The sequence below is a fragment of the Eublepharis macularius genome, chromosome 15, assembly GCF_028583425.1.
Source record: "Eublepharis macularius isolate TG4126 chromosome 15, MPM_Emac_v1.0, whole genome shotgun sequence".
Lineage (NCBI taxonomy): Eukaryota > Metazoa > Chordata > Lepidosauria > Squamata > Eublepharidae > Eublepharis > Eublepharis macularius.
Genome location: NC_072804.1, coordinates 20,561,887 through 20,706,065, shown reverse-complemented (window position 1 = coordinate 20,706,065; position 144,179 = coordinate 20,561,887). Strand labels below are relative to the sequence as shown.

The following is a 144,179-nucleotide window of genomic DNA, read 5'->3' as shown; positions in this document are numbered from 1 at the left end:
TTGTGTTTTTCAAATCAAGTACCAGTTTGTTAGTGTCGAATGAACAGGGGTCATTTAGTAGAAAAAGAACTGCAGGAACTCATTAGCATAACTCATTAGCATATCTCATTAGCATTTGCCACACACCCTGACATCACCAGAAGTGTGTCAGAAGGCAACACCCGCCCCTCAGACCCCTTTCCCCAAAAATCTCCAGTATTTCCTGAAAATAAAGCAGAATGAACTCAAAGCAGCTTACCCTCCTCTGGAGAGCCAGCCCCAGCAGCCCTACTTGCACGGATGCACTCACTCAATAGTCACGAATGAAAATAAAGCAGCAGAATGAATTGAAGCAGCTTACCCTCCTTTGGAGATCCCGGCCCAGCAGCCCAGCTTGCACTCACTTTCTCTCTCTCTCTCTCATGAGCCACGAATGAAAATAAAGCAGCAGAATGAATTGAAGCAGCTTACCCTCCTTTGGAGATCCAAGCCCAGCAGCCCAGCTTGCTCTCTCTCTCTCTCTCTCTCATGAGTCACGAATGAAAATAAAGCAGCAGAATGAATTGAAGCAGCTTACCCTCCTTTGGAGATCCAGGCCCAGCAGCCCAGCTTGCACTCACTCACTCACTTACTCTCACTCTCTCTCTCTTTCTCTCTCTCTCATATGAGTCACGAATGAAAATAAAGCAGCAGAATGAATTGAAGCAGCTTACCCTCCTTTCGAGAGGAGGCAGAGGGGAGGAAAAGGAATCACGTGGGTGGGGCCAAAACCCACGTGACCACTTTTCAGCATTCCCCCTCCAAATGAGCCCTGCGAATGAATAATTATAGATACAAATAGCAGATCTACAATCCTGAAGCCACTTCTTTTGACCGAGCTGCTCTAGAGAAAGGCTTCCTGCTCATTCACTTTTACCGTTAGCAATCGAAAGTCAGCAGCCCAAGTTGTAGCAACGACTCAAGTCACTATTTTTTAAAAGACCCATTGGAGGAACTGTTTTCATGTTTTAGATTGATTACACCTTTGTGCATCTTTATTTTTTTTTCCAAACACCTTTACTTGAGCAACTGGTGCAGCACCCATGACAGGTATGCAAAAACAAGGCTGTGTTTTCATAGTCTGAATTCCTTTCCAGAGGTGAAACTGTTTATTAGGGGAATTTTTGTAATAGTACTCTGCTTCCAATAGTACTCTGAATTTTTGTAATAGTACTCTGCTTCTAATTTGTAAGTCCCCTACTACCACTAACCCATATATATTTCAAGACACCAAACACAGTGAATACAGAAGAAAAATGGGTTTATTTCTTACATGGAATAACCCCAGACACATTTTCCATTTCTAGGACCAGTAAAGACCCGTAGCATTGAAGGGCTTTATATACCCTTCTTAGAAATTATTTGGTCTCACTGTTGTTAACTTTTACATTTTAGGTAAAATGCATTTTATAATAATGTTATTTATGTGTATGTAATTATATCTGTATTCTTGCATTTTTTCTGCTTTTAATGGTTTTGAATTGTGAAGGCCTATGGCCATATACAATAAATTCATTCATTCTGTATATACCCTTCAGTACAGATTGTTTAAAGAATAATTGCTATTTGTTTACAGAATAAAAGATCAAAGTTAAAACAAATAATACATTCCCCAGGATACATGTCACCCAACGGGTCTGATTGACAGGACAATCAGATCTTACTGTAATATAAACATTTCAATGCTGGAGTTATAATTTTGTCATGAGTTTGAAATTCTTCTGGGAAATAACACTGGCAAGGTTAAAATCTTAGTTGGAAAGTGAAAACAAAAGAAAATGTTAATAGTTAAAAGGAACTTTCTCTCCTCCCTGCAAGATTGAGCTGGCCTGTAGTTTTAATTCCAGAAGCCAGGGAGAATGAATCTGCCACTGAGGCAAATTTGCCTCTTGTGGGCATGTTCAGCTTCAGTTGTGCTCACACAGAGGGAATTAGGTGAGAGGTCCTTTTAAAAAATCCTTTAACGCTGTTGATTCCCTTCAAGCACGCCTGACACTCACCTAAGCTCACATGGAAACCCTGGGCTTCAAAGCTGTACAAAAACCATGACAAACAGTCTGCATAATGGAGGGTAACCTTACATTGGCTCATCTGTAGAGTTCCCTATAAGCAAAGGAAGATCAAACCGCTTTAAAAGAAATAATGAAAATAAAAGCTCTCCAGTACCTAAAGTTAATAATTTTTTAAAAGTGGGAATAATCCACTCGGAAATTCTCCCAGACTTGCCACATTGAATGAAAGGGCATTTTCACAATCAGGCTTAAAGCTCTTGCTTCATCCATGTCTGAAGCCAGAATTTTTGTTCAGAATCTTAACATCTCTCTTCTGCTTTCTGTTCTGCATTGACAATGGATCAGATAACACAAATAGCAGAAGATAAACTAATTCAGCCCCTAACAAGAATACACAATAGCCCTATTCATGTATACTCTGCATGTATATGCAGACATCTGTTTGTAAGAAAGAGCCAGTGCCTATTCACTTTATAAATGAAACCATGGACCAGAACCTGGATAAATGTGGGGTTCGGCTATTCATGAGTTGAATATAACATGAGAATTACTCAACTAGTGTAGAAAGAAAAATCAAGTGTATACTGTACAGGGATGGTCAGGGCACTATATAATTTGTGAACAGGGCTTATGAGTGTCATATTGGGAACTACACTTGGAACTCTCATTTTAGATTGGACTTACGCAATTATCACTGGTGTGGAAAGAAAGAGATGTTTTCATAATATTATATTTCAAACAAGGAAGTAGATACAGAGTGGTTTCAGGAAAGTTCAAAAGAAATACTTGTTTGTAGAGCACATAATTAACATACCCTGTTACAAAATGTGGTAATGGCTACTAATCTAAATGTTTAGAGAAATGCATGATCAATCACACTGTCTATGATAGCTAAATGGAACCTCCATGGCTAGAGGCAGTATATCTCAGACATTTCAATAGATTTGTTAACCTCCAGGCTGAGCATGAAGAAAGATCACTCAGAATAACAACTGATTGGGAGGGCGAGGGGATTCACAGAGCTGTAGTACTTATAGAGTTACCAGTCCACCAGTGGGGTTAGGGTGGGGGCAGGTGCAGGGAATGGGCCCAGGAGATCCACAGTGCTCTCCCACGTGCTCTGGAGCACTTCCTTGTCTTGTCAGGAATGACGTCATTCCAGGCATGACAAGGAAGTGAATGGCCCTGCTTGGGGCCGATTTGATAAATGTGATAATTTGATTTTATCAAATCAGCCGCACATGGGGGCCTTCACTTTCTTGTTCTGCTGGGAATGACATGATTCCTGGAATGAAAAGGAAGTGCTCTGGAAAGCGTGCAAGCTGCACATGAGGTGACTACACCTGATGTGCCAGCCTCCCCCAACCCCATCCCCCATTTGGACTCCTGGGGATTTGGCAACTCTAAGTATTTACCTAGTTAATCCCCACATTCCTGGCAACAGCTGTGTACCTCTCTGCCCTGCTGTGATGACATCACTTCCAGGAATGATGTCATCACGTGGGGGCAGGAGCTCCCAGAAGTCATGGTGGGATGCCTGGCTGCCCAGCTGCCTGCCAGTGGCAGGCGATTCCAGGTGTCATGGCCCAGTCTGAGAGTGAGGTCTCCTCGGGAGGAGAGGAGCCTCGTGTAGCCAGCCAGGGCTCCTCAGGAGAAGAGGAGCCCTGTGTAGCCAGCCCAAGCCCTGATTCAGCAGAAGCCAGCAATCAGGAGCAACAGCTGCTGGCTGATCAGAGCTTGCAGCCAGCAGCTGAGGCACCAGCACCCTCTAGCTCCAATACCACAGGGGAAGCTCAGCCAGGGACTTCTACAGGTGCAGCGCAGCCAAGAGCCTCCACCCCCCCCCCCAGGTTCACCCACGCCCAAGGAACGCCGCAGGCAGCGCCAGAGACTGGAACTGCAGGAAAGACTCTTGAGCCAACTGCAGTGCTCGCCTCTTGAGCCAACGCCAGCTGCTGGAAAGTGACGATGAGTAGCGTCAGGATGGAGCCCCAGCAGCTGGCTGAAAACCACGCCTGGCTATAAGAGCCAGTCTGAAGAAACTGCCGGGTGTGGAAGCAACATGTCTATTGCCTGCAACCACTCTGTGTTCCGTGGACCTTGCCCGTGCCTGCTTTTGGACCTGACGCTATCGGTGACTGACCTTGGACTGTGCCTGACCTCGCTCTTGGACTCTGGACTCACTCCTGGCTTTATCTCGTGCTCTGACCACCGGTTTGACTTGGCTTTCGCTCTTGGAACTCCCCTTTGACTTTGGCCTTAAGGTTTGGACTTGAACCACCCTGCTTGGGCTAGCCCAGCCCGTGACACCAAGGCTGCTTGCCACCTCCTGCCAATCATCAGCAACTGGTGGGCAAAGGGGCAACCACCAGAAATTTGTCCACTATTGGCGGGCATTTGGCAACCCTACCTCCCATCTCCCATTTATTTGTTTTTTTCTGTATTGTACTTTATTTATGTGTTGAGTCCTCACTGGAAGGGAAAATGGGATATAAATGAATTAATGTTCTAGTCATTGAAATTCTCGTTTATTTTAAAATCATCATGTTTGATTTATTTATTTATTTCATTTGACGTGCCTTTCTCACATACGGGGACTCAAGGCAGCTCCCCTCTTTCTCCTCTCCTCCAAGCCACCTTCACAGCAACCCTGTGTGGTAAGTTGGGCTAAGAACATGTAACTGGCCCAAGGTCACTCAGCAAGCTTCCATGGCTGCGTGGGGATTTGAACTCAGGTCTCTCAGAACCTTGCCCAGCACTAACCACCACATTACACTGGCATTCACAAGTGAGGGACATTTCCAATGGATTAGGCTCATTTTAAATTTTAATTCTATGAAAAAATTACATAAATGACTCTTTATTGTCTTCTTTAACCTTAATTTATTAGCCCATATTTCTCCTTGACACTCAAAGTAGGGCCAAGCTACACATGACGAATGACACTTGAACGGCAAGTGGATTGAGTGGAGGGCAAGTGAACAGGGAGAAATACACTTGCCGTTCAAGTGTCATTCGTCATGTGTAGCTTGGCCCACAGATTGTTATCTTGACTCAGAGGCTCCAACACTTGCCAATGGTGGAAAGTAGAAGACAACTTTAGTAACACACAGGCTTAACTTAACTAACTATATACTCCCCAAGCTTTCCCTCTTGTCTCCCCAGGAAGTGCTTTCAGTCTCCCCTTTGATCCCTGAAACAGGAACTATTCTCACAGGTTATACAGAGTAGAACAAAGCTAATCCCATCTTTAACTTTATACTTCTATATTATGACCATTTCTCAATATATTTACCCAACTGTATATTAATATCTTCAAAACTTCTATGTAGGTACATGGTAAAAAGGTAAAGGTAGTCCCCTGTGCAAGCACCGAGTCATTACTGACCCATGGGGGGATGTTGCATCACGACGTTTTCTTGGCAGACTTTTTGTTACGGGGTGGTTTGCCGTTGCCTTCCCCAGTCATCTACCCTTTACCCCCAGGAAACTGGGTACTCATTTTACCAACCTCGGAAGGATGGAAGGCTGAGTCAACCTTGAGCCGGCTACTTGAACTGGGCTTCCGCCAGGATCATACTCAAGTTATGAGCAGAGCTTGGGCTGCAGTACTGTAGCTTACCACTCTGCACCATGGGGCTCTTAGGTACATGAATTTAGACAAAAATGCTATTTTCCAAATTTTCAAACCCCAGTCATTCATAGGAGGTGATTCTTCTGAATTCTATCAGGAAGCAATTCCTTATCAGATGATGTTAATAAGATAACTATTATTTCCCTATTTGAGGCTAAACTGTATTCTTTTATATAAAAGAGCAATGTACCTATGGGTTCTAGCAATAAATTATATCCTGTAAAAATATAAATCATATTCAGTGGGGCTTTTTTTCTGGAAAAAGAGGTGGTGGAACTCAGTGGTGGAACTCAGGACCGCACAATGACATCACTTTGGGTCAGATGGAACATGGGGGGGGAGTTTTTTAAAGTTTAAATTGCCCTCGGTGAAAATGATCACATGGCCGGTGGCCCCACCCCCTGATCTCCAGACAGAGGGAAGTCTAGATTGCCCTCCATGCCACGGCGCGGAAGGCGATCTAAACTCCCCTCTGTCTGGAGATCAGGGGGCGGGGCCACCAGCCATGTGACCATTTTCAAGAGGTGCCGCAACTCCATTCCACCGCGTTCCAGCTGAAAAAAAGCCCTGATATTCAGTCATCCAATGGCCAGTGCAATTATGTCACTTCCAGAGATGCACTTTGTGCACGTGAAGGAGAAGAAAACTGGTACGTACCGCCACCCACTCCTGTCAGTTGCCAGGGAGACCTGGAAACCCTACCCCATAGATCAACTGCCACCCACTGCAGAGGAGGAAGAAGCACAAGGCTTTGCTAAGCTGCAGAGGGAAGGAGGGAGGTGTGGGGGGAGGATGCTCAGGTGTGCCCTCCGCCCCCTCCCCCTCTACAGAGCCAGGGAGATCGCTGCTCAGAGAGATTGTTAATTTCCTCTTTCTCTTCGGAAGGCTCTGTTAGTTTCACCTCCTGTTCTAAGAGGTGAAGAGGAAATAAACAAACCTTCTGAGCTGGGATCTCCCTGGCTCTGTAGGGAGGAGAAATTGACAAAGCCTTCCGATCTCCTTTAAAACTCAGCTTCCCGAGGAACATTGCAACTCCCTTCACGTGCTCCTCCTCGCGTAATTCGTCTCTTGTAGCTTAGCTCTTAGAGCCATTTTTGTTGTTGTTTGCCATTTCTTTTCTCTTCTAAGAGTCTTTCTACATGCTACTTCTTACACAAGGATGCTTAAGTGAAGGGAGACGCAATGTTAGCCAGGATGTGTAGTTTAAGAAAACAGAACAGAAGGCTCTGTCAATTTCCCCTCTCTACTGGAGGGTAGTTTAAAATGACAGAGATTGCTCCTCAGAGGATTTGTTAATTAGATGGAATTAACAAACGCTATGAGGACTGATGAGGCTCTCTCTTTTCAAACTACCCTCCTGTGGAGAGGGAAAATTGACAGAGCCTTCAGCTGTTAAACTATGCCTCCTGGCTAACATTGCATCTCCCTTCCCTTGAGCATCCTCGTGTAAGAAGTACTGTGTAGAGAGACTCTAAGAGAACATAAGATACTGACTACAAATGTCAGCACCATTTTGACATCCACCATGCTCCAGCATCTGGGGCTTAGGAGATTGCTGTTCCTGCTCTCAGATCCTAAAAGGAAATTATGGCTGTTTTTCAGATTTTGTTATTGAAGCCTAGTAAGCTATAATTGCCATGCTGAATTTTCCACCCCTGACTGTTAGTGTCTTATTACAGTATACACTGTAATCACAGTAAAAATTTGCCACCCTCTGTGTTGTAAACCACCAGAACACTGAGGCTAATGTAATTTCCTATGGTAATTTCCTGTGGTTTGATTCATCAAAAGGATGAGATAGATGTGTGCTTTTTTCCAGTCGTAAGATTAATAAGCAGCTTTCAATGTTGCTATCCAACTACAACATTTTTGGTTAACTGCTTTAGTTCTATTTACTGATTACACTTTACACAGAGTTCTAAATAAACAACACTCTGAACGTTGCAGTGCATGATGAATTCCTCTGTGTGAGCTCATCAGTAACACAGCGCTATTTATAAAGACACAGGACTTCTTTAATTTTTTTTAAAAATCCCAATTTTATTAGTGTTCTTGAGATAAGAGGTGCAATATTGGAGAGGGAACTTTGAACACCAAGAATGTTTTGCCATGTTCATGAAGAGTAGTGACCCACATGTTTTATTTACCATATCCAGGGCTTTTTTTCAGTAGGAACGCGGTGGAACGGAGTTCTGGCACCTCTTAGAAGAAATTAACAATCCCTCTGAGCAGGGATCTCCCTGGCTCTGTAGAGGGGGAGGGGGCGGAGGGCACACCAGAGCATCCTCCCCCCGCACCTCCCTCCTTCCCTCTGCAGCTTTGCAAAGCCTTGTGCTTCTTCCTCCTCTGCAGTGGGTGGCAGTTGATCTATGGGGTAGGGTTTCCAGGTCTCCCTGGCAACTGACAGGAGTGGGTGGCGGTACGTACCAGTCTTCTTTTCCTTCATATGCACAAAGTGCATCTCTGGAAGTGACATAATTGCACTGGCCATTGGATGACTGAATATCGGGGCTTTTTTTCCGCTGGAACGCGGTGGAACGGAGTTCTGGCACCTCTTGAAAATGGTCACATGGCTGGTGGCCCCGCCCCCTGATCTCCAGATAGAGGGGAGTTTAGATCACCCTCTGTGCTGTGGTGTGGAGGGCGATCTAAACTCCACTCTGTCTGGAGATCAGGGGGCGGGGCCACCAGCCATGTGACCATTTTCTCCGAGGGCAATTTAAACGTTAAAAAATTCCCCCCTTGTTCCAGCTGACCCAAAGTGACATCATTGTGCAGTCTTGAGTTCGACCACCTCTTTTCCTAAAAAAAAAAGCCCTGACCATATCTAAGTTTTAACTTTGGGTTGAAGGAATTCTACTAATAGCTACCTTGAAGCAGTGGAGGGTCAGGGCTTTCTATCTGCTGAAATAGGAAAAGGGAATGGGAATAGGAGAATAGGAAAAATGCAGTATGTGGAAGCTGATGCAGAATCTTGAGAATCTAAAGGTTTTAAAAAATAATAATAATAACAACATTCAATTTATATAAGTTGTCCTTCAGGACAACTTAATGCCCACTCAGAGCAGTTTACAAAGTATGTTATTATTATCCCCACAACAAACACCCTGTGAGGTAGGTGGGACTGAGAGAGCTCTGAGAGAGCTGTGAGTGACCCAAGGTCACCCAGCTGGCTTTAAGTGGAGGAGTGGGGAATCAAACCTGGTTCTCCAAATTAGAGTCCTGCCGCTCTTAACTACTACACCAAACTGACTCTTAATGTAAGTGTCTAGGTCTTTGTAGAGACGGTGTGTAGGCAATGCCTGCTAAATCTGCAGAATTCTGTAGGGTGACTAAATAAGATTTCTAGGTTTCAAAAGTGCTGCTTTCCCCACCTCTTGACTTGGAGGAGAAAAGTTGCTGAATAAATAAAGCAAAAATATTATGTAAATGCGTAAAGATTCCAAAACAGTTGCCGTTCTTCGTGCCGAATGCTCCTAGCCCTGCTTGATTGCATCCTTCTTTTTCACTGGTGTTGTAGTGTGGACGCAGGATGAATCCAGAAGGGTTGAATTGCCAATTTGCTTTCTCTGTCTTCTGACGGGAGGAACAGGTAACAGCTGCCACAATGTCTGGCATGTGCCCTTTCCGCATTCTGATACTCAAGACGGCCTAACGTTCCAGTTGAGTGTTCACAGGCACTCCAGTGTACATCCAAGGGTACGAATTCTTGAAGCCCAGTTTCAGATGTAGAGGTTTCTTTTTCCTGTCTTCTGCTTTGATGGAGAATGTTTTCTTTTCATGTCTACATTCATTTGAACACTCAACACTTTGTCAGTGCACCGCATGAGCAGTCCTTAACAAGGGCAAGAATCCCGTGAAACTGGGGAAAGATTCAGTGGCATGCTGAGAAGCATCACGGGGAAGGAGAGAAGGTCGTTGTCTGGGCTGATGGCTATAAATCTGGGGAAATGGTCGCTGTGCCAATGTTGGTTTTCCCCTCCTCTTGCATTGAATGTTACATTGCAGTTAGTTCTTGGGTACTGTCTGGAGCAAAAGCTTGGTGAGCCTGGTTTGGGAAGCTGACTTCCGATGGGAAGTTAGGGCTTTTCCAGGTAGGGTTCCCCACTCTGTTTATTTTTTATTTTATTCCATTTATATTCTGCTGTCCCCGCAAGCGAGCTCAGAGCAGATCACAGGCGGTAATAAATACAATAAAAACAAATTACATAAATTAGATTAAAACATCAGTCACATCACCCAAACATTAAAACACATCTGTGGGGCTGGGTGGCCAGCTACCAGATGACAACCATCTGGGGGGGCAACACTCCCACCCCCTGGCAGGAGATCAGTTTTTTGGTCTGCCCGCCACAACTCCCATATGCCTTGCGGATCATCTCTGTCTTGCAGGCCCGGTGGAAAGATAGTAAATCCGGCTGGGCCCGGGTTTCCACAGAGAGTTCCACCAGGTTGGGGCCAGGACTGAGAAAGCCCTGGCCCCGGCTGAGGCAAGGCAAACCTCCCTGGGGCCAGGGACCACCAGTAGAGGTTTATCTGCTGAACAGAGCAGACTCTGGGGGATATATGGCAAGAGGTGGTCCCACAGATGTTCTGGTCCCAGTCCACTAAAGACTTTAAAGGTTAAAACTAAAGCCTTGAACTTGATCTGGAATTACACTAGGAACCAGTGCAGCTGGCACAAAACTGGTATGTTCTGGACCAGTTGTAACTTTCGGATCAGACGCAAGGGCAGCACAGCATAGAGCGAGTTGCAGTAGTCCAACCTGAAGGTGACCTTTGCATGGATCATCGTAGCTAGTCTCTACTTGGACTCATCCGGGCAGATAAATATAACAGTCAACGGGATCAGTTATTGGGAAAGAAAATGAAATGTCTAGGAACAAACAATAAGGTCAAGACTACAGCGACCAAAGATATAATTAGGCAAATGAAAATGCATGTCAGCAAGTTGGACATTACTAGTACGTCTGTTAGGGCATGGAGGGTAGGTTCGACTCTTTACTTAGGTATTGCCCTCCTGATGCAACTGCCAAAGTATTTTTATCATCTGAGAGTACCAAAGCTCAGAAGAGCTTTTACTCTGGCAAGAATGAATGCCCTTCCCTTGGCAGTTTTGGAAGGTAAATACAAGAAAGTACCATATGCCAACAGAACACGCAGAGGCCCATATGATAAAATTGAAAACACTGAACATGATTATCGAGTGTCCCTTAGAGCCAAAACACACGTTAAGAAAAACCTAGGTTCAGCACGTGTTCTCTTACCTCAAGGTTTGCCGGGCTCTGTAGGAGTCCTGGAAGCTTAAAGTAGGCGTCCTGGAAGCTTAAAGATCTGTAGGGGTCCTGGAAGCTTAAAGTCCTGGAAGCTTAAAGGATCTGCAAGCGTCCTGGAAGCTTAAAGGCGTCCTGGAAGCTTAAAGCTTAAAATACAGGCGCCTGTATTTCCCTTTCCCTTTTTGCTGCTCTGTAAATGCTAAACTTTAAGCTTCCAGGACGCCTACAGATCCCAGCAAACCTTGAGGTAAGAGAACACGTGCTGAACCTAGGTTTTTCTTAACGTGTGTTTTGGCTCATATTTAATGAGTTGAGGGCTAGCTTAATCATCCCTCTACTGAAAAATATGGAACTACCTAATATGAGAGCGCAGGTGATGTGGTTATTATCGGATACAAATGATCCCGTTACTCTTTCTGTAGCAAAATATATAGGGGCAATAATTAAACACCAGAGCAATGACATTAACAGTGCAATCCTAAGGAGAGTTACTCCGGTCTAAGCCGAGTGCTTTCAATGGGTTTAGACTGGAGTAACTTTCCTTAGGATTGCACTGTTAGTAAGGTTCTTCCCATTTTCAGACAGACAGACAGACAGACAGACAGACAGACAGACAGACAGACAGACAGACAGACAGATAGATAGATAGATAGATAGATAGATAGATAGATAGATAGAGGGCTCATTTCGAGGGGGAACACAGGAACACAGTTCCAGCAGTTCCCCAAAGAGGTCACATGTCAGGTGGCCCCGCCCACCTGACAGCCATTTTGGGCCTGTTTCGGCCTGGATTGGGGCCAAAATGGCCTGGATCAGGCCTCTGACGGGTAATAGATCACTCTCCTGCTCATCAGCAGCCCAATCCTGACCATTTTGTGCCCCTTTTCAGCCGTTTTCAGCCCCTTTTTGCCATTTGAGGCCCAATTTCGGCCCTGAATGGCCAGGATTGGGTCCAAAACAGCCAGAATAGGTGATGTCAGGGGGTGTGGCATATGCAAATCAGTTATACCAATGACACACTTCTGGTGATGGCAAGAGGAGTGGCATATGCTAATGAGTTATGCTAATGAGTTCCTCCAGCTCTTTTTCTATGAAATGACCCCTGGATGGATGGATGGATGGATAGGGGTCTGGAGCTTCTCACAATTTCTTAAACATAATTTTGAGGTGCACAGGAGTCCTGCAGCTGCTAGAGATGATAAAAGGACCTGCAGCAGCTTTGACACATGAGAAAGCTCTGTGTCTCTATGCCTGCATCTAATGCCTTTTTCCTACCCTATCTAGGTCTATTAAGGAAATAGGAAGTGCCAGTTGAGAAGGAGAGCAAGAGGGAAGGGAACGCCTCTTCTAAAATGGTGCCTTATTAACTAGGGGCACTTTTTGATTGTTTGGAAGCTCATTAATCAATAAACTGGTTCAGTTAGAAGAAAAGGTGCAGCCTTGCTGGTTATATTCCCGTTGTCATGCTGCTTGGTTTTATTTTTTTTATAGCTACAAGCTGCTTTGAGAAATTAAAGGGAGGGAGCCAGCTAGAAATTTAATAAATAATATAATGCACACACAATCCCTGCAAAAGGCGAGTATTCGTGGTTGCAAGGATATTTGCAGATGATTAATTGCACACTTGTGTTAGAAAGATGCCATTTCACATCTGGTTCAAATAATTTCTCCACCCTGAAATGTTCCACTAAATGTTGCAGAAGGCTAAACCTGCAAAGCATCACAGCTGGTGGATGACCCAAGTCTGCAGACTGACACTGAGTAACAAATTTGCACCCTCTAAGAGGATCTTATTACATCTCAGTCATTTGACATGATGAAAGATTTAAGTCTTCGCCCAGGGAATTCCAATTTTTAAAAATGAGAACGAGAGAAAGGGCTGTAAACATTAAGGGATTATTGAAGACTAGATCCATGGGGGCAAAAAAGCCACGTGCCAGGCCAAGCAAGGAGACACCAAACCTTCTTGTGGAGCTCACATTTTAGTAGCTCCTTCATTAACTGTTATTCACACAATTGTAGCCATCTACATTTATAATTACATCTCCTCTAAAACCTCTGAACATCTTCAACATGGTAAATGCACTGAAATATAATAAACTAGACTCTCTGACAGCTTAATCTTGACTGCTAAATGTAAAGGTAATTAAAAAATTATATTTCTTCTGAAACACAATCAAGCTTTGACAAATCTTTTTGTAGTAGTGAATGGTTGATATACCACCTTCAATGCACAGGAAATTCATAGGGTTGCCAGGAGCCCCTCACCTCCCGTCAGGAGGGTGGAATACCTGGCACTTACCTTGTGCGGAGCACTTACCTTGTGCATGTGCGCGTCCCAGACCTGGCATGATGTCACTTCCAGAACTGACGTCACCACACTGGCTGCACAAGTGCTCCCGCACTCCACATGAGGTTGATTTGGCCCATTTGGGGCTCAAATTGGCCCCAAATGAAGTGCAGAAACACGACCATGGGTGGGGCAACGGCATCACTTCCAGAAGTGACATCGCTGTGTCGGTTGGGAAAGCACGCACAGAGTGTGCTCCTGAGGTGCCTGCCAGTGCCAGGCAACCTCCAGGAGCATGTCCCCTTTCACCGATCACTGGGCAATCAGCAGACGAGGGGGCAAATCTCTGGGCATTTGTCCGCAACTGGCAGGCACTTGGAAAGCCTAGACATTCACACAAGAGCATAACCAAGACTTTGGGCTCTAACAGTGGAGACTTCACATGTGTCCTGTCCATAAAATGCAACTTTCAGACTTGGACAGCCTCAATTTGCCTTGGAGCCATGCAGGGAAAGGGCTGGTGAGTGGATTTAACCCTTCAGCCTTCGTTCAGTATTTGCAACTTTCTGTTCTGCTCTGCTATTAGGCTTTTAAAGGAGAAAATGTGTTTTTTTAAAATCCATTTTAGTACACACATTTCCCCCGTTTAAAATTCTAATAACAAAGCTGGAAGCTTTGGATTGAATCGTGAAGCTAAGTAGAGGTTGAAGAATTAAATGTCCTCTCCCTTCCCTGCACAGAGCTGGGGAAAATTGAAGCTGGATGTCAAGGATCTTTGCTGAGCAACTGGAGGTAAGCGGCTGTGTATACGAGAAAATATTTTTAAACAATAAGTTCCTTTTAAAATGCATCCAGTTAAGCAGAGCTTCTGCCTGAAATGTTGAAGAGTTGCTATTAGTCCGTTCCTGGCAGGTCGATCCCTCAGTCCCTCTCCAGTGAACACACATTGGTTCCAATAGAAAAGGCTTCATTCATTCAGGATTTTACAGTTCAGGTCTGATCTCCATCACAGAGCTTGGTAGAAGTGACAATTCAAAACAACAGGTCAATATTATACTTGAGTTTTCTTGTGTTCCAGCAAAGGTTACGTTTTGGCACGCAGGGTTTAATTTAATTTTAATTTAATTTATTATATTTATATTCCGCGCTCCCCGCTTTCGCAGGCTCAGGGCGGATTGCACTGGGTTCTGTGAGAACCCATTATAGTTATGGCTAAACAGTGAGTACACAATACTAGATTCCCAGCATCTGGGCAAAGTAGCAAATGCAGGTGCCTGGAGTCTCCAAGGTCATCTCTAGCTCGGAGATGCATAGTTCTGTGAGATAACATGGGGGCCCATCCTGTCTGGAGGAATAATAGTTATAATATGGAAAGAACATGGCTAAGGAGAGAATACAGCAGGTTAGCATTAGACATTCAATACACTGTGGCATCAGTGACATCACAAACAAACAATCATGACATGGCTATACACAGACATGACGCTATTAGAGTTAGGCATGGCCTCATTCCCTGGCCTTTTGTGGTTGGCTCCACCTCCTGTAGAAGCCATTTTGTAGTTGGCTCCACCTCCTGCAGCAACCATTGTGTGGCTGCACCCATTATCCTGTGTTAGAATCCCCAAAGTGCCTGCAGGCTCAGAAAGTATGGGGACCCCTAAAGACTATCCCTTATGCCAGATGATGCTGAGAGGCAGCGACTTGTTCACGGCCACCCACAATGAATTTCATGGGGACGTGGGAGTTCTGCATCTCCTCGGAAAAATAGATCTTGGGAGGTCTACAGAACTATTGAGGACAATTGGGGGAGGCACTTGGGCCAGCCCCTTTCTTCCTATTTGCAATGGAATCTGACAGCCACTGGAGGAGAACTGTTTTATATTGTTCACCCCCAACTGATGATAAAATCCCAGATCTGAGAGTTCTTAGCTGGGCACACATCAAAGAGGAATCAAACCTAACTTTAAGGAGTTCGCTGGTATAGCACAAGGAACTCACTGAATGCATGCCCAGGATCCGTGTATCATATGCATATTTCATAAATAATACAGTTGCTTTGTCTGGAAAACTAGTTTTGTACCCTAATTTTGTTTACTTGCGGCTTAAAAGGAGTAATGCATCTATGGTAGGTAACATCCAATTAAATGTTAAGAACCACTGGTCTCGAGGCTTAAGATAATCCTAAAATCAAAAGTTCCTAGAAATAAAAACTCTAAACTTGTGTGTGAAGAACTGGAAGCTAGTGGGCACTTCTGAAATTATTCATAGTGAAACTTTGAGGCCCTCTAAGCTCCACCAGTTCGTGACTAAGTCAAAATACATTTTGCCAAAAGTCTGGCAGTGTGTAAAGAGCTCAGCAAACATGTGGCTGCACTAGAGGAAATATCAGCAGCGATGGCAGAGCTCTATGGTTCAACAAAGATACACACTCGACCTGCAGAGATCACTGATCTTGTACTCCAGGGATATCACCAGTATCGACCATTATTAACAGAATTGGACGCGTTGACAGAAGAGAATGTTTCTAGATCTCCTGATTTTGAGAATGGCCACTTTTCTCAGCTCAGCAAATTCATTCTGGGTATATTCTGTAACCACACTGAGATCACAAAAAATAAAACATTCCTTTTCATGAACCAATCTGGCTAATTTTACATTTATGGTGTATGAAATAGTGTCGTATGAGTTTGTTTTTTATGCTAAGCAGCAATATGGCTTTTGGAGGAATGTGGTAAAATAGGCCAGTAAAATGCCCACGTACTGTTAAAAACAAGCATGTATTTGTACAAAGAACTGAAAATGAAGCTTACTGGTTCAGACCATCATTTCCTACCTGAACTGGAGGTCTCATTAAAGAATGTTTCAAGTGCCCATAACCATCTATGAACTGTGGTAGCCGCAAGTAGCTCAAGCAGCAAGGGGTCATAAGAAAAGCTTGGTAGAGCAGAGAAGAAAAGCCTTGTGGCTTTCCTCCACATTATTTTGCTCCAACTGAGTGAGCGGGGCAGCAACCTTTGGGACTATAATGTCAGTAGTGGCACAGGAAGGAAGCCCAGGACTGAACTGATTACCAAGATCATTAATTCTGTGGTTTTGGTGTCCTACCTTATACTCCGAGTCCAGAGCCATATTATTCTGTAGTTGCAAAATAGTAGAGACAAATCCAGTAGCAACTTTATTGTAGCGTAAGCTTTCGAGAACCACAGTCTCTTGCATCTGATGAAGAGAGCAGTGGTTCTCAAAAGCTTACGCTACAATAAAGTTAGTTAGTCTTAAAGGTGCTACTGGACTCTCTACCTTATACTGCCTGAAATGCCTCCCCAAGGGAGCCAATGTTGCTTAGCGGTTAGTGTGACAGAGTTGGACTAAGGAAATCTAGGTTCAGATCTCTGCTCTTCCAGGAAGCTTATTGGGTGATGTTGAGCCAATCACTCTCTCTCAGCCTAGCCTACCTACTAATCATCAACCTGAGGTCTTTGGTGGAAGGATCTTCCACTGATTGTATCAATACATGATTTATTGGGGTAGGGAATAGGTGATCACTGCCTGATCTGCAGAGTTCCTGGCTTCAGAGATTTATGGGTAATTGGTCTTGATACTATGATACTATGAGGACTAGAATTTCAAGGCATTTCAGTGCTAAAACTCTGAAGAACAAACTTCGCTTACCTATGCAGCCAATGACATTTTTATAATGGCTGGAAGCTCAGGGCCTGACCAGATGTGTCCTGGGAGTTCAGTATTTGGATATCATCATGACACATACATTAAGATGGATCCATGTTTATATATGGGAACTGAGGCCAAACTAGAGGGCCCTTTGGGCCCCTGGATGAAATCTCACTGTACCAGTCTCATCATCTTCATCATCTTCATCATCATCATCACATTCAATTTATATAGTGCCCTTCAGAACAACTTAATGCTCACTCAGAGCAGTTTACAAAGTGTGTTATTATTATCCCCACAACAATCACCCTGTGAGGTGGGTGGGGCTGAGAGGGCTCTGAGAAACTGTGACTGACCCAAGGTCACCTAGCTGGCTTCAAGTGGAAGAGTGGGGAATCAAACCTGGTTCTCCAGGTTAGAGTCCCGCTGCTCTTAACCACTACGCCAAACTGGCTCTAAATTGATCTGACCCTCATTCCCCTACATAGTCAGCTCTAGACAAGCCAGCCCAGAACTTCTAGGTCACAGCTGGGATACAAATTCCTAGTGTTCAGTTTTTACTTGAAAGTTTACCAAAGCTTGTGTTCGAACGACTGATCGCTCAGGAAATACCTACCCAGGGGAAGGAGGACGGTGAGTGTATGTCCCAAATATGATGGAGTAGATTGGTGGGTTAGTCAGAAATGAACAAAAGGGAGAAGTGGGAGGAAAAGTTTCTGGATGGCTTGAAGGAAAGAGGTAGATGGTGAAGTTAGGATAGGAGGAAAGTTTTGGGGAGTGAAGGTGAGCACAAGATCTCAAGAAGAGGCTGGGGAAAAGGCAAACCAATTAGCCTGGAGTGGAGCTGGTGCAGGAAAGATAGAAGCAATAGAATGAATGAAAGAAAGAGGACATGGAGGTAAGGCAGGGAAGGGAAGCTGAACCAGAGACATTATATTAGACTTGGCCTGTCTTGAAGAGCGAGGGTAGGCTCATGTCAGTGGTAGAAGAAGGCTGGGCTGGAGGGAGTCCAATTCACTTGGCAAGGAACAATGTTGCCCTTATGTAGATGAAACTGGCACCTTAAAGGCTAGCACTGGGAAATCAAAACGTAGGAATACTTGTGCTTCAAAACAGAAACTTGGGGTACAGGTTCATCATCATTGTTTATTATGGTCATAAGACCAGCATACAAACTATATAAAGAGAAAATACAATTAAAGATTGAAAAAGTCAGTTTAAGAGTTTTTAAAATGCAGCTCCCATAATTTAAGAAGTAAAGCACAGAATTTAGCAACTTGACATGTAATCATGACATTTTTATCAGTTAAAAACCAGTGTAGCTTTGCTTTATTATTAATTATATGACCGGGGATCATATCAACTATTGGGGTAATAAATCTAAGACAAACTTCCCTATAAAATTAACAGTTAAAAAACATATGCTCTACAGACTCGACCTCTCCTAAAGAGCATGAGCACACCCTTTCTGAGTAGGGGATTTTGTTATACCTGCCTTCGATAACTGCGGGTGGAAGAGTGGAGCACCTAGCAAGAGTCAACGCCCTTCTAAGACTATTTGCTTCCTCCGAGGTTTTACTCAGGAGAGAGCTCCTAGTACTATAGCAGATGAAGTCCTCCTCCTGAACAAGAATTAGGTATGTTTATCTAGCAGGTTCTCATAGAAAGGGAAGATTTCAGAGGGAGTGCAGTGCCGAGTACTTGCCCTGCCGTTGATGGTAACTTGGGTGTGAAGAAACAAAAAACTACTTGAAGAGTTCTTGATTAGGTTGTGTGGCAGCTTTGCCATGGGAACCTGGCTGCCTCATTGAGTTGAGGCCCTCAAGTGCACAGAGTCATGATCCTGGCTCATTGCTTTAATACAAGGTGGAGTCTCCCCATACCCATGGCTACATCAGGCCCTGAGCTCAGTGGGAGCCCAGTGTGTCATGGCTTCCCAAAGGAAGGGGGCCAAGGTGACCCAGGTACCATGCCCCCAGACTCTGTTACCTCTACTAAATTCTGGTTGGGCTTATGGAGGACAAAACCACACTCCTGCCACACTGCAATTCAAGACATTGTCATGAATGTCATTTCTTTTTTAAAAAATTATTATTATTTTTTCAAATAAGCAGTAGATAGAAAAGAAAGGAAAAGTATAAAAAAGAAAAGAGAAAAAGAAAAAAATTAAGGAAAAAAAGAAAAAAGATAAATGTATTCATAATGGTCTGCTTACAGTAATACTCAGTATATTATTAAACATGCTTTGTAAATAAATTATACTATTAATAATGAGACATTTAAGTCCTTTTACATTCTTGGCAAGTTCAAATCTTTATGCTTATTTTTAATCCAATTGTAAAACGGTATCCAAGGTCTGGCAAACTCCTCTTCCATTTTCCCTTTTAATATCATTGTCATGAATGTCATTTCTTAATATACAAGCCACTTATTAAATGCAGGAAAATAGCTGAGTTCTTTTCAAAATTGAAAGCGCAAAGGGTGCAGTCCACAGGATCTCCAATACTGAAATTCCAAGGAACGAGGCAAAGGAAAGTAGATGAGTCACTTCTTTGATTCACATCCAGTCAGGATGCAGGATTCCTTCTTTGTCCAATTTAAGATCCATCAGGCTCTGGTCCCAAAGATCAGCCTGTTCTGCCCAGCTGGTGGACTATGCAACCTCCAAGCATGGAGGTTAAAATTCCAAAGGCCCGTTTCTTCCTCAAAAGAAACCAATTACTGTTACTCAGGGGTCATTTCGTATGAAAAGAGCTGGAGGAACTCATTAGCATAACTCATTAGCATAACGCATTAGCATATGCCATGCCCTTGCCATCACCAGTAGTGTGTCATTAGCATAACTTATTTGCATATGCCACACCCCCTGACATCACCTATCCTGGCTGTTTTGGACCTAATCCTGGCCATTCAGGGCCGAAATTGGGCCCAAAATGGCCAAAAGGGGCTGAAAATGGCCAAAACGGGGCCCAAAATGGTCAGGATCAGGCTGCTGATGAGCGGGAGAGTGATCCACCACCCATCAGAGGCCCGATCCAGGCCATTTCAGCCCCAATCCAGGCCGAAATGGACCCAAAATGGCAGAGAGTCGGGTGGGCGGGGCCACCTGACGTGACCTCTTTAGGGAACTGCTGGAACTGCGTTCCTGTGCCTTCCCCCTTGAAATGAGCCCTGCTGTTACTGAGATGAATGTATCGAAATGGTGTCCTGATTGAGCAGTCTTTGAAAATAAAAGTTTCAGAGTTAAGCTGGTACTCTCTGATCTGAGGGATGTGTTTTTGCCCTTTTCTCTGCATCTTTCTCTTTTCAATTGGAAAAGGGGCCAATGTCAAAACATTATGGGCATAGCAGCTTCAAAACTAGGCTGAGAGACCTTTAATTTGGATGTATTCTATTTTGACACACATGACATCATTTAATGGAGTGTATTTGTGACTTTGATGTAATTTAATTTTTATTTAACTGTTGTTCTGAGAGATCTTGGAATGATTTTTTTCCTATTAAATAATATTTTGGTCCCATTTTTATAAGTGCATCTTGTGTAACACAATAAAAAATCAATCATGCAACCTTTGTTGAACCAACAGGATCCCAGGCTCCACATCTTTTGATGGGATGAAAATGAATACTGCTAGGATCCCAACTCATTTGCAGATAAGAAGCAACCACTTCCATGCGGCTGCTCCTAGGAAGTGCAGGTATGGAGCAGCCCCTTGCCCCCAGGGGAATGGTGGGTGGCCCTGCTGGAATGGGGATCTGAATAGCCCTTTTAGGTATAGAGGCTTTTATCCCAGAAAAGGCCTTCTGACAGTGAAACTGTTAAATTTCTGTTAAAATTGGTTCAAACCAGGGCTTTTTTTCTGGGAAAAGAGGTGGTGGAACTCAGTGGGTTGCCCTTGGAGAAATTGGTCACATGGCCGGTGGCCCCACCCCCTGATCTCCAGACAGAGGGGAGTTTAGATTGCCCTCCGCGCAGCAGCGTGGAGGGCAATCTAAACTCCCCTTTGTCTAGAGATCGGAGACGGGGCCACCGGCCATGTGACAATTTTCAAGAGGTTCCGGAACTCCGTTCCACCGCATTCCTGCTGAAAAAAAGCCCTGGTTCAAACCCAGCCACTCTTAGGAAAAATATGACATTCCATTTTCATATTGATCGCTGAATGAGTATTCTTTTGCTACTTGAAGGCAAATGAAAGCATGGGCTGGAAATAACTGCGCTCATAACTTTATTTCTTTAAAGAATAATCTTTAAAGAGCATGAACCAAAGGAAAGACTTCTTTACTCAATGTGTAATAAAATTGTGGAATTCACTGCCAATGAGCATAGTGAAGATCATGGATGGCTTCTAAAGGGGGTAGACAGATGGATAGAGGATAGGTCCGTCAGTGGCTATTAGCCGTGGGATCTAAAGGGGGAAACTCCATATTCAGAGGCAGCAAATCTCTGAATGTCAATGCTAGGAGGTAACAGCAAGGGAAGGCCTGCCCCTCTGCCTACTTGCTACCCAACTTAGAGTTTATTAGGTGGTAGAAGTTGTAGAATTTATCAGCCGGCTTGCCTATGACTATAATCCTGCTTTATTAGACTTTGGAAAAGTTCCTATTTCAAGGTACATTTTCATATTAATAATAAGCCCTCACCTCAGACTTCAACCTAAATCTAACTCGTATCACCACTTGTGCCCTTCTCCCTCAGCGGCTGAGCTCACTCTTGGTGGCAATTGCTAAATTTGCTCCATCTTCTATGTGACAGCCTTTCAAATACTTGAAGATGGTTATCATCTCATTTCTCAATCGCCTGCTCTCCAGACTAAACATACCCAGCTCCATCAACCTTTCCTCATAGAATTTGGTCTCCAGACCCCTCACCATCTTGGTTGCCCTCCTTCGGACACATCCCAGCTTGTCAACATCCTTCTTAAACTGTAGTGCCCAAAACTGTACACAGTACTCTAAGCGAGGACTAACCAGAGTAAAGTGATACCATCACCCAGGGCTCATTTTGAGGGGGAACGCACAGAAACGCAGTTCCGGCAGTTCCCCAAAGAGGTCACGTCAGGTGGCCCCACCCACCTGACTCTCGGCCATTTTGGGTCCATTTCGTCCTGGATTGGGGCCAAAACAGCCCGGATCGGGCCTCTGACGGATATTGGATCACTCTCCTGCTCAGCAGCGGCCTGATCCTGACCATTTTGTGCCCCTTTTCAGCCATTTTCAGCCCCTTTTTGCCATTTGGGGCCCAATTTCGGTCCTGAATGACCAGGATTGGGTCCAAAACAGCCAGAATAGGTGATGTCAGGGGCGTGTGGCACATGCAAATCAGTTATACAAATGACACACTTCTGGTGATGGCAAGAGGCATGACATATGCTAATGAGTTATGCTAATGAATTATGCTAATGAGTTCCTCCAGCTCTTTTTCTACGAAATGACCCCTGCCATCACCTCTCATGATCTGGACACTATACTTCTGCTGATACAGCCTAAAACCACACCTGCCGTTTTAGCTACAGTATCACATTGCTGACTCATGTTCAGCATATGATCTGCTAAGACCCCGAGTTCCTTTTCACATGCAAAACTGCCAAGACAGGTCTCCCCCATCCTATAAGTGTGCCTTAGATTTTTCCTACCTATATACAGAACGTTACATTTATCTCTGTTGGAATTAATGTTATTAGTTTTAGCCCAGTTTTCCGGCCTGACAAGATCACCTTGAATCTTGCTTCTGTCTTCTACAGTGTTTGCAACCCCTCCCAAATTCCGCATCATCTGCAAATTTAATGAGCATCCCCTCTATTCCTTCATCCAGGTTGTAGAGAAACGCCCTTTTGCTTTGTGGAGTTAACTTTCTATGGGCTGCAGAGGGGGAGGGCCAGTTCTGGAATAGAATGTGATTGGAGGGAGAGTGGCCATCATCATACGGGCTTCTATTTAGTGCAAAAATGGCGCAATTTCCCGTCAAACACCCACCTTATTCCAACACTGATGCGATTTTCTCTCTTCTGCTTTGTGCTTGATAGTCGCGATATTTTGTGCCTCAGTGTGAATGCCTCACATCGATGTTTTTCGCCTCGCCACACCATAGGCCCACTTTTTTCTCTCTCCTCAATCCCAGAATCCATTTCTCTCGCGACTCCCCTTTTTTTTTGTAATAATGTCCTTATATCGCTATAACAACATCACACAATGAAAATTTTCTGCTGAAGAAAACAAGTAAAAATGACTGAATTGCCATTTGAGAAATTTTTATTTTAACCCCAAACCACACCTTGCTAAAAATGGCCGTGTTCAGTCATTTTCCGGGTTTTTTTAATTACGATGTTATAGCGATATAATGCCTTTATTTTTTTTGCGTGGGAAAATTTTAAACTCCGCAACCGTTCTATCCGACTTCCGCTTTCAGTTTTGCGTTACTGAGAGGATCTTAGGTGCGGAAGACTGCAGCCTCATTCAGCTGACAACAACTTCAGTTGTGCACACGGATTTCAGATTATTCAGGAAACAGCAGTCGATTAGGAAGCTAATGTTATTCCGTTATAGCGGAATTAAACACCAAAAAAAAAAATTTAAAGGGGGGGAGGAGCTGCTTCTGTGCCCATTAGAGAGAATGGAACAGAGTGCTTAGGTGTGGACAGCTGGGAGCGTGAAGAAACGTGAGGTGACCCAAAGAAACGTTACTGTGCCGATATCAGCGATGACGCTATATGCTGTAAATTTAACAGAACAGATGCCCGTGTGACGATGGCCTGTGAGTCAGTTGGTGGAGGGGAGTTGGAAGTTGACGGTGGCTGGAGAGCTGAGGGAGAGATGGCTCTGAGGGGAGAGGCACATAGATCTAATGTAACCCCAGGTACCAAAGTATCGGGTCTGCCTTACACAACATTGAATTAGGGCATGAGGGAGATAGAGTAGGGGTTTCTTTTTATGTTGTATTATTCCTTCCGTTCACTGTATATTTGCCTGTGTATAGTTAAAAGTTAAATAAATGATTTTGGGGAATTTATGAAGGTAGAAAGCTCTTCTGTTCCACATAGTCCCCCAACCGCTTGGGCCCACTAGCAGAGGAGGGAGGTTAGGAGGCTGTCCCGCCTAACCAGGACCCCATGCAGGGACGGTGGTGGCAGCAACTACCCGGAGACAGGAGACAGCCCCTTCAGGTGCCTGACCAGAGGAGAAAAGGGAGGGGTAGGCAGAGCGGGGTCTACCAGTGGGAAGAAAGGCCCCGTTTCGCCACACAGGTCATTTATAAGGATGCTGAACACAGCCATGAAGCTCACTGAGCGACCATTTAGTCTAGTCTACCTCACAGGGTAGACCTCAAGCACTGTAAACCCATCATTTCCTGGGCCTGCCCACATGGCATGGATTATAAACTGGTCCCTCTAGCTGTCCCTTTTATATCAGTTTGGTCCGCAGCAATGATCAACTAATGTGATTGAGCTCCAGGCCATGAACAGCTTCAACTGCCTGTATATTAAAGCTCTATTAAAGGGAGAGGACTCCACACACCACAGCCAGTTAGCAATGTTGTGCATGGCTGGTGGACAGGTCCAAGCCCAGCTGTACGGTGCTGCAGGCCCAGGAAGTGACACCCATCCCCTCCCTCCTGTGCCACTGCTACTAAGCCCTGCGGTACGTCAGCTCAGCAGTAGCTTGGGTGGCTTGGCCAGAGATCCAGCCCTGCAGGCAACGTGCATGGCAAAAGCCCTCCTCAATACAGTCCCAGAAAGGGTCAACAAGATCCCCCTTGTATTTCCACCCTGGCCTCTCCTCTCTCGTCAGTCTGTTACTCTGCGATCATTAGCTTGGCACCGGCTGCATTTCGTAGAACTGTGCTGGCAGAGGCTCACTGGGTTCCTCTGTTCCTTCTGCCTGCAAATAAACAGAAGTCAATCTACGGGGTCTGTTTTGAAGAGATAATTCTCTCAGGACCAGTTCTCCTCAGACAGCGGTCAGCGAAGCCAGCCTGAATTTCAAAATTGTTCCTGCAGTACTTACAGCGAGCTAAGCTGTTCTGAAAGAGCCAGTCATGGCTCTGGAGGACTCTGGGGATAGGTGATTAGGAGACAGGAGGGGTATCAGGAGCGGCATAATAATTAGAAGAGGTTGGAAAGTACTAATGATTTTTATGATGGAATAGTGAAATGGAAAGGAAAATGAGGCAAGTCTTTTCACAGCACTGGCCTCCTTTTGCCTTCAACAAGCAATGGCATCTCTTGACAAATCAATCACCTGTAAAAAAAAAAAAAAGCTACTCAAGGAAACAATATATCGCTGTCTTCTGAAAGTGGAGCTGGAAAGGACAGCTAGAGCCAGAAGCAGGGTCTGGTCGGTATGGAAGACGCTGCAGGAGTAAGGGCAGGGCTTTTTTTCAGTGGGAACACGGTGGAACAGAGTTCTGGCACCTCTTTAAAATGGTCACATGGCTGGTGGCCCCGCCCTCTGATCTCCAGACAGAGGGGAGTTTAGATTACCCTCTGTGCCACTAGAGTGGCGCGGAGGGCAATCTAAACTCCCCTCTGTCTGGAGATCAGGGGGCGGTGCCACCAGCCATTTTCACTAAAAAAACTCCCCCCTTGTTCCAGCTGACCCAAAGTGACGTCATTATGCGGTCCTGAGTTCCCAGAAAAAAAGCCCCGGGTAAGAGTCATACTAGACGTGACTGTACACATGAAGCCCCCATCTCACAGGGCAAATGAGGTTCACTGGGGTCATTTCAGTTGGGAAAACATCACGAGGGGAGGCTGAAGCCCCCTCTGTCCCCCCAAGCCCCAGGCCCTGATCTGAATCAAGCTCTGTGTTGCTCTGCAAACTAGTTCCTAGCCGCTGCCATCCGACTAAGGGGAATCCCAACCCAACACAGTAAAACAATCATGTCTTCTTTGGCCCTCAGTGATAGAGTAGAAGGGGAAAGGAACGATATTCCTTCCCTCAGATTCTGAGAAGGCTTCGCCTGCATTCAATCCCATGGATCACCTCACCCAGTCTAGCTATTTTTTTCCATTCTTTATTTTATTAGAATCTAATAATATTTGAAATGTGGTGCTGGAGGAGAGTTTTGTGGATACCACGGACAGCCAAAAAGACAAACAAGTGGGTACTAGATCAAATCAAGCCTGAATTCTCCCTAGAAGCTAAAATGACAAAACTGAGGCTATCATACTTTGGTCACATCATGAGAAGACAAGATTCTCTGGAAAAGTCAATAACGCTAAGAAAAGTGGAAGGCAGTAGGAAAAGAGGAAGACCTAAAACGAGATGGCTGGACTCAATCAAAGAAGCCATGTCCTCCAATTTGCAGAATCTGAGCAAATCTTTTAATGATAGGTTGTTTTGGAGGACTTTCATTCATAGGGTCACCATAGGTTGGAGGTGACTTGACAGCATATAACAAAATAACAACAACAACAACATTTGATTTATATACCACCCTTCAGGATAACTTAATGCCACACTCACAGCAGTTTACAAAGTATGTCATTATTATCCCCACAACAAAACATTCTGTGAGGTGGGTGGGGCTGAGAGAGCTTGGAGAAGCTGTGACTGACCCAAAGTCACCCAGCTGGCTTCAGACAGAGTGGGGAATCAAACCCAGCTCTCCAGATGAGAGTCCTGCCACTCTTAACCACTACACCAAACTGGCTCTACATTGATCTAACCCTCATTCCCCTATATAGTCAGCCCTAGACAAGCCAGCCCAGAACTTCTAGGTCAGAGCTGGGTCTCCTCCTGTCTCTGGACACCTATCTGGGTTAGGGCCTGCTCTGTCCTTGCAGGCTACCTCCTGCCTCACTGTCAGTGGTGCAAATAGGTCATTTTCAACTCAGCATTTTAATGAGGGCCCCTTTTGGATGGTAAATGCTTTCTTTCAATTACTTCAAATGTAAAGAATGGAATGAACATTTAGCAATAATTTCTTCTGCCAAGGAAGTTCCATGGTAAGCTAAAGCCAGACCGAGAGAACATACATGGGTGTTGCTTCTAAAATGGATCATAAACTGAGCCCATGCAGAGAATCAGGTTATCAGCAGGATCTACTTCCAAGTAAACATGGACAGGATCAAGCAGCAGCGATGAAATAGCTAACTTTAGAATTTCAGTAAACTAGCTGACACATGTTGAATTATTTTATTTTATTTATATTCCGCTTTTCTCCCCGACCCAAATCAGCTTAAAATACAAACAACAACAACAAAAAGCTAATCTTTTCTCCCAGAGTTACAACTGATCTCCAGGTGGAAAAGATCACCTTTCTAGGAGGAAATGGTAGCTTCAGTGGGTGGACAGTATGACAACTTTTCTCAGGGTGTTAGAGAAAGTACAGAAAAGTGAGCCATGGAGAGAGGACCAACAGAGAAGTGAGTGGAGTTTTAAAATCCTTTCTTCTTTCCCCCTTCCTTAAATCAGCCCTCTCCCTGAGCTCTTAGTCCTAGCTGGGAGAGAGGATAGGCATTTGAATCATACCAGAGTGGTCCCTGTTGAATAGACTCCATGCAATAGACACGAAAAGAGGCACACAGAAGCTTGGCTTGGCAACCCGGATGTGGACTTTTTTTCTCTTAAGCCAGTGGTTTCCTTGAAGGCCACCTTGGAACTGAGCACCCCGTGGTGCGGAAGACTGGCTTCGGCCCTGGGTGCAGGGGTGAGCTCCAGCAGAAACGGACTGGTGGGAAGGCTGAAAGAATGCAGCAGCCTGAAGAAAGGGTGCAGAGGAAGGCTTGAGTGAGTGAAGAGTGAGACAGAGATCTCAAAGATGACAACAGGAAGAAAGGAAGGGTGGAAGTGGCTAAGAAAGGAACGTGGGGCTGGCAATCAAAGGCCTCTTTGCCCTACAGATGCCATTATTTGGCTGGGGGGATCTTCCTAATAAACACACGCACAGTGTTTCTCCTGGGACACAAAAATAGATGAAGATAGGTTGCCAACCTCTAAGTAGGGCCAGGAGATCCCTCGGAACTAGCAGGATTGTGTAAGCAAGAGAACTGTAAAAAGGTGTATATTGTGAGGGTAAAGTCTATCTGTGTTTTGATGAGGAGCAAGCAGAAGTCATGACTATTCTTGGCCTAGGCAGCTTGGCTGTAGATGCAACTAGCAATCCCAGGTCCCCGGTTAGGGTTGTCAGCCTCCCAGCGGAGGCTGGAGATCTCCTGGAATTTCAACTGATCTCCAGGCAACAAAGATCAGTTCCCCTGGAGAAAATGGCTGCTTTGGAGGGTGGACTATATGGCAATCTACCCTGCTGAGGCTCCTCCCCTCCCCAAACCCCACCCTCTCCAGGCTCCACTGCAAAATCTCCAGGAATTTCCTAACATTCAATTGGCAACCCAAAGAATACAAAGCAAGTATAATAAGGAATTCTGAAACAGGTTTTAAAAAGAGATATTTAGAGAAAAAGATCAGTGTTGACTGGGTCTGAATGAAACATTCCAGTAAGTGGCTGTAGCACCCACCAATTCTGGATAGGTCCCAGGGTCATCTCGTCTTTAGGGGTTTGCGCAACTATCATTCGAAAAATGAGAAGTTCTCCCAGGGCTTCATGCGAGTTGATTTAATAAATAGCTACACCTCTGAAGATGCCAGCCACAGCTGCTGGCGAAACGTCAGGAACTACAATGCCAAGACCACGGCAATACAGCCCGGAAAACCCACAACAGCCATGGGGGCAGGATTGTTGGCTGGTTCTTTTTATGTTAAAACCCAATTTCTAGACATCTAGCCAGAAGCCAGAGGCTAGATGGCCATATGACAGCAATGCTGATTCTGTGAACCTGGGCAGCTCGTGAGAGGAAGGGCAGAAGGGGTTGCATCAGTGTTTGTGGCCCTTCTTACATGCCCAGGGTAATGCCGATCACCACCTTGGGGTTAGGTTGCAATTTTCCACAAGCCAGTTTGGCTAGGAATCCTGAAGATGTTTTGCCATCTTCTGGGCATGGACCAGAAGATGCCGTTGGGGCAGTTGGGGGGTGGTAGTTGTGAATTTCCTGCATTGTGTAGGGGGTTGGACTAGATGACCCTAGAGGTACCCAACCCTATGATTCTCTGATTCTACAACATCATAACATTTTAGCCAACTAGCAAATGTGTTCCTTCCTCTGCGGTTTACATAGCAAGTGGTCTATGGTGACCAGATACAAAATTTGTCTCTTAAGACATGATCCTGTAACAAAGCTGGGGATGAAAGTATAAAGAGAAGGTATCGAGTCTTACATATTTGATGACCATTTCATTTCAGAACATTAAATATCTGCCCATTATATGGAACCTCTCCAGTCAGAAGATGTGGTGAGGCTTCTCTGTAAGTGTGATACTGCAAAGAAATCCTGTACTACCACTACAGTAGCAGGCTGTAGGCTCCAGGGGCTGTGCTCCCCCAAAGAGAGAAGCCAGATATGGGGAACTACTGTATTTGGACTTTCCTAGGTCCATCAGGATAAAAGTTTAAAAACATTAGATTATTTAAATATCTCTCCTGGTTGATGGTCAGAAAACCATGAGCAGAGTTCCCTCATACCCTACTCACCAACACAAAGTCCAGGGGAACAGATGTATTTTGTGCTGCCCCCTCCTTTCTGGCTGACATGGGGGTTCCAAGGGCACCATCTGACCCATGCTGTGGCTCTCCCGTCCACTAAAGCCACAAAACAGACCTTCTGTTCCCTACTCACAGCCATCCTGTGAAGACAATCTTTTATGAATCAATCTTTTCCTCTGTTCCAGAGAGCTAAATAAAGATGGCGCTTAAGATGGTTAGAAACATTTAAAATGTCTTACTTGAGTAATCATACTTGATATCTAAGGACTTTCTCTTCCCATCTTTCCCCATGCACCAATCAAGGTCCTCCAGCTGCCACCTGCTGGCTGTTCCTCTCCTTAAGGGGGCCTGCCTGGTGAGGACCAGAACTTTTTCCTTTTCCATTGTAGTTCCCAGGCTAGGGATCAGGGTGCCATCTCTAGAGGTGTTTTTTTTTAAAGCTTCCATTTTTTTAATTAATTTTTTAAAAAAGAACAGTATTAATAGAACAAAACAAAACAACACTGTACAGTATTAAATTCAAGCAACAACTTAACAACAATTGTTATATAACCTTCTGATTACCGAATACAAGGTGTACTAATTATTATAACATGTAAATAAATAGAGCGGATATAACTCAAAAAGAATGTATATCGTATCATATCCTCTTTGTCTTATCAAAAATCTATAGTTCAGATTTCCGGGTTTATGGTTGCATAGTAAGGTAACTTTGAAACTAACAAGTCATTCTCAGACAAGAAATCTAAAAAGGTGTACATCTCTAGAGGTGTTGAGGAAAATCAGCATGGTGTATGTACATCATTCTGTTCTCCATTTTTTTCTCACAACAACCCTGTGAGGTAGGTTAGGCTGAGAGTGTGTGACTGGCCCAAGATCACCCAGTGAGTTTCCATGGCAGAGTGGGGATTCAAACCTGGTTCTCTCAGATACTAGTCTGAAACCCTAACAACTGTTTTTCGTCGGGTGGTGGCTGCTGAACAGCAGCACACAATCAGTCCTGTGTTTTTATTTTATATTTATTTTATATTTTTATTTTATTTGCTTTATTTATATCTTGCCTTTCTCCCCAGTGGGGACCCAAAGTGGCTCATATTGTTCTTCTGTCTTCCATTTTATCCTGTCAACCGCTCTGTGAGGTAGGTTAGGCTAAGAGCCAGCAAAGATTACTCCTCAAAGGGTTTGTTAATAACTGAGAGAGCCTTCAGGAGGCAAAGAGTAAATTAACAAACCCTCTGAGGAATGATCTTTGTCGGCTCTGTAGAGAGAGGTGAAATTCAAACTACACTTCCTGGCTAACATTGCATCTCCCTTCACTTGAGCATCCTCGTGTAATGCATCTCGGGTAGTTTAGCTCTGAGAGATTATGAGCTGAACTACACGAGACAAGTTACTCAAGTTCTACACATGTCTGCTTACCTCAAAGTTTGATGGGAAGTGTAGGAAGTGTAGGCGTCCTTGCAGCTTTAAGTTTAACATTTACAGAGCAGCATGGAGGGGAGGTACCTTCATACCCCTTCTCCCTGCTGGGTATGTGTGGGGGTTTCAGGGCCCCTCTCCTGCCCCCCCTTCCCTGCACAGCAGACAGGGCACCTGGCCACTGCTAGCACAGCTTCAGGTGGGGGCCGGGCAAACAGGTCAGCACCCAGGGCGCCCAGAGCATCGCTGCATCTCCCCCCCCCCCGCTTGCCTGGCCCCCACAGAGCAATGCTGGGCTACGCAGCTCCAGGCTGTGTGGTGCAGCTTTGGGTGGGGGCCGGGCAAGCGGGGGGAAAGGTAGTGATTCTATGGCCCGACAATGCACCGGCCCGGGCGCACATGCCATGGTGCTGCATCTCCCCCCCCCCGCTTGCCTGGCCCCCACCCAAAGCCTCCCCTCCCTGCTGCTTTGTAACCATTAAACTTAAAGCTGCAAGGATGCCTACGCTTCCTACACTTCCCATCAAACTTTGAGGTAAGCAGACACGTGTAGAACTTGAGTAACTCATCTCATGTAGTTCAGCTCTATGACTGGCTGGGGCGGGGTTGAACCTGGGTTTCTCGGATCCTCGCCACTACAGCACACTGGTCTTACTGCTAAAATGAAAAAAATATATATATTGTTAGGACAACATTAGTATGAGGTGGGATTTGATAACACCAGACTATATGTACATCTTCCCCCTATAAAAACATAACATCTGTAGAGCTGGAATGTGGACTTGTCAGAAGTGCAAAAGCTATACAGAAAGCAGAACAGGGATGTGAATTACATGTGGCTACAAAGTACATCATTTCCTCCTCTGGTTCTCTTATAGCCCTTGTATGGGAAACTTCTTCCGAACATGGAAACAATACAGCATCTGCATCCCACGCCCCCTCTGCAGCAAGCAGAGCACAATGCTTGTATAATTTAGGTGAGAGCTCTTATTTATTACTGTGAAATTATGGCACAGTTTAAAGCACTCCTCATGCAACAGTCCAAGGAGATTCTTAAGCTATTAACATTTGATCTCCTGTGATCATTAATCAGGCGTAGAATGTCATCTAAATAATGTGCAGTCTGAGGAAGAGATTTGCAGCCTGGCTTTGAACTGAAACAAGACCTGCATTTAGAGGCAACTTTTTATTTTTGACAAAATACACTTCTGGCAGCTATTGCTCTGATTATTTTAATTTTACGATGGGATGTTCGCAGTTGACATTAAACCTAATTTTTAAAAACACAATCCTGCAATGTTTTCTCAATTTAATAATGCCTCCAGTTTAGTCATTCTTGGAGTTGAGATATTGCAGGTTAGGAATTGGTTTCCTGGAGTTCAACCATTGAATAAACAAGAGAGAGAGAGAGAAGGGAGAAGGAAATGGGAGAACAAGAAAAGGGTGAGAGAAGAGCTTGTTTAATGTAAAATCTGTCATCTTTGTTTCAAAGGCTGCTGTCACTATTTGATAAATATAAAGTATGAATGTGGGGAGGGGGAATCCTATGTTCCCAAGTGTCCTTTAGCTGAATTAGGCCAAGCTGTAACTCTTCGGGGAAAGAGATACCAGAGCTTCAATTTATTTACATGATTCTACGCATATCTTGATGAAAAATAAAAGTTACCACTTGTGGAAAATTTTAGGTTTCTGAAGCTTGGCTCAAATACAAGTACTCTTATATTCATGGATACAATCCACTGTGATGTCTCTATGACCCACATTAAAAAATAATGGAAGTCACACAAGGGCACCTGTACAATTAGGTAAGAGATTCCCTTACTTGGATAGCCCAGGAAAGCCTGATCTCGTCAGATCTCAGAAGTTAAGCAGGGTCAGCCTTAGTTAGTAATTGGATGGAAAACCTCCAGATGCATCTGACAAAGAGAGCTGTGATTCTCGAAAGCTTATGCTACAATAAAGTTGGTTAATCTTAAAGGTGTTAGTGGACTCTTTACTATTAGACACCACATTGGTTCTCCTCAACAGCTCTTGAGATGGCACCCTGATCGCTAGGCCAGGAGCTACAATGGGAAAGGAAAAAGTTCTGGTCCACACCTGGCAGGCCACCTTAAGCAGAAAAACAGACAGTGGGTGGCAGCTGGAGGACCATTGGTGCACGGAAAAAGATGGGAAGAGAAAGTCCTTAGATATCAGGTACAGTTAATCAATTAATAAATTTAAAATGTTTCTAACCATCTTATTTTAAGCTCCATCTTTATTTAGCACTCTGGAACAGAGGAAAAGCTTGATACATAAAACAGTGTAAAGTGTGTATGGGGGGTGGGAGCATGTGATAGAACTCGGACAGAAGCTGAACACTGGTGGGAACTCCAGGCTGGGAAACTCCTGGAGATTTTGGAGATGGTGTCTAGGGAGAGACTGCAGCAGGGGGGTATAATGCCTTCAAGTTTACCTCTGAAGCTGCCATTTTATCCAGGGGGACTGATCTCTGTACTTGGAAGATCAGTTATAATTCTGGGACAACTTCAGGTGCCACCTGTATGTTGGCGACCCTAGTGCTAACCAGGGATTTTTTTTCAGCTGGAACGCGGTGGAACGGAGTTCCAGAACCTCTTGAAAATGGCCACGTGGCTGGTGGCCCTGACCCCTGATCTCCAGACAGAGGGGAGTTTAGATTGCCTTCCGCGCCATGGCATGGAGGGCAATCTCAACTCCCCTCTGTCTGGAGATCAGGGGGCGGGGCCACCAGCCATGTGACCATTTTCTCCGAGGGCAACCCACTGAGTTCCACCACCTCTTTTCCAAGGAAGAAAGCCCTGGTGCTAATTAAGAAGATGTGAGAGGTCTGGGGTGTGTTAGTATTTTTTTTTATTTCTCACAGTGTAGGTTGAGTCAGCTGCAGAGTTCGTGGGCAGAAGGATTAGCTAAAACAGGGAGTTTTAATAATCTGACTTAATGAATAGAAAAGCCAGTGATTTCTCATGCACATCTCCGTACCGTCCCCTCTATATCACATATGTGTTGGCATATACTGGTATCATAATTAACTCCTTTTCCTTTCCTTTTATTTACATTGACCATAGGTCTTAAGCTACATAGTTACATCAATTAAAATGTAAGTCATCATAAAATCATTGAGACATCCAACCCCAAACCGAATAAAACATTCAAGATAAAATATCCCAATAAAATATACATGGCATAAAATAGGTAGTAAAAGGTGGATAAAATCTAACAATGATAAAAAATTATTCTAATACTAAAATCACTAGACGTGTGAGTTAGTTATAACTGAGAGACCATTTGTAAATCCAGTAAATATACCCATTTCCATTTATAGTTAACACAATCTGATGTTTTGAAGAAATCGCCATGATCAGAAATTTCATCACAGAGCGAGTTATTCCTAAGTCAGAGTCTGCCAATAGTAGGAATATCACCCAAGGTTCTACAAGCAGCTGGTATCTGAGTAGAACTGGGGTTATCCAAAGAGATCTGGGAGCTGCCCACTGCTGACAAGATAGTAACAGTTGGCCCCGTGTCTCTATTGCGCCAGATGCACAGTTACACAGGCCATCTGAGTAGGGTATCTTAGCAAATCGCCCTGTTAGTTCTGTAGTTGGAAGGACATTTAGCCTAGCCACTGTAAAAGCACATCTACGGATAGGCGTGGTAAGGGATATGCTGGTATCAGTAACTATCCATCAGTTGCACATGATGGATTAGAAAACATTGGGATTAACCAACGATTAAAGTACCAATAAAAAGAATCAACACAGAGAACAGGAATCACAGAACCAGTGCCCTGTAGTGGCTAGAGTGCAGGAGAGGCTGCGGGGCCCCCACTGGGAAGAAAGACAAGTGAGGAGCAGAGGTGGTTTGCCAGTGCCTCCCTCAGCAGAGTCTTCCTTGGTGCTCTCCCTTCCAAGTACTGACCATTCTTAGATTCTGAGATCTGATGAGACCAGACTATATGATGCCATCTTCCCTCTCCCTCTGGAATCCTGTAGAAAATAATAAACAATGCTAACGGGGAGAAAATGTTTTTCTCTCTGAATAGTGTCTGTCACTTCTTTGATTTGGCGTTAACTGCATTTAAAATGAAAGTAGGTGATTCTCCCTATCTTGCTTGAAAGTACTGTACTGGGGACAGCACCCTTGGCAGAGCATTTCTGCAGCTCTGTGTTCATTTTTCAGTGCTGAAGGCTGTAGAAGGAGGGTACTCTACTGTCAGTTTGATAAGCATGTGTATTTTTCAAGCGTACAAAAAATCTTTGGGTTTTGACTGCTTTTGGAATGCTATAACTGAGGGCAATCCACTTATCCTTTCTTGAGAATTTTCCTTTAACATAAAAAAAATAACTTCTTCATAAAAATATTAGAAATCAAGTTTTAGGGGGGGGAAACCCCCAAGTCATCCCCTTGTTATTTGCATAGTCCCACCCTGTCTTCTGTTTCTCTGCTTACTACAATTGATCAGATCCCCCGACAACTGGCTTTTCACATACGCTGGTGAGAATAGTCATTCAGAGTCAGACTATATCAGGAAAGGTGGGAGATAACTATGCTAATAAATAAATCAAGGAAATGCATTTTAAAATGCTAATTGATAGCAACAGTTTTTAAAAGTGTGAACGGTGAATTTTTAAAAAAGAAAGGTATAGCCATTGTCTCTGAAATGATTTATGACAAGTGCATACTTTTAACTATGGCTTATGGATGAATAAAAATGGCTATAGTGGCTGTTTTCACATATCTTGCCGGCCGCACAAAATCACGCAAAACTCCCGGAACGACCGCATCTTCCTGGTGCAATTTCCCATCATGACTCCGGTTTGTGGCACCAGAAACTGCAGTCATGACGGGAAATCGTGCCAGGAAGACATGGTCGTTCTGGGAGTTTTGCACAATTTTGCGCTGCTGGTAAGATGTGTGAAAACGGCCAGTATCCCTCAGATTGTTCGTCCTCCTTTAAAAGATATCAGTAAATAGAGTCTCTGTAGCATTGGAAGTCACTGAAAACATACAGCCCTGCATATAGCATTTTAAACTGCGTCAATAATTTGACAGACCAGTGAAGCAGCATGCAGGTCTCGCAAGAAAAGGACTCATGCTATCTTACGCAGAGCTGGTGCACAAATATATTGGTCCGGCCTCCAGGATTTCCATTCTCAGTCTTCTGCTGGCTGCCTCTGGTTTGGGCCACAAGTAAGAGAGACAGCAGTCGCCATTTTGACACACTAGATTTCACTTGCCCAAGGTAGGATCACGGTGGGATTTGCAGTTTGTGTTGCTCCAAATGGGAGAGGAAATGCTATGAAGTAGATAATTGCCCTACCTGGAGGAGTTTGGCAGGCAGGGGGCTTCCCTTAATCAAAAAGGACAAGAACAGTGATAACTGCAACAGAGTCATCGTCAGAATTTAACATATTTTGGCATGGGGGGCTTAAAGGGCTTTCCTTGAGTTTAAAAGTTTTCTAAACCTTTTACACGTGGACATACGATGGGACGCACAGCATTTTACTCCATTGCTCGGTAAGAATCAAAGTTGCTCCTGCCTTCAGAAATTCACCAATAAGAACTGAACTAAGAGATAAGAAATAGGTCTTTATTTTAAAATTTGATAAAATCAGATTTGATTTCATTCATGGTTTGTACAATTCCTTGAAACATGTTAAAGTGACCTATAAGTGCATCCTGCATTGATTCCTACCCCCCCCCTTTCAAATTCCTGGTGTCCAGTAGTTCTTCTCACTGCAACATTTCTGATTATGGGCACATATCCATAGATTAAAAATTCTACAGTCTGAAAGACAAGAGGCAGAGGCAGAGAGACAAGCAGTGCCGGAGATCTCACTAGTAATATTTGAGCGGGAGATTACTTTGACACCTGCTGGCCAAATTGCAGAATGGCATAGTGAAATCTGCAGTCCGGTTAACAACTTTTCCAGGTTCCTGTGTATGGCCAGGCACATGAAATAAATACTCTCTCTCCTCTTCTGGGAACTGGCGTATACCCTGTGGAGTTAGGGGATATACACATTCATGTGGAACTTGGGGGATTAGGACTTCTTCTGGCTCAAACATTATGAATTGGCACAGTAGCAGAGCTTTAGCAACTGTAGTAATTACTTTAGTAATTCACTAGAATTACTTGAGTAATTCACATTTTTAATGTTTCTTGTAAATAATTTTGGTAGGGTTAAGCAGAAGAAGTAGGGAGGCATGAAATGAAAAGATCTGTTTCAGGGGGTATCCGCTACAGTGTTTAAAGGTCGGGTTTGTGTCAAAAGTGCTCCAAATTTTCCTTTTTTATTTCACAGGCTGCAACTGCTGTAAGCCAGGTGTTGGAATCAAGGTCCAGGGTCTCCTTTTACACTCACGTCTTGGTATAAGCAAAGCAACAGTGTTAATCGGAACAGAGATAAATAGAACTTTGGCTTTTGGATTTAGTACTCACCACCCCCAAACACCTTTTCCTTCCCAGTCCAAAGGCTTAGAGTCCCATGATGAGCGATGGCCGAACAAACCGGGACCTTACACACATTCTGTTCAGAGTTCAGATCTCAGGAAATAGCTGATATTCTGGAATCGCTGTCTTCTTGCAGAATCTGTAGTGCAGCATAGTTCCTGAGTACTAGGCCACCAATCTGAAGAGAAGACGGAGCCTGCTTCCTCCCTAGGAATTGATTAGATTTCAGCCAACAGAGGCTAGGAGGGCTAGGATAGTTAGCCCTCCTTACTTTCAAACTGGAGACTGGGTTTTGATATGCAGGTGCGGGGGGCTGGTTCAAGCTCCAAATGACTCAATGACATCACTTCCAGTTGAAAACTGGAAGCTACAGCCCCAAACACAGCATTTGCCCTATGTTTGGGGCTAATTTGGCCCCAGAGACCCTGTAGCTTCCGGTTTTCAACTGCAACTGCATCATCGGGGCTTTAGGAGTGCAAGCATTTGCCATTCCACCATGTGTTGGCATTCTTAAGCAGGGCACACACCAGAAGCAATCAGCTGCAATCCAAATAGACCTTCTAACAGCCAAGCTCCTTTCCAGAAAGTGACTTCGGCAAAGAGAGGCTATAAGGGAGCCTCCCCCTGCCCCGAAGAAATCAGCTCAGAAATCTGGAATAATAGCTCAGCAACAAGCTCCCGAACGGAAATCCAGTTGAACTAGCTTTCATCATAGCTCCTGCCTGCTGCTTCTTCGACTGAGGTCTTTTCAGCCTTACCACAGTTGCTTGGAGCATACAGATCAAGCTAGGTAGCTGTGTTAGTGTGTCTGTAGCAGTAGAGAAGAGCAAGAGTCTAACAGCACCTATAAGACTAACGAAATTGGGCCAAAATGTATAAACATTTGTCAAATAAATGTTGGAAATGTGGGAAACACACAGGGACATTTTTTCATATGTGGTGGTCCTGTAAGGAGGTGCATAAGTATTGGATAACGGTGCATGCCTTGATACAAACTGTGTTACAAATTTCAATTGCTCTCAAACCAGAGAGTTTTTTGTTAAATTGTATGCCAGACATAAACAAAGAACAGATGTGCTTCACTATTCATGCAGTAACTGCAGCTAGAATTCTACTTGCGTCCTACTGGAAATGACGAGCAATACCTAAACAGGAGGAACTAATAGAGAAGATAATGGAAACTGCAGAAATGGACAAACTAACTTCCATGTTGAATGGACAAGTGGAAGATTTTTTTACACCTTGGAATCCCTTTTACGAATGGATAAAGAATAAATATACAGAATAAAATCCAACAAGATGGCAATACTGTATGAAATATCAGAACTTACAGTTATAATTGTATTGAGATGAATTAGAAGACTTGGAGAACTATAATGTTGATATAAGCAAGCCTACTGAAATTGTACTGAAAACTTTCTTGCTCCTTTTATCTTATACTTACTTTCTTTTCTTTTCTATCTGGAAAAATAATTAAAAAAACATATTTAAAAAAATAAGACTAACAAAATTGGTGGTAGGATATGAGCTTTTGTGAGTCACAGCTCCCTTCAGATAGAAGAATTTGTGGTGGGTTATCTGAAGAAGTGAGCTGTGACTCACGAAAGCTGGAGCATACACAAGGGCTTCCAAAAGGCTTCCCCCACTCTCCCAGTCCAAAATAACCAGCCTTCATGCCCCACAGAGTAACTGCATTTACTCCTCCCAGCATGCAGATTAAGTAGTTGCTTTGCTCCACCCAATAGCCTACATCCCCAAAGCTCTACCCTGCTCTTTAAACGAATACAGAATTCATACAGGTTGTAGGATAATTCATATTCCTCAGATATGATGCCCAACTCCTTGTTCCTGTTTTATGCATCACGGTTCATATAATGCACTTCCCATAGGATTGCCGATGGATCGGAAGCTGTGAATGGATCAGAATGCAGGCTCAGCTTTCCATCAAGGTCAGCCACAGGGAGCGCATAACTTCAGTGCCAGAACAGCTTCTTTGCTGGTTGGCAGTTTCTATGTTCAGATGTACGGAGATGGCATAAACAGCTTCCAGCGTTTTCCCTTTGAAATCCATACCTCTAAGAGAAATAAAGACTTATCCAGCAGCTTGGACATGGTTTCTGTGATGATACAATTGAAACAATCTCCAGAGTGCCATTTTTTCCTGTTTCTGAAATTTTACACCACTGAATGATAGACTCTGAATTTGGACGGCAGGCCAGAGATTCTTCCAGCTGCGCCAACAATAAAGCAACATTGATCTGAAGCCCATTGTAAGAATGGAGATGTCTCAGGATAAAATTCTCTTACTCGTTCCAGTTGGATTTCATCTGCCCTCGTTTCACTATTCATGCAGGTGCTTACAAGGAACTCAACAATGCTTCCACACATCAGTGGAATTTAGCTGAGCTCAGGTTCATACAAACTTAGAGACTATAATATTCCAGTGGGATGCCTACAAAATTTCTATGCAGGTGAAAGGGGAAATGTCTTGTGTCTAGGAGTGTGTAATCTGGATCCAGGATTCGTGGCGAAAAGCCAGATTTTTGCTGATCTGGCTAAATCCAGTTTTCCTGAATCAACTCAGAGAATCCCAGCTTTGATCCAGGAACCCAGATCCAGATCCCTGGCTAAATCCAGGTAAATCTGGGAAATGTGGCTTCATCCTCTGGCTGGCTTCTTCCTGGGCTTCTGCTTTTTCCCAAGAGGGGAGGAGGAGTGAGGCAGAGGCAGGAGGGAGAGGCAGGGAAGCAGGAAAGGGGAAGAGAGCGGCCAATCCGTGCAGGAGTTCTCCTTGTCTGCCTGGCTTCTGTAAGCGACATTGGTTCAGTTGCTACAGTGTCTCTTGCTTCAGTTTGGTTTGGATGGAATGATTTGTTTTGACTTGATTCTCTGATTTGATGTTGATCCCCTTGCTTCACTTTGGTTCTGGGGGGATTCCGTCCATTCCCTTGCTTCAGTTTAATTCTGTTGGGCTTCCTCATGCATTTTGGAGCATGCCTTTGGCCACTGTCAGTCTTGCCTCTGAGTGTTTATGCCTGAGAGCCTGCTTGGAAATATTTCCCCCCATAGGAAACAATGGAGAATTGCTGGGGACGCCTTCTTCGGGGTCTTCAGAATTGGAGTCCAAGGTCCAATCTTCTTGAAACTTGGGTGGTAGTTGTAGGACAGACAGGAGTAGGTTTTCTTCCAATTTTGTGGATTTTGCTTGAAAAATGACTCCACCAGCCCCTCCCCCAATAGCCCCAAGATAGTTTTTCCCATAAACAACATTAAACAAAAAAAAAGTGTATTTATTAGAGTGTTTGTTGTTTTTACCTTTTATAGTACACAATAACAAGCAATATAGAATTTAGAACAGAATTTCAGGGGAAATGGAAAGGATTTGTTTTAATACTTTGTTACATATTCTGTTTTCAATATTTTCTTTGCTGTTTAATGTTACTTTTTGTTATGTATTCTTTTTGTTTTGTTTTGTTTTTACAGTTCAATGATATTTTCTGTTTTAATAAAATAATGGGAGGGGGGAACCAAAGTGGGCAACAGTGTGACCATATAGTAAAAGAAATACAATAAACAATGAAACTGAACAATGCAATAGGATTAGGAATACAAAATTTAATGACATCGTGAACAGCAAACTGCCTAAGATGGCATCGTGTGAGCAATGCAGAATGTGGGATGGCAAATGGACAAGGCAACGCAGTGTCCGTTCCCTGCTTTCCTACAAAGGGGTTTTTCTGGACCATCCTGTCCCATTACAGATCAGTTCCGTTACAAGAATGGTCTTTTGAAGTCTACCAGGACAAATGGAAAGCCGCTGTGGGATGCAGAGCAGAGTCCCAGTCTCAACTGCATCTCAGTGGTGCATGTTACACTGCAAGTGCACTGCAGTGCATGTTGCACTGCAAGTTAAGAGTTTAAAAACCTGTTCTTTTTTAGACCAGCTGCTTTTGCCTCCATTCCTCAGCCTTTGAGTAGCCAAGCCTGGGGTCAGAGCCTGTGGCTTGGATTTGTGTATAGTGTATGACTCATGTGAGCAGTCTAGAAAATAATAACAGTAAACCACAACGATAGCAAACCCTCCAAAATTTCAGAAGTTGATAGAAAGCCATTAATGTTTCAAACTAATTATCGCTGCACTTTAACTCAGGATAATTTCAACAGGATATTATCTAAAAGCCAAGCAACAGACCCTTCTTATGATGGATCATAAACTCACCCTTTCACCGAAAAGTGACAAAAGTGATGTTTCTAATTGATATAATAGCACTTTTATTAATGATTCGTCTGGTTACTATTCCTTATTTTGGACAGCTATAATCAGGGCAATTATCTCTTTGACAGCTTAGACAGGTAGTTAGACAAGGAAAGACCCTTTAACAAGATTTAACTCCTATGAACCAATTTATCTTTCTGTAAATTTGTGTGTTCTAACAGATGGATCAAACTCAAAGCAGGCATTTGACTAAAACCATAAATCCACTTGTGTGACATTGCGTTTCTTTTTTTCCTGTCAGTAGCCAAAGACATTCGTACCTTTCTTGTAAGTCAACCAGAAGTAAACTCTTGAAATGTGATTTTACTAACAGGGTAATTCTATGCAGAGTTGCTCTAGTCTGTGCCCATTGATTTTAGTGTGAATGATCTATAGTTTTTAGAATGTTGCCTATGCACATTGCTTATCTGCTATTAAAAGAAGACAGATATAAATGCCTTTTGGGGGGGTGGTTAAAATAGCTTTTTATTAGTTTTCTCGTATAGGAAGAGGGGAGGACAAGGGAAAAGGTAGGGAGGGAATATCCAATATATATCATAGAGTCTGCTTGAGTTAGAATTCTACTTATCTATGTCCTTTCATCATAACACATCATCAAGCATTTAACTGTGATTATTAATAATACATTACAGTGGTGTCTTCATATAGTTACTACATTCAAGTCACTATATTTATTTTTAATCCATTCATAAAATGGTGTCCATGGGGCTGCAAAATCTTCTTCTATTTGTCCTTTCATTAATGAAGCTAGTTTGCCCATTTCTGCATTTTCCATTATCTTCACTATCAATTCTTCTTCTCGGGGTATTATTGCTCTTTTCTAGAAGGATGCCAATAGTGTTCTTGCTGCTGTTACTCCATGGATCATAAAATATTTCTGATCTTTTCCAATTTCTTCTGGTACACAATTTAACAAAAATATCTCAGGTTTAAAAGGGATTGTACATTGTAAAATTTGTTGTAACAGGTTATGCACCATTATCCAGAATTTGTGGACTTCATTACATGTCCACCGCCTTTTTGGGTTTTATGGAATATAATTTTGATGCACATAAATATTTTTGTTCTCATTAAAACTGGTGTGGCTTTACTCATGTGGCACTTTGTTCGACAGGATCTTCCTAAATGAACAGAAATTGAATAATGTTTTAATACTTCTATGTGTGTATATTGCCACTTGATAACTGATAAATTGATGTTCTGTGATTTTTTAGAATGTCCACAAACATTTCAGTAACTCAAAAGAACACAACTGTTATCAGCAGTGTGTTCACACTTCAGCTTCTGGGAAAAGAGCCGATTGTTAATTTGACTGAGATTTAAATTTCACAAAGGTCCCAAGGAAGGAGGAACTATATGGAGCATGCTAAGATCTAGAAAGCTACCTGGGAGCGGGTCATAAAGATGCCAGGGGGCAGAGCCCAGAGCAATGTCCAGCATCTCTGTGACACATCTATTTAATGTCTTTAAATAACTGGAAGTTAAGATTAAAGTAAGAAACTGAGAGCTAAACCACACAAGACGAATTACACAAGGACGTTCAAGTGAAGGGAGATGCAATGTTAGCTGGGAAGCGTAGTTTGAATTTCACCTCTCTCTACAGAGCTGGCAAAGATCGTTCCTCAAAGGGTTTGTTAATAATTGACAGAGCCTTTGGGGAGGCAAAGAGGAAATTAACAAACCCTCTAAAGAGGGATCTTTGCACACTCTGTAGAGAGGCGAAATTAACAAACCCTCTGAGGAGCAATTTTTGCAGGCTCTGGAGAGAGAGGTGAAATTCAAACTATGATTCGCGACTAACATTGCATCTCCCTTCACTTGAGTGTCCTCATGTAATTCGTCTCGTGGTTTAGCTCTGAGTCAATATTGTGTACTAGTTAGAGAGACTAGGATCTTGGAAACCCAGGTTCGAATCCCCACTCTGCCATGGAAGCATGCCCGATGACCTTAAGCCAGTCACACACTCTAAGCCTAACCTACCTCACAGGTTTGTTGTGAGAATGAAATGGAGGGGAGAAAAACAACATAACCCCTTTGAGTCCTCATTAGGGATAAAGGTGGGGTACAAATGAAGTAAATAAATAAAGGCATCAAACATTCTCAAAGAAACATTATAAAATAGGTATAGCAAAGGCACAGTATTATAGAACCGGTATAGCAAAGAAATAATAATGATCCATATACCTATTGAAAGTAAAAGGTACTATTCAATATGTAATGGAAATATTTATAAAAGGAGTCATGCCCTAAAATGATTGGCTACCTTTTTCACGAGTAACATTGTTAACCGCTTAGTTTGTAATCTCTAAGTGACTTTTACATATGGAGGAACTTCAAAATAAATGTCCTACAAAAGCCTTTGGGATTAGATGTGCTTCAATAAACGAAGCCTCCAACTTATTTTGTTGTCAACAGAATCTTAAAGGAAAAATGAAATTTTCTATTGGGAAGAAAAATGCAAGGGAGCAACTTCCCCTTCCTGACTCTTCTTTCACTCTGAGGCCGTGTGGCTTCGTACGCCTGGCTTTACGCAAGGAGACGATAAAGGATTTTCAACTATCTGCCTACATATGATGGAGTAACACAAAAGTCACAAATGATTGTGCTCTCCCACAATTGCACATTGAGCCCTGCCTTGAGTCCTCAGGTGGGCCCTGCAACAATAACTTGAAAGCTGGAGCACCCACATGCGCCCCTTTGACATAACGGTCAAGACAAGGGGCACTTGCCATGGCCTGCAATGAAGCCTTTCCTTGCTGCAGTTCACAACACAAGGCCTCTGGGACACTGCAGTTGGGGGGGGGCACAGTGAACTTGCTTAGGCTTCAAATTGTACCTGATCTTACTCAAATTGCACCTGGATGCTACAGCACATTGGCTGGCCTGCTGCCAACCACCAAGTAGGCCTTGGATATTTCTTGGAATTACAACTAGGGCTGCCAGTCCCCCACTGGGGGTGGGGGATTCCCTGCTCCTATCTCCCAACCTCTCTCCCACTTACCTGGCCGGCAGGGGAGGCACAGGTCTCCTGGGGGCGCACTTCCAGGTGGTGTGGCGTGCTGGCCAGATTGAGCCACTGTGGAGCATGGGCACGTAGCAGCCTGACCCTGCAGCGGAGGGCTCCTGGGGGTGGCGGCAGCACATGTGATGATGTCACTTCCTGGAAGTGATGTCATTGCATGGGCCCAGGAGCACACACATGGCAGACAACAGAGCAGGTAGGTGCCAGGGCCTCCACCTCCCACCAGGAGGACAGGGGGACCTTGCAACCCTAATTACAACTGATCTCCAGAGGACAGGCAGCAGTTCCCCTGGAGAAAATGGCTGTTTTGGAAGGGAAATTTTATGGCATTATACTCAGCTGAGGTCCCTCTCTCCCCAAACACCTCCTTCCCCAGGATTCACCCCCAAATCTCCTGGAGTTTGCACCACTACTATCTGCATAGTCTTTGTGAGGAAGAGCATTCTCTAAACCAGGGGAAAGACTCCAGGCTTTGGCTGCTGCAAATTGGGGCTCTGGGCGAGGTCCCCCTAGAAGAGGTCTCCAGTCTTGTTGAGCCTGTGAGCACTTTAGGTGTTTTAAGAAACGGTAATGAGTGCCACCACCATATGGCTGCCATGAGAGGCAGGATCGATCACAACACGGCTACCAGGAGATGAATCACAAAATACTAGGAGACCCCAAGCCGAGCAGCCTCCTATGGTGAAGACAGCTATTTCTCAATGGGTGCTTCCTGAAGACCCAAAGGCGATGCCTCCCGAGGTCTTCTGAAACATCTCTTCACTCAAGTGAGGTGGAAGAAAGCCAGGATTGGTTCTTTGCTTTAGGGAGATGTTTGGTGGAAGGAGGAAGTGGGCCATGGCACCCACAGCAGCCACATTGGGGATCATTTACTTACTTGTTAACTAAAACAGGGTTGCACCTACCTGTAACTGTTGTTCAGAGAGTGTTCTTCTGTGCAGGCACACATAGGAACAGTGCATGCGCTGGCCTGCGTTTGTGCTGTTCCCATGTGGAACTGCACGGAAGACACAATGATGAACTAACTAACCAACCAACTAACCTACCTACCTACCTACTTACCTACCTACCTACCTACCTACAAGATTTTTGCCCCACTTTTCTACCCTCACAGGGCCACCAGGGCTAACAAATTAAATTAAACTCTCATCTTAGAAGCCATTAAAACAAACACATAAATGCATCATTAAAACATTTTAAAACCAGAATTTAATATAAACACAAAGATAAAAACAACAGTTGCAAACAATGGAGAGGGAGGATGGATCACCGAGGGGATGCCAAGCAAAACCGTCCTCACCCACTGGCAGAAGATGGCGACAGAAGGGGACAGGCAAATCTCTGTGGGGAGAGAATTACAGAGTTTGGGTGCCACTACTGAGAAGACCCTCCACTGGGTTGCCACCCCCTAATCTCAGAAGGCAGGGGCAGCCAAAACAGACCTTCGAAGATGACTGCTGTGGTCAGGTAGGCTCATAAGGGTCCTTCGGGTATGTTGGTCCCAAACCATACATGGCCTTAAATGTCTGCACCACGACGTTGAATTGTGCCTGGAAACAGATTGGGAGCCAGTATAGATGAGCCAAGACAGGAGTGATAATGTCCTTACAACCCACTCCACTCAACATCTTGGGTGCAGCATTCTGCACCCACTGAAGTTTCCAAACTCTTTTTAAGGGCAGCCCCCCCCCAGCTCTTTCCTGCCCAGGAAAGGCCACAGCTGGATGTCCAGTCAAAGCTGGCAAAAGGCACCCCTGGCCACAGCTGCCACAGCTGTTCATCCAGCAGCAAGCCTGGCTCCGAAAGCACCCCCAACTACAGACCTGTTCCTCCAAGGGGAGTGCAACCACACCCAGAATGGGTGACACCTCAAATCCTTCCACTCACCCATAGGGCTTCTATCTTGCCAGGATTAAATTTTCTCTATCTAGAATGAGGCTAGTCAGAGGCACTGGAGTTTTCTCCAATGTTAATTAAAGCTGAATGAAAGAGTCCACGGTTCTGAATGGTTAATGAGGTAGAATTTCATTTTGCCTCCCTCTGGATAAGTCATATGTTTGATCCTACACATGCCCTGTGATCAGACTACAGAGATCAGTTCCCCCAAAGACAACATCAGTTTCCAAGGGTGGACTTTATGAAGGCTTGCCTACCAATGGCTGGCACCCATTGGGAGACGGGGAGGATTCTCAAAAGACATCATGACATCATTTCCTGTGGAAACTGGTAATGGCATCACATTGCTCTAAGGATCGCAGGAAATTCTATGGTAAAACCATAATGCTTCCAGTGATTCCTAGAGCAGCATAACATCACTTCTGGGCTTCCCCTGGAAGTGACATCACGCTGCCACACCAATGGTGATTTTTAATTCATTTTTCTCCCACTTACTGACAAAGCGACAACAGAAAATAGCCTGGCAATCCTAACTCTATGACACCAGGTCCCTACAGATCTCCCTCCCCAAACTCTGCCCTTCCCAGGCTCTGTTCCCAAATCTCCAGGAATCTCCCGAGTTGGAGTTCGCAACCCTATGATTATTTCAAGGAGCACAGATGAATGTGACATAAGTGAGTGCGCGAATATTTTCACAACAATTGAACAGATGTGGTACTGCTGGAAAAATTCACAAAACCTGAGTCATTTTGGCCCTGGTGTCAATACCATGGTACTAAATCAGTGGAGGACACCAGCCCTGCCACATCAGAACTGCTTGACTTCCCCAGCTATTTTTTTCCTTTTTGCAAAAGGAGGCTGGAAATATGAACCACGTTGATAATCTGATTAGCGTGCAAACTCCTGCCAGAACTAAGCAACACTTAAACTCAGAATTTTTTAGTCACAGCTCCTCATTAAAAAGAGCAAGAGAGCACAAGCCCTCAGTTACAAATATCGGCCAAAAATAACTGAAGACATAAAAACGCACAGTAGACTTCAGTCTCTCGTTTGAGTCATCTTGACTTCACTTGATTTCACTCTCCGCTTCCTGCCACCAGCTTTTCGTCCTTTTTTTCACCTTCTTTAGTAATGAATGGCTCACACCTCTGCATCTTTCTTTTCCAGAGCCATATTGCTGATGGAAGCAAGGGAGAAATTGCTTGAAAGCTGACCAGGGAAACAGGACCGGGAAAGTTGGGGCGATTTGTGATACCTCCCCTCTCCGATGCCTGTTTCCCTTTGGAAATGCAAAGGGGGGTATACCTTTGTGACATCAGCAGCCATTAGTCCAATCCCTACCTTCATTTTAGATCTGTTTGCATTTCTAGCAATTATCATCCTGTGCAGAAGAATGGGGGAATTGACTGTCATGCAAAGGAGGCCTGGCTATAGGGACAGTGAAATAGTGGCCGTGCCAGTTGGAAATAAGGGAGAAACACTTTAATTTGGCAACCTAGTTTGGAACTACATGGACTTCAGTAGAACTCTCTCGGAGTCCAGATCTCTGCCAAACCTCTGCCAAGTTGTTGGGTGAGAGGGCCGTTTCCAGAAGAGAAGCAAATGTATGTTTTTCAGCTCAGCCAAGTAACGATGTTTTCAGAGTTATTTTTTTAAAGCACAGTTCTATTTTTCTCCTGCATTTCATGAGCTTTAAGGGAATGCTGACTCACAAGTCAAGAAGGAAAAATACAAAGTAATTGGAGGAGACATTTAAAGCAATATTGTTGGTATCCACTTCCGTACTGGGCTGAGTTTCTGGAACCCCTGAGGGTTCTTTTCTTATTGAGGTTGGTGGTAGCTTCAGTTGCCACACCCACAAACACAGCCATAAACACACACACACACACACACACACACACACACACTTACACAAAGAAATAAGATCTTGTCTTGGGTAGCTGAACTTTCCCAGATGCCGTATTAGGAGGCTTTGCTTGCCATGGCTTAGGGTAAGTTAACAAAAGAATTCAGGACCACCTAACGACACCCACTTCAAAAGTGAACACTCATATATGCAATACAATTACAATTTGCCAAATTACATGCAATTCATACAGTATTCAAAATCCATTCACAATGCAAAGTTATATTAATACATACAGTCTTTGTGACAAGACCCGAAAGTGCTCAGTGCTGGTATAACAAGTAGTCCATAACCACAGCTAAATACACGAATCCATAAACAGAATAACTCAGTCCAATGAAATTCAATGCAACAATATAGCTGGCCATAAATCATGTAGAATTATCCCTCTGACGGGAAACCGGTGCAGAGTCCCGTTTCTGGAATCTCTTTCTCAAAGATGGTATATGTGCACTCCAATGTATCCTTCATCCACTTCTGACTTGCACTTAAGCCCTCAGTAACATAATGTCCGGTGCTGAGTCAAGCAAAGGCAATCTAAACTCCCCTCTGTCTGGAGATCACGGGGCTCGGCCACCGGCCATGTGACCATTTTTAAGAGGTGCCAGAACTTGGCGAAAATGGTCACATGGCCAGCAGCCCCGCCCCCTGATCTCCAGGCAATCTAAACTCCCCTCTGTCTGGAGATCAGGGGGCAAGGCCACTGGCCATGTGACCATTTTTAACAGATGCTGGAACTCGGTTCTACTGCATTCCCACTGAAAAAAAGCCCTGATTATAATAATAAGGCAAACAATTCTGTGAATTTTGAGTTCTCTAGCCCCTTTCATTGCAGATATATGAGGGGAAAGGCATATCTCTGCAATGGAAGGGGCTACCTTTTTTAATTACCTTTTTAAAATGAGGCGAGGCTGGGAATTCACAAAACCTCTTAATTTTGGTATAACAATATGAAACTGAATTTTTCATTCTTCTAAACAATTGAAAAAGCTTGAGTAGCCCAGGGAAAAAGGGGTGGCCACTGCTGGGGAACCAGGAAAGGGAAACTGCAGGCCAACCTGCTATGTGGAAGCCCCATTGCTGCTGTGATTTATCAGCATCTGCACCCGCAACATGGAAACTACACAAGCCTCTACCTCTGTGGAAAACACCAGTGTCAGCAGAAGGTAAGGCTGGGTATCTCCAGGGGAGCAGAGGCTGTAGCGGGCCTACCATCCAGCCCCACCTCCATCTCCCCTGGAGCATATGGACTCTTGTGCTGTCATCTCCCATTCACATCTCCACTAGGAGACTTCGCTGCAATCCCCAGCCATTCATTTCTCTAATCTACAGAATGAGCAGAGCTCTCTAGAAATAAAAGCTTTTGACTTAAGAATCTCTTCCTCTATTTGTAGATATTTTGCTTGTTTATTTATTACATTTATATTCTGCTCTTCTCCTCTATTTACATGACTAGGAGCAAAATTCTACCAGGAGGGCCCAGAAATACTTATAGCTGGCTCAAAAATAATTAGATATCTTAAACTGATGAATCCTTCGGTGCTTGGGCAGTGAAACCTAGGAAGCTGATTGATTTTGCTGGCGTGTTATTATGGAGTGTCCATGATCATTCCAACCGCTTAGGGAAGGGAGGTGTTTAAAGTACTATGCTCATTCAGTCCAGCTTCTATGAGAAGAGATTTGGTTGGGATTAAAAGTTCATATGAGCCACACGAAACAAAAACTATGTGGCAAGCTCTAGTGGGGTGGAGGAGCCTTGCCAGGTCTCTTGGGGGCGAAACTGGGGAGTGTTATTTCTGGCGCAATGTGGTGTTATTTCTGGCGCAATGCGAGGTGCTCTGGAGGACACGCAAAAGAGTATCCTATGAAGTGTGAAACTTAAACTGAAGACCACATTCTGCCAAGGTGACACACACACATATATATAAGAACACCAAATTGCAATTGTGAAAGTGAAAACACTTTTGGAGACCCAAGTTCAAGGCCCCACTGAGCCATACGGCTCATTGACTGATCTTGTGCCTACCTCACAGGGTTGTTGTGGGGACAGAGTGGTGGCAGGGGGAAACAGGTATGAGGCCCAGAGTTTCTTGGAGTATGCAATGGGATAAAAATTGGTGTTTCTTCTTTATAGTCCTCCCCATCGAAAAATAGCCAAATGCTTTAGCCATTCTTCTTACAGAACAATTTCTAATGTTCTGCTTGTTTTAGTTGCTATCTTCTGCATCTTTCCAAGCCCAACAGCATTCTTCTTTAGGCAGAGCAACAAACTGTATTCTAAGAGTTTCTGTGCAACATGCATGCAGAGATTATTATACAATAATTTCTTTCCTAATAATCCCTAACACACACTAGTTAATTTCCCACAAGTTACGCAGGGGATCTGTTCAGCATGAATGGAAAGGGAAGGCTAGCAAAGATCATTGCATTAGAAAACAAAACATTAAGCATAAAATGGAAGTGTGGGATAGAGACAACATGTTTTTAGTGCTGAACAGGGAAGCCTGCAGCGATCTCAAACAATTCTGGATATTGCTGGAAAGTTTGTTATTTTGAAAGTTATTTTCCAACCCTTTGCCAAGACTGAAACATTGGGAGTTATCAAGAGAGGCATATTTTTCATGAAATTCAACTCTCCTAAAGATAAATTAATGTTGGGTCAGAGCTGGCTGCCCCAGGCCAGAGTCATCTCAACACGATGGAAGCAAAACAGTGATCTGCTCGGTTTCAGTTAATGAGCAGTGTTTCTGTGGTATCCTTTTCATTTTACGGGGGCTTTGCTCCTCTCTGAAGATGGGAGTCTCGATATCGTAACACGGCAAAGCATAAATACAAAACATGATCTTTAAAATGCAGACTCAGCAGGTAAATTATAATAGCCAATAACACACACTCTTTCCCCCACTTTTTACTTTATGATTGATTTTCCATTAAAAATTCCCTACTGGGAGAGCCAAACCAACATAACATATTGCTGTGGTTTTCTCCTAAAATGTAGCTCATCTTAAGAGCTTTGTTTCACCTCATCTTCTGCACTGTGGCTAGCAATGGTGCCCCCCCGCCTCCAATCTACCTGGAGAGTGTGTTCCTTACTGAAAATGGAGCCTTGCTCACAGATGGGATACTGGGTGGGGCACAAACACTCAGAGTCTCTCTACACAAGACATCTTCACCTGCCAGAAGGGGAGGTGAAATTGACAGAGCCTTCCGGGAGAAGTTGAAATAAACAAACCCTCTGAGGAGCGATCTCTGTCGGCTCTAGAGAGATAAAACTGACAGAGCCTTCTGATCTTTTAAAACTTGGCTTCCCGGCTAACGTTGCATCTCCCTTTACTTGAGTATCCTCATGTAATTTGTCTCGTGTAGAGAGACTCTCAGACATCCCATCCAGGCAGTGCTCATTGTGAATGCAGAGTGGGTGAGATTGTTGGCACTATTGTCTTTCATTAAGCTGCACCACAGGAGATCAGATAGCTGAATCCAGTTCCCTGTTACTCTCATCATACAAAACAATGGGAGGCATTGCCCGTAGTCTCACGAGGGCTCTAGGCTTGCAGTCTTGGTTGCCAGTGGGGCTGTTTAGGGGCGGGTGCCTTACTGCCTGTGAAAGCAAGTCATAACCATGAGGGCCCTGCTCAGTTCTTCACCTTGGCTGTGCGAAGGTTCCTGTAACAGGATTCCTGCCATACAATTAACAAGCACAGCTTTCAAATGCTTTGTTGCCTCTGTTTTGTCCCCCCCCCTTTTTTTTCTTTTGCAGATTGAGAAATGCTGGATATGTTGGGCCACTGTAGATGCACATTGTCTTACTATGCATTGGCTGTAGGCTCAGCATCCCCCGGACCAGATTCAGTTTAGAAAATAATTTGTAAACCTCTGGATTTATTCAGATCTTCCTAGTTCCATCAGCAGTGGTAATGTTGTCACCCACTGGTGAATGTTTTAAATCTCATGTTCCCAGTGAAAATGTAGACCAGGTGAAATACATTAGGCCTTGCGTGTGAGCCTGGTATATACAGAATCTCTGGTCTATTTATTTATTTTCATCATCTGTACCCTGTCTTTTTCCACAACGGGGAGCCAAAGGGACTTAAATCATTCTCTATTTTATCCCCCCAATAGCCTGGAAAGTAGGTTAGGCTGAGTGTGTGTGCCTGCCGCAAGGTCACCACAAGTTTCCATGGCAAAGGAGAGGTTTGAGCCTGGGTCTCCCAGATCCTAGTCTAGCATTCTAACTGGTGCAGTCTACCTAGCCCAGTACTGTCTGACTCACCATTGCTCTCAGGCAGAGATCTTTCCCAGCCCTGTGACTTGAGCGGAGACAAGGATTGACCCAGAGACCTTCTGGAGGCAAAAAGGCAACAAAAGCCTTTAAAAGCTGTGCTTGTTAATTGTATAGCAAAACAAACAGAAACACCTCTGTAAACCTCCTTTGTTTTGCTAGTCTATTACTGTGTGTGTTATGTGCTGTCAAGCTGCCTCCAATCCATGGCGATCCAATGAATGAAAGACCTCCAAAACGTCTTATCATTAAGACTTTCTCAGATCCTGCAAACTGGAGGATGCCGCTTCTGTTATTGAGTCAAGACATCTCGTTTTAGATCCTTCCACTTTCCCAAGCATTACTTACTTTTCCACAGAATCTTGTCTTTTCATGATGTGACCAAAGTACAATAGCCTCGGTCTTGTCATTTCAGTTTCTAGGGAGAATACAGACTTGATTTGATCTAGTACTCACTTATTTGTCTCTCCTCCAGCACCACATTTCTAATGAATCAATTTTCTTTCTTCACTGTCCAGCTTTCTTCTGTCCAGCTTTCACATCCATACGTAGCAATGGGAAATACCATAGTTTGGATTATCTTGATCTTGGTTCCCAGAGAGACATCTTTATCTTTAAGGGTCTTATCTAAGTCTCTTTTTCTATTGTGCTTGTTAATTGTATGGCAGGAATCTCATCACAGGAACCTTAGCACAGCCCCAAAACATCTCTTCTGCTGCTGACTTATAGGCCTGCCCATTCAACTTTAAAAACAAAGTTCCATGTGTTGTGTATATAAACTTATATGCAGGCGCATGCAAGTGCGTGCAGGCATGCATGCGCGCACACACACACCTTTTTACAACAACGTATGTCCTCTCCTGCATTGTCACCCAGGCAACCCATTTCTACCTGTGTTGGTTTACATTTTGTTCCTAATCCCAAGGCCACGGAGAGATTTTAAAAACCAAATGGATTGACAAAGCGGAGAGGGTTAACTTTTCTCTAGAACATTTCCATTAAGCTTCTTAATGCATTGACTCATCTTTCTTTCACAAATATAAGAATAGATTCAGAAATCACACTTCATTTTTTCCTAGACAGAGATCAAATACCTCCCCAAATCCCACCGAGATGATCTAGCTCATGTTTATACTCCATGTCAAGGTGTTGATCTCAACTATACAAATGAAGACTTGGTGTGTTTTAACCTGCTGTCTGGTATTCCAGTCTTCATGCAGTTGGCCTACCCGTTGGCTTGACTCATCTCTCCTTCATTGCTTCTTTACAGGGTCATCACATTGCAAGTCCCAAGAGCAATGATTCATCCAGTGATTTTTTAAAAAAAAAACTTTGCAAAGACATTATGCTCTTCTTCAATAGTAAGCAAGCTTACTTTAATGAGGACTGCTTAATAAGTAATTATTGTGCTGAGCATAATAATATTGGGATCCCATGCCAAAAATTGAGCTGAGGCCGAGCAGCAGTTCAAGGGTCTCAATACGGTAACTAATCTGTCCATGAGGATGGGGGGGAGTTCCTTCTACAGTGTCTAAAACAGCCAAATTGGCTTGTTTGTATCTTTGGATTCTGGAAACTCATTGAAACTGAAATCAATTTGAGTCAACTGTTCCAGTGACACTTTTTAAGCACACATACACACACTCTAGATGAAAATCGTCATGTCTGAAAAATGTGATCAAAATAAAGGTAAAATGGGAGAGGGAACCCAAAGCGGCTATAGAGGCTGCTGCTATGGGAAGCTAAAAATAGTAAGCAGCCCTAGGAAACTTAAGGGTTTTTGCTTCCTCATCTTTGGAAAAAAAAACCTCAAGCTGCATGTTTGTGAATTAAACATAGATGCTTACAATAACTAGAAAGTAGGTTGTAGCAGGGGCTCTATACGGTCTGATTATGGGGGATGGGAGGTTAAAACAAACCTGACCTATTCACCTGGTTCATGGTGTTTGAAACCGAATGCCAGCTTTGCTTAGGGGAAAACATATTTTGTTTTTAAGCATAGAGTGTTAAAATTCACATTTCAGGCATTTTAATGCCATCCAGTTCAAGTTTAACACTAGATTTGTGAACCTAGGCAGATCATGAGATGAGGGCAGGAAGAGTTACATTTGTGCTTAGTTCTTGTGGCCCCTTATTACATGCCCAGGGTAATGCCAATTGCTACCCTGGGGTCTGGAAGCAATTTTCCCTAGGCCAGTTCGGTTAGGGATCCTGACAGGGTTTTGCCATCTTCTGGGCATGGAGCAGGGGCCATTGGGTGTGTGTGGAGGGGGAAGGGGAGGTAGTTGTGAATTTCCTGCATTGTGCAGGGGGTTGGACTAGATGACCCCAGAGGTCCCTTCCAACCCTATGATTCGAGCCTCAGCAGTATCTACAAAGCTGAGGAGTGACTCTTGGGAATCTGCACTTGGTTGTTGTGTCTTCTGGGTCTAACACTATCTTCCCAACCTCTGAGGCTCCAGGGTTACTTGGAGAGTCAAAAGTGACCCCTAGCTAAGCTAAGGCTTCTAAGCACATTTTTATGCCATCTTCTTCTATGGAGCTCAGGCTTCCTCTTTCCTCAATTTATCTCAACAATAACTCTGCGAGGTAGACGAGGATGAGTAAAAGCAATGGGCCCAAAGTCAATAGGTGGGCAATGTGAGGTTTCAAAGCAGGGTCTCCCAGGTCCGAGTCCAACACTGGGATCTCTGTACCTCACTGGCTATCAATATTTGGCCTTTTTCAATCTGTTGATGACTCTAAATGACAAATCTGGCACTCACTATCAACCCTACAGGTTAAAAACAAAGGGTCTCTTGCACTGATTTTAGTAACAGCAGCAACGAAAAACAGAAAACACCAGGCATGAAAACAAGCAATATTTTAATTCCATTAGTTTATTTCCAGCATCGCTTTTCATGTAGTATAATTTATACATTTTTTCTGACAATATCTGTAAAAGGACATCTGTATACATAGTTACACCGTTTTACTTAAATATAATTCATAATATAGGCATCTATCTTGATTTTGCAAAGTGTGTGGCCCCAAACATTCGAATCTTGGCTAGTCAAAGAAACTGCCTGCTGTTTGTCGACTCACAAATGGGTAGTAAGATGTTGGAACCTCTAACTACGTTACAGAAATGTTCACCGTTAAAACAACAAGCCTGTGCGAGGGTAGCACTGCTGCCAAAGGAGATAAATACAAAAAAAGAAAACATTCACTGAATTGTGCACATCGAGCTTCTAGGAGAGTTAACTGTTCTTGACACGGGCTCCTGACTGTAGTTTACAATATCTGCCTTCACCACCTTCTGTCATAAAGAGAGAGAGAGAGAGAAAGAGAGAGAAGAGGTTACAGTGAGAGAATCCAAATGAAACTCCAGTCCAAAAGTTCTGGTAAAACATTTCATATGTTAATGACTCGCCTTGGAAGACAAAGACCTGACTATGAAATATGGAGCATTCAAAAGAAAGAGCTAGTCACAAGAAACGTATGCGGCAGTCCTCTTTTCCTAGAAATCATGCATAAAGATTTTGGAACATGCTGATACTAATTTTAAATAAACCCCTCGGTTCCAAATAAGGGAGAAAGTTTTCTTGTAACATGTTCTGTCAACTTCTTCAGGGCAGTGCATTGCAATTTTGAAATATGATTTTTGGTGCAAAAAGTGGGACTCCAAGGAGAGCAAAATGCCCTTTTTAAAAACCCTACCACAATCCCCTTCTTTGCACCTGTTCACAGTCCTAGATGTACTGCTACTTCAACACTCTTTCGTCTTCCTTCTCCGCTAAATCAACCAGCAATCAAACAATGAGAGGGCTGTATTGTAGGGATGGGGTCTGAGATGCTTCGCTAATGAGTTAAGGACTATAGACTTCATCACTATATTGCCTTATGTATTATCTGCTGCTTTAAATATGTACTCCTATGTACCACCAATGCTCCATGCTGTCTAATGTTAGTCCTAGAATTGATTATGTTCTGCTTCACTATTTTTACTACTCAGTATTAGCAAAATTGCAATACAATGTCTTTTAAACTTGTATCTATTTACCCTATGGCATTGTTTATGGAAATGTCCTTGATACTGTACTGAAATGTCCTTGATACTGATTGTACTAATCTCATACTGTGTAATCTGCCTTGAGTCTCAGTGAGAAAGGCGGACTATAAATAAATAAATGTGGCAACCACACACAACCTGCAGCATAAACTGGCTTCTTGATTGCACCACAGAAGGCAAAATCTTCTCACTGCCCTCACTTCATACAGAAGGGGCGGGAGGGGAGGGGGGATTCTCTTCTGCCTGCTTGCCTGCCTTCCTTTGCTGCACCAGCAGTTTCGTTTGCCCACCAGTGTGCCATGGCATGAAGTTCCCCTGATGCCACTTTCACTAAAATGCTAGTTCTGCATGGTGATCTTGAAGACATATTCCAATGTGCGTCCAAATGTGGATTCCCATCTACACTTTGCCCTATTTAGTCAAAGATGTACAACTGGACTGGGGGAGCTGGCACTGACTTGGTTACCTCAATAAAGGGGACATTTTACCAGTTTTTCTCCCTGACCTGTAAAAGAGTTTGTGGTGCACCATTTCACAAACCACCAAAAAGGTGAGATGTGGTTTGCAGGGGGAAGAAATGTTTCTGATAGGCCTCGTTCCCATTTTGGTTCAGTTTCGCTTGGCTTTTAATAGCAGGTAGCAATATATTCCTTCATGAGAAGAGCTTCAGTTTAGTTGACTGATGCCAGAAAATTATGCAACACTTGTAGGGCAATCCAAACAGCATGATGATGTCAGAGGCTCTAAAGTCTGCCATGCAGAAAGCTTCACACGCACAGTGGAACAGAATCCCCCCTCCCCATGCCATCCAAGAAGCTGTCCCTGAAATTCACGGGAGCCTGAAAAGCACCCCCTTGCGAAGCATAAAGAGGGGTGAGATGGAGACAACCTCTGAGGTGCATATGTGAAAGCATAAGGCGGTTCTCTGATTTTCAACACAGCTCACTAGCCTGTAAAACTCTAATCTGAAATCTTTCGCCACACGTTAATCTCATCTAAACGCACTGAAATCAGTTGGAAGTTACAGATAACTAAAGCCCCAGTGAATTCAGTGGGGCTCAGGCTTAGGGTTTTTTTTCCTTCCCGTATCAAGGTCAGATTATTTGATTACTTTATGCTTTACCCCTCACAAAAGTACAAATCAAAATGACATACAATACCATGGTTACTATTTCATATACATAAAATAGTAACACTGAATCGTTTTACTGTACTACCTGAACTACTGCACTGAACAGATTTTACTCTGATTGTTGGGCGTGTTGGCCTGTGGATTATCATCTTCAGGATACTTCACTAGTTCTGCCCTGACAACATGCTGCAGCCATGAGCCAAATAGAAGACAGAAAACAAGGAGGTGAGTGCGAAAAAAGAAAAAAGAGAGACAGATGAACAGTTTTAAAAGAAAATGCAATTGACATAAATAAACAGAAGCAACAAACAAAAGTCATCACATTCCAGATATCATGCAGAGCAGAGGCACATCCAGGGACGTCTCCCATGTGCCACCTTCGCTTGGCCGAACAAGGTGTGCTTAATATTCCATTCTGAAAGCAAGAGTGCTGGCCCCATGGTGGAATGGCCTCCCAGGGCAAAATAACAAAGGGCAATTGTTGCTATTTAAAAGGCTGTTGAAGGCACAGTTATTTGGGCAGCCACTCAAATATAACTGTCCTTGCAGATGGTTTTTGGAGGTTACTTAAGGATCTGTTTTTCTGATTTTTTTAGAGTTATTGTTGTGTTTTTGGTGTTTTTAAACTAAGACTGTAATCTGCTTTCAATTCTGTTTGGAGAACAGTGGGTTAGAAATTATACAAATTCCGGTTTTGATACCAGAGGTACCATTTAAACAATGGCAGAAAGATATATCTAGATTTATATGGCAAGGGAAAAAACCAAGGGTTAAACGGAAGGTTCCGAAGAATGCTAAGGAAAGTGACAGGTTGGGCCTGCCTGTTCTGAAATCGTATTTTGCTGCAAGTTGCCTTGTTTGGATGAAAGAATGGATTTTGTTGAAAAACAGAAGATAGTTGGATTTAGAAGCGCACAACTTAAGATTTGGATGGCATAACTATTTGTGGTATGACAGAGCCAAGGTTAATGCAGAATTCAATAACCATTATGTTGGGTGTGCTTTGTTGAGAATTTGAAATATAAACATAGATTTTGTTCAAAAATACCTATGTGGCTAGCGCCACAAGAAGTGCATTTTAGAAGGGAGATGGTAAGCCCCTTGAAATTGACTGACTTATTGAGACATGTTAATATTTTCAAAGGGTGATGTTAAAATAAATAAAATCAAGAGAGGACTTTTTAACAGGCGGATGTACTTGCCGATGGTTTCCTTATACGCAAATGGTGGGAAGGTTTAAAGCAGGTAGGGGGCAATATGACTTTGATCAATCTAAGACTGAATTTGAGGCAGAATTATGTACAACGTTAAACAGAGCTATACCCTCCTAAGCCCCAAGATTTCAATAGACTTTGTATGGATGTTGCTAACTTGAGACTAGCTCTTTAGAAGAAAATGGCTGAGCCTAGGATCAAGTTGTAAGGATGTGTGGCCTAGCACAGGTATGTGTTTTCCAGAGCTCACTGGGAACACCTGTGGAACAGATCCTAGGTTCCCTAGAGATTCAACCTTGAAGGGACTGTTCTTTTTATTTTTATTAATTTTTTCCAAACACAACAAAAAAAAACCACCATCTAAACCACATATATAACATACAATATTACATGAAAGAGTAAAGAAATGAGCATAAAACAAAAAGATTAAACGTAAGAGGGAACGGGGGGAAAGAGAGAAAGAACAGGCACTGCTGAATGAAACTGTTAATGGAGGACTTTTCAAATGTATCTTCCACAATATAAAATGTAGAGAGGAAATCTTTAATGGCATATGGGAGGTTTTTTTTCTGAAACATTTCTACAGATACTACGAATCTAATCTCTCGTAACTTGGGGAAGGGAACAGATAAATGTTGATACTGCATACTGTTCTGATTGGTATATGAAATGAAGTCTTGCCATGTTTCATAAAAATCCGACATTCCAGCATTACCTTTAACAACTCTTAAGTTGATATGCCAATTTTTCTGCCATAGCTACTTGCCATAACTCAGAGTACCAGATTTCCAGCACTTTGCTCTTACCTTACGCGCTGCCATCAACATGAACATTATTAATCCCTTGGGTGACACTTTGAAGGGACTGTTCTCAAGAGGGCTCTGTGCTTAACTCCCTAGATTTCACATAGTTATAATAATACCAATGAATGGCTTAACCCTGATTGGTTCCTGTGTTGCCGGGCAATTCAGTGAGGCCGGAAAAGATGGCTCCTCAGTTCACTCAGAGCCAAAACACACGTTAAGAAATACCCAGGTTCAGCACGTGTTCTCTTACCTCAAGGTTTGCCGGGATCTGTAGGCGTCCTGGAAGCTTAAAGATCTGTAGGCGTCCTGGAAGCTTAAAGTCCTGGAAGCTTAAAGGATCTGTAGGCGTCCTGGAAGCTTAAAGCTTAAAATACAGGCGCTCTGTAAATGCTAAACTTTAAGCTTCCAGGATGCCTACAGATCCCGGCAAACCTTGAGGTAAGAGAACACGTGCTGAACCTAGGTATTTCTTAACGTGTGTTTTGGCTCTCAGAGATGGTGCAAGTGTGCAAGATGGATGATGCTAGAAGCTGACTTGACCGAGTATGAGAAAGATGGCTCACTGTGTGATGGATAGGTGAGATACACAACTATGGAAACCACTCAGAGATGCTTAGGCTGCTAGCTTTTAAATTTAGATAGGCAGGTTTTAGTATATAGCAACAATAAGGCTTTCTTGTTTTACTGCCTGTCACCTGAGCAGAGTGCTTCATGCTTTGTGGAGACTTAAGAAACTTATCTTCTATTAAGCTGAAGTCTTGTGTGTGGGTACATCTCAGAAATGGACTGGAGATTGGGAAGCGCAGCCTTCGAGAAAGGGAGAGCTTCCAGTCTCACAAACCACTCGAACCACATTCTGCCTGCCTGGTCTCTGGAGTGGCTATGGGTCAGTGCTCAGAACTGGGAGGTGTGAGTTGTAGGTTCGTGCAGACTTCAAGTGCTGTAACTCTGCTTAGGATTGCACTGTAAGATACATTTGGGGGTGAAAAGTGCTTTGCTTTCTTAGCTTTTGAAGAAGAGGACTTTTCTTGAAGTAAACAGATCGTGAGCACAATCCAACCAAAGTTATGCAATGACATCTCATTGGTTTCAATGGGAAAGTTACAAAATAGTAAGGAGTCCAGTAGCACTGTTAAGACTAACCAACTTTATTGTATCATAAGCTTTCGAGAACCACAGCTCTCTTCATCAGATGCATCTGATGAAGAGAGCTGTGGTTCTTGAAAGCTTATGCTACGTAGTTGCTATTTTGCAAATACAGACTAACACGGGTAACTCCTCTGGACCTATGACAATGGGAAATTGCATTCTGAAATCTCCCTAGCTGAATATGAATACATGCACACAGTTCATTAATTTAAACACAAATATAGATATTTGTTTCTATTGCTAGTTAAGTTACTGTTGCTCATATATGTTATACCACTCTGTGCAAAATATACTCTCAGTGTGTGAAACAGGTACATGTTTTAAGGCACTCTGGACATACAGCCAATATTTGTAAGATGCTCATGAACTTTTTTTTGTTTCTTCTAATTTAAAATATATTAATGGCCAAAACAAAAAAAAAATATTTTAAAGAAAAACACAGAAACTTGTAAAGGTTCTCTCACTATATAAATATTTGTGGTTGAAGATAACCTCTGTCTGTATTAAATGAGTAATGGACACAGATGGCTGGGTGTGTGTGTCTGAATTTATGAGCCGCCACTGTTCTCCATTTGAGTTCTTACTGATCAACATCATATACTCTTATCAGGTAGGCAAGAGTCATTCACTGGCTTCCCAGCCTCACAGTATCATGAAAAGCATTCCATGAGGATCTTTGCAGAAAAGCAGCATTTAACAGTGTTATCTGAACACGGCGGGACCAATTTTGATGCAATGTGCTGTCTTCAGGAGTTAAGAACTAAACAACATGCTAGTTTAAATCCTGTCATGAAGACAACAGTGAGGTTAGCGAACCCATATTTCACCCATTGTATGGCAGAAGATTAACAAATGGTTTGGCAGTCTTAAAAGAATTTCACGTTCAGTGAATAGAGTATTGCCGTTATGATGCACTGGACATTTATATCCATTTTGAAAATCTGCAGAAAGGTGTTCCCCAAAGCTGCAGTTTCTGTTATGGATCAAATTCTAGAGTTGGCTGATTTGATAAACTAGTTTATGTTACTGCATGCTCACCATTAATGGTTTGAAAGACTGATGATGTTGTTCAACTGACTGGGATAGAACAATATTATATATTCAATGAGAAAACAGCCTCTTGAAGCATAAGGCAATTTAAATATCAGAAGAAACTGAAGAGATAAAGAAGTGAGCAATTTCAGTCTTCAACAGCCAACATAACAGTCTTAATTCTGCACATGTTCCGGAGGAACAGAGGAATACACAGTTCCATAAAATTATTCATTCATTCCACTTATGCAAGCAGTTCTTTAAGCCAAGACGATCTGGACTAGTGTTCTTTGAACAACAGTCTTCTCTCTCCCCCGCACCCCATGCCACATAACCAATCTATTGTGAATCTAAGGGAAGTGTGTGAAGCACCACAGCCTAGCTGCCATTTGAAAGGGGAAAAAATCAACCCTTCTAATAGACACACCTGAAGCTTTTTGCATGCCTCAATGTTTACGGTTCAGTAAATCACTCAAATTTGGTGACTTGTCAACTTTCCTGTGTTTGTTGACTAACCCAGAGAAAATGTGTGAATATACAAAAGACTCGAGTGTAGACCTTCAGAAAGAGGAGAGGTGTTTTGTTTCTCCATCAGGGAATACTAATAGGCAATAAAACCCATTTTATTGTCTCATTCTTACTTCATTCTGCTTCACACACAGATTCCATTGTTGCCGTTTATATACATGAGATGCCCTCCAAATAATAAGAAGTGAATATTGAAATACTGTGGCTCACTTGAATTCACTTATCATTTTTTTGCATCTGGTAGAGCCTGCAACACCTCTCATTTCTTTTACTTGGGATTTTCTTTGCTTAATGTATTGCTTGCAGGTTTCCAAGGCAAATTTCCCCAGTTAGCACTTCAGTGAATGAGGGTCCCACACTGCTGCAGAAGCTGAAGGCCCCCGGAGAAAGCAGTGGCTCAGCCTGCGGCTCAGGACTGGACGTTTATTTTTTGACGATCGTTTTAGGTGAGAAGCCATGTTAGTCGGCAGCAGTAGAACTCAACTCAAGTCCAGTAGCCCCTTAAAGACCAACAAAAATGTCCAGGGTATAAAGCTTTCATGAGCCTTCACCAGAGACCAAGCTTCACATTTAAATTGGCCCTCAGAAGTCCTGGCTCATGTCCTAATACTCTGGAAAAATGTGTTAGTCTTTAAGGTGCAACTGTACTGAAGATTTGTTCTACTTTTGGATTCTTTCAGGGGATACACAGCTCTGGCTTCCCAGGAGAGTCGGGAGAACTGAGCCTGATTCAAACAAGATCCTGGTGAGACAGAAGGATGCAATGCAATATCGCATACACTCAGCATCTCATTCAAACAGCACTGCTGTCAGCGTCACGCCTCAAAGATCTGCAGCCCAGATGGGAATTGCACTAGTGAGCTAATATTGCACACAGAGGCATTTCATATGTGTAGCAGCCAAGTAAAAACATCACACAGGTAAATGCTAGTGGCTGAACAGCTTCACATTTAAATTGGGTTTCGCTCTTGGAAATCCTTGCTTGAATCATAAAGGCTGTGAAGCCTACAACGTCAGACAGTCTTACTGTGTGTTTGAGAGGTTTTCCTCCAGGTGAAAGTCCACAAATCCCCATACGTAGCCTGCTGTCTCCTTCCACCCCATTTTCTGACAATACCTCATCCTACACACCAGGATAAGTAGGGGCATGGCAGAAGCTGAGCCATCGTGTAGTCAGACAGGTAAGTGTGGAAAAGATAAGAGGCATTTCCTTGCCTCCCTGATTTGACACAGCACATAGGAGGGAGAGTATACAAGAAGACAAAAGGAAACATGGCGCTCAGAGGCACTGTTGAGGTGGAGGCCAAACCTGTCCCCTGTCCTGACACTTGGGACCTTTCTGCTGACAACGGCATCTGCAACAAGGGTGGGGCTGCAAAACAAAATCTCTTATACTACTGCTGACAATGCTGCAATGAGATACAAAAAACTGTTCTGCAAGGCTAACCAACTTTATTGAAGCATAAAGTTTTCGAGAGCCACAGCTCTCTTCGTCAGATGCAGGATGTGTTTGACGAAGAGAGCTGTGGCTTTCGAAAGCTTATGCTACAATAAAGTTGGTTAGTCTTAAAAGTGCTACTGGACTCTTTACTATTTTGCAACTACAGACTAACATGGCTAACTCCTCTGGATCTATTCTGTATGGGAAGCACAAAAGCCTTGCCTGCTCCCTGATAAAGAGCAAGAACCTCAGGGAGCTTCACAACAGCAGCTTCAGAGATCGGCACAGGGACCCACTGCTGTTCCAACAAAAAAAAACCCACAGAAGGCCCCAAATGAGCCTAAAGCAGTCCTCTGGCCAAAGCACTAGAAAGCTGTGGACATCTATAGATGTTCAAGAACTTTCGAAAGAAAATTAATGCTAAAAGCTTGGAGAGTTAACTTAATTTTATGATTTGAAGCATGTAACATTTTGCCTCAGCATGCAAAGAACACATAGCACAAAGTTGCCATGCCTTGCAGTAAAATATTAACTGACATCAGCTTAAATACATCAGCTAGCAAAAGCCATACACTCACCTGTGATTGCTCTATTTCTGCTCTGTTTAATTTGACATCGAGGATGTCGGCAGCAATTCTTTGAAAACACAGGAAGACCTATTTTTTAAAAAAAAGGAAAGAAAAGGCTTAAGTGATTAGAAACAGACATTGTCAAGTTACTTCAAATACAGCAAACATTTCCTGGACTATAAACATAGAGATAGGGAGAAAAATACAACCTGTGCAAAAGATCTCTGAAGAACTCCATTGGTAAATTTCAGAACTTACAGCAATATTATGAAGTAATTGAATTGTAATATAAAAGAATGACCGGACTCCTAATTCTGGGCACCTAATTAGATTCCAGAGAATTAAATACAGAACACATTCTAGCATACAGTGATAGCAAACATAATACATACATTAAATGTAGAGAGTAGAGAGCTGCTGTACCACAGTGGTTAAGGGGATAGGATGCAAATCAGCTCTTTCTTGGTTCAAATCCCACTACTGCCATGAGCTCAGTAGGTGGCCTTGGGTAAGCCACTCCACTCCACCCCAGCTCCCCAGCTGTATTGTAGGGATAATAACAACGCTGACTTTTTTCACAGCTCTGGGGCACCAATCTGTCTAGAAAAATGGTATATAAGGACAGTTATTATTATTACTTCTTTTAAAATCACACAAAACCCCCACATAGCTTGAAGCTAAGAAAAATTAAGAGTAGTTAATTATAATATAGAGACTTTAAAAATGTTGAGTATAAAATGATGATTGATTAAAGACTATTGATATTACATTTTAGGTATAAGAATTAAGGAGAGGGAGAGGAGAAATATCCCACAAGCTAGCTGTGTTGAAACATTTTGAATATACTTTTCTGTTGTAGTTTAAATTTAGTATTTCCTCTATTGTATAAGTTTCTATGCACTTTCTATTGCTATTTGTATTTTTCTTTTCAAATACATTTTTTTTTAAAAACCCACAGAACGTCACATTTTTCTCTTTGAAAAACAACATGGTTAAGCATTAGTGACAAACTGTATTTAATTCTCCGGAATCTAACTAGAGCCCAGAATAGCAGGCATTCTTCTATATTACAATGATAAACAATTCAGTTCACAAAAGCAATGCCCATAATTTAAGTTCTTTACACTCAGCTCTGGAGACTGGTACTATAAACATAGAAGTACTTAACATTACTCATATCTACTTACAGAATCACCTGTCTTGGCTGACACAAAATGGCTGCTACAACGATTTTCCTGACAGAAACGGTGATGTCGATCAGCCTTGACTGTCCGCAGATGCTCCAAATCAACTATTTAAAGTTTCAGAGGGAAGAAAGATATGAGTGTATTGACAGTTTCTTAAGATATATTCTTTAAACAAAAAGATTGCTTATTTGTTACTGGTTTCTTTGAGCGGTCATCTGTGCAATCACTGTGCATATATAAGTTCTGTGCCGATACAGAAACAACTCTGGACAGATCTGGAGCTCTAGCCAAGAAACAGACAGCCCAGTTCTCTCCCCTAAGGAAGAGCTTTGCCTCTCTGCCCCTAACTCAAGAGAAGAGGTAAGCAGGAGCACCTTCCTGCTCAGTTCCTACAGACTGCTGCATTCAGCTACCTCAGAGGAACAAGACAAGAGAGAACCCAGCAGTGGGAAAGGAGAATAGGTTATGCAACTGTCCAGATGGCCACTCATGATAGTCTGGTTGGCAACCTTTCTGGTCTTTCTGCAGCTCCACATGCAGCTTCACATAAGAAACGGATGTACTTTGAGGCAGGTATGGAAACATCTCAGAAGTCAATTGACAGAAGCACGACTTGGCCAAAAGATGCATCTCCCTATGCATCAACATCAAGGTGGGAGAGGAAAGTCAAGAAAGTTGTCCAAGCTGCTGCTTAATATACTTGTTCTGACATAAAGAGCCATTCATTATAACTGTAATATTACAGTGAAAAAACAGGGACATGATCCTGAAAATATAGAGCATTCATCCCAGTCCAGATCAAAGTGACAGAAATACTTATTTCCATCATCCTTTCAAAAATGAAGAGGAACTCATTACAGAACTGCAGTGGTTCCCATCACTCAGGATCAAAGGAATAAGGCCAGTCTATTCTATCGTATACAGAAAGAGGGCTTTTCTAATCTTTGTCGCATCCCAGATTCTCTCTGGGAGTATCTGACACAGGGGGGAAGTGCTCCTAGGAGATCAACTACTGCTTGAGAGGTGACTTGATCAGCCTCCATAGCAACTAGAGAACAGGGTTGCAGAGGAGGGTGTGTCTTCTCTTTTTTCATCAGAGAAGCCAAATGAGAAGGCTCCATAAGAACGTAAGTAAATCCTGCTAGATCAGATCAGTGGCCCATCTAGTCCAATATCCTGTTTCATGCAGCAGCCAACCAGTTGTCCTTGGAAAGCCAGGCCAACTCATTAAAAGCTACCACGGAACTAGAACGCAAAGACAGAAGGAAATCCCCCCGTGGTATACAATTAACACCAGTCTCAACTCTGAAAAAAGTTATTTCATAAAGTGCAAAAGTGCTACAATTACAATCAATATCATAAATATCGTATATAAACAGTAATAAATACAGAATCAATAAATAACAGGAGTTATGCCGGCCAAGATACAAAATGTCAAAACAGATAAACAAAATAATCACTTTCCAGCTCCAGTCCCGGCTGGTTAGAAGAACATGAATTATACAACGTGACTGTTTTTTCTCTCCTACTGCAGGGAGCAATGTTCTCCAATGGAAGGCTGCTTCTTGAATTTGAGGTAGGTAGTAAATGATGAGTCCTTAATGCAATAGTCCTGACTGTTAATATTTCTTGTTTTTCAGACAACCCCAGGTCCTGGGGAAGCTGCAATAATCACCCTGGCCCCAACAGGCTGCTAGCGGAAAGCCTGTTTTGCTGAGCTTCCTCTAGGGTTCCTCTGGCTGCAGTCTACAAACAATCACAAAGCACTGGCACGGGCATCATTTCTCATGAACCTGCTGGGCCTGCTCAATACATTTTGCCCCACCAAGCTCCCTCCTGCTATCTTGCCCCAGCTGGGTCTAATGCCAGAGAGAGAGATTCGTGGAAATGACCAGAAGAAAGAAGCAAACTGTGCCATGACTTACTAACTACAAACCATATTGTCTAATAAGTCTCAATAAAAGTCATCTTGTTTGTAAATTTCTTCAGTCTTATTTGTTAATTTCATATACTCAACCACTGCCAAACCAATTAACAATAAAGAATCTCAGAGGTAGTCACATAGATACAATTAATGAACAGTAGCCATCAATTCCACAGCAAACCTAAAGTAATATATAATACTACAATAAAGTGCTGAGTGCACATATGCAATAAACAACAATAAGTAAGTGACTAGTGCTTATACAATTAAAGTTACAATGCTTCATGAAAGAATTAAAAATACAAAGATGTGCCATATATAAAGTTCAAAAGGAACAATGTCCGTAACTCCAAATGGGGATAAGATTCCGTTGATATTGAGGAGTAACTGCAATGGGTGTGCAAATATATACGTCCCGTTTCTGGTGCCCTTCTTCCTGGCAGTTACAGAAATTAAAAATTACAATTCATAGAAGGGAACATCCTGAGCAGTACAATAGGCGATCTTTACAGGCAGCCAGTTTGGTGTAGTGGTTAAGAGTGCAGGACCCTAATCTGGAGAACCGGGTTTGATTCCCCACTCCTCCACTTGAAGCCAGCTGGGTGACCTTTGGCTAGTCACAGTTCTCTGGAGCTCTCTCAGCCCCACCCACCTCACAGGGTGTTTTGTTGTGGGGATAATAATAACATACTTTGTAAACTGCTCTGAGTGGGCGTTAAGTTGTCCTGAAGGACAGTATATAAATCAAATGTTGTTGTTATTTGTAGTTAGTAAGTCATGGTGCAGTTTGCTTTTTCCAGCTGGGTATAAGGCATTGGAACTAGGTTGTAGCAGCACAGGTCAGGCAGACGACAACCAGCATAAGCCACACCTATCATTTCCTTCCATGTGGCCCTCCTCTGCTAATTTGGTGCCCCAAGTGACTACTTGGGTTGCTTGGCTGGGGACCCAGCACTGCAGTTGTGGTCCCAGAGCAAGGTGGATGGGAGAAAATGAGCCAAAGTAACCAGCATCAACCATTCCCCCCCCCCCAGAAGAGTACACAAATGAGAGGTGTGGTTTCAGGCAAGCAAGCCAGAAGTACAGTGAAGATGGGAGTCTCCAAGACAAAGTAAATAGAAATTACATCAGTCAGACATGGTAAATTTACTTCCATGATTGCAGCATGGCTTAAAAGACTGTTTATGCCATAAGCATATGGTAGATGTAAGGGAGGGGAAAAAACATGAAAGATTTTTAAAAAGCAAGAACAGAAATCCAATTACACTCAGCTACAACAAGCTATACTCTTCCAGAACAGAGATAAAGCTAACACTGAGGAGAAACCTGTGAGGTAACCTTCTCAATGGAGCAACAACACCGAGGTGCTAACAGTGTGGCAGGCAGGAAAGAACCAAGTGGGAAGGTAGGCGCTCCTTGGAGGAGGGCTTTTGGGCAGCAGTTCCCTAACCAGAACTTTGCCGGGTTATTTCTGCTTTGGGACAGAACACATATTTGAGTCTGAATGGAGATCATGAAGAACTTGCCAGAATGCCACTGGTCTCCATGGGGGGATGGATGGCTTATGAGTAAGGAGCTACCACCTGACCTACGGTTAGCTACATCAGGGACATCACCACTCTTTTCTCATGCCAGGTGCAAAAGAGGGTGGTGCTCTTGTGCCTTTATGGATTATGCAGAAGGAAGAATTGCAACAGGTTCAGGTTTTTTCAGCCTTGCATGGCAAGGTCAGCCTGCCAGAATCCCTACCACTATTCAAGGCTATCCATCCATCCATCCATCCATCCATCCATCCATCCATCAATCAATCAATCACAACTGTGCTTATATACCGCTCTTCTAGACAGATGAGAGTCTCACCCACAGCGGAGAACAGGTTGGTGTTATTATTATTATCCCCACAATACAGCTGGGGCTGAGAGGAGTGGCTTATCCAAGGCCACCTACTGAGCTCATGGCAGGAGTGGGACTCGGACCAGTAGAGTTCTGATTCGCAGCTGAATCACTTAACCATTGTGCTACAGCAGCTTTACCACATCTTCCTTTGCAGCTGGCTATCCTAGAAAGAGGAGCAGATAAACATATGCAGAGAAAAAAATCAAGTGGGTCTTGTACTGCAGGTTTATCTCAAAGGTGGTCACAGACTATTGCATGATAGTAGGTAATGGTCCTTCGCCTTAATATGAGCAACGGACATAGAACTGGTTCCATGTGCACAAGTTATTTATCGATAATTACAATATCAACAGATTACTCCAAGTGGGACTTAGACAAGAGTAACTATGGGATTGCAACCAATTCAGTTCTTCTGAATGTCAATGCTATTAAAACACTATTATAAAATGCATTTTAAAAACAAATAGATTCTGAAGTACCACTTAGAAGAAACAGACATCACTTGAGCATTCCAAATCAGGCTAGACTTTTACAAATTAACAAGTACAGCTGATCCACTAGACAGTCATAGCCAATTGTCCAGGGGACCAGACCAGCCATCCCCAAGCCCCTGCATCATTGAGGAGACAAGGCATCCTGGGCTCCAGCTGATGGCCAGCTGCAGGGAGCCTGTCCCTCCTACCTCGGTGGAGATGGTAGAGCAGGGCAGGCTCTACATGCCCTGCGGTTGACTAATGTATCTGCTACCAGGGGAGAGGAAGACAGGTATCACATACCTGCTCTTCCCCCCTCCCCTTTGCAATGTAGTGGTGTTTTCCTGCTTCCCACTGGCAAGGCGAGCAGAGCTGCTTTCATCTTGCTGCCTCTCTGGGCTCAGGCACGCTGGACACTCTTTCCTAGGACATTAAATTAAAATACATTTTAAAAATTGCCATGACCTCCTTAGACTAGCCCAGAGATTCTGACTCATAGTGCACAAAGAAAGAGCAGGAGGGTCTGACTCTGCAGAGGCACCCGCCAACCATGCCCCATCAGCACCAGAGCCTGTAGGAGACCTTGCCATTGGCTTCTGAGATAGCCACTATACCTCTGCCAGACAGGGCACAAACCCAGGCCCGTAGCCCCTGAGGTCCCACCCCCATTCCACAACTGCACTCTCAGAGAAAGGCCCAGGCTGAGATGGAGCAGAGGTGGCCAACTGCCAGGCTGGCAGCATGCAATCCCAGCCTGGACCCAGAACACGGCTCTGAGAGTAGTGCTGCTTTGCAGGATACTGGCCCAGGCACAACACAGTTTCGAGACTGAACACCTGCCAACAGCTGAGCCAGATCCATTCCCAGCTGACTCAGGCTGAGGCTTGATAAGGCTGCCTTGCTGGATCAATCGGTCCACTAGGTGCAAGCCTTGTGCTCTGATGGGGCCTCTCAAGCCTGAGGCCCTCCTCCAGAGGAGATCAGACCAGGCTTCCCTGCACAGCACAGGCCAACCACATGGACCCCAAACAATTACTGCTGTTAATATACTCAGAAATGTTACTGCAAGTCTGTACTTCCTCTACAATTATTTCATTTTTTTAAAATACAGAATAACAACATGCTTTGTAAACCGCTCTGAGTGGGAGTGAAGTTGTTCTGAAGGGCAGTATATAAATCGAATGCAGTTGTTGTTGTTGTTGTTGTTGTTATTCCCTTTCAAATGGTTCTTTCTATGTAGACGTTACTCCAAAATCATTATTTCATGTAATATGCAGACATCCATTCTTGTGACTGGAAGACAAAACTGTACTTTTGCTGTCTGAGAAACGTGGCAACTTTTATTGTACTGGTTGTCACTCCTCAAACTGGAAGGAGCTGGGTTAGGAGAGAGATGGATGGTAAGGGTGATGTAAACCCCCATCCCTCTCAATGTGAGGCCTGTATGAGGGTGAGCAGCACTCCTTTCTGGCTCAGACAAGTCTTCTACATACATCTTTGATACCTTTTAAAGGGATCACAAGTCCTACCTCAACAAGGAGGCATTTAGAAGGTTTTTGTAAATAATGTGTGCAGGAAACTGATGCTGCTAACCTGGAAGTTGTTGCTGTTTTAATAAGGTTTCTAATGTTTGACATGTTAAGTAGTTTTGTAAACTACTTTGAGCACAAAAAAAGATGGGATACAATTTTTTTCAGCTGATCAACTGAATTCCCTTCTATATTTTGTTCCTTATACAACATCCTTTAGCTGAAGCGAATAAGCTTACTTCTATCTGTCAATTAGCAGCATGCGCATAAAGATCATGTATTTCATAAACGCATACTTCAAAAAGCGATATTATGAAATCAAAATGAATACCCACAATTTTCGTTTTGGACCATTACTTGCCCACTGGGTGCACAGGAAAGTTTTTATGCACCACCACATTTCACTGGAAACTCCAGTTGCCTAACATGGAACTCAAACCTTGTATGGGCTTGATTGTGCGCATTCCAGTCCCTTCAAATCTAATTCTACAGTAACAGGAAGCGATACCGAACAGCTTCTCTTTTTATTACATTACGGTCCCTGTAAAGGTGTTGATTCAATGCTGTCAAATTAAAAGGCAAACACATTCACAAGGCTTTAAGGACAACCAAGTCCTTTATGTTAATACAGGGGGGGGAAACTTCAAGTGATTTCCTGAGGAAAGGACCCAGCTGACTTGTGAAAACTTGTAAATTTGCAAATCTAGTAAGGCTGCATAATAGTGTCATTTGATTATCAGCTGAAAAAATGCCATATTAAATGCTTTATGTAAAAAATGATACTGGAGGTCTTTAATTTGACGGCTCTGGAGAGTTGGTCTGAAAGAGTTTTGGTCTAACAGAATTCCTATACACATTTTATTTGGCATGCTTTGGTAAGGGTGGGGCTTGTAGCCATTCTGACATTAACAACAAAAAGAAATAACAACGTAGATAATGCTTGCATTATAGAGATAAAATAATGAGCCATGGTGCTTACTTAAGAAAAGGGGAAAGAATTGAAACGGTGCAATTCTAAGCAGAGTTACAGCCTTCTAAGTCAATTGAAGTCAATGGGATTAAGAAGGTACAATTATGCCTAGGATTGCACTGAAAATATGATCCCTTCCAACAGACACTCTGTGACTGGGCCCTCGTCTGCAGTGGAGGAGATTTCCATTACCACTTGGGGCACCTATAAATGCAGCGATTCAGTCACGTAAGGAGAGAGATATTTTTGCACAGAAGGGCTCTCTTAGCTCGCGTAGGACAAACGTGGTTGAAAAAACTGGTTAAGAACTTTTCATCTGCTCTTGAAGCATACCCACAGACTTGAGGACAATATGAGCTAGGAAAAACATTTTCTGATAGAACAATATACATCTTACCATAAGCTGCCACGTATAAATGACAGAGAGAAACAAAAAATGCTGCAATACGCTTGAAAATGTACAAGTCGGGAACCTGATCAGACAGGGCTTTCAGGGGTGAAATTTCAAACGAATGAGGGTCTCACTTACTGCACACAGTAAGGAAATGAAAAGAAAGCCAAGCCCCGCCCCCCTTGGCAAAACTCTGCTGCAACCCCCTCCTCTCTTCCAGCAACCAACAATATACCCTCTTAAGAAATGTCTTTGGGCAACCAAGGCCTAAATTACTTCCTGCCCAATCTAAGTATCCTTGTTCCAGAAGTTCTACTGACTTCAGTAGGAGTTGTGTAGTGGCAACTATGCTATGCTTAAGATCATGGTCTTAAAATGACATATCGGAGATGAATCGGCATGCTTCTAAGAGTAGTAAAATTCTTCATGATCTGGTTTTTGTTCCCAGGCTTACCATAAGGGACCTACGTCTTGGCCAACATATCGCATACGCATATGCCTAGACACCCACTGGCTTTGTACTAAAATGAGAAAAAGAAATGATCAAAGGCAGCAAAAAAGGGCAGAACAGGAGAGTTCACACAAATGTGTAACAGAGACAAGGTAGGAAACGAGTGTCCCTCAGGAGAGCCACTGCTCACAGCCAAAGGACCTCTCAGCAAATTAACCAGCCACATCAACAGCACTCTCACTAAAAGAGTACTCCATCTATCATTGGAAATCATCCAAAAGCCATTTCCTTGCTTACTGAACAAATGTACAAATGAAGTTGCAACGACACTCAAACATTTTCAGAGCAGCAGAATACATGGATATTGCGTTCTTGGCAGCGTTTTCCCTATTAACTCTCCACTTAAATTTCATGCCCACCCAAGAGCCTTGAGGGGGGCGGGCAGGGAGCACGCTATTGCCATTCTATTCCCAACATCATTCTAGATGCTTGTCTTGGAAGCAAGGCAAGGAAAAGATCTTCACAATCTGGGATGTTTGCCATCCCGTGGCTCAACAGATTGTTTAGAGATTTATCAACCAGATCACCAGTGGGTGTTTTTCAGGCCTGCTTGAAGCTACAGAAGTAATGTTCAGGTCCCCAGTCCTTTTGATCCACACAGAACAAAAGGCATTAAACATATGGCTTGACCGGGATGAACATAAAATCAAGTTTTACAAGGTGGAACCCATTATATTAAGACAAGCTTAATATAAAAAAAACAAATGAAGAGGAGTTAAATTTTATTCACCATCACTAAAAACCCTGCTGATTTTATCTGAATGGATTTTGAGGGGATACAGTGCTAGATCTTCTAGTTTAAGATTAAAGTCACTGGGGTCTGTTTCAACATCATTATTTAACACATATTGTTTGATAGCTGCTTCAAGCATTTGGAAAAATAGCCTCTGAACTTTTAAAACAAAGAAATCATTATGGTCGATTCTCACAGTAGATGTTCAGAAAGAAGTCTTGGTCTGGAAAAGCACTAGGAAGCCTTTGACTCTGCTTCCTATTCCTGCCAAATGCCATGCCAGGAGTTAATCATCCATTTGTGGAAATTATGTGACTGCTCACAGAACAAGAACACACACTGGTCTGGACATTCCCATGTTACAAAATATACGGGTTGCCATGCACGGCTGTCCAATGGTATGCCTAAAAAGTGCACCTTCAGGTCAGCAGCACCACCCTTTGTTCCCTTTTCCCAAAACAGCTGGCTGAATGTGCCAATGCAGGAGGGCTCATAGCTGGGACCTTTTCAGGTGTTCAGTATCATGAAACATCATGTGGTCTCATCCAGTGAAAGCTACCTTGTCTGCCCGAGTGCCTCCCTCAGTTAGGAGTGAGGAATGGAAGACAAATAGATGCCCCCCACAAAAGAGACTGCAAGTGGGGGTGGGGAGGATAAGAGAGAGGTGTGCAGAGATATATGGGGGGGGGTGGAAACCGGAAAAGGAGGGGAAGACTGATTTGGTGATACAGAACCGTAATGATGGGGATGCAGGAGAGAGAGAGAGTGCAGGTGTGTAAAGTGGGAAAGTGAGGTTAAAAAAGAACAGGGTCCCAAAAGATCTACAGCAATGCACAATGGAAAAAGAGAATCTACTATGGGGCATGGGGCGGGGAGAGAAGTGTTAATATTATGGGAAGCTGTGAATATGGTGATGTTCCCTCACTGGCCTCTTTGGGGCAAAGTATGTGCTTTAATTGTTCAGTGCTGGTTGTTAGCAATGTCCAAGCAGGATCCAGAAGTTTTCAACCTTTTTTGCAGCTGGTGATTTAGTACACAGAGTAAAAAAACTGGAACCAAAACACTTCTCTACAGCTAATGAAACAATGAAGGCCGTTTGAGTTAATAAAAATGTTCAGATGTCCCTCAGAGTGGTCTGAGTTGGCCATTCCTGATTTACAGGAACAAAAAGTTGGTTTCATCCAAAAATCAGACTTTAAAAAAAAATTAGTAGTTTCGTGAAATGATAAAATTCACAGTTTAACTCTATATTAGACTGTATTCAAGTGCTCAGTAAATGCAGATTATTCAAGTTTATCACATTTTAAATATGTCCTAAACATATTGACTTGTCAGACACATTTTCTCCAATTGCTGCCAACTGTAATCCTTCTGTTAAAATTACTGGGGTTGCTCTTGACCATAGGACAGAGCTGCTTTTTTAAATGTCATTTATATCCCACTTTTCTCCCCAAAGAAGCTTACATCGGTCTCCTCTCTTCCATTTTTTCTCTCACAACAACACTGTGAGGTGAGTTAGGCTGAGATACTGTGACTGGCCCAAGGTCACCCAGTGGGCTTCCATGGCAGAGCAGGGAATCGAACCTGGGTCACCCAGAGCCTAGCCTGCCGCTACACTAATTAACTGGCTGGGGATGTAACCACTTGTTTGCGCCTTTCAGGCACACTGTCAGGTCTTCCTTGAGGAGTGACATTGATAGTTATATTTATTTATTTTAAAAGTTTCTATCTCTCCAGAACACCTACTCAAAGTGGCTAACGAAGTAAAACATGGGGACGGCGGGGGAGATGGGACATAACACAGCACCAAAGGGTCAGCATTGTGTAGCGATTAGAGTATTGGAGTAGGATCTGAGAGAACCAGGTTTGAATCCCCCCTCTGCCGTGGAAACTTACTGGGTGACTTTGGGTCAGTCACAAACTCAAAACGAAAAAAGGGGGGAGAGTTCAACTTCCTCCGAAACCAACACAAAAAAAACAAAAGGAAGTGTGCTAATGCTCGTATATATTACACAATGAAATTCCAGGAATGACCCAGTGAAATCATATCTCAATATTAAGGTCACATCTATTAACAATTCCTATAGACAGAGAGATATTCACAGGTAAAGTTCAGTCATTTAAGTCCATACAGATTCCATATAAGTCTGTAGGTCAGCTGGTGGATTCTTGACCACGAAGCCGTGCAACCGTAATTCCGCTAGAGGGGAGCAAGGGCGATTATCAGGTTGACACGGAGCAGCAAACCATCAATGTGGCATGAAACAATAGTGTGAAACAATACAAGGAATCCATCTATCTGCAATGAGCTCAATCGTAAGTATAAGGCTTATGATTTTGTGAAATTTTGTGAAATTTTGTAATTCGCAATTCATGGATCACGACGAGTCACAAAACTCTCATTTCGGGCTTTTTCCATTCCGTGCCCATGTCTACTCATAATGCAATTTTCAGGCTAGAAACAGACTGTAAAAACAATGTAAAGAGATCAACCCTTTAATTAAGGCCGTTTTCACATGTCTTACCTGCCACCAGAACATCGCACAAAACACCCGGAAGACAGCGTCTTCTTGTGCAAAATCGCGCCAGGAAGACACTGTCATCCGGGAGTTTTGCACGAAATTGCGTCTTCCTGGCACGGTTTCGCACAAAAAGATGCTGTCTTCCGGGTGTTTTGCACAATGTTCTGGTGGCAGGTAAGACGTGTGAAAATGGCCCAGAAGTCCGAGGAGGAAAAAGTTTGGGGCCTGGCATTTAAAAGACAATCAGGTAAGAATCAGGCAAACCTTGGGGGAAAGGTCACACAGGTGAGATGCCACCATTGAAAAAGCCCTGGCAAGGTTGCCACTCTCCTAACCTCCAAAGGCAAGGGCACAAAGAGCAGGAACTTAACTGGCAGGCTGGACAATGGAGGGAGGATTCCTTCAAGTTGGTACTTTGACCCCAACTATTTAAGGGCCTTAAAAAGTAAGAGCCCGCACACTGAATTGTGCCTGAAAACAGAATACTAGTTGAGAGTCAATGTGCTGTAGTAGTTAGAACACTGGACTAGAATCTAGGAAACCCATATTTGAATTCACTCTCTGCCATGGAAGCTTGCTGGGTGGCCCTGGGCCAGTCATATACTCTCAGCCTAACTTACCTTAGAGGGTTGTTGTGAGGATAAAATGGAGGAAAGGAGAAAGACATACACCATTTGGGGTTGCCATTGGGAAGAAAGGGTATGAATGAAGTACGTAAGTAAAATACATCAATAAATGCCTTCCATCATAGTTTAAAAGTGAATAACATGAGTAACTCAATACCTGTGAATGTTACATATACATTTACAGATGGCCAGTTATGAGCACGTTTAAAACCCTTCTGAAAACAATGCCACCGTTTCAGCTGAAGAGCGTTCAGTTTATATAGTGTGGAATCACACAAGCAGGCTGACCCACATTTACTCAGTTACTCCTAGTCTTCTGTATCCCCTCCTCAGCCATACCACCACTATACATCCATCAACACTCCCTTCCACATGTGTGTCCATTCACAGGTGGGTCTCTAGTCAAGGATCAAAGAACGCAAGCATTATACAGCTTGCCTTGAGCATTTTCTCTGGAGGGCACACTTCATCACTTTGATAAATTATGAGAGTATTCATATTTATCACTCAGCTCCAACATTTTACTTAACGTTCACTTGCCAGTGGATACATGGTTTCACGCAAAACAGCCATTGCATGTTTGGAGCACACCAAGAGTGTCTCTGCTTGTATGTTTAAAATTGGTAATTGAGCAGTTTAATATTTACCTGTAATCATGGGCAGTCACTATTGTATATGTATATATTAATATACATGGCACAGTGTAAAAGTATATGCCTTTCTAAAGCATGTTGTACAAAACTAAAAATAATCTCTCGGAAAAGCATTTGCAGCTGTTCATACAAGTTATAAAATTACATAATGTTTAAATAATGAGCTATTACGATTAGCCCACGCCAATCTGACAAGTAAAATACTCTCAACATTTATTAAATTGATTTACATGTGCTTAAAATTATATGCATATTAGTCTTCCAAAAACATGCCTGGGTCATAATAAAAAAAATCACATAACCATTTTTCTTTTGACTTGCTGGTCTACTGTGGTGTCAAAGGGGATTATAAGCCAGGCCTGCAGGCCAAACACAGGCCACAGATCCTAACCCGCCAGGTGCTCAATAAACCTCCCAGCTTTTGCTGCCTGCCTGGGATTGGGAAGACGAGGATGCTGCCAAGCCCTTGGCAGGCCACAAACCATGGTGGACTACATTGTACCTGGCAGGTCACGAGTTGTTCAGGCCTAGCAAGCACCAAAAAAACCCACTGTATGTAAGCAGGGGACAGCAGAAAATGATGCTACCTGCCAAAAAGCACAGCTTATCTTCAGTGTCCACAATTTTATTTGTTCAGTATAGGTAAGCAGAAATTATACCCAGCCCTAGCAACTGACGCCAGGTACTCCCGCCTACCCACCCCGACCTACTTGAAAAAGCAGCAGTAATGGATGTCCTATACTGTCAATTGCACTGATTTACTCTGTGTAATCCTCCTTGAGTCTTAGTGAGAAAGGCAGACTATAAATAATAACAATATGAAACAAAATAAGCAGAATTTTTATCCCTGTAAATAGATCAAGATGGGTAGCCATGTTAGTCTGTCTGTAGCAGTAGAAAAAAGCAAGAGTCCAGTAGCACCTATAAGACTAACAAAATTTGTGGTAGGGTATGAGCTTTAGTGAGTCACAGTTTCAGATCTGAAGAAGTGAGCTGTGGCTCACAAAAGCTTATATCCTACCACAAATTTTTTTAGTCTTATAGGTGCTACTGGACTTGCTCTTTTCTATCCCTGTAAATGTCATTGCCAAGAGGCTGTGTGGCATTGTTAAAGTGAAATTTATTTCTGAGCGTGTTCAGGGTCACTGGCTTTTTAAAAATACTTTGCAGATCCCTATTAGAAATCCACAGTGGTGTTCCCCATGTTGAGTGCTGGCTTTTGTAGAGTGCCCTTGCATTGCGCTATTAAATGCTATGCTGGATAAAAGTTGCTCAAGAAATCTCCGAAACAACTTAAAATGCTACCATCTTTTCATATGCATTTATTCCATAAGTCATGCTTGCTGTCACTGGCAATACATAAAGGAAAAGTTCCTTAGCAGGTTTCCAGACGTCTTTGATCACTAGAAAGAATATCAGAAGGTGAAGGATTTTAAATGGGAAGCAGAAAGGCATGAGACAGACTAAACTAACGTCTCGCTATTCCACAGAATGTTTTCTTAAGTACAGTCATTTCAGTGATAGTTTCATTTGACTCACAAAAACACATGATTGCCAATACATGAACCTATAGAAAATCTTGAACGTAAGTGGTAACAGGTAGAATCTGAGTGTGCATCTCTACCCATTCATGGCCAAAGGAGGAAGCAACAGCCAGACTATAAGAAAAACTCAAAAGACTGGCCCTGGTCCCTATGAAAGCATCAAGTTTAGCCTCTAGTGTGAGCAACAAGAAGGTTCAGCTGCTGCAGTTCCTTGCCTCACCGTACCACCGCCTTACTTTGGCACGAACCTTTACTTCCTCCCAGGGCTTTTTTTCAGCAGGAACGCAGGGGAACGGAGTTCCGGAACCTCTTGAAAATGGTCACATGGCTGGTGGCCCCGCCCCCTGATCTCCAGACAGAGGGGAGTTGAGATTGCCCTCCATGCCGCTGGAGGTGCCTTTGAAACTTCCCTCTGTCTGGAGATCAGGGGGCGGGGCCACCAGCCATGTGACCATTTTCGCTGAGGGTGATTTAAACTTTTAAAAACTCCCCCCTTGTTCCAGCTTACCTAAAGTGGCGTCATTGGCCCTGGGAGCATGCAGGGAGAGAGTGTTTTAAAGTTTAAATCACCCTCGGTGAAAAGGGTCACATGGCCGGTGGCCCCGCCCCCTGATCTCCAGACAGAGGGGAGTTTAGATTGCCCTCCGAGCTGCTGGAGTGGCTCAGAGGGCAATCTCAACCCCCCTCTGTCTGGAGATAAGGGGGCGGGGCCACCAGCCATGTGACCATTTTCTCCAAGGGCAACCCACTGAGTTCCACCACCACTTTTCCCAGAAAAAAAGCCCTGCTTCCTCCTATCAACCTGACTGGTTGTGGAACAAAGAGGGTGACACAGGCACACTGCTTCCTGTATTTTCAAGTTAGAATAACAGTAGCGTATTTTCTTTCAAAATGAAAAAATACAAATAATTATTTGCAGCCTTCTGAACTTAAAACACATATGACCCATGAACACCTCTTTTCTCACTGAAATCACACACGTTCACAGTCTTTGTGGGGGGGAACTGCCACCAGTCTGGTGTAATAAAACTGAACGTCAGAAACAAGTTTGGTTCCAAATCAAATGTACATTGTAATTTTTAGGTCATCAGGAAAGGATCTCAAGTGACGATCTGGTTATACTCACGTCCCCCGCACTGAGCGTCACATTAACAACCTCCAGGATGTTACTTCAATACAAAATAAACTGTTTCTGCCCCCTCTCAGACAGACAGAATGACAGATAGTTATTAGGTGAAAGCAGTCAAACTCAACTGGATTGTAAGCATTTGTTTCTTTACTATTCATGCTGCCCCACAGGTGCGAATCAGAATAAATTTAGAGGGAAAAAATAAGCTGTTTGTACACTAAATGAAAAAAAAAAATCCAAAACGGCTGTAAAAAAATCAGTGGCCAAAAAGGGACAGGGGCCAAAAAGCTGTAGAAAACCACAGTGGGACATGTGGCCAAGTATTAACTAGTTTGGTCTGAGTGCTAAGTGCATCAAGGGACTCCTGCAATGTATAAACGTGTGTTTAAGGATGCACCTTGGAAAGCGAGGTAGTTCTAAAAGGGAATTATCTATTTTATTAACTACAAAGGATAAAGAAGTAAAAAAGAGACAACTTCACTGGCAATTACTTAGTTCTATGTTTGAAAATTAGAATAATTAGCAAAAATTAACCAGCTGGAACCAGCACATATGTTTGTAGTGTGGTAGAAGATTTGCTTATGCTCTCCCCATGTGTGGCGCACATGAGATGTGGCCAAAACAGAAAGCTAAAGCAAGATTGTTTAACAGGTAGTGGGGGGGGGAGAGCCACCCAAGTGGAAGCTGCTGGGGGCTGATCGGGAGGAGAAAGCAAAAGTGTTGATTGGAGGATGGGAAGCAGGGGAAGAATAGCATCCTAAAAACTGAGGCTTTAGTAAGAATCAGCCAACAGAGGGAAGGGGAAAAAGAAGTGCTTGAGGGATGGAGAGAAAGAACAGCAGGCATGCCGCAGGATGGAGCCTTGGCTGTCATCTGTTGTTTGGCCAATCTTATTGCTTCGTCCAGCAATATCCTCACAAGAGTTCATTTGTCCTCTGCTAAGTCCTAAATACAGTTGGAAAGTCTTCTCCGTAAGAAAAGGTTATATGATCCCATTATGGCCTGAAAGTCGGAGATGTGAAAATTGAGAGGTGCCGAGGAATAGACTTTATGCCCAGTGCTTCCAAGTTGTAACCTTCCCGGTCGACAAGTGAGGAGTGATAGTCATAGCAATACTTGGATTGGACCTCCTCAGTCATCAATAAGGAGGGGCATGGGTTGTTAAAAAGGAATATGCAATCTTGTTGCTTCAACTTGTAATAATTCTCAATCTTGCAGGAGGTGGCTGGAATGGATGTCGGCTTTTCCCAGATGCCATGTGCAATTATCCAGGAGCTCATCTATGGCAGGGAAGGCAATGGACGCTGGTGAGTCAGAATATAGGTTTTAGAGGACCTTGCTCCATGGTTTTGTCACTGAAGAAGACACATCTATCTCCAAGGCATGGTGATCAGGCGCTGAAGGCACTAGCTGTGTGCTGTTCCAGTGATGGAACCAATGGGGCCAGTGAGTGACCCTTAGTTGGATCAGATGTCTGTGTCCCTGGAACCAAGGTAGGTTGGTTGGAATGGGGGACAGGTTCATGGTCAACAGAGGCTTTGCTGCTGGCTTATCGGAACCCAGTAAGGCCTTCTCCCACATGGCTGCCTTAAGGTGGAAAGCGTGGTCGCTCCTGACCTTTGAGGTAAATCTCTGACAATGCTGGCAAGTGGCAACGTTATGAGACTCCCTAAGGTGAAGAGGCTAGAAGTCATGCGTGTCTGTGTGCAGAATTCTGGTATCACATTTCATGAACAAAAATTTCCGAGACACTTCTTTCTTTACAGCTAAAGAAGTGAACTTATCTGAAAAGGCAATGGTTAGAGTCAATTTGAAGTACAAGGAAGATCAACAATGAGAAGAACCTCTTGACTGTGGCGAAAGAAGAACTGAAGGATGTGGGGGCGCTCTGCCTCACAATGCCTCGTTTCCATGGGAAAATCCTTGTGCATGTGTTTTAGTGAGGCGGAGCGCTCCCTACAGTTTTAAAGCCTGAGAATCTCTCTCCATGGTCGGCCAGCGTCTGCACAATCCTCATGTGGAACTGCACAGAAGACCGACGACAAACAGATTGATCCTGTAGATCACAACCAAAAAAGGGCCTTACACATTTGCATTCCTATGGTAAACTTGCCTCTCTGAAGAACTATTAACTTCCGCATAAAATCCTCAGGCCAACCACTAGGACTGCTTTAGAAAAATCATAGAAACATAGACCTAGAAGGAGTCCCAAGGGTCATCTAGTCCAACCATCTGGGCAATGTAGAAAATTAACAGCTACTCCCCCCACCCACCCAATGCCCAGAGCAAAGCAACAAAACTCCAGAATCCCTGGACAATCAGGCCTGGAGGAACTTTTGCATGGATTCATTTTTTTACACGCTGTCAAAGAAAATGCTGCTTATCAAATTTCTAAGACTCCTGCTGCATAAAATCATATCAAAGCCAAAATGGTGTAGATGGATCTAAAGTTTCAACTAACAGAAGCTCCAGCATCCCAAGATACAGATGGCTTCCTTTGAAACAGCATTGGAAAAAGACTGTTTTAAGATTTGACACAGATTTTACAGGTATCCCTGTACAGAACTGCTTTTCAATAGACCTATAAAATGTCTGAGAATGTTTTGACCTGCTGGAGCATTCCCTCAATTATAGACTTCCGAGGGTGCCAAAGCAACTCCCATTTCTTGAACATTCCACAGCTCATTCCATCACCATCTCCAGCAGAGGTAATAAAGATTTGGATACACTTCGGTTTTTCCTCCTTTGCTAGTTTGCAAAAAGAAAAAAAAATGCCCCCAAAGGCCAAATTACTCTTATAAGCAATAACATCTTTAAAAAGTCAGGCCAAACTAATATTATTGCTATTACAAAACTTTCGACAGTAAGTAATTTCAAACATAATCAGAGATCTTCTTCCTGCTCTTTCCCGGGAATATAAGCAAGACTCATGCATATGCAAATACAGTTAGTCATTGTCACTATGAAATATATTGCCACTTAGCTATATATTATCAATATCCTATTCAACTTTTCTCAACACGTGTCTGGGCCAGTACCCATTTCCTGACAACTCACACAAGCAGAAGGGGGTGCAGGGAAAGAATAGAGATTCAGTGTGCATCCTTCAGTGGACTATAAGGCCCTTGTGATAAATACGGTCATATTGTCGACGGTGCTTGTGTGTTAGAGCCCTAGCTCTGTTGTGGAGAAAGACTGTAGAGTAGAGATGGACACAAACCGGGGGGGGGGGGGCCGAACTGTGCAGTTCATGGTTCGTCACATTTCACGAACCACGAACCATGAACTTTCACGAACTTGCCATGGTTCATGAACCAGTTTGTTTGATTCTTGAAAATGCCACTTCTGGGTCAGCAAATGGTCACTTCCAGGTCAGCAGACGGTCTGCAGAAAGCCCATCCCCTGTTGCCTAGGAAACTGACTGATCGATGCCAGGCTATCTGCAGTGACGAACCAAAAACGAACCAAACAAAACCGCCTTAAGTTCATGGCAGTTTGTCAGAAATGGGCTCTGACAAACTGCCGGTTCATGAACCACGAACCAGCCCGGTTCATGCTGAACTTTGGTTCGTATTTTGGTTCGTGCCCATCTCTACTGTAGAGCGTTCCTGGTCATCTAGCACTAAGAAGTCTTACAACCACTTATGTTTATTTATTTATGTATTTATTTATCCTGACCTGGTTAGCCCAGGTGAGCCTGTTCTCGTCAGATCTCAGAAGCTAAGCAGGGTCAGCCTTGGTTAGTAATTGGATAGAAGACCTCCAACGAAGACCAGGGCTGCAGAGGCAGGTAATGCCAAAACACTTCTGTTAGTCTCTTGCCATGAAAACCCCACCAGGGGTCGTCATAAGTCAACTCGGACTTCAGGCCTCTCTCCACCACCACCATGTATTTATTTACATTGTTTATAGTACCTATTTCTCAAAAATATACATCAGGAAACTTTTCAATGACAGAACATGAGCTGATTTAGGGTATTGTTAAAGATTTTTTTAATAAAGACCCCTAACATTTTAGTTTTGTGAGCAAGAAACTTTGCCTGGCATGTGAAAGTTATGGAAAACACCTAAAGAGCACATTCCAAGGCTCTTGTGATTGCTGCTATGCTGTGGGTTGGTATGGCATTACACAACTTTGTAAATACACAACTATAAGCAATTGTTATCTAGAATAAGGGTTCCACATTCAGTCTTGGACAGGTCATATTGCAGATTGTTTATGTTCCAGCCTTACCACAAGGAGCCAGAATGGATTCTTATTTGCATTAAATATTTTGATTGTATCTTGCCACTCAAAGTAATGGTGCCATCATTCTCTGTAAGGCGAAGTCTATGTGAACTATTTGTAATAACCTTTTTGATCTTTTGATTCATTTTGTTCTGTAAACAATTTAGCATTATAGGATTTAGGCATAGGGTAGCTCAGTATGCATCAGGCCCTGGAGACCTCATGAGTCTTGAGTTTTGTGTAACAATAAAACTCATATTTCTCTGTATCACTGTGGTTGGTATCTTGGATTATATTTGGGTAAGTGGCAGAAAGGAAATTTATAACTGGCAGCACAGTATTATTAAAGAGGTTTCCCTATCAGGTATTTATTTTGATTTATATTCAGTAAACAAAAAAGTGTCCCATGCTGATTTTCTATTCCAGTAGCAACAAATACTTGAACTAAAATCTTTAATTAAGGGACAAAAATGTGGCTTTAATGTTATAGTCAAGCAAATTTGAAGTCTGATGTGGAAATTATTTTATTGGAGTAATACTTTTGAAAATGTAAAGACAACAGAGTATGTACTTCTTTACATTGTTTAAATTTAACTCCTCCCACCCACCAAGTTTGAAGGCACCATCAAAAGCCCTGGCAAACAAACAAGCCTTGCAATACCTCCTGAAGATCTTCAACAGGGCTCCCCTTACTCTTTGAGGAAGCCTGCCTCCAAAAGTGGGGGGCCACTATGAAAAGGCCCAGGCTCTGGCTGACACCATGCAGGCCACCCTAAATGGGGGAACAGCCCACAGGTGGCAACCCGAAGACTGCAGCTGGTGTACGGGACCAGAGGAGGCAATCCATGTTAGAACTGCTTAATTCCATATTGGATTTCAATACCCCTTATACCATATGAGTACAGATGCATAAATAAGAATTTTAGCTTTGGCTGTGCAGGTGACATCAAAAATAAGCAGGTGAATCCAGAACTTGATATTTCTATTTGGATAGATACATTTGTTGTTTCATCCCCCACCTAACCTGCCCCTCAATGAATAAAACACACATGTACTCTATCATATAGTTCCTAGGAATAATCACCTTAGAAATATTAATAATAACTTTGAATATTAATTATAACTTTGAAACTGTCAAGCTTGCCTAATATTATATAGGCAATGGCATCCATTATAATTTTTTTTCAAGCAAGCCTTTATTGGCATATATAAAATATAAAATTCCATTATAATTTTATGAAACAATGAATGTTTAAAATGGAAAACTGTCTGTGGAAAAATAACGCACTGGCCACATTTCTGATTGACAATGGTGGATGAAGACATAGGCCTAATAGAAAGAAATGGTTCAGATCATGTCCATGGTAAATCACCTTTGGATCCAATCTAATATTGACAGGCATTAAATTATGGGCATAATCTAAATACAGAATACAAGATATTTTCTTAATCCATTCTATGCATATACATTATTTCCTTAATGTTTTCAATATTTTCCTCCCTAAAGAAGTTTCAAGTACTCAAAAAGTCCTTTGTCTGAGGTACTATCATATTATTCAAAAAAAGATGAGAACAACACCACACCTGATCTTCCTAGAATGTGAATGTTTGTTTCTCTCTTCTTTGAAAAATAATAAATCAGAACTAGAGGTGAAATGCAGCTACCCAAAGCCAAAGAGTTTTGGATAGATGAAATCTTGGTGGAAATTTCACTTTTTTTTTTTAACAAGTAACCTTTTGCTTTTGGCTCTTGAGCAGCTGTTCACCTACCTCTGGGCTAGATGTGAAGTTTTATTTTCCCACTGCTAAGCTAGAAGCTTTAAAAATCATTTGATTTAAGGTTTTCTTAATTAAAAGTAGAGGTTAAAAGGGGAATGGCAACGGGTGATGCAGCTGTGCAGATGCCAACAGAGAGACGTCCAGAGAAAGAAGGTAAAAACATATAAAACAGTTCCACAAAAACTAAGTGGGTGCCTTAAACAGCTGTTTTGTTTTAATTAATGGAAAGTTAACCTTGTGTAAATATTCCTTATAGCTATTTCAAGAGCAACATTCTCTGTAGATTTTCCTAAATCCCAGCCTGTACCAAGTCAGCTCAAGTGTTCTCAGGTTCCCATCACAAATTACGGATGTATCATACCAACCTCAAAAGTGTGTTCTTAGAAGTGGTGAAATCAATCAGGTTTACTGAGACGTGTCCAGCCTTGTCATTAAACAGGCTTGTGTGACTAAAGTCATATTTCCCGTCCACCGAGCTCAGCTGGGGAGCTGAAAGAATTCTTTGCTTCACTTTTCACTGCCAAATATGTTGGACAGATACCACAGTTTTTAGAAAAGATAACTGAAGAACTGATTTAAACAGAAGGGGCAAGAGATGACATTCTAGAGCTAATTTGAACTAAACATTGACTACTCACAGGACCCAGATAATCAATAAGAAAGAGTTCTCCCAAGATGAGCAACTTTGCACTTACGTGTCTCCTTACTAGGGAACTGGGAAGTAGCCCAACATAGCACTGATTTTTTTTTAAAAGGGATCTCAAAGGGAGCCAGGAAATTACAGTCTACTTGTCTCAATTTTGCCACAAAAAATGCTCTAAAGCATTAAGCATGTAGAAGAACAAGCCTTGCCGATGAAGCAGAAGCATGGCTTCTACAAAAAGAAAGCTGCATCCACACTGAGGTTTTTCTCTACCTTGGCTTCCAAATGGCAGCCTTGGCAGGAAGGATAGCATTGTCACAACAGATAGATTGCTTGGTGGCCTGCTGTGACCATTTTGCTCAGCACTTTACAGATAAAATCTCTCACATCCATTCCAACTTGGACTCCACATTAGCAGTGACAGGGCCAGAGGTACCAGGGTGCTGACTTGTCTGGTTTTCTGGGATACTTTTCAGTTTATTCAGTCTGAAGATGTGGACAGGATCCTTGAAGGTTTGAGGCCTACCACCAGCTTGTATGACTCTTGCCATCCAGGCTAATTAAATCTCCCAGGAAGGAGGCAAAGCTGTGGTGCACCTCCTTCCAAAGAGGCACCCTGGACCCAGGAGGTCTTAATAACTATCAGCCAAATGTTCCATTATTGAGCAAGGTGATTGAAAGGGGGTAGGTGGACAATTTCAGGCTTTTCTGGATGAGGCCAATTGTTTAGACCCTTTCCAATCTGGTTTTAGGCCTAATTATGAGACAGAAAAACAAGATTGCACTTACAACAAGATGAACAAGATTGTTGTTCATCGAGTGGTCTGTACAGGCACACACTGGGACTGCACACACCCAGGCCAACCACGGAGAAGATTTTCAAAGCTTTCTAGAAGACTAGAAGTGCCCCTCCTCCCTTTGGCACTTTCCCATCAAAAAACATCACGACCAGGAGGAAGGGCACTATTCCCACAGTTCTCTCCACATCACCGCCGGAGACCATCCCCCCAGAGAACAGGGTTGTACTTACCTGTAACCACTGCTCATCATTGTGCTGCTATTTTTATATGACGTTTTAATGTTTTAATATGGAACGTTTTAAAATGATTTTAAGGTTGTTATCCGCCCTGAGCCCGCTTGCGGAGAGGGCTGAATACAAATATGATATAAATAAATAAATAATGTCCTTCTGTGCAGGCAAACATTGGGACTGCGCACGTGCAGGCCTGCCGATCACAGAAGTTTCTCCAGACTGCTGAACGGAGAAGTTTCTATCTCCCAATCATGTCTCAGCCCATTTTCCCACCTAAACGATCACATGACTACAGAAGAACGAAGATGAAATTCAGGTTCCTGAGAGTTCACAGTGGAGCAAGAGGAGGGATGTGTGCCTGCAAAGAAGACTACTTGATGAACAACAGTTACAGGTAAGTGCAATCCTGTTTTCATCTTCATGGCTTCTGTGCATTCCCACGATGGGAGAACACCAAGCTCACTTACTGAGGGAGGTAAGTGTGACGCTCTCAAAGTAAGAGACTATGGAGGACCACCTTCCCAACTGACGATTAGTGTCTCATTAGCATTCACCCAGAGGTGTTTCTAAAGAAGCTGGGAGCTCCCTGCCAAAGTACTAGAAGGAATGCTGCAAAGAAAAAACAGCACTCTGGTGGGGATAGGCAACCTCCCCTAAGAGGAGAGGTGAGGAAGGCCTTGAGCCCATAAAACAACAGAGATATGAAAAAGAATTGTAGGAAAATTATGAGTGATGGACAAAGCAGCAGACCACTGGATTTTTTACTTTTTCTTCTAGAGTAAATCATCAATGAGTATAGAGAAATTAATATAAGGATTCGACAGCAGCCTGTTCCTCCTTGTAGTCTATCTGGACTGAAGAATTCAGTCTCTGTGAAATCACAGTAACAGTCACTACTTTTTGTGTTTTAAGTCCTTGCATGCACTAGGCAGTCCAGCTCCAGATTAAAGGAACAGACTCATCATATACACTACAATTACAGGCTGTGAAACATACAGATATGTGGAGTAAGGTGAACTCACAAACGCTCTTAGCAAATAAATGTTAGTCTTTAGGGAGTCACTGGGCTTTTATCTTATTCTACAAAGATACAATCAGCTATTAGAGATGTTCAATGGCCCCCATTTATAACACTTTGGCCAATATTCTTTATGCCTCAGGATAGGCATAAACATGAAACATGTTTCATGCTCTCTTCAAAAGGATGGCAAAAGAATCATAAGAGCTAGTTTGGTGTAGTGGTTAGGAGCGCGGGACTCTAATTTGGAGAGCCGGGTTTGATTCCCCACTCCTCCACTTGAAGCCAGCTTGAGCTAGACACAGTTCTCTGGAGCTCTCTCAGCCCCACCCACCTCACAGGCTGTTTTGTTGTGGGGATAATAATGACATACTTTGTAAACCGCTCTGAGTGGGCATCAAGTTGTCCTGAAGGGCAGTATATAAATCTATTATTATTATTATTACTATTACTACTACTACTACTACTACTACTACTACTACTACTACTACTACTACTACTACTACTACTACTACCTGTTGATTAGCAGCTTCAAGGAAAAATTGCAGCAGGGTAATTCAGCTTCCCATATAGGCTAACAGCTTACAGCATTCACAGTCTACAGAGAAAGAATTAAGAGGTGAACTGCTATTTAATCTGCAGGACATCAACAACCATAATGATGACCACTGGAATAAAGGTTACATTATATTGTCGAAGGCTTTCACAGCTGGAGAACAATGGTTGTTGTGGATTTTCCGGGCTGTATAGCCGTGGTCTTGGCATTGTAGTTCCTGACGTTTCGCCAGCAGCAGTCGGACACCCTTCGAGCTGACGTAATTCCGACCAGAAAAATTGCCTTTAAAGTCAGCAGTTTCAATGAGCACATTGCCATAGGCTCAAAGGGCTCTCTTGTAAGTGATGTAAGTACCAGATTGAGGTTCCAAGTGGGAAACCTATGCACTTGAGGGGGGTTTAACAGCATAGCACCCCTCAGGAACCTCTTGACATGAGGATGTTTTGTGAGTGATGTTCCCTTCTTGGATCCCCTAACTGCTGAAATCGCTACTATCTGTCTTTTTAGGGTGCTGGTGCTAAGCCCTTTATCCAGCCCTTCTTGTAGGAATAGCAAGATCCTCTTTACTGATGCTGTCATTGGAGTCAGACCTTTCTCTGCACACCATGCACTAAAGATCTGCCATGTGTTATCATAGCTATTGTTTGTTGAATTCCTTCTTGACGCCATCACTGTGGCAATCACCTTCTCGGAATACCCTAGTTCTTGCAGTTGGCCACGCTCAACCTCCAAGCTGCTAATCTTAGGGAGCCTGGATTCGGATGAAGTATCTTCCCTTGTGATAACAGGTCCTCCCTGTAGGGAAGCTTCCATGGTTTTTCCAGTGACAGCCTTCCCAGATCTTGGAACCATTGCCTCCTTGGCCAGAAGGGGGCAACCAATACCACTTCTGCCTGTTGTTCCACCACTTTCTGAATTACTCTGTGCAAGATCTGTAATGGTGGAAATGCGTACACAAGTGTCCTCGGCCACTCTATGCTCAATGCATCTGTGCCTAATGCTTCGCGTTCCCTCAGTCTGGAAAAGAACTTCAGGAGCTGAGCATTCCGGGGCGTTGCAAACAGGTCCACCTCTGGCTTTCCGAATCTTCGACATATCTGTTGGAATACCTGAGTATTCAGTCTCCACTCGGACTGGTCCACTCTGTTCCGGCTTAGCCAGTCCGCCAGATCGTTCTGCTGACCGGCTACATGTATGGCCTTTATGGACTTCAGATTCCATTCTGCCCAGAGGAAGATTTCCATCGCCTCTTTGCACAGCGTTTTGAACCTGTTGCCTCCTTGCTTGCTTTGGCCGTCATATTGTCCGTGTGGACCATGACGTGCTGTCCCTTCAGGCAGTCCTCGAGTTTCCAAAGGCCATTTTTTATGGCTCTCAACTCCAACATATTTATACTGAATGTCTTCTCCGTGTTGTTCCATGACCCTTGTATCATCCTGCCTTCCATGTGCGCTCCCCATCCTGTCAGGCTTGCATCTGTGGTCAGAAAAAGTCTCTTCGGTTCTCTCAACGGAGATCCCTCCAGGAATCTGCTCGGCTCCGTCCACCAATCCAACTCCCTGGACAGGGCATCTGGTATTTCTACTAACAAGAGCCGTTTGTGAGAAATGGCCTTCTGATAAGGTTCAAGAAATTGTTGCAGAGGGTGTGTGTGGAACCTCGACCATTGAAGTGTCTCCTGGCACGAAACCAACATTCCTTGCAGCTTTGCCAAGTGCATCACTTCCACCTGTCTCCCTCTTTGAACTGACTGTATCGTGTTCACAATCTTCCGCTGTCTCTCCGTGGACACGAAGGCTTTGTCTTTGATCGTGTCGACAATCACTCCCAGATGGACTATCTGTTGCGCTGGTTCGAGTGAGCTCTTTTGTCTGTTGATGATAAAACCATGCCTTTCCAGACAGTCCGTAGTCACCCTCACTGCCTCCCGAGCTGACACCAGGGACGGGGCCTTGATGAGGATGTCGTCCAGATATGGGGCCAGGGCTATTCCCTGTGTTCTGAGAAAGGCAATAAGTGTTACCAACACCTTGGTGAACACTCTCGGAGTAGACTTCAATCCAAATGGCAGGGCCATGTACTGATAGTGCTTCCCGTCGTAAGCAAAGCGGAGGTATTTCCGGTGTGCTACTCGAATGGGGACATGCAGATAGGCCTCCGACAGATCTATGGAGGCCAGAAAATCTCCCTTCTGTATGGCTCCAGTGGTTGACCTCATTGTCTCCATCTTGAATTTGCGGGACGTTATGTATTGATTCAGCCAACTTAGGTCCAAGATTGCTCTGACATCCCCATTTTTCTTTGGAACGATGAAAAACACTGAGTACACTCCCATCCTCCGATGCTGCATTGGTACTGGTTCTATGGCCTGAATCTCTAGTAGGTGTTGAATGGCTTCCTCTATCTTGACGTGTTTTGGTTGAAAGGGGTTCCTTGGAAGCTGTATAAAACGCCGTCGTGGAATCGTTTCGAACTCCAAGGAGTAACCCTTGGATACTATGTCCAGTACCCATTTGTCCGATACTGTTAGATTCCACTGTTCGGCAAAGTTCTGTAGTCTCCCTCCTATGTGAGAGATTGACTGTTGATAGTCATGCTTGTCCGCCTTTCTTCAGGCCTTTCGCTTGCGCGGATGACTTCCTGACGCTGAAGGATCTGCCTTCATTCCGCTGTCTAGATTGCCACCTGTTTTTGAATGGTCTGTCAGTTCCCGATCTTGGTGCTCTCTTGCCCTCACGAAAGGAATGCCTACTCTTGAACTTGGCGTCTCTTTTCTTTGAGGGCAGAACCTTTTTCTTTTCAGTGTCTTCTACCAAATATCTGTCCAAGGCCTCTCCAAATAACTTGCTTCGAGCAAAAGGAATAGCTGCCACTCTGCTGCGTGCCTGGGGGTCAATGTCCCAGTTTCTCAGCCATGTGTTACGTCTTGCAGCCACATTGAAACCCATGGCTCTCGAGGACATCTGGAACGAATCGAGTGTGGTGTCTGCTGCAAATGCAGTGGCTAGAGCTATCTTCTTAACTTCGTTCTTGACCTCCTTGGGAACCTCTCTTCCTGCTGAGGCTAAGTCTGATGCCCAAGTGTATGCAGCTCTGGCAAATAAGGATCCCGTAGCCGAAGATCTCAGCAATGCCGCCAAGGCCTCAAAGTTCCTGCGCAGCGCTTGTTCAATCTTTTTGTCTGAAGGATCTTTAGGCATACCTTCAGCATTCATCGGAAGGACCGATGAAGTGGCAAGGCTGGAGACCAGGGCCGTCCACAATAGGAAGCTTGATCTTCTTAGCTGTATCAGGTGTCATGGAATAAAGCTTATGAAATACAGAGTGGTACACCTTAGGCTTTGCCGGGTTATCCCATTCGGCTTTGAGAACACTATGAAAAGCGGCTGGGAGCGGTACTCCTGATTGCTTGGGTCCCATTTTTGGCAGGGCCCTTTCCAAGCCTTGGGGGTATGGTTGGTCTGCATCCTGTGAGCCTTGATTTGTTTGTGTTATCTCTAGGGTCCTCAGCACCTTAGCCAGAAGCTTGTTATATACTTCCTGAGGGAAAAGCCTGGTTTGAACTTGGCTTGCCTCCTCCTCTTCCTCCTCAGACAACTCTCCTTCCTCGCTCTCTAAAGATTGGTCAGAGATGTCTGAGCACGACTGGGTTTCATCAGAAGCACTTGAGTCCTTCCCTAACCAGTCCTCCACCCTTCTCTTTTTTGTTTTGGAATGGGTAGTGGTTTTACTCTGCCTTTTCCCTTCAGAAGGGCCTGGCCTAGATTTGTCCTGTCTGGGGGTGATAGCCTGCTTTCTAAGGTCTTTCACTGCCCCTGCTAGCCCTTTTTGAATTTCTGTCCTTATCCAAGCCAGAATGTTTGCCTTTGCCTCTTTCCCAGAAAGGTCAGGGTCATTTGTCTCCCGGCTCTCCCCCTGAGCAGAGTGTGAAGACAACAGCGAGCTCGGAGACTCCATACCACAAGCAGCTACCTCTGCAGGGTGGCTCTCCTTTTCCATATTCCCGCCAAAGGGCCTCTCCCACCCAGCCTAAAAATGAAAGTGCAAAAGGCGGGGTTACTTAAATTCAGGCAGCTAAACCTGGGTGCCTATAGTAAAAAACGGGCTGCTTTCCAGGCTCTTTTTAGCGCCATACCTACCCCCCCTTTCCCTCATTCAGAGGATCTTACCGTGTTTAGGCGTTCCGGCGCTCAGTTCGGGGCAGCCGCCGCTTTTTTGGCGCCAAAAGCGGCCGATGTCCGTTCCCGCGGCAGCCGCTTTTCCTGTGCTTCGCTGCAGCCCCTGCAGACGCCGGGCCCTATAACAGGAGGGACGTCAGCTCTGCGGCTTGCAACCGCAGCCTGCTGCTGCGTCGCTGTTCGACTGCCCCACTTTTGGACCACAGGAGAACTGGTTTTCCAGAGTTTTTATTACCAGGCATATTTGTTAACATGTACAAATTATTGGGATTGCTCCTCTCAATTGGATTACCCTCTTGGGCTCTCTTGGAGGTTTCTTGTTTGGAGACACTTTTTAAATGGAATACATTAGGGTCTACTTATGTTAAAACAGATTCTGTTCCTCCTGCAATTTCTGCAGTTAGAAAAATACGGTGTATAATATCATGACAGGCATCGATTTGACCCGTTCACAAATGCTAAACTAACATTATGGTCCAATCCAGATTTAATATGGGAAGGAAATCCTTTTAATGGAAGGCTTGAACAGGCAAAGGATTTTTTTTCTTTAGATCAATTTATAGGCTATGATGATGAGTTTTTGTAATTTTCTCAGCTGAGGCCTACTCAGCTGGTTTGCCAACTTCTACTGAATGGCAATATTTACAATTGCAGCATTTGTTGGTGTTCAAAACTGGCCCGGCAGCTTTGAGTGCTCTGAATCTCCCCCTTTTGGAAACTCTTAATGAATCAACACAGGAAATGAAATCTACAATAACTGTCTATAAATATTTGATAATGGTCAGTATATATGTTATACAGAGTCTCAGAGATGAATGGAATAGTGAGCTAGATTATCTAGTTTTGCCAAAGCAATGGATAACGCCTTAAGCTTATTGCTGCTATGGATTTTAAACTGTGACTTATTCACCCAAAAATTGTGTTTTGGATATACCACAGGGCCTTTTTAGTACAGGATTGTGCAGCGTCCAAGTGTTGGCTGTGTAAGTTACAATATTCGACTCTTCAGCATACACTTTGTACATGTCCAGCAATTCAGTCCTTTTGGAAGGAAGTTATTATTATTACTCATATTAATTTTGAATTAGATTTTTTTTTAGGATGTTAATATCCTTTTTAAATTATCTGCCTGTCTCTTGGAACTTAACCAATGGTCAACAGAAAAGGACCCTCTGTGCCCTTACTGTCTCTAAAAGACATTTACTACAATACTGGGAAGACGAAAGGCCACTTCTCATAACTCACTGGATTGAGGACCTTATAAACTTATCAACATTTGAATGTATCGCAAAGAGACAGCAATTGTATATGGACTATTTTTAGTTAATTGGAAACCTTTTATAGAAGCTTATATAGAGATTTTCCAACACTGTCTTTGCTGCCAGCATTGTTTTTCTTTTTCTTCTTTTGTTTCTTTTTTTTCTGTTCTGCACTAATAAATATTTTTTTTTAAAAAAAAAGCCTGCTGGGACAGGATCAGGGAAAATTGCTGCCATGTGAGCTGGAAAAATCAGTTTTTCACACACAGAGAGAGCAACCATCCTTGCTTTTCTGCTATCTTTCCCAAAATTTCAGTGCAAAGCAAGTTTGAGAAAGATTAGAGAAAAAACAGGGATATCCCCAGAGGTTCATGAATGCACTACGATGCTATTGGGAAGCAGGGAAAAAATGCTTTCTGAAAACATTGAACTCGAGGCAGATAACTCATGTGACCAAACCCATGAGTCCAATCTTTCCTGAAAGACCACAGCAAAGCAGGTTTATGAAAAACCAGATTGAAGCAAAGGAAAACCCAGAAGTTTGCACAACAATTTCATGCAGAACCCACCCACCCCTCAAAATGCTTCAGTTTGGGAGGTAAGGCAGAGCTCAGGTCTGTGTGGGGGCAGCTTGAGAGGCCATAAGGATGCAGAGACAGTAGACAGAATACACAGAAGCTCCACAGATGCTACCCAAAAGTTCCTGAATTCTCAAGTTGTGACTGTGTTAGAAGAAATAGGATAGAACCACTTAGCACTCAGAAACGTTGACCAATAGGGCACACTGCCTGCAGGCCTGTCTTGTGTAATTGCACACAATGAATTGTCCCAATCATCAAGGCATTTTACATATGACTGTATTCTTGGCTAAACAAAAGTTTTGAGATATCTTAAAGACCATAGAGTTTATGGAGGCACAGCATCTCATCTACCAAAGGACAATTTGACATGTGTACCAAATATTACATTCATGCAAAGAGAATCGCTATCAACAGTTACTATATTCAGGAAAACTTGTGTCTTGCTGAATTGCAAATTTCTTCTAAGGGCTACCAGATCCCTTTGTTATTTTGGGTGCAGCCAAGTAACGTTGCTACCTTCTAGAAGTTCCTACACAAAGTAAGTGTGTGCAATCTGGGTCCAGGAACAGGGTAAAAAGGCCTAATTTTTGACAGTCCAGCTAAAGCTTTCCTGGATCACATTCAAGAATTCCTCATCTGATCTGAGCCCTAGATTGAGACCCCTGAATAAATCTGGATTAATCTAGGTAAATCTAGGAAACGCAGCTTCAGCTTCTTGGCTGTTTTCTTGTTTCCTCTTGTGTTTTTTTCCAAGAAGGGAGGGGGAAGAGAGAGGGGGACCGAGGCAGGAAGGTGGGAATCAGTGGCCAATTCACGCAGGAGCCCTCCTTGTTTGTCTGGCTTCTGTGAATGACACAGTTGGGCTAAGTGGCAACAGCACCCCTTGGTTTGATCGTTTTGACATGATTCTCTGGTTTGATGGCCCCGTTGCTTCACTTTAATTCTGAGTGGATTCCATTCTCTTGCTTCAGTTTGGTTCTGTTGAGCTTTCTCTGGGTAGAGCTTGCATTTGGTCGCGTGCCTCTGGCCAGTGGCTGTCTTGCCCCTGTGGGTGTCTGCCTGAGAGCCTACTTGGAAATTTGCCAGCAATAGGAAACAATGGGAACAGTTTTTTCTGGGGATGTTTGGGTTGGGGAGGCTTCAGTTTGTTTCTGTTGGGCTTCCTCTTGCATTTTGAAGTATGCTTTTTGCCAGTGGCTGCCTTGCCCCTGTGTGTTTCTCTGAAGCCTACTATACCCAAGACATGTTTAGGTATTACCCAGTCACCCATTCTATTTTGCCAAGCCTTGCTCATGCCTAAACGATTTAAACAAAAAAATTTCAGGAAGCTAAATTCTGCAAATAATCTTGCCTGAAAACATAAACACTGCTCTGGCAATGGCCAATCTTCATTCTTATTTCAGTGTTTTCAGAGTACCAAGAAAAAGACTTAAGAGTCCTGGTACCGCTCAGTATGTTAACTTTTTAAAATAAGGTAATTTAATCATCCCCTCTCCCCCCACTCCAGGTCATGTCACCAAGACTGCAAATGCACTTTTTTAAAGCAAATAACAGAGGAATTATGTTCAGAAGTGTGTGTGTTGTGGGGACACAATGCCTATAAGGTCAAATGAGAGGTTTATGAACTGCAGAAAAGCATGATTAATATAAGAAGGGCTGTAAGGGAGACATACATTTCACACATTTACTGTAAACAGCATGACTATCACACAGAAACTACCAAAAGAAATGTTCATAGATTTGGCCTTTAATCTAGAACACTTTCCAGGTTTTAAAACAGATCCACTGGTCTGCAAAAATTATGCCTTACTTTAATATAATTCTTCTGTTTAGATTTTTAATAAATCAGTTTATTACTTTAGTAGCGATGCCAGCTGCACAATTGTGATTTATTGTCTAGGCCTGCTTTAATATTGAGTGGCTTTTGTGGCTAACCCATGCAGATTACATTTTAAGCTTCAAGATATCACTATAAAGCAGCTGGAAAAAGTACTGGCTGTGCTCAGAAACCTACATTATTGGCCAAGCAATCAACGTCCTGAAACATGCAGCCCTCCAAAAAATCTTTGGCTTGGCTTTGTTCTCACATAAACACCAAAGGGAGTCTACCGATTCTGCAGTTTAGACTTTTTACCAGAAAGACAGCTTAAGAAAATTATTAATTTTGTAATGAGAAAACTACCTGGTCATTTAAAAGTTCCGCTTACAAAGAATTTCCTCTTTTTAACTGAGAAGTCTTCAGATTTCTACCCAACCTGCTATTCCCAATATTCATCAGGACCAAATATGGATACTTCTTTTGACAGCATACCCAGATTTCACACTGTGATCTTCTGCATACAAAGTAGATGTTCTGCCATCGAGACATGACCCCTTCTCTGCCCCTACACACTATCTTGAACAGTAGTTCTCTTGCATCAAGGCCAACAAGCTTTTTCCTCAAGACAGGCATGTTTATTATTTATTTATTATATTTATCTATTATAGATATTATTATATTTATTATTTACTTCATTTATACCCCAACCTTTCTTCCCTGATGGGCATCCCAAAGCAGTTAACATCATTCTCCTCTTCTCCATTTTATCCTCACAACAACCCTGCGTGGGTAGGTTAGGCTGAGAGTGACCAGCCCAAGGTCACCCAGCAAGCTTCCATGGCATAGTGGGGATTTGAACCTGGGTCTCCCAGATCCTAGTTCAAAACTCTAACCAATACACCACATTGACTATCACTGAATTATGTAACACACACGGAAGTGTAGTCTATGCTAAACTGGATGAATGCACATCCATCCATTCTCTTTCAAATTCTGATAGCAGGGATGAGAAAGAAATAATATGCTTTCAAAGTGCACACTTTTAATGAGTAGTTTCGGCCTGTAAATGGATAAGGATCAAAAGGAGGTAAATTAATATTTAGGCCAACTCATTACATCTTCGTGCCTCAGCTGGGTACTCATTAAAGTCAAGGACAAGTTAAAGGAAAGAAAAATTTCCCTTAGAAATTTCACTTTTCTCTCCACTGCCACTAAACAATTTTATTTTCAAGGGCAGTGTAACATCAGAGAAAACCCCACAAAAGAAAAATGATAAAGAAAAAGGTACACTTCCTACTTCAAAACTGGTCTCTTGAGAAAAATCAGCAACAGCAAAACCTATATATATCACTCAACAGCCCTGAAATTTACCAGCTGAGGAAAATAATATCCACCAATGTGGACAAAAATGCTTCTTCATTAATATATTCATTTTCAGAGAAAGTCTGAAGGTCACATAAATGCAGGGCAGAGATGTACATTTCTGGAAATTTTGCAAACATGGAGAGAAAAGGAGAAATTTGGGGATAAATTGAAATACATGTAATATTGCTTGCCTATCAAGCCTAAACTTATTATACTGGTTTAACATCATAAACTGCATCATTTATAACAATTCAGTTACCATACACACTATCTGGCATAATTAAGGAATTTAAACATATAACTGACTTTGTTTTCTATAAAAAAAGTGACAAATACATCCAAGACCTGAGAAAGAGTTGCAAAGTTCTGCACCCTATGCTACCTTACCACTAGCCTTAATTTTTACTATTTGAGAGACAGGAAAAAATAAACATTTAAGACAGAAAACTAATTCTACACATTATAGCATATTGCCAAAATTATTCACATTCAAGTGCTGAAAATGTCCTTGAAAATATTATCTAATGCTGAAGATTTTTTTATATAAACACTTTCATACTACATGTGGAATAAAACTTTGTCTTTTAAAAAAAATCACACATTCCTCTAAGAAATACCAACTATAGAAGATTGGATATACAAATTGCTGTACATGGCTGAAATGGACAAAATGACAAGAAAACTTAAAGATCTTGATCCAGGAGAATACACTGCAGATTGGGGGAAATTGAAACAATACCTAGAAAAAAAATGGGATGGGAAAGGAGGACTGTGGCAGTTTGAGAATTATTAATATGTGATTTTATAAAGGGGAGAGAGAAGTAACTTTACCATTAATGGGGAAACTTAGCTATTAAGTAATCTAAGCTAATAGTAGTAATAAGGAGATTGTATTAAAAATAGATAGTTTAAACAGTGAAATGTAGATTGATATCTTAGAAAATTGGAGATATAGAAGAATTTGAATATGCTTAGAATAAGTGATACAATATATATAAGATTTAGAAAAATTATAGTTAAGAGTAATTTGAGTAATAAGGTGGGTTAGGGGTTGGAAAGCTATTGGAAGTCAATAAGAAGGGGGGGAAAGGGGGGCTGTTATAATTTAGATAAGATGGGGAATTTGTGTATTGAATAATATTTTATGTACTCACCAATAAAATTTTTTTTAAAAAAATCACACATTCCAAAAAGGGGAAAAAATACTCCCTAGAGTTTTTTGTTGGTTTGTTTTTAGTAGAAACAACTGGTTTTCTCCTATTTTTTCTGTTTTTTTTCTGGGCATTCCCATTTCTAATGCAGAGTAAGCAGGAAGTGCAAGTACCCACAACTTCTTGCATTTCCATGTGGGAAAGAGATTTTTTCCCCTCTGCCCCACAGAATGAGGATGCAGACAATTGGATGACAAAAAAACCCAAACCATGAATAATGCATTAGTTGGTACTGGTGATGCAGAAAGAACTCTGCCCCTCTTGCATACAAGATGGCAGACATTGTCACTAATATTTACATTGCTTACCATACCTTTCATGAGACCGATTTTTGCTTTCTTTAGGTGCGAGTACACTTGTGGTGTCTTTGCAGCGTTTACAAACACACAAACAGAACTTATTGGAAGCATATGCAGTCCTATAAGCAGACAGCACAAGTCACTAATATTACATCAGATTCCCCCAACAGAGTAACAGCCACTGCCAGCACCAGGGTTTCTGGCGCCTGCGGCAACCCCCCCCCCCCACGTGAGCGCGCAGCGCACGCGTGCCACAGACTGCGCGATGATGTCATCGCGCAGCGCAAGCCGGGGTCATTCGCCGGCGGATGGCTGGGGTGGCGGGTGGAGGCTGCTCTGCGCTCCGCACGCTGCCCCGGCAGCAGCTCGTGGCTGCTGCACCCAGCTGGGTCGTGTGGCGGTGGCAGCGGCAGCAGTGGCACGGGGCTGGCTGCAGCAGCTGCGGGCCAGCCAGGCCAGCTCCGCTGCGCACGCCTCCGCCCCCGACACCCCCTCCGGCACCTCTCCAGGGCCCTCGCGCCTGAGGCCACCACCTACCTGGCCTCTATGGGCGCGCCGGCCCTGGTAACAGAACCTCAAAGGACTTTACCTTCAACCAACTAACTTCTGTCAGATTCTCTGTTTCAATTCAAACTGCAAATTCAGCCTTTAAAGCTTCTCTACCCCCTCCCACTAGCTGAAGAGCACCACCAACATGGTCCCTCCCACTAGCTGAAGAGCACCACCAGTGGTCAGAATGTCAGACTAGGATCTGGGAGACCCGAGTGCAAATCCCTGCACTACGACAAAAGCTTGCTGGGTGATATTGAGCCAGTCACACACACTTGGCCTAAGGATTGTTGAGAGGATAAAATGGAGGAGAGGAGAACAACGTAAACCATATTGGGTCCCTATTGAGGAGAAAGGTGGGATACAAAGATGTAAATAAATAAACCTGAAAGAAGATTTCCAGCTATCAGGAGAGCATCTCTTGCCAATAGCTTCCATGGATGAAATATCAACCAAACACTGCGGACTATCAGCAAGCCATCTGACTAATCCTGGGGAATTATATTTCTCCTTGGCATTAGTTTAACTCCTACAAGTTTCCAAAGAAAATGACTTAGACAACTGAGGTCAGAAAACTCACAAAACAGGAAACTATTTCTAAAATTGTTCATCCAGGCACACAGAGACCATGATGATACCACAATATGTTTCACTATTACAATTTTGCTCCAGGTCCTAAGAAGAGTTAAGCAATAACTTTAGAACTGGATCTCCAAAGGGTATTTGCATCACGGAATCAGCTCGTCATTAATTCCTACATAAAAACCAAGCCGTCCTGAGAAGCATGCAGTGCTATTCAAATCAGCACCAAGGAGGCCCTCTTCTGTGTCTGTTTCAAGCAGTCATCAATGAGCAAAGTTGGCGCAAAGAACATCAGGAGGAGTTAACGGCTGGAAGAGCTGCAGGTGTGTTTTGCAATGCCTTTCTGCTCTTTCCAGTGGAAGATCCCTCTACATGATCAAAACACCCTTCAATGGAACGCTGAAAACAAGTCATGCAAGACCCTCAGCCCCGGCATGAAAATGAACTTACTGAAACTACCACAGGTTTTGTTTAAACTAATACTTGGAAAATTATGATAGGCAAATCTTATTTTTAGGTTTTAATGTGTCTGATTCATCTGGATATAAATACTGATATCATTAAATGGTAAACAGCTAACAAGTCAATTTATCAGTATTATTTTATTATAACTCAACCAGTCAGAACTTTATTGTTCAATCTATCAAAAAGACACCATCACACTGCAGACAAATAAAGAATTGTGAAAAACTGAACACTAAATAAGAAAAGAAACAACTAAAAGCTTGGCTTCGCTGGAGCTTTGTTGTGAGTAGAAGGATTTCTGCCCATGCAGTGAGACTTTCTCCCCCCGCCCACACACACACTACTAATAGAATCTATAAAAAGTGGCCAATAATGGGCAAATTTGCTTGCTGTTTATCTAACCTCTCTAGCATTGTTAGAGTCGACAGTGCAAGGGCCACTCTCTCTCTCACTGCTACCCTAATACTATGCAATACCAGATCTGTTCAGAACAAAACTGCATGCCTTACAGGGATGTTGCAGGAAGAGGAAGTTGATATAGCTTGCATAACAGAGACTTGGTTGGGGGAAAATGATGTGGTGGGTCTGTCCTAACTAACTCCACCTGGCTATGCGATCCTACACCAACCGTGCCTGGGCAGCCAGGGAGGAGGGGTTGCTGGTTATCCTTCAGGAGTCCTTTAATTTTTGCAGACTTCCCGGCATTGACTGCTATAGCAGGTATTGACTGTACGCTCCTTTCACTGGGAACTACAGATAGATTAGGTGTTCTGCTTATTTACTGTCCACCCAACTCCCCACGAAGTACCCTTTCTGAATTGGCAGAGATGATCTCAGATGTAGTGTTGAAGACACCTACTGATTGTTCTGGGGGACTTTAACATCCATGCTGAATACTCTACATCAGGGTCAGCCCACAAATTTTCTGCTTCTCCGACAGCCCTGAGAATGGAATGTGAAGCTCCTTGAAGCCATTGACACATTGCCCCTCGCCAACCTCTCCCTGTCTTGTCACGGTAACCTGCCCCATGGATGACCATAGAGCTAGGTAAAGTACATCTAGAAAGACACTGGCGGAAAACTCATGCTGAAATGGACAGAGTGTGCTACAGAGCCCATAGGAAGACCTATGAAGTGGCAGTGAGGGCAGCAAAGAAAAGTTATTTCTCTACAACCATTATCTCCTAACTCTAAATCTGAATCTTTACAGCCTCAAGAACAGACGATTAGCTGTGATGGCTTTGCAAAGTTCTTTGCTGAGAAAATAGCATGAATATGCTAGATCTGGATGCCAGCTGTAATATAGGTGAGGTCAAAGAAATACCCATTACACCATCCGATTCACACATGGACCAGTTTAAACCAGTTAAAACAATAGATATTGGCAGGACCCTGGCATCTGTGAAAGCCACAACCTGTACACCAGACCTTTGTCCATCTTGGCTGCTCAAATCATGTAAAGACCACATACATTACCCCTTGAGGTCTACTGTAAACCAGTCACTAACTCAGGGCACCTTCCGCTGACATCTGACTATGCCATGGAATCGAAGGCCCTAACTCGCATCTATGGCAATGGAATCAAGGAGCAGAGAGAAGGGACGTCCTTCTTCAGCGACGGCAAAAGAACTGAGGGAGAGAGTTGCTCATCCCGTATTTTATAGCTGCGCCGTGTGTGTGTGTGTGTGTGTGTGTGTGTGTGTGTGTGTGTGTGTGTGTGTGAGAGAGAGAGAGAGAGAGAGAGAGAGAGAGAGAGAGAGAGAGAGAGAGAGAGAGAGCACACAAAAAGGCCTCTAGGAGTTTTGAAATATCCGTGGCTGGCCTGCGCATGCAAAGTTCCCATGTAGAATTGCACAGAAGATATGACAATGAACAGGGCCTTCTGCAGATACCATCCTTCACATGTGTAAGATCAACAGCTGCCCATACACAAGCATTCGCTGTAGCGGCTCCCACATTTATGGAATGGCCTACCTGAGGAGGTTAGGAAAGCACCCACTCTCCTGGGCTTCTGTAAACAACACAAAACCAACTTGTACAAGAGGGCTTTTTGCTCAGATGGGAGGACTTTACTGTAAGAAAGTGGTCTCAAGAGATCCATCAATAAAGGGATAGGGAGGGACCACAGACTTCACTACTATTACTGGAAATAGTGAGGAGCCATAGACTTCATTACTATTGAGGTAAAAGGTGAGGGACCATAGACTTCACTACTATTTCTGTAAGTATCATCCTACTGAGTAGTCCTATGTTGTTTAATACATCTGTCATGGAATTTGCCTATGCTCTGTTTCAACACTGTTAAATCTTTAAACCTTTCTTTTCATTCTTTCTTTCTCTTTAAATCTTGCATGTTGCATGTATATGCACATTACATGCATATTGAAATGTTGTGATATTGATTGTACTGACTCACACCATGTAATCCATCTTGAGTCTCAGTGAGAAAAGTTGACTATATATGATGTCAACAAACAAACAAAGAATGCCTATGAAACTTAGAAACTGGTAAAGTATTGAATACCGAAATAAGAAGTTGAAATTATTAATAAAAATTGTACTTTAATGTGTAAACAATTTGATTATGCACTGGAGAAAGCATTAAAAAAATCAGAAAACCATTAATTTCTCCAGGGCTTTTTTTCTGGGAAAAGAGGTGGTAGAACTCAGTAGGTTGCCAGCACAGGGGGCAACTCTTTGCGGGAGGTGGTGCGCATGCGCAAAGTGCGTGCATGCTCCCAGGACCAATGACATCACTTTGGGTCAGCTGGAATAAGAGGGGAGTTTTTAAAAGTTTAAATCGGTCTTGGTGAAAATGGTCACATGGCTGGTGGCCCTGCACCTGATCTCCAGACAGAGGGCAGTTTAGATTGCCCTCCATGTCGCGCATAGGGCAATCTAAACTCCCCTCTGTCTGGAGATCAGGGAACAGGGCCACCAGCCATGTGACCATTTTCAAGAGGTTCCGGAACTCCATTCCACCACGTTCCAGCTGAAAAAAAGCCCTGAATTTCTCAGCATCAGTTTCTCCAACTGTGAGGTGTCTTCCTTGAGACAGAGACAGCTGGCATGTGAAGCTCAGCTGGGTGGCTCCGCACACTGCCTGGTTGAGATACTTGCATTGAGCAGAATGTTGGACTCAATTACCTTCACCTCTAATACCCTATGACTACTTGCACCAACAGCTCCAATAATGGAAGCACGCACACACCTGTAGAAAATGAAAATGTATGCAGCACTTCTTTAAAATGTCTAATTGAAAACTAATTCCAAATACTAATGCTTAAATTGGAGCAAAACAAGAACACATTTATCAATGTGCTGGAAAGACTTCCCCAAGTGGAAAAAAGTCTTAGTGGGAAGAAGATCATCCAACCTGGAAGAAAGTCACTGGATCCAACCTCACAGAATGATGCAACACAAACAAGGGAAACTCATTCTCAGGGTACCAAATCTTTAAGTATTCTCTCTCCCCATGACAAAGTCTTTTTCCTTTTTCTGAACCTGAATTTGTTTGTCATGCTAATGTTTACAGAATATCCAATTCACTCTTTTCTGAGACCACTTTGTTAGGGAAAAGCAATAGAAAAACATTTCAAACATAGGAGTACATTAATTCACCAATGACCTGACTTTCCTGAGGGTGAAGCTACACATTTGGTGGCAACCATGGGATTCTTAAACCCAGTCCCAATGTGCAGAGAGAGATTGCAAAGGAAAAGCAACAGACATAAAGGGAAGTAAACCGTCTCAGGGAAGGCCATCACGCGGCCCTCACCCCCAGCAATTCTTTCCCTTCTCAAATGCTGTTTTGCAGACTGATGACAAATCATAGTTGGGAACTCCCATCTTTGCCACTGAGCAAGTAGTTCTTTAGTAGAACTAAAGAATTAATACTAAATCTAAGCACTTTTCAGCCCCATTGACCTCAATGCACGCACTTCACCCTCCCATGGAAATAAATGAAACCTAAAAGTAGATAATCAATCATTCATTCATCCTTACAGTATCCTGGGCCGTCGTCACACGGGCATCTCTTCCGTTAAATTTACAGCATATAGCGTCCTACCTGTTATCGGCACAGTAACGTTTCTTTGGGTCACCTAACGGCTCTTCGCGCCACCAGCTGTCCACACCGAAGCACTCTGTTCTGTTCTCTCTAACCGCGCAGAAGCAGCTCCTCCCCCCTTTTTTTTATTATTCTGGCGTTTAATTCCGCTATAACGGAATAACAGCATATAAACATGACGACCCTTTTGTTTTTCCAACTTTGAAATTATATAAATAGCCCTTTGCCCGCAGAAAACTCCCTGTCTGATGTGATCCCCACCGCTGAAGACTGCCGTGGCGATTGAGTCATTTTTACTTCAGCAGAAAGTTTGCATTGTGTTATGGCGTTATGGCGTTATAAGGACATAATAAAATTAAAAAAGGGGGAGTCGCAGGAAGAAATGGATTCTGGGATTGAAGGGAGGGCATAGGACGTTGCGAGGCGAAATACATCGATGTGAGGCATTCACACTGAGGCGCAAAATAGCGCGACTACCAAGCACAAAGCAGAGGAGAGAAAATCGCTACAGTGTTGGAATAAGGTGGGTGTTTGCCGGGAAATAGCGCCATTTTAGCGCTAAATAAAAGCCCGTGTGACGACGGCCCTGATATGGCAGGTCACCTGCTATCCACCCAATTTACTTATAGAACTGAAGTGGTAAAAGAGTGACCACATTTAGTCCTGGAAAGCAATATGAATTCTGATCTCAGAAAAGTTTGGATTAAGACAATTGTTAAAAATTACATTCTAATTCAAAGGGTTGCAAACACTGCACCTAATCTGACAGGCTCCCCAACTAACTGGAGCATAAAACAACTGCCAAAGTAGCATGATAAAAACCTTAATATTGTTTTGTCCCGTCAAAACTAAAACTGAGAAGTCTTGTTTTTCTCTTTCAAGTAGATGGTCATACACACACACACACACACACACACACACACACCACACAGCTACACCCCTAAAGCAGTAAACAAATATTGCATTCGGTGAATATACAGATTAGATGAATCTGCAGAATAAGCAGGAACATTGTACACGGGCTGTGAATTTTATTACAGTTCCTAATTTGACTCGCTCTTCAGTGAAAGAAACAATTGTAAAAAAATACTTAATGGCACATACAGAACAAGATTTATAGAAATTCTTAAACACATATTTGCCCCTCCTTTCAAACCCTATCCAAAAGCCCAGTATTAATGTCCTCCTCACAATCGAACATTCGTTATCCTCTATCATCAGCTTCCTTTGGTGAGGATATATTTCCACAGTAGCTAATGGAGACATTCCTCCAAATCAATGTGCTGCAGTGATAGAGAAATAAAAGCTCATTTCACTGTAATGATGCTTCCAGACTTCCCCCAAGTCAGGTGGTTGCTTGCCGTTAATGATCTGTGACATACCACACAAGTAGTCCTAAAAAGACTTATTATCCACTGCATGTGCAACAATATTTGCTTTATGGATGGCTAAATGAATGAAGACATTCAATGTAACTGTAAAAGTAAAAATCAAAAGAAAACTTACAAGTAACATGTTTTCTTTGAGTAAAAGGGCTGTGAACATTTTCCATTAATACTTAACCTTTTGCTGGAGCAGCACAACCACATATAATGCTTGAATCTATAAAGCCAAAACACACCATGGGGATAATGCGGATTATCTACCACCGACCTACATGGTGTGATTTTTTCCAAGTGGTAGCAATTAGAACTCTTATTTACTCGCTGGGATGGCCTAGAAAATCTTTATGGAAGAAAGACAGCAGAACTTTTCCTTGAGTTAAGGGGCACAGTTCCATTATAAAATCATTATAAATGGACAATCATATCAATATGAGAAAATTTACTTCAAATAAGATACAATGCAGTCAGGCAGGACAACAGCCCAGGACAGAGTCACAAGTTTTTTTCATGTTCTTTTTCTGCATTTACTAGATGCTACTTTATAGCTATAGGTTAACTATTCCCCAAGTGCAATTTTTAAAATCTCCATATTTTATAAGAAAGCCAAGGTTTGAAGTATGCAGTCAGAAAAGAATACTTCCACTTAAGCCAGAGACACATTTACCATATGACTATGGTTCATGAAGCATCTTTGTTTGCCAGACCCTCGTCCATGCTGCCAAGGGGACAACCTATTGGGCAATTCTCCATTCACTTCAATGGCCATTACAAAGAAGCATTTCTCAAGTTATTGTGCATTAATGAGCAGATAAAAATCCGTTGCATTCAGTCTTTTCTCTCCCCTCTCCCTCCTCCTCTTCTGTATTTGACCAGTTTGTATCACGCATCTGACGAAGAGAACTTGATTCTCGAAAGCTTATGCTACAATAAAATTGGTTAGTCTTAAAGGTGCTACTGGACTCTTTTTAGTCTTTTCTTTGGCTCACATACTACTGCATGAAGTGTTTTATATTCACATTCATATGGTTTGACATCCATGTTATGCCTTTCAAGTACAGGTATCACTTCAGAATATTTTCTCATCATGTCTGTAGCTTATCAAACACGTGAGAAGTTGTTTCCAGTAACTAATTTCTAAGCAAAGTATAACCTGATACTAACTGCAATCACTCCCATGCAGAAAAAAAGGGAGAAGAAAGACAGGCTAGTTTGTCCTGTCGTGCACGTGTTTCCATAGAAGGTAAGCACGTTAATTTTTATGGCTTTTTTAAAAAGTGATTTTAAAAATTGTTTATGTTATTTATAGTCTGCCTCTCTCACTTTGACTCTAAGAGGATTACCCAATGTAAGAGGATTACACAATCAGTAGGGTGAGACATCTAACGGACAATGTTTGTTAACTTTTGAAACATGCAATGAGACCCCAATGGCATACCATAAAGAACCCCTCCATCCCTAAACCTTTTCCACACAGTTCATCTTTCACTCCCTCACCCACCCTAATTCATGCAGGATTGGGGGGGGGGGGAGTTACAGCCAGCAGCAGCCAGCAAAGAGGTTCACGAGGAGGCATTCCTGACTGCTGCAGTCTGAGGCTGCTAGCCCATCCAGCAACTTGACTGCAACACGCCTGCCTCCAACACTACCTCCTGACACCTGCAGATGAAGGCAAGAATTGCCTTCCATCTTTGACAGCCACAATGTGGCCGCACTTTGCAAACCATTTCAGTGGCCACAGATACTCTGAGGCCTTCAGGGTATCACTTAAATGACTAACATAGCAGGGCTAACCAAAAACTTGTTGTAGGTTTTCCATGTCATAACCTTGGTAGCCTTATTTGAAAGCCTGTTTGACTCCTAAACGCAAATATGTTCTGAGTGAATGGAAAACTGTTTGGCTATGCTGTTCTAATGATTCTCATGCTGTAGTTTTTGTTAGACTGTGAACAAGCTGTGATAACCCTTCAAGGAATATGTTTCCAAGGAACAAACCTTCCGATGCGTACCCACGCTAAAACCGCTTTTAACAATTTCCTTGTCACTGCCAAGAAAGTAATAACAGCTAGAATGGCAGAAAAACAGTCAACCACATGTGGGTTTTCCGATGTACTCCGAGAAATTTAATCAAAAGAGAAATGTAGCAATGTTAGACAAACAGCTGCATCATTTCTATCTCAATAAGTAATATAAAGGTCCAGCATCTCTTCCCTGTATTGGGTAGCAGGCAATCAGGTTACTACTTTTTCCTGGCCCTGCTGTTGTGTCTTTGCCATTAGCCCAACATGCAGATGTTTCTCCTAGCATGGAGATAAGCAGTAGGGAAAGCCTCATCTGCTCAATTTCAGTGTGTCTGGTTACTGTTATAAACATTGCAAGCAAGAATTTTTTTAAAAAAAAAAAGATGGAAATTTCCTGCTCCACAAAACAGCCTGCAGGGTAGAACTGCCGGGGTCAGAGATGGCCCACAATATCCTATCCTAGTAAAATCCTTTATGAGCCCCAGCAGTTCCAAGAAATCACGTTCAATTCAGCACTGACTTCAGATCAAAATATAGGATTGGAAGCAGGCTATATTGGCCTTTTCTATCAAATTCCCATCCTGCTACAGACTCCCCACGTGTCACCCCTCAGGGGCCCCCTTGCAAAAAAAAAAAAAAACATTTTGCTGAGATCAGCAGGCTGCCATGGGAGAAGAAAGGCAGGACACTTTAGTGTGGATACAACCCATAATCCAGAGTGGGTTTCACTTGCAAGGCAAGACAGAACCTCTTATGGGGACAGGGCACTGTGCTGCCCACAGCCCAAAACATTATGCAATAATTAGTGAGATGCTCACCAAATCAGGGGAATGACTGAATCTATAGCACGGACCATTCCAAGCTCAAGTTTTTGAATATGCAAATAGAGCAAGAGCAGAACATTGCTGGGGCTCTTGCAACAAGACCCTTGAAGAGCTTTCTCCATGCTGCTTTTCTAGGGGCGACAGGGCATTTGACAAGTGCTCTCCTACACAAAAGGTTGCAAGTTCCTACCACAAAGTCTTCACTTTTAGCTTCCTAACAGCAACTCTTATCAATGTCCTTGAAGCAGTTCTGTATGCATTTGAAGCACGTATGGTGTTTCTGGCTTTCTCCTTTTAGAGAATACACAGGCAATTGTAAAATCTATTCCACTATAGAAAAAATTGTTGTAATACTTTATTGGATTTTTTTCCCAACCTAAGAGAAACCTCTGCACAGCTTCTCTGTTCTACAAGGTAAAATGTATTACTCAGTAGAAACAAAGAGTGGCACTTAAAAGCCAGTTTATTTGGAAATTGCCAAAGCATCCATCAGTAAAAATTATTTCTAATTTTCTAAATACTCAGATTTATAACTAAAATCTATAGTTTCAAGTACAATTATGTTGTCCTAATAGATCAGCAGACAGTTCAATGCATTAACCTTACAATTTACATTAGAATTTAACCTTTACACTTCACACTACAACAGTGAAATATCTCCTGCTCAGAGACAGCACTCCAGCATCCATTAATCACCACTCCGGCAAATATACCATCAACATTTTTAATTAACAAGGATGCATTCTCTTCTCGGCCTCATCTGTCACAATGGCTGCTTAAAAAGCTGACTTATTAAACTCTGTTTGGGAAAGGATCTGGTTAATATCTACAAGAAGAAAGATCATTCATCCATCAAGCTTACACTGCAGCCTGATAATTCCTACCCCTTTTATAAGTTGCTGATAACCACTGGCCCCCGGGCCAACTGCAAATTAAGTAGCAGCAGCTCCTACACAGTTTGGATTAATTTTAGGTCACAATTTATCCACTAGGAATGCTGACTTGACACTTAGGGATTTTGCTTATAAATGTGATAAAGGAGGGAAACACAGATGAGCCAGCCAGGAAGAAGGAAAATGGTCAGCATTGTGTGCATTTTTCAAAAAAAAATTATGTTCACAGTAGTGAACATAAAAATAAATTTTAAAGCTAAATAAACACACTTTTGTTCTTCTCCACTGCCTCCTGCTAAAAATGAAAACAAAAGCCTGTAGGGGGGAAGGAAATGTCTTTAACTTACAGTGCAGACTTGAGGGGGTGAGGTTAAAGCGCACAACCCCTTGATTCTCTTCCTCCACAGTGACACCAGGGCCCAGGATCCCAGGCAGATGGCCATGGCCGCCTGGGGGGGCAGGGCTGATCAGCGGGAGGGAGGAGCAACCAGTGAGCCTGCCACACATGCACAACCATGGAGGGGGGGCTCCTCGCCAATGGGGAGTTCTTCTCTTCACCAGTGATAGTGGAGTTAAGGACAGGTGGCTGCCCGTCATTCCCTTGTGCCAACCAGGACCATTAACCCAGGGAGTACTGAAGGAAAGAAAAAGGTGGTTGAAGACTGAGCCCCCCCCCCCGCCCCATTGGTGCTTCCATGTGAAATGCCAGTCCAGTGAGTTGGAAGCACGCTTGTGATAACTGCAGGAATACTGGCTCCCTAGCAATATTATCAGGGTTAACAGTCTCAATTGAACCGGCCCGGATAGCCATGGAGACAGTGGCTCATGTTGGACTAGGACACCTGCAGGACTTTGGCCACCACACCTTGGGATGAGCTGATGACTAGGAAACAGATGGAAAGTAGCATCTTCTGCAGACTGGGAATGGTCCTAGGGGCTGGAGCATGTTCCTGGAGCACCAGCACCAGCTCCTCACACAGGGCCTGATGCCTGCCTGGTCCATGCAGCTGCTGTTCGGGATCTGGAGGGTGCAGCTGCATCCCCAATATCGCCTGGCATGGCACCTCCTCTGGTGCTGACACACTACCCAAACATACAGTGCCAGCAGGAGTGGGAGAAGGTGGACCCCCCAGACCAGAGGTGGCAGGAACAGGCACTATGTGAGGCCTTCTGGCGTGGAGGCTGTGGAAGAAAAGCAGGATTAGGGGGCACGTCCCACCTGGCCTGGAGCCCATGATCTATCCCCATTCCCCTGGCCTGCAACCAGAGGCTCGTGAGCAGCTTCCAGCTACTCCATGCCCATCCCGCATTTTACCAGCCAGGGGCGACAGGGTCTCTCTCACAGAGCTCACCTCTGCATTTCTCTGTCTGGGGGCGGCATGGCCACAGAGTGCTCCAGTGGAGCAGCAGCTGAACTGGACTGAGCCCAAGAAGGCATTGTTGTACAGCCTGGTGGTGGAGCATGCCAGCATTGTCCTTGCCACAGCCAGAGGCACCTTGGCCACCAGATGCCAACAAGCCCTTTGGCGCATGGCAGTGGAGTGGGCGTCAGTCCTGGGTCACACCACGAGGATGGAGCTGTCTGCCACGAAATGCTGAAATGACTCCTTCGGGCCTGCTTGAAAGCAGATCTGTGCCCTCATAGCCGAGGGGAACCCCATATGAGCGGGCAGTGCAGGAGGGTTTGCTTGGGGCAGAGGCAGTCATGCAGGTGCTGATCCTTCCTGTCATTGTGGGCAGCCTTGGCATCGAGGTCCTGACTCATGGCAGGGGGTCCTGGCTCATGGCAGGGGAGAGCAAAACGGGCTGGGGCAAATGGGGATAGGACCTGGCCCTCCTGGCAGGCCACTAGCCCTCACTACTCAATTGTAGGTGAACCACTCAGCATGAGTGCCACTCCAGAGCTGTTGGGTGACATGGGCAAGGGGAGCCATCTCACCAGGGGCCGCAGGCCCAAACCCTCCAGACCAAGAGGGAAGCCTGGAGGAGCTGGAGCAATCCCGGTACCAGGGGAGCAGACATGGAAGGTGACTGGGGAAGGGGTCAGGGTGGTGTCACGGATCACAGATGGTGTGCCCAAGGTCCAGACACCTAGCCTGACCACCCAGTTTCTCCCTTACAGGGGCCTGCACACTGGTGATCTCCACTGAAATAGTGGCACATCTTCGAGCCATGAGACCCTCATGACAGGCTACAGCGGCAGGGATGGCTATCCTTCAGACTCTCGGTATCAGTGGATCCTAGATCCACCACTGTGTGTGACCGTGACAGGCTCTGGGGCTGCTCTGGCCAGGCTCCCTGGCTGGGCGCCTTGAGGCAGGTGTCGTGACCACAGGAGCATGTGGTCCACAGCTGCCTGCTTTCTGGCAGGAGGGGAATGGAGGTGTCGGTGGGCAGCAAGGATCATGACCTGAGCATTGGCTACATTTTTACTCCACTCACATACCTCTCTGGGGAGTGGCATGGCCATTGTGCATGCTGTCAGGGTTACCAGGGGAATGGCAGGGCAGGGTCTCGGCCAGTGGCCTCGCTGCACCTTGCCAGCCTCAGCCACTAGCACAGCTCTCTCAAAGTCCTTAGGGAGCCAACTGCAGTTATGTGGGTGCACAGCCTGGTGGGCCTCAGGATTGCACTGTCAGTAATAGATTCACTAATATTAAGCAACTGTCCACATTACCTCCTAAGTACCATCGTTTATACAATAAATAATGCAATCCAATTTAAAAAAATCTTACAGTACTCCCAAATACCCATTTTTCTACAATAAAGTAGCTCAGATAAGCCAGTTAGCTTCCAAGAACTGGACAGTGAAAGGGGAAATAACCCAGATCATTAGATACTCCGGTGTCAAGGCAAATCAATTATCTATTTTAAAGTACAGAAATGTAACACAGCAACCCCACAGGAAATTTTCTTTTTCAGGGAGAATTAATGTTATTAATTGGCCATGTTACTAAGTGGCTATTAGGAAACAGTCAGTAGGAAACATAGTCATTTCTAGCAACAGGTAAAAGTAAAAATTATCTACTCAAGGGAGGACCAGTCGTGCAGAATTCTCTAGGCCATCTCAGAGACATTCACGCTTGTTTTCAAATTTCTGCAGTCAATACCCTATTTTATTTGTTCACTGAATATCCTAGCTGTTGATCACGTTGGCTTGCTCTATATAATCTACCTTGGATCTTAGTGAGAAAGGCAGAGTACAAACGAACGAACGAACGAACGAGCGAGCGAGCGAGCGAGCGAGCGAGCGAGCGAGCGAACGAACGAACGAACGAACGAACGAACGAACGAACGAACGAAAGAAAGAAAGAAAGAAAGAAAGAAAGAAAGAAAGAAAGAAAGAAAGAAAGAATGAAAGAAAGAAAGAAAGAAAGAAAGAAAGAATCTCAGAGACAGGTTGCAATCCTGTGTACACTTTCCAGGGAATGAGTCAGCTATATTCAGTAACAAGCATAAGAACAAGATGATAATTTAGAAAGATAACATTTTTGCCATTTTGATCCCTAGGTATACTACATAATGAGCAAAACAAAATGAAAAATACTCATTCCATTTCTCCATTCCTGTTTAATTCAATCCCATAATCAGAAGTATCATATCAAAGGCTTCTAAAGCTTCAAAGGCTTCTAAGCACCCAGGAAAAATCAGCGCAAACTTTCCAGGTGCTCCACAACAGCACAACATTCCAGCATGTTGCTCTGCTAGGGTGTGAACTTCTCTGGTGAAAAATCTGGATTACTGCTTGTACTTCAGAGTACACATATAGCACCGATCTTAACCAAAGGAACACCACTGTTAAAGAACCTGAGCATGAAGACTGAAGAAACGTTAGCAGAACGTAGCAAGTACTCCTAAACAAAAGCATAGATTTGTAGATATTCTAACATGGATCTTAAATCGAGGCCAAAGCAAAAAAGCATCAGACTATACTGTGTTGCTCAGTTATCACTCTTTACAGAAATTCAGTACCAAGACTGAATCTTTGCAGACAACTCTCTAAAGCACAATTAGGAAAACGTTACCAAAGACTGATGTGTTTACTTTTGTAACAGTATAGTGATAAAATAACTCAGTCTATACAGTGGGGTATAAATATAAAAACTGACATGAAGCTTTTTCCAAAATGATGCAATTAAGCCATATTTTGATAAAGACAGGAAGAACCGGTGTGAAGCACAGTTTTCAAAAGCCCATGCTCTCAGGTAGGGACTAAAGATACAAAGACAATCATGATATTCATATTTTTCAGACAACCAAGTCAAGAAATCGAAAACTGAAAAGCTGTCACAATATATTTGGGCTATGCTGCACCAAGGAAAGGCTGAGAGAACCAGCCACTCTGTCCTTTCAGTGGCCTCATGCAGTTGATGAGTGGAATTTGAAAGGAAGGGAAACCTAAACAAACACTGCTTTCTAAAACAGTCGCAACTCTAAATTCAGACAGCATTCATCTTCCAATATGTGAATGCAGAGATGACACCTGAAGGGCTGATTGCAGAAACTGGACCCCATGTGGGTTTTTTTTGTGACTGAGGAAAGACAGGCATCTGCACATATCCATTCTGTAATGGCGAGCTCTCCCAGCTACCCCTTACAAAGGTAACTTCCCTATACTGTCAAAATTGAGACTGTAGGCTCCTCTGAAGTGGAACCTATATGTTTCCTATTGTGTCACTCTGTTACACTGTGGGATAGATCCAACACAGCATTTCCCCAGGTGCAAGGAATTTTACCTGTGGAGTGCAACTTTCACAGCTGCCCTCCCCCACAGAAGCCCAAAACATTCCCCTAGCAAAAGTATTCCAGCAGGCATTATGGGCTGCTGCATGAGCCGTAAAAAATCTGACTCCATGGGCCAAGTCCTTGCGCCTGCAGAAGCGCTGTGCTAGAGCCAATCTTATAGATTATATCCTACCACAGTTCCACTGATGGAAGCAAGATCTTTTCCTGTAAGCCGCCTGTTACCCCTGGAAAGGCACTGTTCTTTATCCTCACAGACAAAAAGCGACACAGGTTAAGGGTTGCCGAGAGGAAAAGAATCAGGCGAGATTACCCATCTACCCTCTTTCATCAGTGGAATGACGGCAGAATATTATCCATTGTACTGGGATGATGCTATCAACTAACAAGTCTCTCTCAAGAGAAGATAAAGGAAACCTTTTGATTTTAAAGAATAAGAAAGAAGGATCAGGCTATGCAATGCTGTTCAAAAATTGTTTTTAAAAGGGGAACATAAACAATAATGCAGCCATTTTATATAAGAAAAATAAGGGAAACAAACTAGCAAACCTTCTCAAATTTTATGGGTAATTCATGCTGCTAATCACTGAAGCAGGTTATTTCCATGAAGTGATATCCCCCAGCAGACTAAACACTGCGATTGCTGTCACAATATAGCGCCCCCCGTTTGGTGCAATGCATGAAATATTACATTCTACAGTCTGAAGCTTGCCAAAATCAATGCACAATGGTGCCAGTGAAATGAAAAGGACCACACATATACCAGTGTCTGCAAGAGCCCACATAGTTGTAGTACAGAGCTGAGAATACGGAACATAATGCTGATCTGCATTTTAGTAGATCACCCAAACATTCCCACTAAATAACAATTTAACAACTTACTTTTATTGCCTATCAGTGCCACATGCGGCTGAGTTTCTGACTCTTCACTGACCTTCTTTACAACATTATACCAATCTTCCAAGTTTTCAAAGCTCTGCTGGTTGGTGATATCATATACCAGAAGGACAGCCTGAGCAGAAAGAAATACAAAGTGCAATTTATTAAGAAATGAGTATTAATTTATGCTATCATTTTAAGTCTTCAAGAACTGGGAAAGTCCTTTATGTAAATATTATCCCTGTGGCACAAAATGAAAGTTAAACAAGGCTGATTAACTCAGGTTCCTTAATGTGTACATGCTACGCATGGAAGAGGAGCACAAGACAGAGACCCAGGTTCATGCCTGCATCCACAGATAGGGTAAATAAAACAGATTTTTAAAAATATAAATTAAGAAAATCAGGTTTTTAAAATGTTTATATTTATATTTTAAATTTAGTCAAGTTTTCACTATAAGAAATTTCTTTTTTAAAAATAACATGCTAAAAATCAAATCTGAACTTAATGCAAACATACACAGTGCAATCCTAAATAGAGTTACTTCAGTCTAAGCTCACTGATTTCAACTGGCTTAGGCTGGAGTAACTCCGCTTAGGATTGAACTGACAATCTCTTAAAACTGACTTTCCTACTCCTCCCTTGTTAATTTATGAATGCTGTTTTTCTTCATAAAGAAAAAAAAACTGTGGAAAGCAACTCCATCAAATAATCATAAAGCACAATAATTCATGCACTTATCCTGCACGATCCTGGGGTTCAGAAACAGACATCTCACTTCAAGAATTATCCACTGCGTGACCTTTTACTCTATTCTTTGCCTACAACCACCTCTCTGCAATTGGCTCAGTACCCTAATTAAAAATATTTATAATATTATCTACCTGTCAAAGAACATGGGATATTTACCTTCTATCTCCTAACAGAACAATGGTCTGACCCAGTTACTTCCTCCTGCCCTTTATTCTGGTTGAAAACTTTTCCTTTTAGTTGGTTGGGCCAGAGTGGATATAAAAAAGAAGCATGCTTTAAAAGTGGGGAGGGGGAAGGAACAGTGGAAAAGGAAGCATCTTCTAATGTTGATATCTACCAACATTTGTTTACAAAAAACGGTCATGGCTGCAGCTAGTCAAAGATTCCCTATCTGAGGCCATAAGCATTTTTAGCTAAAAATATACAATGCACAGTACATCATTTTTCTTAAATAGTGAAAAAAATGTTAAATATTAAAGATGCATATAGTATACACTCTGATTATATAAGGGCTTTGTTCATTTTAAGCCAATATGTTTTATGATTATAGCTACCAATGAGTATTTAATTTTAAGAAGTAATAAAAATTTTGTCTTAAATCAATCCACCTTTCACCTCCCTCTATGGAAAATGTCACATATTATCCAAGATACATGCACATATCTCCTAGAATATAGCTGTTCATGTAGAATACAAGTCTTCTGTGTCAGTTTCTGAACTCTAACTGATGATGCTGGCCAACAGTAACGCGTTGGATGGTCTCAAAGAAACATTTAGAAACAACCACCAGATGGGGAAAACTTCCTGAAAGAACACCAAGAAAGGGAGAGCAAACAAGCTCAATCAAGGAAGTTGACAAAAAACTTTGTTCAGAATATACAATATAGAAAAGTCCCAATAGACATACAATGTAGTCCCAGTCTATTTTGAACCCAAATGGGTGATAACCAACCAGTCCTGGAATAAAGACTGAAGAGCAGCCAAATACCCTGTATCCCTTTCTTGGTGCTCAAAGAAACATTTACAAACTGCTTTCTCAGCCGTCAGCATCCTCCGCAGTTTGTGAAACACAATCACCAGCTCCACAATTCTCAGCATGCTGTGGTTCCTGTAGCTGTGGGTCCCATAATTCTCTGAAAAGTACTGAGTAGTTTCTGTGTTGTTTAATACATCAGTCTTAGAATTACTTATGCTCTGTTTCAGCATTTCTTCAGCTCTGTTTTGGATTTCTGCTGATGCAAATTTACATTTATGAACCCTATTACACTGTTTATTGAAATGTCTTTGACTGTACTGCCTCACATTGTGTAATCTGCCTTGAGTCTCAGTGAGAAAGGTGGACTATAAATAACAAATGAAATAAATTCCACTAGTCTGGAAAATACAGTAAACTGGCAGTGAGAACGATGAACGTCAGGACAACCATCCAGAGTATTCTGGGAGAAGACCACGTCAGCCACGGATAAAATAGCAGCTTAACAGAAGAGGTGACGATAAGAATTCCTGAGCGAAGTTCATCTCTTATTTTACCTTGTGTTTAGCCATTAAACAACATCCTGCCTAAGGCAAAGAAAATATCACTGGAGGCCACATTTAAACATCATCTAGAATATGGATACCTACAAAATTACCAGCAATTTTGCTGTCATCAAAATCATGACCACAGCAGTTGGAAAGTTCTGCTGAGGGACACAGAGCATAAAACAGCACTGCACCAAACCAAAGGGAGGGCAGAAAGAAGCAAGACAGCTGCTTCTTGTTGAAGGTCATATATTGACTCAGAACAGTGTCGTGTTTAAAACTGAGCCAGGAACCCCACCAGTCAGATCTTACCATTATCATAAACTTACTGGGTGGCTTTAATGAAACTGCCACCTTCTCTGCCCCAGCCTCATCGGCATCAGGGATCATTATAATGGCATACCTCCTATCTTACCAGCTGTACAGATTGATGAAATAACATAATGAGGTGCTCCGATTCCTCAAAAAGCATTGAATAAATGTGAACAAACAGGAGAAGCAATAGCAGAATACTATTATTAATAATTGCTTAGAATGAAATTCCATCAAAATTGACAGAAGTTATTGCCTAAATGTTTTTAGGATTGGCTGCGTGGGAAGCATTTCTCTTGCTTCTCGCAGCCCAATCATTTTAAACTCTGTCCATAGAGTTCATTGCCATACAGGGAAAGTCCCATGTTATTGTGAGCTTTAATTTAATCTCACTTTACGATGCTTCCGCTTCATATGTAGGGAAAACATGATTTGGCAACACAGATGTGGCAAGGTTGACTCAGGATTGGGTATGATACATTAAACATCTGTTAACTACATTTCTGAAAATGACTGGCTTTAAAATTTAACAACTTGGCCCCTGTTTCATCTATTGACATGCAATTTCCAGCCTCTCCTCAGTTAACCATTCTTCCTCTATATTTACATAATGCCACACACAATATTTAAAGCAGAAAAAAAATAAAATATATATGTTATTCTTTTTTTATAACGTTAGCTTTTTTGTGCATTGCTCTTCTTTCGTTCAAGCAATCCAAAAGATGCACTTCCAAAACAATGTTATTTCACAGCTCCTCTCCAAAATAACTGACAGTTTAGTGTCTAAAGCATTTCTTATTTTTAAAAAATCCAGAAAGGATGTAAAGTAGTTATCTTTACTATTATCATTAAGTTTAAAACGCGCTTATTTCTAAAGCATTTTTTATCGTTCTGTAAAAAATATTTCGGTACCTGGTTGCCTTCTTTTGTTTCACTTCCTAGAAACTCAGCTGGCTGAATGAGTTTAATGGCAGAGGATTGGTCTTAATTTCCTCCTCTACCTTTGCTCCCCAGGAAGCATTTGCACTCAAAACAGCCACTATACCTACCATACCGTGGGGATAGCTAAATAACCATGGTGAGGACGGCTGTTTCTAACGTAACCCACAATGCAGGGCAATGAACATCTGTTTCAGAGAACTGTTAGGGATATACAAACTAGCACCTTAGCTTCATAAAGAAAATACTGTTTAGTAATCCTATATCAAAAAATTAAGCTAGTCTAACAAATTCACAGTTCAAAAGTTTCACTTATGCAGATGTTTACATTTTACTACTTAACATTCTCCTGAAAACTAAACTTTTTAAATGTAAAAGTGTTAGTAAAGCCAATGATAAATAACTGCAGTATTTTTTTTAACCCATACCTGTGCACCATAGACATATTTATCCAACATCTTGCCTCCTATTGTTTGGCCACCTATATCCCATACTTGAAGAGAAACATTTACATTTCCTGCAACAAGAGAAAAAAAATCAAAAGGATTAAAGGAAATTGACTGTAATGTACAATTCAATGATTTCTAATCCAATAAAAAAAAATTTTTAAAAAAGAGAAAAATCAGGAAGCAGATGTGTTTGAACAGCTAATTTACAGAAATCAACATAAGTAAACTTTCTACAGTGCAATACAGAAACAGCATCCATGTCAACTATGTCAGATTAGTTGTAGTGTGTGTGTGTGTGCTTATACGCACATGCACATGTGTGTAAAAGGATAACAACAGTGGGCTGTACCACTGCCTACGGCAAACAGATCTGTATTTAGGATCTAAAAAGTCACACAACTTGTATGGCTGCATTCAAAGTACATGTAGGTTTCTCAAAACAGGACACCCCTTCCCCACCCCCGCTGCTTTGTTTTATAACTGAGTTCAGTTTTTAAGAGTTGCACTGATTGGCCACTGTAACGGATTTTTGTTTAAATAATTATCAGTCTAATGGGACAAATGGCACTGTCTGCTATACAAAGAAAAACAGCCAATAATCTCATGCAGACACAAATCCTTGGACGCAATTGAGTAACTGTCTGGAATGGATCCTGGACTTTAACTAGGTTATCTGTGGGAAGCAGGACTTGGATCCAAAGAGTTTCTCAGGCCCAAAGGTTTGCCCAAGCCTAGCAAAACTACCCAACAATGCCATATCATAAACTGCTTTTGAACCCCCATCCACCTGCTCCAATTTACAAAAGTGGCCTGAGGAACCCATGTTCAAGAAATGAAACCCGACTGACTTGGATACTGGCCTGCAATACAGAACAAAAATTTTGTGAAAATTGGTTTGTGACCAACTATGCATTTGGCCATACAGACATCATTTGTGCATATTTCAGCTGAAAAAGAGCATTTCTTATCTCTTTGCAGTAACCATGCTGAAAACATCCTAAAGCAACAAAAATCCAAAGAGGCAAAAGGAATGCACAGTGTGCAATAAATGCACAATCAAGTTTTATTTTTCACTGTTGTCCACAACTCTTTCTGCTGCTGAAGAGATATGTCACTTTCTCAGTGGCGAAGGAATTTCACTGTTCCGCAGAGGGAACACCTCCAGAGAAAAGTGAAAATAAAACTGAGCATGTGTGTCTCTCTCCTGTGCACGCATTGCTTTTCCTTCAGTTACAGACCCTCTGTTAACGATGTCGCTTGAAAAACAAGCTCAAAGAAGTTGCACTCTGCCATTATCACAATTGTCCTTTATTTTAAATCAGTATTAAAACCTATTCAGACTATTAACATGTCTGATATCATTTGGCTCCTTAAATAGTTGAGATCAATGGCTCAAGTATGTGTCCACTGGTAACTGTAACTAATACACTGATATATTGTGAATGCTGAACCAGGAATACGGCTATAGTCCTTTAGTAAATATCCTAAAAGTAAAAGCCCATCACTTTGGATATCTTGTGAGTTGGGAATTCTCTTTGGAACAGCAAGGGATCACTTTTTTCTTTTCTAGCTGAATATGCAGACATTTTAATTCAGCTTTTTGTAATATTTCAAAATATTAGGGGCACAATTCAACCAAATGTAAGCACTTCCAAGTCCCACTGATATGAGAGAAAACAGATATTCTAAATTTAACTGAACTGACTTTAGCCAGATCATACCCTAAGTTCTTAAACAGTATAGAGAAAAAAATCAGTTAAAGACAAGTTACTGGTGTGGAGTACCTATTCAGACTGTAGAATACTTATAATAACTAGTATAACATTTCTAGGGCAAAATATGCTATTAGGAAACATCATTTAATGTAATAAAGTTCAAGCAGCACAACGTACAGGACACAAAATTTTGTGTTCAACTTCTTTGAGCTGCTTTTACAATGTTATCCCTATGCAAAAAGGTACCATAGGGATGTATTATGTCATCCCAAGTATCTTAGAGTTGTCCCCTTTTTCTGGACAGAAGTTCTGTACCCTTAAATAACTGGCACTCTAAGCAGTAACTCAGTGGACCCAAATTTCCATGAATTTAACAACCTTTCAAATAGGTAAACAAAGCCAATGAGTGTTCATTTTTTTAAATTAACACTAAAACTATTACAGCTCTTCATAGCAAGGATTTCAACAACTGCCCTGCTTCTTTATGCTTTTACAAGACAAAAAGACACTGAGTGGAGGGCAGCCAGCTTTTTCACATTCTCCGATTCTCAATCTTGCAACAGCTATCATAGCATGCGGCTTTTGTACATGTGATCCCACACACAGCATGGGACCCTGACCCCTCTTTCCTTTTTCACCTGCAGAAAGGCTGGCTGGATCCAACCCATACTGTGCTTATGCTGCTCAGTATCATTTATAAGAGGTAAACAACACGTCTTATTATGACTCTGTTGATCATTCTTCATATATGGTTGCAATCCTTTACACATTTACAGTTCTGCTGAAATTATATGTAACTGGGGGAAACATGGTTCTTTTACAATGGGCAATCAATACAAATACTAAATACAGACTTCTTTATTTAATTTTTTTATCTCCTAAAAATGCCGTATTTTAGTAACAGATTTTAGTATGTACTAAGTGGTCAGATCAAGTGCACAATAAAATCAAGAAATGAGATAACACCAAAAAAAGGAGAGATATTACAAGTGAAGCCTATAAGCTGCGATAGCTATTAACAGAAAATGCCCAACATCTTTTAGTTCTCTTCTTCAGCGGAATTTATTCAACAGTTAAGCACACACACATATTGCATCGCCTTCTGGTGAGATAAACAGAGGAACTCTTTCGAGACACACAAACAGCTCCCCTGTATGTCTCACCAAGAAAATGCAAACTGTGTCTGATGAACTGTTGAGCAAATCCCTCTAATAAAGAGCACAGAAACATGTAAGACCTTTTCATTAACTGACAGTGAAATCCTAAGCAGAGTTACTCCAGTCTAAACCCACTGATTTCAACGGGCTTAGACTGGAGTAACTCTGCTTAGGATTTTACTATAAAGCACCTGATTGGCTTCGCTTTTCATATTTAGTCAAGAACACAACCCTTTCATCCACTTCAGAAAGTTACCTGATCCCATTACTATATTCAGATCTTTTTACCCAATAATAATTAGCACAAATGAAGCCTTCAGCAGGAAGCTACTAGACACACTTGTTAAGCATACAAGTGCTTAACACTTGTGCAGGGAAATTCTCCTGCACAAGCTACATTGAAATGAATGGTAGTTTCCATTCCTTGCAGCATAGCTCATGTGAAAAAACTTCTCGGCAGATCTCACCCGAAGTCACCAAAAAGAGCTTTTGAGACAGAGGAATAATTTGCATTCAAGGTACCTACAACCAATTTATGTATATAAGTATTTTATAAGGTTATAAATTTACAGAACAGTAAGTTTCCACGCTTCGGTTGGTTCCCATCCATCCCTCCATATACCTATCTTGCTTCAACTATATTTTTCTAGGAGCCTCTTAAATCTCCATATTTGGTAAATACATATTTAATTTCCATTGGAATCAGTAAAATTAATTTCCATTTTTTAGGGTGCTGAATGTGAATCAATTACATACAGAAATGTACATTTTCCAGGTGAAGCCATGGTCTTTCAGTAATATTCAAGCAATTCAATCAAATCTGGTATACTGGAAAGTTTACACAGAGATATCACAAAATGTGAGAGTAATACTGCATTATTTAATATGTATTTTACAGATGTATAAAATATCTTTTGAGATCACTGACAGGAGAAAAAAGGTTCTCCTTAAATTCAAATTTTCATAGGAACTGTATGTATATTAAGTAAGCTTCAGAAATTTTGTTGTAACTTTTTTTTGTACTCTACAGGAAAGAGTGCTCAATTGAAAGCAAAGTTGATCTTATTAGGGTATACAGGGCAGTTATCCAAGCTCTTTTGGTCTGAATTGAAGCCACTATCAGGATTCAGCAGCAACCTTCTAAAAGTATACTTGGGGCACTGGTCAGCATTACTTAAAGTCCTACAGTCAAGACAGAACTAAAAACACATGTCTGTCCACCTCTCTGCTGATTACTTTTAAAAGTCCTTTCACAGTGAAACCGTTTATTGGGCTATGCCCACAACCTTCCTGAAAGTATTTCGACTATGACTCTTAAGAAGCTCTATCTGCAAAACCTCTGACTAATAGGTACACTATTTTAAGCATTAAAATCTACACAGTGGTTGCAACCAGACTATACAGCACATTGGATCATGAAATACCATGAAATGGGCTACTATTTTGAATATAATTTTAGAAGAATTACATTAGAAGAAGAATTTAGAAGAATTACATAAAGAATTACATTAGATTAACATTTTAAAATATTTTCAGGTAAAGAGTTCAACAACATTGGATACTGTGTGCTGAAAAGTGTGTGCATGTGTGTGTAAAGTACCATGAAATTGCAGCCAACTTATGATAACCCCGCATGGGTTTTTCAAGGCAAGACATGTAGTGACCCTGAACTTCCTTGGTGGTTTCCCATCCAAGGGCTGACATTGCTTAGCTTTCAAGATCAGGCCAGCATGGATCATCCAGATCAGACCCCAGCCCAAAACGCAATAGCTCCAGTGAGGAGATCCTTACATAAAACAAGGATCTGAATGTGAAAAAGAACCTCCCTGCCAAACAGATGCTCAGCAGCACTATCAATGTTGGCATCACTCTTTACTTGTTCAAGGGGAGAGAGGAAAGAAGGGATGCCTAGAACCAGCCCCCTTCCTGATGCCAAACAAATTATTGGTGCTCTCAAAGCTACCACCGTTGCCCACGTAGTCAACAGACTGTGCCACATGCTGGATTTTGGTTTCATTCCTTTGAATACATAGAACAATCATAGAAGCCTGTTTCACATCAGGTAACAGGGCATGTAGTATTGAAGCAATTGCACAGACTACAAGTCTTTTTCACTCCAACATGGGTCAGCCATACCCAAATATATTTTTCTTTATTTACTTCATTTAGACCTCATCTTTCTCTCTATTGAGGACCCAAAGGCGCTACATCATTCTCCTCTCCTCCATTTTATCATCACAACAACCATGTGAGGTAGGATACAGTGAGAGTGTCATCCAGCAAGTTTCCACAGCAAAGTGGGGATTCAAACCTGGGTCTCCTAGATCCTAGTCCAACACTCTAACCACAGTCTTAAGTAGTCTATATTGTTGAAATTTTAATCAGCGAGTACTATGAAAATAGCAGACACAAGTTTGCCAAATGTAAGGCTACCAAATATAAATAACTGAAACCAATATTGTTTTTGATAAACCATTTGGTGTTTTGAAAGAAGAAGCAGAATGAGCTTTGGGCTTACAATAATAGTGTCAAATTAAAGCACCATCGTTCAAATATATAAACATGTACCCCCTAAACACACATCTTTGAGGAAGATGAAATGTATTACTTACTTCTCTGCAAGTAAACAGAAAAAATACCACTTTTTAACTCTGAGCATCTGCAGTACTAATTAATCCAATTTTAATAACTTAATTTTAAGAGCAATGCTGCTATTCAAACTGAATTCAAGTTCATAAGCAACACACATTTTAAAAAATTTTAGCCCTAAGACACTACCATTCTCTCACAAAAATTACATACCCAAATCTGGAAAAGGTACTTTGCCACAATAAATGGAGGGACTGTTTTTGTTCATTTAAAAGTATGAATAATTCTGAGGCAATATTTAGTCTGCATCAACAGATAAAATAATTTGACAGCTGCCGATAAATTCAGATACTAAAAAAATACAAATGCTCTCAGTACACAGGTTTTCATGTTCACGGGACACACATTCTGCTCACCAGTGTTACTGTAAATATCTACATACCCTTCCTTCCACATATCTAGCAGAGAAACACACGATTAGTTTCATTCATATAAAGGCAGCTCTTGAAGCTTGGAATTCAATGCTGCACTGAAAATCTAAGTCATTTGAATATTACTGGAAGAATCCTGAGCATGTAGTCAAATAGATGGGTATTTGAACTATTTTTCAGCTCTATGTAAAGTTTGATATTGACTTTCCAAAGTTTAATGCTGGCTACTAAAAGCTAAATGTTTAATAGATCTTTATTACTGATGTTACAATTTAGCATGCAGAAGAATGTGTTGGGACTGGGAGGAGAGAGAATTAGAAAAAATGCCCTGAACACTGTTCAACTAAACTATGCTCTGTGTTTTCCTAAAACATCCCAGAAATAATTTCTTTAAAGGTCAACCTTGCAGCTACGTTATCATTTTTCTCTCCAGTCTCATGGTGAAAATGCTCTCTCCAGCTCTGGTTTGTTAAGCACACCAGGGGAAAAAGCATTTCATGGAATATTTTTATGCTTACAAATTGAATTACACTAACATGAACAAATGGCTCATTTTAGACCCCCAATTGTTTAGAAACAAACTTTGAGATCCTGCCATTCTTTCTTAATTATTTCTTTATGTTTTCCATGCAGTATGCCACAACTGGCATCTACATAGTTGCTTTGCATCATGAAGTGAAACATCTTGAATGCTCAAACTGTATTTTTATGAGTGCCTGGGGACCCTGCATTTTAGTGGTCTATTAAATGCCAGCAATTTCATGCTGCCTTGCATAAGACAGCATTCACAGATCTCAGCCCAGCAGCTCCATGGCTACACTGCATATGCTCCCTCAAGCTAAGCAAAAGTGGGGAATATTTCTTTTCAAAATTATATTATTTCAACATAAACAGTTTTTTTTAGTTCTTTGCCTACTTAGAATCTACTAATCTAGGAAGCTGCAGCTAACACATTCTGGAGAACCTCATCTCTAAATCTGAACAGTTCTCCAAATACACAACCCTTTATTAAAGTGCCACATAAAATCTTCTCTGTTTCAGAATGCAGCCTGTTCACATTGTGCATGTTAATCTTGTCTTACCTGGCAGTGTGATTCTTTTCAAAAAGAAGTCAAGTCCTACGGTTTGTTTGTACTGCTTCCCAAAAGCTTCTTGAGCAAAGCGTGTGGCTAAAGAGGTCTAAAAACAGAATCACATCAAATCCATTTGATATCTTAAAAGCCACAACTGAACAAAAATACAATGAAGTAAAAACAATGCTTCAGTGATTTGCATAGAAATGCAGAAAATAATCCCAATTTAAACAGATAAAAGAATTAAAAACATAGCAGGTAAAAATGAAGGCAAACGTACAGCCCAACCTATGCATAATTAAGTCAATTTCACTCCCTGCTAAGTGAGCACATGAATAGAGTATTAGTTTATATTCATAACTATGTATTTTGTTAACTTTTTTCAGAATGCCATAATTACAAACCAATTATCATTTTTTCAAGTCAAGCAATTTCTAAAGCAACAGGGACAATTCTGGCAAGGCACCCTTTTGGCTAATTGGCAAATTTGAATTATTTTAGAATAAATAAGATTTAAGTTTTTAAAAACACCTATTATATACAAATGCTATATAAAATGCCTAGGCTTCTCTGTTACATAGAACAAGAAGATTAATTATTCCTATAACATGAAATACACTTTTCAAAACGTTGTGCTCACAGTATTTATTTATTTAAATATTTCATTCATTCATTATTTAAATATATGTACCCCACCTTTCCTCCTGGCTCATTAACAATAGCCAAGATCCAAAGAGTTTACATGTCCAAAGATTTTGGCCCTTGTGTTTCTGCTCCCCCGCCCCCCCCCCAAAAAAACTTTTGAAGACGAGAGGATCTGAAAAAGCAGTTAGTGATATGGCACAGAGATGTGCAGCTTAAAGAAGAATGCTTAACATGCCTTATTCAGCTAAGACAGCGAAATAGCAACTTGGATCCCAGTGGTTAATGATAATTGCTCAGATAGAGAACTGAAGCAGACAGATTGAGTGTGTCTGTGTGAGTATATGAGAGAGAGAGAGAGAGAGAGAGAGAGAGAGATGAGGATTAACCTATTCTTTCAAATGTGAAGGCCACTGAAACTATGCATATTTAGAGGACATTCCTCGAAACTAAGAAGCAATTTTCCTAATATTACATTGGTTTCCAGTTCTAAAACAAACTACTTGCAATATTTGAAATACCACCTGCCAAATGCAGTGGAATGCATTTCTAATAAACACACATGGAACCAAAGCCTCAAGTATAATCACACTGTTACAATATTAAAACAAAGTGTGTTTGCTGGAAGGATGACATTACTTTTACATTGCAATAATATAGAAACAGCAAGCTATACTGTGCTACTGTATTAATAATTCCATGCATTGCAATAAAAAAGGATAGACTGAAAATTCTTTTGAAATGTTGAAAACTGCATATTAAGCATTTCAACATTGTAATTTCAAATTTCTTTACAGGAAGGATATAAAGATAGTAATACAGTGATGAAAATTCTAAAATTAAAATAGCAGCAAGCAAAAGACAAATGGAGGAAATAGCCAGCATTTCCCCGCCCCCACAAACCGATTCCATTTCCAACTTTAAATATGCTTGTCTTTTGAGAAAAAACTGGACTTTGTGGGCAAAAATATTCACAATGTAAATTTAGAAAATACAGAAACTCCAACAAGGTTATCTGTACTTTATTTCTCCCTCCTTGATTTAAGGACATTGTAAATATTAATTTTATCCCTCTCCAACACTTGATATTCCCTAAAGGTTTCTAAAGGTGTTAATGAAAACACACACTGGGTTAACAGCTGCCAATAAGAGCAAGAAGTTATCAACAGCAAAGAAAAGTTCTCTTAAAGCAACCTCTTACATCCTCTCCTTAATGAGAAAGAATGTATAACATAAAATCAGTGACTAGGACCCTTTTTATTTTGCTATTAATGAACGTATGCTACATAGGAGGTCCTACTCTTACAACCCTAGAAAAACAAGACTTCTAGTTCAAGCACAAATATTTATACTCCAAGTACAATGGTATCAGGAGTTCACATTCTTTCATTCAGCAACAGGCTTCCAAAAAACTAATTTTAATATTTAAGGCTTAAAAAAAAATCTAAAGATAAAACACAGTTTGTAGGACCAGATAATCATTTTGTCCTCAACACACTTGAGTACTAAAACCAATACCGTGAAATCAATACGCACCTTTTCCCAACAATATATGCACACAAAAAATTCCAAACATAAACAGTGACGTTTTTTTTTTAAAGTCCCTATACATTCAACTTAATTTCACATCCCACTAAGGTCTCTGCAATCTACACACTGCAAATTAAATCTGAAATGCTAGACTGACAAATTAAGGCAAAAGATGCCATCTTTTCTCAGCCTCAGAAGCTAGAACAGCCCGCCACAGGGCCTAGTCCCAGAATAAGTCCTATGAATTAAGGAACATTATTTTACAGGTTGAATAAATGCCCAGAATTCTAACGGACGCCAAAGCCCAGGAGGAAACGCCCCTGATGAGTGGCCCCATCAGAAACAGCCTGCTACTAGGTTTTCACCAAAGCTGGCAAATGTGAGACTTGGGAACCTTAATGGGTCTTTGGGGGTATCCAGCGCAGCTCACAGCAACCCCAGTTTCCCTGATGGAATTGCAGTTCCTAACATTCAGGAGGATGGCGAGGGGAGAGGGAGAGCGGTATTTAACAGTTTTGAAATTCTGTTCATGGGGAGTGCAAGTATATCAGCTTTATTCCTACAGGTGCTTCATTTAATTAGCAGTCAATTAGGAGATTAATGATCCTCTAGCGGCTTTTTTTTGTCAAATCATTTATTTACACTTTTCTCACATGAACTTCCATTTAGTAGTCTTCTTCAGTCCACTGCCTCTTAGGGAACAATCCCAAACAGGTCTACTCAGAAGAAAGTCCCATTTTATTCAACAGGGCTTATGCCCAGGAAAGAGCTTTTTCTAAGTGCAGCTTTAGTCTTCCTTCAGTTAGTTTCCTTGCATTCCCACAACATTTCCATTTTTGATTCCACAAACCTAACCAAACCAAATCAAACTACTCAGCTTGAACCATCATCTGGCCATTATCTAGTGAAAGCAAGGGGAAACTCCACGCAAAAAAGGAGGACTCGTTAAAATGTTTTGCCCACAAAGGCTCATGAATTATTCTGGTTTCTAAAATGCATGGGGGGGGGTTGAATTCCTAATGCATCATCTGTTTCAGGTGGGTTGCTGTGTTGGCTATAATAGAAGAACAAGATTTGGGTTTAATTGGTCTTTAAGGTGCTACTGGACCTGAATCTTCCTCGAACACATTATCTGTTGAGGATGCAGTGGGAACTTAGAATATGAAGCTCCTCAAAGCCACTGACATAATGGCTCCTCAACCTCTCCCAGCCCTGGGGTAGAAGTCAGCCCATTAGTTTACCACAGAGGTGGTTGACTTAAAGAGGGCTGGAAGACATCTAGAAAGATGTTGGCAGAAAACCTGCACCAAATCTGATAAGTGTGTGTTATAGAGCCCACTGGAAGACCTATGAAGCAGCAGTGACAGCAGGAAAGAAATGTTACTTCTCTGCCACAATGGCATCAGCTGTTACATCCATCCCAATTGTTTAAGGCAACTTGACATCTTCTGACTCCTAAATCTGAACCTTTACCAGCTCTGGAACAGTTAGCTTTGTATTTTGCTGATAAAATAGCATGAATACACTCGGACCTGGACGCTGCCTGTAATATAAGTAAGGTGGAAGAAATGCTTAATACACCATCTGTTCTGCTTATCGACCATTTTGACCCAGTTACAGTGATGGATATTGGCAGCATCCTGGCATCTGTGAAAGCCACTATTTGTGCACTGGATCCTTGCCCATCTTGACTGCTAAAATCATGTAAAAACAACATAATGAACCTTTGAGCTCTAAAATAAAATCAGTCACTAATTCACGATGCCTTCCTTTGGCCCCACACAGAGGCTCACTACTTTTTTTTAAATCCCTATATACAAATGATGTGACCAATAATCACCCAGTCTCTAATCTGCCCTTTCTAAGCAAAGCGATTGAGAGAGCAGTAGAAGACCAGGTCTTCTTGGATAACTCTGATGCTTTGGGCACCTTTCAGTCTGGTTTTAGACTGGGCTATGGGACAGAGATGGCTCTGGTGGCTTTAGCTGATGATCTCCATTTAAATGTAGAAAACAGCCACACTTCTTTGTTGCTCCTCCTTGACCTATCTGCAGCCTTTGATACAGCAGATCATTTCATCCTGTTGAGACACTTTGAGGCTGAACTGGGTACCAGAGGATGTGCCTTGGAGTATTTTAAAGTGTTCCTCATGGAACCGACTCAAAGGGTTCCTGTGGGAGAACGGCTATTTTCAGTATGGAAACTATCTTGTGAGGTTCCACAAGGCACAAACTTATTCCCCATGTTATTCAACCTCTATGTAAAGCCTTTAAGAGAAATCATTCATAGCTTGGAATCAGATGTCCTCAATATGTTGATGACACCCAGTTCTATAACTCTCTATCCATTCAAATCCACTTGTGATGCAGTAGAAGCCTTAAGCCACTGCCTGACCGCTGTAGTCAAATGTCTGAAAGTGAAGAAATTGAAACTGAACTCAGACAAGATGGAAGTGATGCTGGTTGGGATGTTGAGATACTGAAGCAGACTGCACGTCTCAATTTTGTTGGGGTTCAGTTGACTTTTGCAACCTCAGTTAAGAACCTAGGGGTTACACTGGATCCAGCACTGCTGCTAGAGAAGCAAGTCAATGCAGCTGCAAAAAATTCTTTCTTCAAACTCAGTTTAGCCTGGAACCTTAATATGGCTGATCTGGCTACCTGGATTCATACCATAGTAACAATGAGTCTAGACTACTGTAAGGCAGTCTACATAGGTCCTCTCTCAAAGTTAGCTTGGAGACTTCAGGTGGTGCAGAACACAGCAGCTCATTATCAGGATCTGGGCAAAGTATTCATCAAATTACTCCCATCCTGCAATCACTCCATTGGCTTCCCATCAGTTACCAGGCTCAATTTAAACCTTGATTAACACATGCAAAGTCCTTCATGGTCTTGGTCCCTCATATCTTCAGAATCACCTCTCTCCCTATGTTCCACCACGGCAGCTTCACTCATCTGAACAGGGCCTTCTGCAGGTACCACTCTGTACATGGGCAAAATGAACAGCTGTCTGTACAGACGCATTCTCTGTGGTGGGTCCCATCTTATGAAATGGCCTGTCTAAAAAGGTCAGGAAAGCTCCCACTCTTCTGGCTTTCTGCAAACTATACAATACTGATTTATCCAGGAGAGCTTTTTTATACAGGTAATAGGTGCTGTAAGGGAATAGTTCAGAGAGATATGCTGAAGAGGGATAGAAGCTGTAGAGTATACAACTATGTATTGCCTGTGGCTGTAAGAATGCTCCTACTGGATAGTTCTGCATCATGTAGTAGGTCACGTTAATTTGCTTATGTTTTGTTTCAGCATTGTTTTCAATTCTGAATTCAGTTCTATATTGGATTTCTGCTTGTTTTCAAACTTTTGCAATCCTTACCCTATTGTATTGTTTATTGAATGTACCAGCCATTGATTGAATTGACCTGTGCTATGTAATCTGCCTTTAGTCTCAGCAAGAAAGGTAGCCTATGAATAATATAAATAAAACTTGGCTACAACTTCCCCATTCTCTGGCCAATCCGGTTACCCATGTCCTCTGAGCACCTTAACTCCTCTTTCTATGGCCCTAGGGTTCTTATAGCAGTCAAATATTTTCTATTACAACTTGAATTTTCACATTTGAACACTTTCAAGGTGGAAAGGGGAAGTCACTGTCACTCAAACAAACCTTCCTGCTTATCTCTTTTGTTATCTGTTGTTATCCATTTAAAGCAGCTTCTTTCATTAATTTGGTGTTTCAGCATCATTTTTTTAAAGAGCTCTTTAAAAAATCGTTTCAGGGCTCTTTCCTGAAGCGATCCCAGACAATCAAGGATCACAAGGCAACACGATGATGCAAACGAGTGAGGTCAGAAAGCATTGCTTTCAGTCAACTACCGTAGTCCAAAATTTAAGGCCATATGAATATATGAGTTATGGACTCTAATCAAATACTATCCTATGCAGATATAAATGCAATTCATAGTGCAATCCTAAACAGAGTTACACCTTTCTAAGTCTATGGAAGTCTGTTGTTTTAGAACAGTATAACTCTGTTTAGGATTGCCTTGATGGTGTCACTTGCAAGCAAAGGCACAAATTAGAGCTCATTACTCCCCAGCTGTGCAACATTCAGGGTCCACAGTACCATTGCAATTAGGTGTAGGATCTCTCTGCCTGGCACTGTTTAAAACCATATTTTGTCTTTACAAATGCTGCATTTGTTTAATTTCCAACAAAGTTTTCAACTATATGAGCCATTCCTATGGGTCCAAATGAAAACCAAACTCTAAAATATTATTGACATGCATTCACATTTTATATAACATTGCTAATTGCAGATAATAATAACAATCAGAATTTTAATTCAATGACAGTTAAATTGTGTTTATAATTAGCATTGATCTCTCTCCCTTTCCCTACTACAGTTCTACCCAAACATTCAATGCTTTAAGTACTTTAATATTGTTTGACAATATTTGACCAAGCATCTTTTTTTACTGTCTCCCACATAAAATGCCACTAATAAAGAGTTTCTCTTTCTTGCTATATATCCAAGACTGGATTCATACATTCATTTCACCACTCAACAACAGCATAAACAAATAAAGATTTGCATGTGAGAAGCAATAATCACAGACCAAACTCCACAAAAAGCACCATTGCCTGATAGCACATTGTGCTAAATTGTTTTTCCATATGGAAATAATATACACATTCCACAACATGTCATCAATGAATTATCAAGAGATTAACACACCTTTGTGAATTGGTGCACAGAAACTCAATCTGAAATAACTATGGTTCACTCTAGTTTATCCCCCAAGCCAAAGTTTGCATTTCCAAATATAAGAGGCAACTTATGATTTAGGCAAGCTTGCCTGCTTTTATTTCCCGCCTTTGCTCCTGGTCTCTAGATACAATGGTCTTTGGAAGTAAAGGCATAGTCATAATGACAGTTGACAATTCACACTAATTCACAGTTAGCACAAACCATAGTTTATACACTCACTTCAAACTATGATGGATTCTTGTGTGCCAACCAAACCATGTACTGTCAATTTCAACATTCTTCTAAACCATAGACAAACTTCTTTAACCATGGCTTGGCACAATGCCCAAACTGAATCAAAGTAACATTTATCTGTATGAATCAACTCTTAAAGAGCTGCAGAGAGATGGCAAATGTCAGCAGGGAGGCATTTAGCTCTCAAACAGCAGAATTCAAATCCCTGCTCAGCCCAAATTCACTGGACACCCATGAGCAAGGCACTCTTGCTTCACCACCATTTTTGTAAAACAAAACTAATATACACTCATTAAAAGTCCTTTAAAGGACTACAGACATGTATATTAAAGCTCTAGTTTCTAGCCCATGACTGATTTGGAAACATATAATTCCAGCAATACAGCAAAATATTATGGTCAAATGTGGCATTATTTTTAAGACAATCCTGTGATCGGCAAGCAATAAAATTTTCACCACCACATTCCCTTGAAGTATGGTTAACCTCCAAACAATGGCATTGGGCCTAGCCCAAGAGATTTTACTACAAGTCCTACACAATCCAAGAGAAGGACCTCCGTTGCAAAATTACTAGAAACCAGGGCAGCATTCCCAGTAAAGTCTTCTGCCTGTGCCTCTCTGGAGAACTCCATTCATGGAAGGACTGCATGACTCCGGGTTGGAGTTCTTGCTGTACATGCAGAAGGTCCTGTCAATCACCAGCTACACCCGCACCAGGTCGAGGAAAGACCGTGAGAGTTGGTGCCAGCAAAGGTAAACAGTACTGCCCTAGAGGAGCAATTGGTCTCACTGGAAACAAAACACTGAACTAGCTTAGAAATTTAAAATTTCTGAAAACATTGAAGCTGGAGTGAAGGATGTTTTTCCCCATTCTTTCCGCCACGATGCCACTTCAGGTCTAACTTCTACAGCAACTGCACTAACTGGTGTGCCTGCAAGCATCTAAGCGTGCCATAGCTGGCAAGAGCGTCTGCCATTTTCCTCCTTAACTTTTATTTTTATTTTAGCAACATCTGCCTGATAAAGGGTTCTGAGGAACCTGGAAGTTTGCAGAATATTCTGTGGCATTTTAGCTTACCCTAATAAAAAGATATAGGCTTTTTTTGAAAAACTGAAATATACGCAATACTTGCTTTCTTATCAGAACTACTTGACTGCTTTTACAATGTAATGTGACTCATTTGCAACAATACAAAACACAAATTTCTTACTAAACAAAAGAAAGGCTGTTACAGAGTCAGCCTCATACAGTCACAGCAGGACTAGCACTGTATTTGGAAGTGCCTTAAAATCCATAATAGTGACACTAAACTACTCAACAATGTATTATCATCATACACATTATTGCATATTAACAGTGGACAAAACCAATAAACATATCCTTGAAGACCCTAGTATTGATTCCAGCAAGGCACGGCAAAAAATGTGGTTGCTGCCCAGTCAGTGGGTGCCTTCAGCAAAAGTTGACCTCAGAGGATAAGGCCGTGGGGACGGCAAATACAGAATTCTATCTTCTAGTATCCCAAAGAAACCAGAGGAAAGCCAACAACACAACACAAGCAAAGAAGGGCCTGGGTGAGGAAACCCTGTCAGAAAAAGCATTTCATTCATTCAAAAAAATACTATGTTTCATGGGTTCCATGGCTTCCAAATTCTCCCACTGAAAATTGTTTGCAGGGGGGGTCCCCCCCTCAAGAAAACAGGGGAAAATGTTGTTTTCTCCAGAATTCCTTCAGGCCTTTACATCTCCAGACCAGATGGACTTTCACCTTGATACAAGCAAGGTAATTTTATGGTGACAGACATTTAGCGTGCTGCATAGGTGCCCCTAAAAATATTACTGAGGAAATGAAGGTTTGCTTACGCAACTAATCTCAACAGCAAAACAAAGGAATTCTGTGCATTCTGGCTTCCCCTCTCCAGAAAATACAACAAGAGCAGAGAAAAGACTGCACAGACACACACACCCTGCTGCCATCTATTCAGAATTCTATCCTGAATAGCTATAGGTTGTGCTTGCTGAGTGCAGAAGACAAGAGAAGGTCATCCCTTTCATATCCAGCTTGTCATTCCTGGAAGCAAAACGCTGGCCTAGATGGAGCCATAGCCTGCTCCAGCAAGCCTTCAATATTGCCCTGAACGTACATTCACCTGCAGCCTTTCCCTTCTCACTTTGGTCCCTATGCCAGAGAAGCCTTCAGCTAGTTATTTTCTGTGCTGTGAAAGCCATCACCAAGCAGCTGCACTTGCATTAAACCTGGTCAGGGGGTAGTGGCCAAGCAGCAGAGTATCTGCTTAACATGCAGAAAGTCCTGGGTTCAATCCCTTGCATCTCTGGTTAAAAAGATCAGATGCTGGCCTTCAACCAGGGTTGGATTGTGAAAATGATGGAGTTAGTGGAGATGGCTGTAGCCCTGATCAGAGATAATACATTGTCTACTTTTATGGTTAACTGGAAACCCCTTATTGACTTTCTGCATGAGACGAGGAAAAATGAACTGATGATTTGTGGTTTTGATTTCTAAGAAGATAAATTTGGGGAAAATAAATAGAAGGGGGCAGTATTGAAAAAGTAAATTTTGGGGATATTAAAACTAAAAGTATAATGTTTGTTAAAGATGATAGGTATTGTAGAGAAAAATGGAAAATGAAACATATTGTTTTTCTTTGTTATTTTCAATCTTTGTTCTTTTTCTCTCTTTGTATTCTTTTTTCTTTACTTTTTCTATTTCTCTGCCCTTTTTACTGGGCTTTTAATCTTATTAATAAAATAAAAAGTATTCCTTAAAAAAAATCAGATGCTAGATGATATGAAAGACTACAACCTGAGACTCTGGAGAGCTGCTACTGGTCTGAGTAGATAATTACAGACTCTGATGGACCAATGGGCTGATTAAGGCAGCTTTGTACATACATATTTACACCAGGTTCTCCCCAAGCACAACGTGTGATTGCCTGGGCATTTCCACAGCAAAGTCAAAAAGCTGACATCACTGACTGTTTTGGAGGGTAGAGTCTATAGCATTATACCCCAATGAGGTTCTTCTCCCTCCAAATCAGCCCTCCCTAGGTTCTGCTCTCAAATTTCCAGGAAGTTCCCAACCTGGAAATGGCAACTGTAGCCATAAGAAGAGGCCTAGCCTTGCATTCCCTTTGTTCAGACAAGTTAAATCCAGATCTTTTATGTAGCAACACTATCTCTGGAATCCCACCTGGCAAACTCAGACTGGACTGTCTGAAGATTAGCCAAGTTCCTTTTGTTCAGGAAGGATTTGGAGTCCATGGAAGGAGAGTGAGGCTGGCACTGTTAGCATTTGGTCAATTTGGCACGCTGGTTTATTGTTTTAATTGATTGTTGTTGATACTTTGTACTATTTTTACAGCTGCATCAAGAGCATATTTGGGCTACTAATGTCTAGTGTAAACTCTGGAAATGAAAAAATCCGCAGCCAAAGAGACCATCTATGAAGCATGACTGACACTTAACGGCCTCTTTGAACCCGGCTCTGCATTTTTCCAAGACATTGTGCCCCATTTTTTGAAACCAATGGCCAATCCCTACTTTGCCACAATCTTACTACCCACATCACGTGCATGACAGATTTTCAAAGCAATCCTAAGGAGAGTTACTCCAGTCTAAGGCCATTGATTTCAATGGGCTTAGTCTGGGGTAACTCTCCTCAGGATTGCATTGTTTGTGTTTCGCTCTACCAGACGGAATGAAAACAGTACAAGATGAGCCACTGAAGGAATGGGAGCAAGGAAAGGCAGAAGCAGATGTTAGAGAAATATGGAGATGCTTTTTTTTAAATATGATGAGCTTGGACTTTTAGGACCCAAACTATACATCCAGAGGAGTTAGCCATGTTAGTCTGTAGTAGCAAAATCAAAAAGAGTCCAGTAGCACCTTTAAGACTAACCAATTTTATTATAGCATAAGCTTTCGAGAATCAAGTTCTCTTCATCAGATGCCTGATCAAAACTGGGCAGATACAGAAGAGGAGGGGGAAAGAGAGAGAAGGAAGGGGGCATAAATCACAAGAAGACAGAATGCAATTAGCATAGAGGCAATCAAAACATTCCTTTGCTTGGAAATGTAAACATCTCCTTTTGGTGTGCAGTCAGTTTGTAGCAGTGAAGGTATATGACGCTGAAGTGCTATAATGAACCTGCAGCCATGCAGACAGAACAGTCCAGCATCATATGCCCTTTGGTACTGGGAGTTTTCATTCCCCCGGTTTCAGCTTGTCCTCTTCCTCTTCCTCCTCCATCTCTATACCTCTGAGTACACAAGAACAGCAGCTGCATTTTTGGTCAAACGTACAGCTTTATGAACCCTAAGGCACAATATAATGTGCCCATTTCTCAGACTATAGCAGATGACGCCTGCCTTGATTTGTTGATATTATATGGTGAGCCTGGCCATCTCACTCAATGGGAACCAACGTCAGGATCTGCAATAAAACAACCTGCAGGGTCATTCTTAAAAACAAAGAAACAAGCAAAAAACTAGGGAGGTTTTTCCTTATAGCCTAGATTGCAGTTCTGGGAAAGAAAACCCATTCCATCAGAGCTAAGGGGAGCAACAGAGAAACTACTGACAGTCAGCCTGAACTTGTGAATGAGAACTCTGGAACCGTTGTTGGTTTAAATTAGTTGTGGGTCCCTGAGGAACTGAAGGCAAGAGGAGGGGTAAACAAATGAGAAATTCCCCTTTCCCTGACCCTCTAGAATACTCTTAACCTCTTCTTTCCCCTCTGCTTCCTCCTCTTTAGTTAAATCAAAAAGAGTCCAGTAGCACCTTTAAGACTAACCAACTTTATTGTAGCATAAGCTTTCGAGAATCACAGTTCTCTTCGTCAGATGCATGGAGGGCAAGAAGAAACTGGTCAGATATAGAGGAGGAGAGGAGAGGGAGGAGTAGATGCAAACAGCTGCTTCTGATATGGAGATCAGTTTGCTTCTGTTAATGGAATCAGTTACTTCTGATAATGAGATAACCATTCATAGTCCCTATTCAGTCCCAGCCTAACTGAGTCAAATTTACATATGAAGTTAAAAAAAATATTTTAAATGGATGAGCTTGACAGAATTCTCCATTACACTAGGACTTCCATTACACTAGGACCTGGGAGCATCAATAAAGGTGACGGTCAACAGATTTAAAACAAATACTGATACTGACTGTATTCATCTCACACTGTGTAATCCGCCTTGAGCATCAGTGAGAAAGGCAGAGTAGAAATAATAACATTTGATTTATATACCGCCCTTCAGGACAACTTAACACCTATTCAGAGCGGTTTACAAAGTATGCCATTATTATCCCCACAACAAATCACCCTGTGAGGTGGGTGGGGCTGAGAGAGCTCCTAGAAGCTGTGACTGACCCAAGGTCACACAGCTGGCTTCAAGTGGAGGAGTAGGGAATCAAACCCAGTTCTCCAGATTAGAGTGCTGCACTCTTAACCACTACACCAAACTGGCTGACATAAATAAATAAAAATAATAAATGAATAAATAAAGTGAAATCCTCCTTTGCTAGTGATTCAGTTGCGACATCCACTGCCAGAGAATGCAGTGATGGCTACAAGCACATATGGTTTTAAAAGAGGATTAGACAGACTGATGGAGGAGAGTCCATTGGTGACTACCAGTGCCAGGAGGCAACATCTGGGAACACCTTGGCCTCTATCCCTTGTTTGCTGGTACTCTAGGGGAATTGGTTGACTGCTGTGTGAGACATGATGATGGACTAGATCAATCACTTTGTAGTATAATGAGTGAGATCTTGACATATAAAGCGCTTTATGATAGACGGTTAGGTTACTTCCTCAGGCGCAGAGAAAAGGGAGAAAGCCCCACAGTTATTAAGGAACACACTAGGCAACTATGAACCATCTACATCTCCCCCGCAACCACCCACTCTTACAGAGAGAGAGAGAGAGAGAAAGTCAGGTAAACCTACCTCATAGAGTTGTTCTAGGGAAAAAATGGTGAGGCAAGAGAAGCTTTCTGGAGAAAGGGGAGCAGACAAATGTACTAGAGCAGCGACACTCAGGTCAGTGACTCAGTAGCCAAATACTGCTCTGTGACATGCCACTGGGGCTCTCTGGGCTCCCATGCAGCTCCATGTTCCAGGAGACTGGAACATGTCTGGTAGGCCTTGTGGTCAGCAAGCACCATGAAACAGCTACTACTGGAGGGTGGGTTTTTCTGAACTGCAGGCCTCATGAGAAAGAGGGAAGAAAGGGCCAGTCCTCTCAAACCACCCCCCTCCACCTCTGGGCACAGTTATATATTTATTAGTCTCTCGAGATAATCCAAACTATGGTATTCCACATTACTACGTATGGATGTGAAAGTTGGACGGTGAAGAACGCTGCCAGGAAGAAAATTGATTCATTTGAAATGTGGTGCTGGAGTAGAGTTTTGCAGATACCATGGACAGCCAAAAAGACAAATAAGTGGGTACTAGATCAAATCAAGCCTAAATTCTCCCTAGAAGCTAAAATGATAAAACTGAGGCTATCATATTTTGGTCACATCATGAGAAAACAAGATTCTCTGGAAAAGTCAATCATGCTAAGAAAAGTGGAAGGCAGTAGGAAAAGAGGAAGACCCAAAACGAGATGGCTGGACTCAATCAAAGAAGCCTCACCCTTAAGTTTGCAGGATCTGAGCAAGTCTGTTAATGATAGGACATTTTGGAGCTCTTTCCTTCATAAGGTCACCATAGGTCGGAGATAACTTGACAGCATATAATACACACGTGGTACATACTGTGACCTAGTCCAGCCTGGGAAGTTCCTGGAGATGTGGGGGGGGGGGGAGGTGCCTGCAGAGGGGAGGGGCAGGTTTTCACCTACAAGCGATGGTCTACCATACATCTGCCCACCAAAGCTGCTATTTTCTCCAGGGACACTGATCTATGGTTGCCAGCCTCCAGGTGGTGGCTGGAGATCTCCTGGAATGACAACTGATCTCCAGGCCACAGAGAACAGTTCACCTGGAGAAAACGGCTGCTTTGGGGGCAGCGGGGGGGGGGGGGGACTCTATGGCATTCTACCATGCCGAGGTCCTTTCCCTTCCGAAACCCTACTTTATCCATGCCTCACTCCCCAGATCTCCAGGAATTTCCCAACTTGTAGCTGGCAACCCTAATGTAGCCTGGAGAGCAGCTGTCATTCTGGGAGATGTCCAGGCCCCGCCTGGAAATTGGCACCCGTACTTAAATGTGTTTGGTTGGCCTGCAGTGGTCACGTGGTTCTTCGGTTGACGGTTGCCCCGCTACGCTGGACAGGCCTTTCGCTCCCCCACCAGGCTTCCCACCAGGCCCTTCCGCTCTCCTCGCCTTTATCAACCGAAACACACGGCCAGGCTGACCGACCAACCGACCTTGCCGGAGGTGCCGTCGCCCAACACCACAACTTTGAGCTGCCGGTCGGGGCACTCCTCCTCCTCCTCAGAGTCCGACATCGCCCAGCGGCCAGCGGGAGCCCCGCGTTCATTCACGGCGGCAACGGAAGCCGAATCGCCGCCGCCGCCGCCGCCATCTTGAGCCCCCTCAGCGCTGGTCGCTATGGCCGGCGCTGGACGAGACCACCAGTCAGAAAGAGAGGGGGGAGAGAAAGGGGGGGGAGACAGGGCAAGCCGGAGGGAGGCCCGGCTGAGGAGACGAGGAGTGGGAAGGAGTTAGTCAAAACTAAAAGAAGTGTGGCGGGAAAAGTGAGAGCGAGAAGACGCGCCGCACGAAACGCTGATCAAGCTGCATCCTCTTCCCCCCCCCGTAGTGTGAATGAATGGTTTGTTCCAAAGCAGCCCTCGCCAAGGTTGGGGCTGCTAATGACGCCTGGCATGGTAACTAAGGCCCTTGAAGGGTGAGAGGTGAGGGGCAAGGAGGAACGCCCCTTTTGCCTAATATGGGCAGCACACGGAAGTCTTTTCCGCAGCAGGCAGAGACGGGGGGGGGGGAGTCGAGCATGCGCGTTGCTTTGCCTGGGCAAGAGGAATGTTTCTGTTTGGGCGGTGTTGCTCCGGGCGGGAAAACTGCAAGTGGGAGAATGTGAGCGCCAAATGGAGGTTTTTTTTTATTTTATTTATTTATTTAATGTCACTTATAGTCCGCCTTTCTCACTGAGACTCAAGGCGGATTACACAGTGTGAGATTAGCACAGTCAATATCAAGGATATTTCCATATATAATGCTATAGAGTAAATAGATACAAGTTCACAAAGACATAGCTTTAGTAAGAATCCAGTACAGAGTTGAAGTGAGCAATTCTAGGGCTGACATTTGGCAACTTGAAACCCAGGTAGCTCATAAAAGCACATATTTTACAATAAATGCATTTTGTTTTTATCTTTGTGGATGTGAAGGAAAGATAAATTTTATTTGCACAAGTAATTTAAAGGGGGGGGGGAGATTTGAAAATAATAGTCATGCTGTGCCGCCTTCCTCCAGTGCTTGGGAATATGTAAGAGTTATTAAGGACAGAGTTCTTTTGTTCCAATACTTATGCAGAAGATGTTTTGACAGGGGCCGCTTTTTCACCTGCATACAAAGATGTATATGGAGGCAATTGGCTTGCAAGTGTTCTATTCAACTGTACCTCCCTTTGTATTTTGCCATCCTAGACTAGACAGAAAAGGCAAGGGGGATGGCATATACAATAATACAAAATTATATACAAAATAATATAATTAGAGGTCAATCTTGGGCCTGAAAAGAAGACTAGTATTTGTACAGACAGTGGCATGTGCTCAAGGAGAGGGTCCAGTGTTCTAAGTGCTGGTATTTGACAGAAATGAGTGGTTTTAGAAAAAGGGAGGAATTCTGCAACGTGTTCAGAATTGCCTGCTGTACCTTATTCCATTATTCAAGGTACAGTCCTAAAGCCACTCTATAAACTGTTTAGAATAGCAACTAACCCCTTACGTTGATGGAACTCAAAGGTATGAG

At 42.5% G+C, this 144,179-nt stretch overlaps 1 protein-coding gene across 2 annotated transcripts; it reads right to left on the bottom strand.

Moving 5' to 3' along the window:
- Positions 1–55,574: 55,574 nt before the first annotated feature.
- RAB28 (RAB28, member RAS oncogene family) lies at positions 55,575–142,965 on the bottom strand. 2 transcript variants are annotated; one of them, XM_054999403.1, is made up of 7 exons: positions 142,616–142,955; positions 128,048–128,144; positions 121,053–121,141; positions 117,103–117,232; positions 65,823–65,926; positions 64,645–64,722; positions 55,575–56,011 (listed from the first exon to the last, which is right to left on the bottom strand). In XM_054999403.1, the coding sequence occupies exons 1-7, from the start codon at positions 142,694–142,696 to the stop codon at positions 55,919–55,921; spliced, it is 672 nt and encodes a 223-aa protein (XP_054855378.1). In that variant the 5' UTR covers positions 142,697–142,955; the 3' UTR covers positions 55,575–55,918. The 2 variants fall into 2 exon arrangements, with proteins under 2 accessions (XP_054855378.1, XP_054855379.1); XM_054999404.1 differs by lacking the exon at positions 55,575–56,011 and adding an exon at positions 57,808–58,082 and having other exon boundaries at positions 142,616–142,965.
- Between the last annotated feature and the right edge of the window lie 1,214 nt (positions 142,966–144,179).

Coding starts and splice junctions, on each gene's coding strand:
- RAB28 (XM_054999404.1), bottom strand. CDS start 142,696: ATGTCGGACTCTGAGGAGGAGGAGGAGTGCCCCGACCGGCAGCTCAAA. Junction 117,233..121,052: donor AATATGTCTATGGTGCACAG/GTATGGGTTAAA, acceptor CTTTCTGCTCAG/GCTGTCCTTCTGGTATATGA. Junction 58,083..64,644: donor CAGAAATAGAGCAATCACAG/GTGAGTGTATGG, acceptor TCATGGCTGCAG/CATGTTGTCAGGGCAGAACT.